At 40.2% G+C, this 144,179-nt stretch overlaps 1 protein-coding gene across 1 annotated transcript; it reads left to right on the forward strand.

Moving 5' to 3' along the window:
* The first annotated feature begins 12,186 nt into the window (after positions 1-12,186).
* On the forward strand, positions 12,187-117,862 carry Ttll7 (tubulin tyrosine ligase like 7). Its single transcript, XM_051195044.1, is given in 22 exon segments — positions 12,187-12,480; positions 48,860-49,058; positions 49,230-49,361; positions 51,217-51,338; positions 52,419-52,486; positions 54,911-55,069; positions 57,095-57,311; positions 61,762-61,926; positions 64,860-65,018; positions 67,582-67,676; positions 72,739-72,886; positions 73,113-73,186; positions 74,506-74,641; positions 75,556-75,642; positions 78,872-79,070; positions 82,712-82,917; positions 83,803-83,937; positions 86,240-86,320; positions 98,047-98,207; positions 104,195-104,225; positions 104,227-104,369; positions 117,094-117,862. Coding segments are annotated over 21 exon segments (2,664 nt in total). The 5' UTR covers positions 12,187-12,480; positions 48,860-49,033; the 3' UTR covers positions 117,215-117,862.
* The last annotated feature ends 26,317 nt before the right edge of the window (positions 117,863-144,179 follow it).

The raw sequence follows: 144,179 nt of genomic DNA on the forward strand, positions 1-144,179 counted from the left end.
ATTCTGCTAAACTGCATGGCTATGATTAAAGTGGAGATTCCTCTGCTGACGCCAACCAGTTAGACTTTCCTACTTGGCGGGGTTATGTCTACCACCAGCTCTGGGAGCTGGGCTCTGGTCTATGCTACCATCAAGCAGCTTGTAGCACATTGTTCAAACTCCTTTTTCTGTCTGTATGAGTAAAAGCTAAATCTGCATGCCTTTGTGTACCATGGCAATAATCCACCATGCTGTGCTCAAGCCCCAGTGCCACAATGTCTCTGCATGAGCCTGGGCCACAAGGAAGTTTAAATGAAATTCCATTGCCTACACTGTAATTTCTGTATTCAGTCCTGTGTCTGATGGAGTTTCTTAACCATTACAGAAAATAAAATGCCTCACTCAACACCAGTCAATTGGAAAAAAGTGAAAAAGTGTAATTATAATTAAGTTTAAATAATGTGGTCATAGACAGCATCACATACAAACCATCACAGTAGTATAACCTGTATGTGATTCACAAATCCAAGTCATTTCACCTTTGAAGAAAATATTTCTGAGTAAAAGTAGAAAGTTCTCCAGGGCATTCAAAGATATACCTTCTGGATGAACTTTTTTTTTTCACTCTTTTTAGGACACAGACAGCAAAGATTTGTCCTGCTGTGAGCTCTTATTTGACTATCTGAATGCTTATATACCACACATCCTATATTTATGGGAAAATATCCTTGCTATATAGTGTAAGTCAGCGACGGTCACAATGCTAAATAAATAAATGATAGGTCAGTGCAAAGCATAGAGGAAAAGAAAATGTCTGAGTTTCTTTTGATGACTTACTATGAACATTTTGACCACCCTGTAATGCTTTTATGCTGTCTTCTAATGTTCAGTAGATCTGCACTTGAACCTCTCTACACCAGCTTTCTCGTCTGTGAAAGGCGAGATGCCAAGAGTGTCCACCTCATAAGGTGATGGGAGGAATGCATAGCACGTGAACAGTGTTGTCCCTGCTAGCATTATGACAATTAGTGGATGATCGTGTGCTTCTTTGGATCTAGTTTAGTATTGATTGACATCAGTTTCCCAGTCCCCCTTGGTAATATACCCCTGATTTGCAACAGAAAATTTACAAATTTAAGCTAATGAGCAATTTTCAAATTATTCTAACAAGGTCCTCACTAAATGTTCCTAGGCTGTTATTCTTTTGTAACATAACCTCTTACCTGCCCACCAGAATGGAATTATAAAAATCAGAAGTAGAAAATGAACAAGGAGGGGCAGGAATAATGTGCATGCTTAGGGAACTGCCACCTGTGTCCCAGCATGGTAAGGTTGAATCTCTCATCACCCAGTTGCCCATCCAGCAACTTTTAAATTCCAGTGACAGACTTGACACACACAACCTTATTCTAAATCATAATGTCTAATTCCAGACAATACGAGCTCACTGTCAGGCCGGGCTTAAAACAATAACCAAAACAATTGCCTAGGGAGGTAACTCAGTCAGTAAAGTGCTTGCCTTGAAAGCACAGAAATTCATTCCTCAGGGCCAACATTAATAACCAAGAAAGCTGGGCATATTGTTTCAGTTATAGAAAAACAGGCACACAGATGCCTGGGGCTTATCAGATTGCAACCCCCATCTATTGGGAGAGCATCAGACCAGTGAGAAACCTTGTCTCAAAGAAAGGGCAAATGGCATCTTCAGAACCATTAGTCAAAATTGTCCTCTGTCCTCCATATGCATCTCCATACATGTGAACACACACACACACACACACACAGAGAGAGAGAGAGAGAGAGAGAGAGAGAGAGAGAGAGAGAGAGAGACAGAGAGAGAGAGAATTAAAGGACAGGGTAAAGCTTCTTTGGCCAAGCTGCAACTAGATGCAGGAAGGTGGGGGAAGGTTGTTGGTTTTATTTAGTGTATCAAAATACTTGAGCCTGACTATTTTCAAGGATAAGAAAACAGTAGGTTTTGTTTTGGTTGTTGTTTAGCCCGTACTTCTGGGGATTCAGAACATGCTGTTGGGAATCATAGATCGATTAGAGCAGCAGTAACATGTGTGGGACAGAACAACACCGTGGCCAGACAGGAAACCAGAGAATGACTCACAGGTCAAAACGATTCTTATAGTAACTCATCTTATGAGAAGAAATCAAGATCTCACAGAAGTTAATCCTCCCTGGGCATAGCACCTTATTTAATGCAATGGCTTTCAACTGTGTCCTGTCCCTCAGACGAGGTCCCATCTCCTCCCATCACTGCCACAGTAAGGACCAACATTCCAGTGTTTGATTAAGCCCTAGGGGACAATTCTATTCCTTCCTAACCAACAGCTCATCTCAGTCTCCTGGCTGCATCATACCCCCCTGTAGGTGGTGCATTCCAGTCTACAGGGCATCGAGGTCTCCCTCTCTCCTTTATGGTGAGCTTTTGCCCTTGACAATCTACCCTTGCCTGCTCTTCACCAGCCTCAGTGACTTAAAACATACTGTTAAGCCAGACACATATGAAAACACAGCGTGACGTCACTCATGATACTTACACAGAACAGTAAGAACAAGTGTGGGAAAATCTGATCCACTCCATGGTTAGTGTTATAATATCCTGTCTGGTGTGACAAAGTGGTTGACTACTACAATGTCAAGCCCGGGATCTAAAATGATTGGTGACAATCGTGGTAATTTCTATACAGTAGTCTCTTCATCTGGAGCAGGAGTAGGCATATGGCATCTTCAAAGCTTTTTAAAATTTGGCTATTTTGTTAACTTTTTGTTTGTTTTTGGCATTTGGCTTTTTGAAATAGGTTCTCACTATGTTTTAGGAAGATGCACAGTTGGTGCTACATCTGTGGATCGAGGGGTGGTGGGTAATCAGGAAAGGATCCACTGTGTTATCTAAGATGTGACTGACATTGATTCTAGTCTATTGTAATTTAATCCCTTTATTCACTCAAAAATGTTTGCTTATTTGGTGTTTGTTACATGAGGATTGCCATTATTCATAGGACTATAGACAGATAAGTACAATATAAAGACTGATTTGAAATTGTTTTATGTTTTATCTTTCAGTTTTATTATGGGATATTTGGGTATACGTAGAATGCTAATCTACTTAGGTTTGACAGTGAACAATGGAAGCAGTGTAGAAAAAACATTCTAGGGAACCCTGTTGAATTCACTAGAATTGCAAACTTATCATGTGCATTACTAAATGATACTTGAAGAAAATGACATTCTGTTGCCTTTGGAAGAGAATGACTTTGTAGAGCGTGAAGCAGTTTCTCCTCGTGGTATAAATAGATGAGTTCCAGTGGTTGCTGCATGTGTCCTGAGAATATTGTGGCATCTTTAGTCTTGGCAGTGACTTAAGGCCAAAGGGTAAGATCAAAGGCCATGAGGGATTATATCTCATTGGATTATTTATTGTGAGTCAATTTTTCATTCCTTGTGCTTCTAAGAAAACTACCATGTTTGGAATATGAGAGTGAACCCAAAGGTTAGCAAGTTTAGTTCCCTGTTTACTTGGTAATGGGATGGTTTTCTTGAGAAACTGGTCTTTTAGTAAAGTGCTTTTTTTTTCTGGGATACTTGAGTCCTGGAATATGATGAAGACACCTCAAGAGACTTGAGGAATGGGGGAGAGATTCTTTAGAAACCAGAAACAGCTCACCACAGAAAACCTTGGAATAGTATAGTTTCTAGATTTGTTTCCTGGGGAAGTTTTAATATTTTGAAATTATTAATTTCCCCTCTTTTGTTTACATACATGGACTAATGCTGCTGCCCTCAGTCCTGGTCCAAGCAGCTTATTTATGCCATGGGTAGAAGTTATTACAGAGACTCAAAACTAATCAAAGTGTTGAGAGTAAATGATTGTTGAGTATTCAACCCTGCACAGAGACAGCTATTCCATTCTCTGAGACTCAGGGAGCCTCACTGAAGAGGGGGTGGAAAGAACACAAGCTGGAGAAGACATGTCATAGCCATTACACTCACATTCACAGCAGCTGGTATGGCCTGAGGAAGACCTTTGGCTCTCTGCCATGAATAAAGCAGAGGCTCACGGGGGCACACTTTTCCCTGAGGAACTGTTGCAGTTAATGGATACAGATAGTGTGTCGTTTCCTTCAGTGGTCTAGCCATTGGCAGGTCACAGAAACCCTCGTAAACAGCTCCTTCCACACATTCATTCGAGCAGCCCTAAGTGAACTCAATAGAGTCCATTAAAAAGACATGAAAACAGGAAGGGAATGTGTCTGGAAGAGGAAAAGATTCAGCAGCAGGAGGAGGAGGCTTGAATTAGGGAATGACCAAAATTCATTATGTACACACGAAGTTGTCAAATAATATTGTACAGCATCAGTTTCTCCATATATTAGGTGGTTACACATGAAAATACTTTATTCACATAATATGCTTGCTGAGTATTCAACATTCAGTTCTGTAAACGTTATTATTAGCTTGTGAAAGTGCTGTAATAATTTGTCAGACTTGTATGCAGTCTCTTTAAGGGACTCTGGTTGAATTTCTTTAAATAAAACACAGAGGTGAATTTGATACACTGAGTTGTTGTCATTAACACATTGCATCACTATAATTATCAACTGGATATTTTAGTCTTATTCCTAATTAGACTTGCAAATTACAACCAGAAGAGGAAGGTGCCAGTCACTAGGAATGACAACCAGAAAGCCATAAGCTGTGTTTCTCATTAAATAACAATGGCCACGCTTCCTCTTAAATAATAACTCCCTTGTTTGGAGGCTATTTCAAATATCATACTTTGCACAAGAAGCTGAGCTGATACATTTGTAGCCTGCAAACTCCATAATAAAACTATAGAGCTCCAATTAATAGAACCAATATTTGAAACTGTGCCTCTCTCTCTCTCTTTCTCTCTCTCTCTCTCTATCTGTGTGTGTGTGTGTGTGTGTGTGTGTGTGTGTGTGTGTGTGTGTGTGTAGGTCAGGTTTCATTTTCTGGTGTTATTCCTCAGGTGCTGTCTACCTTGGCTTTTGAGACAGGGTCTTTCACTGACTAGGAACCAGTCACAATGACAAGCCTCCATAGCAAACAAATTTCAAAGGGCATCACCTTTTTCTGTCTCCACAGCTCTGGGCTTATGAGTGCATTCCATTGTGCCAGGCTTTTTAATACGGGTTCTTGAGATAAAACTTCATGTTTGTAAGGCAAGCACGTTAGCAGCTGAACCATCTCCTGGTTTCAGTTTTGTTTTTCAGTCTGTTTTGCTGTGACTTATGAAAAAAGAGAGGGCTTTATGCATTCTGAGCTAGATAAACCGGTTAATCCTTAGACCGGTCATTCAATTCCTTATGGAATTCTGGAGAATGGCCATGTGTGGTGCAGTTAAAATAGTTTCCTCGTGCTTCAAAGGCCAGGGTGTTAGAATGGAGCCACAGAGACTGTGCATGGTCATGTTTGCTTCTTGGCTTCTTGGGTTCCGTTCAGCCTGTGCTTGACTTGTTTCAGGGAGGAGCTTGGGGCTAAGAAAGCCTTGCTGAACTCAGATGCTTGGGAAGCACACAGCATCCTTCTCTGCTTGTGAGTCCAGGAAGCAAAGTCTCCTGCCAGCCAGGCACTTGATGATACCAGTTCTGCTGATGCTGATGATAAAATCCTTACCTTAAATCAAGTCCAGCTGAACTTGAAAATAAAGGAGCAGAAATTACATCCAAGTTAAACAGCATGACTTGCTCATCTTTGTCGTGGAAGTCCCAAATCCTGCCATTTTGTTTCTTACTAAGTTTCTTAGTAACTATTGGATCCCAACCTTCCTAAGATTTGAACCCAGAATCTGGGCCAGTAGGCAGTGTTAGCAGAAGATATCAAGCTATGTCTGGTGTGTGCCTTAGTAGTAGATTGCAAGGACCTGAGCTTTAGCCCCAGTATAACAAATAAAAAATAAAATAATGATACACTCAAATATAACTTGTCTTCTGGAGGAATGGCATAGTTATTGAATCAAGCTTTGTCTGCCTTTTTCACCCTTATGATGTGTTAGCTTTAATCAGGAGATCCCTCAGCCCCTCATTCAGATATGTCCTCAGCAGGCATTAGTCTTCTAGATAGGTTCTAATTAGTTGTCAAAGCCTGTATACCCTCTATTGGGCCAGGCACCCTAAGTTAATTGTCCTTTATGGAACCTTTTTATAACATGAAACTATGTGTTGGAACATGCAGTGACATTTACTACAGACAGCTTGGCTCTGTGCAGGCACCAAAATGCATAATGATTCAGAAATGATGTCTACCTTCCCAACACCAACATTTTAGCATCAGGTAAGAACTCTAAAACCTTAACTCAGTTCCCAGGAAAATGTGAGGTGATGTTTACTTCCAGTGTCTGGCAGAGGAAGAGGTTCAAATGCGAGCTAATTTGAGTTCAGAAAACCATCCTGCCTAAGGGAAACGGACTGTACATGCTGATACAAACACAGCCCCTGTTCCTTGCATCCTTAGCTCTTTGTGTTCACCTTGTAAGAATCCTGTGACGGTTGGCCTTTATAGGTAGCTGGGTAGAAATGAGTCTCCAGCTCCACTGGGATAGAAGAAGAGGGAAACTAGCAAACACCAAAGGCTCAGGAAGAGAACATCGTTCGAGAATTAGCTAGAATGAAAGCAGCAGACACTGGGACTATTGGGTCGTCGGCAATCTCAGGGTTCTGCACAGAAGACAATGTTGGCTCTGATCTCATTATCCTCATAAGGCCAAGAAAGAGCTATGCAGGAAGCCAATCTTCCTGTTTCCAAGGATGTGAGCATACATGGAGCTCTGAGGGCAAGGGAGTGTCCTTCAGGACCTACAGTGGGATCTGGAGTCCTCTGTTCTTAGAGAAAGCTTCATCTTTTAATGTTTGTGGGACTCCCATAGTTCTGGACAAAGACCAGTGCACTGGCTAGTTTTTTTCTTTGTTTGTTTGTTTGTTTTTTAACTTGACACAAGCTAGAATCATCTGAAAGGACAACACATTAATTGAGAAAATGCTTCTGTAAGGTCTACCTGTGGAGTTGTTCATTGCTTTGTTTGTTTTTATAAATGATTGATGTGGGATAGCACAGCCCGCTGTGGGTAATACCATCCCTAGGCAGATGGTCCTGGACATATAACACAGCAGACTGAGAAAGCCAACAGGAGCAAGCCGGTAACTAGATTTCCTCCATGGTCTTCGCGTCAGTTCCTGCCTCCAGGTTTCTTCTGCCTTGAGTTTCCACGGATGATACTTGTGACCTGAGAGTAACTGAAATGAACCCATTCCTCCTCAAGTTGCTTTCAGTTATATCACAGTGACAGAAACTCTAAAACACCCAGTGAGCTGATATAGGAAAATGACCCATCTACCAGCCATTAGAAACAGCCATTAGCACCACTATAGTGCTGCTGAGGGAGACAGAGAATATGAATAATTAAGAACAGCATCATTGCATCTTTCTGGTAATGGAAACATGGCTGCTCATGTCCAAACTCAGGAAAATAATTAAAGAAGTAAGTCTACACTGGAATGTAGACATGTGATCCAAGATACACATCTAATAAATATATCAAAGGGTATATTTATTAGATATGTATCTTAGCTAGCAAAAGAGCTAGCTAAGAAGACAGAAGTCTACTGTGTGGCCTGGAACACCCCACATAGAGCAGGCAGCTCTGTGAAGACTGTGTTTGGGACCATCTTCCTGTTAATGAAAGGCCCTCATAATAACCAGGTTAATTCTCAACACCATATCACCAGAACATTGGCGATTAATATTGACATATGAATTTAGGAGGAGATGTAAGCATTCATGTCATAGAACAGATTCATAAAGAACATTTCACTTCTTCAATCAGGTACATAAATATATGGATAAATACATTCCATACCTCAATAAAGTATATATAAAATTATGCAACTTAATAAAAAGAAACCCTTATCAAATTACAACTTTTACAAGTTACAGGCTTATCATACTCCAATTGAAAAATTAAGAAACAATTCAGTAAAAGAAGAAAATTTTAAATGACATAGTAATCTGGAGATGTTAGGAAACTGAATGCTTTTAAAACAATGGTGTACAACAGAATGATAGAGAAGAGAACTTTTTTTTTTCTTATGAAAAATTTAAAGTACCACAACATAAGAAGCAAAAAGCTAAATTAGATCAATTACTACAGAAGAGACTGGAGAGGTGGTTAATGGTTAATCATCAGCTGTTGAAAAAGCCCAGTCAGATGACTTCAGTACTGAACTCCCCATTTATTGAAATAGATCATTCCAATGTTACTTAAATCATTATAGGTATTATAAACAGGAGTGATCCTCAGGCAATTTTATGAAGTCAGAGCAATAACACCACAGCCTAGGAAAGCAACAGCAATGACTGAAAAGCAGGTCTGATTTATTCCTAGTGTAGATGCCAAACATGTGACAAACATGTCGGAGACTAAAACAGAAGAATGAGGGCCCCACACTGAAGCCCAAAGAGGGTTTTAACAAAGGAAGGAAACACAGTTCAGTTCCAAGACATCTGGTTACACATTGATTACCAGCCATTATCAGTGGGTGAAAGGGATTTTGACAGAGGACAGATGTTCAGTGTGAAAGGAAATGATACAGTCAGGGAAGGCCCACTAGTAATGTTCTATCAAAAAAAAAAAAAAAAAAAAAAAAAAAAAACCAAACAAACAAACAAACAAAACAAAACAAAACCTAGAATTTTACTCAAAATCAGCAACCACAATACTGGCATTTCTAGCCACAAATGAGACAAAGGGACATAGAACATAGAGAAATAAAGTCTCTGATTCTGAATATGCGAGAACATAGAGAAATAAAGTCTCTGATTCTGAATATGCGAGAACATAGAGAAATAAAGTCTCTGATTCTGAATATGCGAGAACATAGAGAAATAAAGTCTCTGATTCTGAATATGCGCCTCCTTTCTTTGAAAGTTCTCTTCTCTTGAGGCTTCCACAATCAGACATTTTGTTTCATTGCATTAAAAAAAAGATAAACTGCAGAGAACACTGGCCCCTGCCAATGCAGGAAATAGCACTTAGTGATATGGGAAGAATATTGGTTCAGAATATAGATGCTGTATGTAGCATTATTAGGTGAATTTGGTAAGGAAGGTATAGGACACAGTGTATGAAATCTAAAAACAAAAACAACAAAAAACAAAAAACAACAGCAAAAAAGAAAAAACAAAAACAAAGCAAAAACAAAACAAAAACACTATCATCTTCTGAGTTAGAAAGCACATTGTTATAAACATGTCAGTTCTTCCCAAATTATACACAAATATAGTGCAATTTTAGACATTATTTTCCTTTTACATAAAGCTCTGTGTAATAGGGTTGGAGAGAGGACTCAGTGAATAAAGGCACTTGCTACAAAGCCTGCCGACCTGTGTTTGATACCTAGATTTGATACCTAGAACATGCTGGAAGGAGAGGACTACTCTTACTCTTTTACCTTGTCTTCTGACCTCCATATGTGTGCCGTGACATGCACACATAAACAAGTGCAATGAAAACATTGAAAAGAACACTGACAGCCATTCTGAGCATAACAGGTCCCTTTCTATACAATGACTGGGGGATTTTATATAGATTAGGTTTAAAATAATTATTTCTTCTTCCCTGCTCAGTAAATGGTGGGGTTAATAAAAAATTAATTTCAGAAGACTGGAGAGAGGGGCTGAGTGAGAGTAGAGGGAGACAGAGAGACGGGGAAGGAGAGGGGAGAGAGGAGAGGGAGGGCCTGACAAAGGGAGGGAGGGATGAGGGAGAAAGAAGGGGGAAAGAGAGAGAGAGGGAGGGAGGGGTGGGGGAGAGAGGGGGAGAGAGGGAGGAAGGGAGGGGTTGGGGGAGGGGGAGAGAGGAAGGAAGGGAGGGATGGGGGGGGGAGAGGGGAGGAAGGGAGGGTTGGGGGAGGGGGAGAGGGGAGGAAGGGAGGGATGGGGGAGGGGGAGAGGGGAGGAAGGGAGGGTTGGGGGAGGGGCGGAGAGACTGACTCCCTTGTTCTTGTTTTACTTTCCATCGTCCTTGGTCAATGTTTGTGTGCTAGAATCGCCTGTGGAACATTATACAGTAGACTTCAGATTTTGACCTGAGTTCTTGAATTGCAGCAACCTTTTAGGAATCACTGGCTACATACATGCCTCAGCCATCAAGTATTTCAGACTCTGAGAAGAGAAACAGTGTTTCCCTTGAGATGGATGCTACCTGGACCTCACATGTGAGAAGTGACTCATTTTCTTTGAGAAATTAGCAGTGAAAAATAGATGTAAACTAAGTATGGTTTGGGCACATCAGCGTAATCATAGATTGCCAGCTCTTGGTAGGCTGTCAGTGTTCACAACAAGACTGGGTCAAGAAACCAAAAATAAATTCACAAGTGTGAGACCGATTTCCTGCTGCAGCCAACGGCGTGTTTCCATGTGACAGCGTTCCTTGGTGGCGTGTGGAGGGTGATGCCATGCACTTAAAACCAGATTTCCTCTTCCTAGTTTGCCATTTTAACTTCTGGTTTCTTCACCCATATGATAGAAGAGGCAGTAATATTTACCTCAGGTACACCAATCATTCTGTAAGTGCTAGCTGAAGGCAGATTAAGAGAAGCTACACAGTTAACATCCTCAGCTAGAGTGTTTGGGATTATGTAAATGTCATGCCCTGCCTCAGCTGACCTGTGCATAAAAACTCTGACCAACCTTCAAGACTGTGCCGTTCACTACAGTTTCGTCAAAGGCGTAAAGTGCTATCTTTCGTCTTTTTAGTGTCATTTCAAGGCAATACTTTTTAAAATTCCCAGGTCACGCTTGTTTGTGAATATAAATGAATTTGCCTTCATAACCAGCATGCAAGTAAGGTTTGAAAGGCATTGTGGGTAATAACTCCTTCTGCTAAGCCAGGCTTCAGTCACCACAGACAACTTTTTCTCTCCCTATCCCCTTCCTGTCTTTTGTCACAGGGCCCAGAGAAGTAGGGCATAGGTCCAGAACCTCACAGAGTCATTCGGGGAAATGATTTTTTCCTTTATGGCCCTACTATGTTCTGCATGGGCTTGAAAATGTCCGAGAAACTGAAGGAAAGCAGAGGCTGAGGCTCTGTGACTTTCTGCCTATTCACTTTGGCAAATTTCCAAGGTCACCATCATATAAACTTTCCTTTCTTTATTCAGAAACACATGTGCTAAGAACATCAACTTACAAATAGTTGAGCACAGATGACACTGATTACCTGTCACAATAGCACACCACAAGGAAGCCAGTGACTTCTCTTCCTGACTCCTGTAAATGCTGTCTTGAGATTCGAAGTTGGTAGTGACCTTGCTTTTATTTTTTTTCCTTTAAATTATGGGAAGGTATGATAGAAACTGCTATAGTAGTTTTATTTAGAAACTCTTATTTATACTTGAGATTGGAAGAATAGTGATCTAACTTAAGTGTGGGCTAAGGTGTAGGAGGCATACCATAAACCACAGTGTAAGTCTGGCCAAGTGACAGGGACAATGGTGCCTTCATAGAATACTGTATTGAACTTCTGTTTCCCAGATATTAAGGCAGTAACCTTTAAAACCATGTACAAGAAACTGCAATTATTCTTGAATTTCTTCTGGAATCTTCCGTTGACCTGTTCAAAGGCTCTGTCTCTTCAAACTACATTTCCCAACTTGCTTGTTAGCAGGCTGCTCTCCCTACCCTCCTCAGACATACAACCTCCTGCAGGGAGGATGCTCACTTGATCTTATTATTTAATTTTCAAGTGCACTTTTGGTAACCTCTTATTCTCAGCTAAGCAAGGATGCTTATTAGATAAAAGACCAGAAGAGCCCTCTTCCGAGATCCAAGGTAGCCCTCAGTTTGTGATAAGTTGTCACATGGACAGGGACCTGGTGGTCCAGGCTGCAAGGCTCAAGAAAGGAAGTGGCCCAGATAGGTGTCAAGCCAGAGCCCTTCGCATCCCCTTAGGAGGGGATGCCACCCTGGAGCTCAGGTTGCTAGGTCCTCTGTTAGCAGGGTTCTGAAAGCTCCCTGAGCAGGACCAAGGATAAGGCAGGGTGAGGGGTGCCCCTGAAAGCCCAGCTCGTCCTTCTGCACACCTTGAGGAGAAGTCACTGATCTGGGCGGTCCCCAGCTCTGTGAAAACTCAGTGTGCCGACGTCCCTCCTCCTCCCCGGCCTCTCCCTCCCATCGCCAGCCCTCGCGGGGTCCTGCTGCTCGCACCTCCTTGCATGACGCGCACCCCTGGGCGCAGCGGGCGAATGGTCTGGCCCGTTGGTAGCCGCCACCCCTTGGGCACGACAGTGCTCCAGCTGCTCCTGGTCGGGTCGAGCTTCTGAGCTCTGAGCCGTGGCTGCCCCGGGCGGTGGGCGAGCTGAGGGGATCCCAGGGCCACCAGTGCGTGGTCGACGGGGAGCCGCCAGCCGCGGGCAGGGAGTGTGGATCACCAAGGGACCAGCCACTGGAGTCACCTGGCGAGGTGCCTAAGCTGTGAGTACCTAACCTTGCCCCCGCCCCTCCACACCCAGGTGGGGCGCCCATTCTTTCCCGTCCCTGTCCTGGAGAGATGCCCTGGTGGTAGCTGTGAGGAGGGCGGCTGCTGCCAGGCTCGTGATTCAGCACCATTGGCGCCCAGAGATTCGGGCAGAAGGGGGAGGGGACCGGACCGGGTCGTTGTGGGCTCTCACCTTAGTTTCTAGACCCGCTCTGGCAGGGTGAAGGGGCCAGTGCTCCTAGTCCCCACGGGGTTAATTTGTCACGATGCTCTGTCCCCACACCCAGTGTCAACCTCTTCGAGCAAAGTGTGTTGTGCTTTCTTGAAAGTGTGTCAGTGAGATGTCTTTTCCACACATCTTTTCTGTGCTTCTCAATCCACCATAAACCTCTGTATCTGATATCAAAACACCCCCCCCAACTGTGAACATTTCCTGTAGAATTTGTTTTGCATTCATCATGGGTTTGACTGATTCACATAAAAAGAAAAAAAATATATATAGAAGTTATGAATACCTTCATATTTTAGGTGTGTGTGTGTGTGTTTGAGTTAAACCATCATACCAACTCAGAGCCAGTTGTGGGAAGTGAGGAACGAAGATCTTAAACTACGACCTCAAGGTCACAGAACGGGGATTTGAATCCATGTCTCAAGTCATTCCAAAATTCATAGATCATCTACTCTCCCAGTCAGTATTGGGTTCAAGCATGCACTATTAGGTGCAAAGTGTAATGTTAATTTTCACAGGAGTTATATTAAACACTAGCACAACAGCAACTTGCAAACTTTCTGCACATTGCCCTGCACACAATGGAGTGATTGTGTGAGGAAACATCTATTTCCTTAGAATCTAGTATAAAGATGTATTTAGACAACAGTTCATGGGAGAGCTCGGTCCTAACCAGAGATGCCCAACACAGTTTTCAGTGGTGAAAGATGCTGGATGCTCAAGTCTTAGAGAATCAATTAGCATCACAGTGAGAAATCTGAAAGTCATCATTTACTCCTTGGGTAACATTCAAAGGAAGAATGGCTGTCTAGTGTAGGGGGTCTGAATCATGCACAGTAGGGTGACAGAAAAACCCAGACTCAATCTTGTGGCTTGGCATGGCATGTGCTATTTCATTGGTTAAGGAGCTAAAATATAGAGACGGTCCAAGATCATCCAGGAAATGGTCGAATACAAGAAGGCACTTACTCTTGAGTATTGCTTCACTTATTAAAAAAACATGTATGTGTTGTAGTAAGATGGAGATGGGAACAGAGGGGATGGACTTTTTAATTGATGCCCTTGCCCTTCAGAGTCAACAGTCATATGGACCTTGCCTGCTCCTTCTGCAAAACTAATGGACACTAGGTCTTTCTTTCTCCTTGGTGGGTCACTTGACTTGCTTTCATTTGTGATTTATGGATTTTCTCTTAAGATATGCAACTCCTTTTGATGTCTCTGGTGTCAGGTTGCTAATGTACAGATGGTGTTTATTTCTGAATCCTGGCAGAACATTTGATGGCATATGAGAGCATAGCCCATTTACTCCATCACTTCTAAAGCACTGAACCATTTTCTTTAGAGAGTTCTTTTTTTTTTTTTTTTTGTTAATGGGGATATTGACTGCCTATGTGAGGACACAACATGGAGACACAGATTTATATTTGTTATTCAGATGAATGTTCAGGAGAAGGAAGGTCCTGTGTGTGGCCTTAAGTTGGTTTGTAGAAGGTCATTTGATTTGTTATTTATATTCTAAATCTTGGTGAGGCATATTGCAATCCAATCTGTTTGATCCCAAGAGAAAACTCAGAATCAATATGCATGAATAAGCAGAAATAGACTATTACTGCCCTAAAAGCAGAAAATGGAAAGTGCACAACCCAGTAGGGATGTCACAGGCAGCACTTAAAACACCATGTTTCCTTTAGATAATATCACTGAGGGCAAGAGCAACCTGGCTGCAGAAACTCTATCTACTTCCTCTCTGCCTCTGTATGTATTTGACTAATAACTACCAAAGCATCTGAATTTCTGACTTCAGAGAACTCCAAGTCTAGCGTTAACTTACCAGAAATAACCAGAATGGCATAGGATGGGCTCAATACCAGCAGGCAATGTAACTTCCTGAAGAGAATAGGGAAGCGGGGTGGTCAGAGGACTGGGATATCTGCATTCATAGAAGTGAATTCAGTGACTCTGCAACTCGAACTGATTTCCATAGGCAGAGAAATGGGGTCAGCTGAGATGTGCTGGGCTCTGGACTATGAAGAACTTCGAGTGTCAGGCATGAGATCTGGAACTACTAGAGATATTTTTATTCAGAGCAACTATTTCTTGTGCATTTTCACATTTTTTGTTTGTTTGTTTGTTTGTTTTCCTCAATAACCTGGAAGAAAAATGGAATCTCTTTTGGCATTATAAGAATTATTATCACCTAAATGCAGGAAAAGCATTCTATGAAAATAAATTATTTCTGTTCTCAAGAGAGTCACCCTTTAAATTTGTAACCACTGCATAATATGTACAAGTTGGAAAGTATAAAAATATAAATAGCATACTCTTACCAAGTAAAACAACCATTGATGGTGTTATCCATGTGTGCCTTTAATCATACTGTATTAATTATTACTGATTTCTTCTTACTTTTAATTTTCTAACTCTAGTTTTCACCAAATTATGAGTACGAAACATTTTCAGTGCCTGTGTAATTTTCCATGAGGTAGACATTCTAGAATTTCCTAATCATTCCTCATTGTGAGTATATTATTGATAATAATCATGACACATTTATGAACACCTTGATGCATGAACTTTTTTATTTTGAATAATAATTGTATAGGCTAGCCTCTCTGGAGAAAGGGTATAAAAACCTTCATAGTAGACTATTTTAACAAGTTTTGAATTTATACTAAATTTTATGTGTTTAATTTAGGAGTTTGGATGTGGGGTATGGGATATTTGTATTTTGTTAAAAACACACAGCCATGTATGTGTCTCCTCAGATCACACTGCTTCAGGCAACTCCACTTTTCATTAGAACAGTTAACTAGATCCGAACTGAGATAAAGGTGGGTATTGAGGACTAGAGAAGAAAGAAGATGGAATTAAAGTCAGGGAACAGGCTTGGTGAGCTGAGCATCATCGGGGCTGCGGGCGGGGGAGGGTGGTGTCTGGTCAGAGGGGAAGATCATGTGAGAGAAGGCCTTCTGCTCCCAGGGTTGGGTTTGTGGCCTCAACTTTTGCCTCCACTACTTTTCCTCTAGCAGAAACCACACCCCCAAATTAGTCTCCTTCAAACTTCAGCTTCTGTTCTCCTGGGTTGGATCCCTAGGTCTTTAGTTTTGGTAGGTACCCTAGTGATGCTGGGCACAGATTGGAGCTCTCTCAGATTATAATTTAGAGAATCTGTGACCCCTTCACACCCCAGGTCTTAGAAGCCCCCAGTAGAGCGTGCAGGGTGCATGCTTAGCACATTTGATGGACTTTGGAGACTATACACTATTTGCCAGAGGTGACCTTTGAGAACAGTGGCCGCCAGGAGGTACATAGAATCTTAGTGTCACCTCCCACTTCATTTTCTCACAAGAGGAAAGAAATCCCCTGTAGAGGAGATTGTGCCTCGGTTTCTCTTATGTGCTGCAAAGACCCAAAAGTTCCCTCTCTATTAAGAGTAAAACAGGAGCCCAATGTTGAAAGAATGCTTTGCCTAGACTCCTGACTTACTCCCCAAAGTTATGAGTCTGGGGTTCCCCTGGAACCCACCTCCAGCCTTCTTGCTTGACACCGCACGTACATCTCTGGGTACCATTGGAAGGGGAGTCAAGGGAAATGACTGTACTTGAGGGCACAATTAGGAGCTGAAGCTCTTTCTAACGAGTCAGTCTTGAAGCAATGGGAACTACAGTGTTCTGTAAACCACCAAGGAACCTGACCTCCCTCTCAGGCCCCGAGACATGGTTTCTGATGGACCTGAATAGGCTAGGCTTTCAAGGACCTGAATATTTTAAGCTGAATTTGTCTCATGCTTAGTTGAAGCCTATTATCTTATTATAGTTTCCTTACATTCTTAGAGGCTTGTAAATCCATTTCTGTTTATCTCAAGCATTATTTATCAAAAGTAAAGTGGGTTTAGCAAACAGTGTCCCTGGAGTTAAAAGCAGAAAGTTTAAAAATTTTAACAGTCTGTTCCCCTTTAGCTTCTATTCCCATGTGACACTTAATCACATGACTATCCTTAGTGTATACTGTTGGTGACAAAGCCATGGCAATGGTCTCATTTAGGCTTTCGGGGAGGAATGATAAGTTAATTATATCCCTTTCTTCTCTACATTTTTTACTTGAAAGCACTTGGTTGGTTGATGCTTTTTTAGGTTTTAGAATTCAGTGGGCAAGAACTCACTGTGTCTTCCTTCAGGATGGCCCAAAAATCTTTGGGTTGCTTTTGTTCCCCTTGAAATCAATGATATTGTTGATATGCCCAACTGCCCATATTGGTCATTATTTGTAAATTGCTGTGACACCTGAGCTTTCAAACCTGTGTTATTTTTGTCCCTCTGCCTAGCTGTGTGAAATGGAGTATTATATTTGACAAAGGGTTATTTTTGAACATTTCTAGCTCCCTCACCCACTGTTTTTTTGAAGTGTGAACTGGTACCACAGCTAATTCGACAAGATGAAAATAGCATGGCTTCTTTTTAACTTTATTTTTATCCTAAAAGTTTCTCCCTCCTCATTTAGTGTTTGGGCAGTGAAGCACTATTTTTAAAGTAAGATGGACATTTAGAGATTTAGGAGGGGGAAAAAAAAGCAGTAATCCAGGCAAAGTCTTCAAGATCATTCCATGACTGTCGGTCATTCTATGGTTGGCTTGTGGACATGTTTTGGTACTCTCATTAAAGGGTTTCTTTTAAGTCCTACTTGAATTGCGTGTAGAATTTGTTTCATATATATATTCATATATATCCCTACATATATGAAGTATTTTTATTATTACTCTTTAGGGGGCCACCATCCAGCTTCCAAATAAATCCATGGAGACTTATTTTTACTAATGAATGCCCGGCCTTAGCTTTGTTTATTTCTAGCCAGCTTCTCTTAAGTTTTCCCCTCTAGCTTTTGTCTCTGGCTTTTACCTTTCTTCTCTCCTTTCTTTGTGGCTGGTTGTGTGGCTGGTGGCTAGCCCCTGGCATCCTCCCTTCCTTCTCCTTTTCTCCTTCTGCCAGTTCTTTCTTCTTATTTATTCTCTTTGCCTGGCATCCCTGTCTATTTCTCTCTCCTACCTCGGTATTGGCTATTCACCTCTTTATTGAACCAATAAGGTGTTTTAGGCAAAATAACACAGCTTTACAGGGTAAACAAATAAAACATAAAAGAATATAACACATCTTTCCATAGTTAAACAAATATTCCATAGCATAAACGAATGCAACAATTTTTTTTCTTATTTTACATATCGATCTCAGTTCCCTCTCCCTCCTGAATGTAACACATCTTAAGCTAGTAATCCACAACAAGCTACTTCATTTTAAACTGCGGTTTGAGTCACTGCATTCCCTAGTATCATCTGAATGTGTAATTTTTGTCATAATTGAGGATCAACTTTTTCAAAGGACTCATCAGATAAAGTATATGGCCACGTCTAAAATTTGGAATGATAACTAAAAAAGCAGAACACAGTCTGCAGCTAACTAATAGCTAGTCTTGAGAAGGGGTAAAATTGAAACTGAACCCTTTCTTGTTGGTTTAGTATTCATGACTAATCTGTGAACATTTTCATTTAATTTTAGGTTTGGTCACATCCAAGAAATAATCTTGAGTAACATCGAATTTATTGTTATCTAGAATCCTGACATTGGTAGCTGTTATTTTGTCCATTTTAACAATGTGAAAAATAGAGCTAAAGAAACACAAAAACAAGCAAATAATAGCATCCAAAGACTCCTTGTCTATGATGTCATGTACCACAGTTTTATTTACAAATATCCAACCATGGTCCAAAAATACTAAATGGGAAGTTCTTAAATTTTAAATTGCTCACAGTTCTGAGTAGTGTGGCTTCAAAGTGCACATCTACTGATGCTAAAGAAGTATCAAAATACCTTTCCTAATTTACAAGGTTAAAATTTTCAATAACAAAGAAAAAAAAAATCATGGGCAGAGGTTACCATGGCCCGTAATAGAGAGGCATATGCAGGCACATCTGTGCAATTTCTCCAGATTGAATTGTTAGATTGTTCTTTTTACTATCGGTTGTTATTGATGATTTTATATTGTATCTAGAATCTATCTATCATCTATCTATCTATCTATCTATCTATCTATCTATCTATCTATCTATCATCACACACATAGCACACACATGCTGAAACATAAAATATAAGAGTTGGCTCTAGATAAGATTTCAGGCCTTTGCTATGGGCCTGGGAAAGTGTCCCTACCAATCAGATGGGACTACTATTGTAATATTTTCTTGTAGAATTCTATGGAAAAAAAAAGCTGTTATTGATGTAATTATTTGGGTGATTTCAAATACCTTGTATACCCATCAGGAGTGCATCTCTTTTTGACAGTCACTATTTTATATTACTTATTTTTTAAAATAAATTTTTAATGTGATAATATATAACATAAAAATATACCGTCTTAAGTTTTTTTTTTATATGCCCTAGAACGTTCAGTGTATTTTCACTGTTGTGAGACAGACCTACAGAATTCTGTCCTCTTTAAATATGAAATTCTGTGCTCAGTAAGCAGCTCACTGTCCTTTCCCCTTGATCCTAGCCACAAGTAGCCAACATCACACTTTCTGTTTCTATGAAATAAGTTAGATGACTCATGGATAGAGTCATACAGTGCTTGTCTTTTGTAACTGTGTATCTCACACAGTATTCCCAAGGCTTATCATGTTATAGTACATGGCACTCTTCTTGCATTTGAAGGCTGAGTGACACTGTATGGATGTACCATGTTGTGTTTCTCTGTTGGTTCATTCATGACACTTGTGTGGCTCCCAATTAATGGTTTTAGTGAATAGTGCTTCTGTCGACATGGGGATGGAATATCTCTTCAAAGCTCTGTTTCCACTCTTCTTGGGTTGTATTCATGAACAGGTTGCGTGGATCACATGGTAGTTATATCTTGCATACTTAGAGGAGCCTAGATGATTTGTTCAGTAATTTCAGTATTTACAACCCAATCAGCATTGTACACATGTTCTAGTTACTATACCCTTGCTGATACCTCCTATTTTGGGGTGTTTTGTGAGCTAGTGTCTCATTGTGGTATTGTTTGCATTTCTCAGATGACCAGTGATGCTGAATGTCCATTTTTTCCTATGCGTATTTTACACGATCTTTGGAGACATGTCTATTAAAGTCATCCATTTTCAGAATCAGTTATTTGATTGTTTTTAAAAAGCATTATTTGGATTTTGTTGTTAAGTTGTAGTTGTAGTTTGTATTCTAGTTGTTAACGATGTACCTGGTAGATGTTTTGCAGACATTGTCTCCTGTTAATCACTGTTTTGCTGTTTTTTTTTTTTATGTAGTCAATTTGTTTATTTTTGTTTTTCTCGCTTACTTGTATTATTGGTTGTTTGATCACTATAAAATTTATTATTGGATTGTTTAAAATTTATGTTCTTTATATCATTTTTCCATGTTTCTAAAAAATCTACAGATTATTTTTATAAATCTATAATCATGTCACATGCCATACAATTTTATAAATTAAGCCAAGTTTTAGTCTTGATTTTCTGAGGACAAATTTAAAAGTGGATTCACATTTTCAGTATATCAGTTCTTCCAAATTATAAATATGACAGATTTCATAGGCTTGTAGGTCTTGTTGTCTTTCATCAACATTTATAAGTTTTATGACAGATGCTGCACATCTTAAGTACTTACTTTTGTCTGGAACAAATATAAATGACATTGAATATCAGATTTCTGTTTTCATTTCTTTGTTGTCAGGCAGTGAAAATGCAACAGGTTTTGTGTCTCAATTTTGTTTTATCCTGAAACCTTTCTGAATTTCCTTCTTGAATTTGCAGATCCTCTGATATTTACTTTTAATCCTAAACATGATTATACCATCTAGAAAATAGGGACAATTGTTTTCTTTCCAATATACACATCTTTGTTTTTCTTGCTTTAATATGATAGCTGCAATTTCTAGTATTATGTTATATAAAAGTGATGAGTCAATATGTTTGCCTTGTTCTCAGTATTAAGTGGACACCATTCAGTCACTATTGAGTACAGTGCTGATTGTGGTTTCTGTGTTTATGTGTGTCAGAGTGTGGGTAGTGTTGTCATCCCTCGGTATCTGTTAACCCCTCCATAATTTGAAAATGTTTTTAAAAAGCTTCTGCAGTCTTCTACACGTCAACATCCAGTTATGTCAGCACCATTTGTTGAAGATGCTTTCTTTTTTCCATTTGGCTTCTTTGTCAAAAATCAGGTGTTCATAGGTGTGTGGATTTGAATCAGGGTCTTCAATTCAATTCTGTTTTATCCACATGTTTGTTTTTATGGCAATACCAAGCTGTTTTCATTACTGTAGCTCTATAGTAGAGTTTGAAATCAGGGATGGTGATGTCTCTAGAAGTTTCTTTGTTGTACAGGATTGTCTTGGGTATCTGTTTTTTTTTTTTTCCATATGAAATTGAGCAATGTTCTTTTGAGATCTGTGAGGAATTGTAATAGGATTTTGGTGGGGATTGCATTGAATCTGTAGACTGCTTTTGGTAAAATTGCTGTTTTTTACTATGTTGATCCTGTCCAAGATCAGGGGACATCTTTCCATTTTCTGATATCTTCTTCAATTTCTTTTTTCAAAGACTTATTTGTGGCTACTGTAAAAAGTGATGTTTCTCTGATTCCTTTCTCAGTCCATTTATCATTTTTATATAGGAGGGCCACTGATTTTTGTTTTAGTTAACCTTCTATTCTGCCACATGTCTAAAGGTGTTTATCTGTTATAGGAGTTCCCTAGTAGAATTTTTTGGGGGTCACTTATGTATACACTGTCATATCATCAGCAAATAGTGTAAGTTTGGCTTCTTCCCTTCACCTCCTTTGTATCCATTCATCACCTTTTGTTGTTTTATTGTTGTAGCTAGAACTTTGAGTACTATATTGAATAGATGTGGAAAGAGTGGGCAGCCTTGTCTTGTTCATGATTTTAGTGGGATCGCTTTGAGTTTCTCTCCATTTAGTTTGATGTTGGCTGTTGACTTGCTGTATGTTGCCCTTATTATGTTTAGGTGTGTGCCTTGTATCCATGGTCTCTCCAATAGTTAAGATCTCCCGAGTAAACTGGGAGGCAGTGTAGAAGGGAAGGAATAGCAGAATGGGAACATAAGGGGTCAAGAAGACCGAGTTGGGGGAGGGTCGGAGGGGAGAGCAATGAAAGAGATCTCTTGATAGAGGTAGCAATTATGAGGTTAGGGAGAACCTGGTGCTAGAGAAATTCCCAGGAATCCAGAAGGATGATCCCAGCTAAGACTCCTAGCAATAGTGAGAGGGTGTCTGAATGGGCCTTTCCCTTTAATCAGATTAGTGACTACCCTCATTGTCATCATAGAATCTACATCTAGTAGCAGATGCAGTGATCTGTAACCAAGCACTGGACTGAGTTCCTGGAGTGCAGTTGAAGAGTGGGAGGAGGGATCGTATGAACAAGAGGTAGGGGGTTAAAAGCATGATGGGGAAAACCACAGAAACAGCTGACCTGAGCAGAGGGAGCTCATTGACTATGGAGTGACAGCTGGGGAACCTGCATGGAATTGAACTAGACTGTCTGGATGTGGGTGACAGTTATGTGGATTGATCTTTGAGGGGGGGCTTGCAGTGGTACCAAGTCCTATACCAGGTGCACGAACTGGCTTTTTGGAGCCCATTTCTTATGGTGGGATACCTTTCTCAGTTTTGATTTGAGGTTGGGACTTGGTCCTGTCTCAAATGCCAGACTTTGTTGATTTCCCAAGGAAGGCCCTATATTCTCTGAGGGGTGGGTATGGGTGGGAAGGGGAGAGGATGGAGAAGGGGAATGAAGGGGAACAGGGGTTAGTATGTAAACAAAAAAATGGTACCTCTTTAAGTAAAAATGAATGGTACAAAATTTAAAAAAAAATCTTCTAGACTGTACATACATGTACATTTCCCAGAAGAAAAAAAATATAGAGAAACTATTTACATAGCATTTGTGTTGTATTGCTAGTAATTTAGAGAAAAACAAAGAATGTGTGGGATGATAAGTGTACATTAAATGGGAATATTGTGCTGTTTTAGGTAAAGAATTTGAACACCAATAGATTTGTGTATATACTGGGGTCTTGGAACTTCTTCACATGCTGTTTCTGGAGATTTAGGATATTCTTCTCTGTTCCTAGTACAATGAGACTTTTTTTTTTTTTTTTGTACTGTGAATGTGATCCCAGTACTTGGGAAGTAGAAGCAGGATTAGCAGCTCAAGGTTATACAGGGACTTTGAAGCTATTCTGGACTACATGGAATCCTGTCTGAAAATACAAAAAGGAAAACAATTACTATTTCATCTAAGTGTATAATGTTTCCTCCCCATGCTATTGATATGTTACATTGATTTTTGAATAGTAAATCAACTTTATAGACACGGAATAAATCTTGATTATTCACAAGTGTATATATACACATGATTTGCATTTGTGCATATGTATATGCCATATTTGCTAAATTTTGTTAAGAACATTTGCATATAAATTTATGAAGGATGATAGTATGTGATTTCTTTTATTCATGTGTTGGTCTGTTTTTGGTTCTATGTACTAAAGCATGAGTTGGGAAGCATTTCCTCCTTTATATTCTGAAGGAGGTTGTATGGGAGTGGCATCAGTTTTTGGTTATTTGGAGATATTCTGAAGAACCCATCTGGGACAGGTGATGGGAGATGTCATTCTGTAAATGTTTCTCATACTGGTTAATGAATAAAGCACTGTTGGCCAATAGGAAAGCAAGATAGGCGGGACTAGGAGACAAGGGGGATTTGAGGAAGTAGTAAGGAGGAGTCAAGATGGAGAGTCTGGAGAAAACAAAATGCCGGCCGGCTCCCTGGTAAGAGAAGACCACATGAAAATACATAGATCAGCAGAAATGGGTTAATAAAGACAGAGCTAGCCGATGAGAAACTAGTACCCGGCCAATAGCATTATATCAAATACAGAGTCTCGGTGTATTAATTGGGGCTGGCGCAGCAGCGGGTCAAGACCAGGTGGCGGGAGGAAAACCTTACTCCTTACAGACTGGAAATTCCCTTTTTAAGGATTTAAAATTTTCAAGAAAAATTCTCCAATAGTTGAATAGTTGTCCAGGTTACCTCCTTTACTTTTGGAATGAGATTTTGTAGTTTGTGATTTTTAAGGAAAATTCTCTAGGTTTGGTTTATGCAAACATTTGTTCTTGGATTTTCCTTACCACCTGTTTTTCATTTCTGGGATATTGCTTTGACTTTATTTTCTCTACTTTTTCTAAGTTCTTAACTAGAAACCGAAAGTACTGACTAACGATTGCTTCCCCAGTATAATGACACCATTTATGTCCAACCTTTTGGCCCACATTACCTTTGTCTTACAGACTGTGATGTCATGTTTTCATTTAAGTTCTGTTCTTTTTCAGTGTTTTAAAAAGGCTTTCCTTTAGGACTCCTGTTTTGATCCATGGGCTATTGAGGAAATTTTTTTTCCTGTGTGTCTTTCTCAAGATTTGATTTCACTTTTTATTTACGTGTGTGTGTGTGTGCGTGTGTGTGTGTGTGTGTGTGTGTGTGTGTGTGTGTGTGTGTGAGTGAGTGAATGTACCTATGGGGGCCAGAAGAGGGTATTTTTAGAGCTGGGATTACAGCATTTTTAGCCTCCAGACATGGTTTTGGGACCTGAACTGGGATCCTTTGGAAGAACCACAAGTCTTTAACCTCTGGTCCATCTTTCTAGCTCCCTTTTTATTTCTTCAATTAATTTTTACTGAGTCTCACTATTTGGCTGAGGTTGGTCCTGAATTCACAGACTTTATGAGCTTTAATATGCATGTATGTACATGTATATATTGTCAGTCAGTATTTTTTCTGTAACTGGCATTTCATTAGCATATTGCCATTCAGATTCACCCATCTTGACCCAGGTAACACAATTTTCTCCTCTTTAAAATTTGAATAGTATTCCACACTATACCTACATTCTATGTATATTACATTTACTTACTGTTTATTTGTTGACTTACACTGTGGCAGGAGTCTCCTCATCCTCTGCTCTATGCAAGGAATCCCACAGGATAGACCATATTCCTCTTGTACAAACTAATTCTGTTGAAAGGTTATTGGCATAAGATCTGAGTCACTAGTGACGTTTGATGTGCTGAACTTACTAATGAATCAGGATCAAGTTCATGTCCTGTTTCCCATGACTGTTCTGAAATTTGATAACAGTCAAAAGAATATCAGATAAGAAATCTTCACTTGATCATTGCTTTTGAATTTTAAGTAAGCACAGTAAATGCTATTCTAGTACTTTGCAGTCTGTGGTGAGCACTGCTCTACTCACGACTTGTGTGAGGTCAATTTGGTTTTATTCCTTATGAGAAGGAAGGTGTTCATGCACTACTCATCATTTGTTCCTGACTTATTTCACTTAACATAGTTCCATGCATGTTTCCACTGATAGCAGGATTTCCTTATGTCTTATTACTAAATAATAGCACATTGCATATATGTACCACATTTTCTTCATCGTTGCATTCATTTATGGATGCTCTTTCCATGTGTTGATTATTACGAATGCTGCTGCAGCGAGGTGATGGATACTGTTTCTGTGAATGTGAGAGCAAAGATGTCCTTTTGCCATATGGATATAATTTCCTTGGCCATGTACCTGCCAGTAGCATGGCTTGAGCATCGGATAGCTCTCTTTTAACTTCCATACTGTTTTCTGCAGTAGCTCTATCAATACTCATTCCCACCTACAGAGTTGAGTTCCCATATTTTTAATGTGCTTACCAGCCCGTGTTATCCTTAGTCTTCTGTATTTGTCACTCTTACTGAGTGGTGTGATAAGGGTATGTAGATGACTGTTTTGACAAAGTACAGTCTTCTCTATTATATTCAGAATCTCCAGTGTGCCATTCTAGAGGGTGGTTGGGAAGGACACTCCTTCTTTATGAAATGATTATAATCTACCCATCTCATTTGCATCTTGCATTGTGTTCTAAGGAGGGCCCCTCTCAGGAGACTGCCCTCCATCTCCAGTTACTTGTCTGTCTATGAGGAGCCAGGTAACTGTCCTAGGAAGATGAGAAAGAAGGGCTTCGTGGATATGTAGGATACCTTGGGCTTATTAGTAACTTATTAGGATCTACCATTCTGATACTGGTCTATTACCAGCTGCCTGAGATTCCATACAGATAAAACATTACTATTCTTATTACTATTCTGTGGTAGGTGAGGTAGATGCTATGGAGGAGCTCAGGCCTCATGGACTATAAGAAGGGGAGTAAACAATACCAGCTTGGGGACTGCTGTCTCTTGGAGGTGGCACTTAAAGTATAACCTACATACACAGGTGGAACTGTCCGTCCCATGGCTCCTGTGAATGAAAGAGAAAACACTGCTGTATGTACTAGGAACAATAAACAAACAGCAGGCACTCTCCCCTGGATGCACAGTATGGCTTTGCAGGGATTGCTGCTTGTTTGTTTTCCAGACACACACTCTCACTTTCACCCCCTTTCTGGACCTAAAGAGCCAGTAGTAGCACGCTGCGAATTTCTCCCTTTCCCAGCCTGCTTTCTGTGTGCCAAGAAGTGGTTGGCTTATGACCAGGTCTTCACCGTCTTTGGGCCTTGTCAGAACTGAGGATGCTGAAGGTCGTTCCTCTTGCGATGGACCAGCAGCACTGTCAGCCATTGTTCGGGCCATGGCTGACCCTGACACTAGTAGGCAAGCCTGTGTTATGAAGTGAAGCTATACAAAGAATGTCAGAATGTCCTGAGATCTGGGCCAAAATGGAAACAAAGCAGTGGTGTGTAATTGTACCCCACATTTGAAGACTGTGGTGAAGTTGTTACTAGAACTTCTGCAGTGTGTCCTCTAGAAGCTACTCTCTGGTGCCCCTCTCCCCCCATGCTCCCCCCAACCCAGGAAGCCTGGCAGAGCGCTCTGATTCCTAAAATAGATACTGTAGAGCAATGTCTATGTTCTCTCGGTTATTCCAAATTTAAGTCTCATCTTCATCCACATAATTTTAAGTTCCTATTTACACTAATAACACATTTTAATTCTGGATTTTAAAGTTTGTATATTTAATTCAAAATATACATGCAGTCGGTGGTATTTATTAACTTTCTTCATAGTCACATCACTGTGCTATAAAGCAGTTTCTGTTGATCAGAAATGTAAGGTATTAAAGCCACATATTTCAGCATATATTTGCATCTATAATATGTATTATAAAACCTCATTTTGCATTATCAAAAATCCCAGCATTTGAACAACTTTGATAAGTGGGAAAAACATGATAAAATGGCTTTATAGATATGAACGCACATGAGAAACAAATCTTTGATGGAGCTAAAAATGTCAAGATCAAGAGAGGATCAGTGGCTTCTATGTGATTATGTTTTAGTCTTTTCTCCATTATAATTTATAAGATAGAGGCTATAACTTAGTATAGTCTGTTAATTGCTCAGCAAATGTCTGCTATATTAAAAACAAGTAGGAAAAGATGAATTAGACAAACCTACTTATATTGAAATTGGTATAGTAGGCTGATGTAAACAACTGTGACCAATTTGGAAGAGCTGGTTTCACAGTTTATTTGTCTGGGACTAGTGAGATGACTCAGCATCTGAGAGAACTAGGTTCCCACACTGGGTAGTACAACCTCTCTAATTCCTTACAACGCTACCGATTCTACCCCCTTTTATGACCTCCACAGTTCACACACTCACATGCACACACCCTTCCTGAGAAACACACACATACTTTTTGAGAAGATTTTTTTTCCCCCTATCCTTTGGTGTGATCTTTGGCAGAGAAGCTTGTCTTTGGGAAAATATGTGGCATATCCAGCTATTAAAGTAATGGTAGAAGAAATGTGTGATCATTCAGTAATATGGATAGCACTTAGTCTTAGTAATTTATTTCATATCACCAAAATGTTATGGGTAAAATAGTGTAGAGGTGCTTGGTTTATTTTTTTTTAAAGAAGCTCTCTATATACTAGTATATATTCTCTACATACTATATTCCCACTTTACCCTTTTTGATAGGAATTTTAAGCATTGCTGGGGATGCCCCTCAGTTGGTGGAGCGCCTACCCACCATGAAAGTAACCCTGATGCTCACCATCTCATAGGCTATTAGTGGTGGTACAGACCCATGATGCTAGAATTCAGGGTGTGAACAGGAGGACAGTAGTTCAGAGACATCCTTGACTACATAATAAGTTCGAAGACAGGGTGGTCTACATTCTTAAATGTAGACAAGTAAAGATGGAAACTTGTAGGCAGATACTTTTAAAAACATGAGATTATGTGGGAGGCAGTATAACTGTGGTATTGATCTGCAGATCACTTGCTTCTACCTTGGAGGAGAAGGGAAAGATGTAACAACTAAACCGAACAGAATACACCCCAGAGAAGGAAGACACTTGAGATCAGAGAAAGCCACGAGGGAGAGTAAATTAAAGAAGGAAGGGCATTTCAGATTGCCTCATCTATAGCTAGAATACCTCTCAAACTTGTTTCGTCTACAACTGTGGTAAGAAATGCAAATTTCCTCTTGACATTGTCTATACCTACACACACAGAGAGAAAATTCAACATAATACTCAAAGATAATACTTTCCTTACTTCTCACAGTCTGAAGGAAATATTTTTTTTTAACATTTTCTTTTAAAAATGTTTTTAGTTTAAATAGAACTATATAACTTTTCTCCTTCCTTTCTTCTCTCTAGCCCTGTCAAGCTACCCTCCTTCTTCTATTGCCCCTCAAGTTCATATCCTCATTTTCTGTGTTGTTGTTACACACACACACACACACACACACACACACACACACACACACACGCATGATTATGAACAAGTCTATGCAAATGTAAGTTGATGAGTTAGTAATTATTATTCTTGTGTATATATTTTCAAGGCAGATCACTCTGGAGTGGACAACTAATAAGGGGGCTCATGCTTCAAAGAGGTTAATTTATTCTTGTTCAACAAGTCGCTAGTTGCCTGTAGTTCTTTGTCTAGGGGTGGTTTATGCTAACGTGTCTATTGATGTTGCTTTTGTTCTGATCTTGTTTATGCAGAAATTTCTCAGAGAGACTGTCTCACATCAGACTTCTTGGTATCCCGCCTCTTTAAATTGTTCTTCTTGCATGATTTTCCCTGAGCAAGTAGATGCACCCATTCCTGATGGGTTCTCCACCATCTCTTGATCTCAGCAGTGAGTCCTGTTGTGGTTCTCTGTGCTGCTCTATTTGCTGTAAATAGAAGCTTCTTTGATGTGGTAGCCACACCTATCTTTGGGTATAGGGATAGGATTTAGAATTCAGTAAGGAATTATGCTAGTCTGACAAGATGGTGACAGTAGATTCTTCTCTAAGTCCATGACCTTACTAGCCCTGGAAAGCTGTCTAGATTTCCATTGTCAGGCATGTTTTTCCTCCTGCTGAGTGGGCTGAAGTCCATTTAGACAGCTGTTGTTGCCACCAATATGTGAGTGCCACTTACTGCACATTCATGGATGTCTTGCCTTGCTGCTAATCGCTATGGTTCATACTTGTTGCAGCTGGAGAACTGTTCAGTTGCTTCACTCACTTGGCAGCTTTCATAGTATTTTTGGAGCCATGGAAACTAGACCTCAGGAAAGAGGCTTCCAGGTCAAACCTGGCTCAGGTCATCTGAGTCCTGTGTTCTAACTTTGCAGTTATTTTTAGCAGCTGAGGTCTACAACTCCTGAGAGGCAACCAACAGCTACATCAATAGCCTATATTGTCTTTGGAGTCACTTGTATTACCCTGACCAACCGTTCAAAAGGAAAGTTTCTCCTGACTGGTACTGGGATATTTAAAATCTGTTCCAGTGTTTCAATCACACATGCACTCATTGAGTTTGAGCAAGTTAACTTCATGCTCTTCTAAGGATTGTGAGCAGCATTTAATAATGAAAGAAAAATAGACAAAGACATCTAGTTGAGCTCACCATATATATAGAGGCCCTATCATAGATACATGACCATACAAAGAGACCATGTATATTTCTCAATGGGACTACAGCAAGGTAAGGAACAATTGAACAATGAAGGCATCTTTGCCACTGAGAAGCAACATGACATAGAGGAAAGGTTTTGGGACTAATGGAGCTGTCTAATACTTCAACAAGTTACTGAATGTTTCTGTGTTTCAGTTTTCCCCATTTAAAATGGAATTAATAAAGCAACTCATGGGGATGAATTGTCAGGGTGCATCTGTTTAAACAGTGGGTCTTAGACTTGGCTATGAGTTTTGAATACAAAAGGAGCTTTAAGAGGCTTTGACCCAGGCTGAATTTGGGGCTGGGACTGAGGGTTCAGTTTTTTGTTTGTTTGCTTGCTTTATTGTTTGTTTGTTTTGTTTTTAAGTTCCATTCATATAGTCTGGAAAAATTTGATTGTAATGCCTACAGTGCAATGCATATTGTACGGTAGGTATTTGACACATGTCTAGTGTTGGACAAACACCACCAATTATGTAGTTCGCCTTTCTTAGACTGTGTACCACACGAAGAAGATACATTTGCTTTTTATATATCATTCTGTGAAATAATGGATTTGTATATGGCTGCCATAAAAAGAAAACATTGCTTAGTGGTGTGGAAAGTGCTGACTTGAACAATTTGGAGCTAAGGTATCAATGACATCACTTAAATGATACAATTGGCATATGCTTATGTTTATAGAATACACTTAAAACTTAAATATTTTAGATTAGAATTTAAACCTTAAATACTTTTTCATAGAGTATGTACAGTACCAGTTTGACACAGGTAAGTTCTTCAAATATGTAATGATGCTGATATTAGCAAGAATATATTTGACGTTATATGGTGGAGCATGTGTGATATTTGTATATAGTAGTAGGGTTGACTAGTAAAGTGTGTGAGAAGTATTAAGGCCATAAGTGAATGTGCTGGAGATTGTTGTAATATCAGTATTAGTAGCTGCTCTGTGGTCTCCTGTTGATGTCACTATAATTAGATATTTCCCCTGACACTATGGACCATTGCTGAAGACCTGTAAGTGTAGAGAAATGCCTAGTCCTTTACTTTTTTAGCCTTTTTAAAGGATGCAGTTAAGTCCACTCAATAGCAGTTTAAATGTATTCTCTCTGTTCATAGAGAATAGGGATAATTTTTAACCTAGTCTTTCAATGAAGGGTCTTGTTTTTTCTTTTTCTTTTTCTTATTGTCCAGAGCTCTCCAAATTGACAAACCCAAGCAGGAAGTAATCCATGCAAATTGAATTTTAGATTCTGTGAGAAGTATCGGGGTTATATTTCACAGAGACTGACATGTATTGTCAGTATGATTATGTGCAGTTTTATGCACCCCTTCTAATTTTCAAATTATCCCCTTGATATTGTGGAACCATATGGGTCTCTTGTATTTAAAAATTGAAATAGAGCATGTATTTCAGATAGATATTGAACAACATTGCCAGAGGCCTAGTAACTTAATTAAGATTAACAATAAAACATCTCATAGATTCTAATACAATTATACATTGGGGGGAGGGGTTCAAGACATGGTTTCTCTGTGTAATAGCATGGCTGTCCTGGAACTCACTTTGTAAACCAGACTGGCCTCTAACTCACAGAGATCCACCTGCCTCTGCCTCCCGAGTGCTGGTATTAAAGGTGTATGCTGCCATCACTCAGCTAAAATCATACATTCTTGTGTGACTGATAAAGTATGCTTGAATTTATCCACAGTCCTTTCCATAAACCTTCCATTTGTTTTCCTTCCTACAGTATTTCCATTTCTGTGTGAAACATTAACTACATTCTTTCAAAGAACTTCAGATATAAGTATGTGATATGAATATTTTACTATTGGTTGTTACTTTCTTATCAAAGAGTTTGAGCATTTTAGATCAATGCCATTGTGAAAGAAGCCATGGAGTTCTTGGCCACGAGAGTACAACTGTATGTTCTTTTCAAAGCTGTTATGTCTTGAAACCAACTTTACTGGTGTCTTGTGTTGAACAGGGTGAGGGAGACAATGAATATTAATAATTCAATGTGGAGGTCAGCCACGGTAGGGACTGTGAATTTAGAATGTAATAGGGATGCATCTGGCCTGTAGGAGGAGGAATTTTTTGTTTGTTTGTTTTTCAGAGAATTGGGTCCTATAAATCTCAGGATGGCTTTTATAACATACTTAATTTTTCTCATTTCCATCCCTTGTAAGCTGAAGGGGGAAAATGTCTATCTAATCATCTTTTTAGTGTTGTAGAGGACAAAGGCTGTGAATAATGAAATAAAATTCTTTGCAAGTGTTAAGGTACCAGTCTTACTACATGCAGTGTGTATTGTCATGTTTATCTGCAGAATAGAAATGGTAGCAGTGCCAGACTCAGAGGGGTTATATTTTATTATGTAACATTTTCAAACACTCAACACAGTACTCATATTTCAACCATTTACGCATTCAACAAATACCCGTCTGATCCCTAGCGTGTTCCAGGTGCTTTTCTGGCTATTTGGAATACATGAGCAGAAGGAAATGTAGTCCTGTTATTTGTAAGTTTATAGTTCACCAGAGAAGGCTAGAATTAGGCTTGAAAGGGATCAAAGGGGTAACATCAGAATATGAGTTCTACCCGCACATATGCAGTTGGAGTTGATGCATGTTCCACCTGGGTGGGGAGCCTTTGAAAATGGCATGCCAGGCCAGAAGCACTCATATTGAAGTATTCATTGTAGGAATTAGGAGGAAGTCATCAAGTTCTTGCATCTCTGCATCTTGTGGTAAATCACAGAGCCTGAGCTGCCACTCAGATCACAACACATAGATATGACTTGGGAAGTACAGGTCAAAACTAGCCTTGTCAGACTTTTAATCTATGTAACACTGACAGTGAGCCATGGAGCCACCAACATATGTGATGTGTGCCTGTCTGAGAGAGCCTGGGAGTGCCAGATTTGGAGAGGCTGAAGGAGAAGACTGTAATAGCTAGGAAAACTTCACCTTCAGATGCTTGCCTGAGCTGTCAAGGACAGAAGCAGAGCAGTGCCAGCAGGTAGGGGGTGGGAAAATGCATAGTTTGGAGACTATTGAGTAGAGGCAAATACTTCTGAATGTTCCAAGTGAGAGAAGATGTCAGCTAGGATTAGAGGTGGAAACTGGTCATAGAGAACTCAGAGTTTGGTGATGGGATTCTTAAGTGTTGGAGCAGAGGAAAGTGTCAAGGTCATGGACTGGTTCTTGACACTGAGTTTGCAGTGGCATTGAGGATATCTAGATGGAAATGTGTGGTAGGGATTGTCACATTCAACTGATTGTTGCTATAGGATCAGGATCATCATTAGGAGAGAAATATTAGTTATTGTTGGCTTACTTTCCTGGACCTTAAGGTCCACCTCTGCTTTCTCTATGGCTCTAGGATCCTCTGTTGCTTCCCAGGCACTGAGAACTGACTCTTGTCATCCCTGATCCACTCTTTAAATCTTTGCATAATCACATGCTTTTCCTCCTCCATCATGTGCTTTGCATCTCCTGGTTTTCAATTATCTTCAATTCCCTGGCCCAAAACAGGACCAGAGTTTATTGTCTCCCTCTGCTCCTACATTATCCATGATCATTCTAAAATTCGTTCTCATTTTCCCTCGCTCCTTGAAGATCCCCTTTTCTTATCCAGTTAAATCTCAGTAATCTGACTATTTGTATGGCTGTCTCAAAACAGTTATTATCTCTACTTTTTTAAGTAAGATGATTTCCTCCTGGTCTCTCTCTCTCTTTAAAGATCTCAAGTGTCTGTCTACATGATGCTCTTGGAGAGATAAGGAGCAAGTTCCCAGTGTGTAGCTTCAGCAATAATGTGAGCATACTGTGTTCCTTTTATTCCCATGTCCTTGAACTTGGGGTCTCCACATTCTTCTCCTGTCTGTGATGACAGCCTATTACATCAAATAAAGACTTTTCATCCAGAATATGCAAAGAATTCGTGAGAATCACCAAAACAAATTCCATTAAAAATGGGCCTAAACCTTTAGCAGACTCTTTACCAGGGATGAGCTGCACATTAATCAGCTTGAAAAGGGGGATTCGTTAGCTGCGTTATTGAGGACTCCCAATCACAGCATGGATGAGATAAAACACACAGTCACACTGTTCTCCAATGGCCAGAATCTGAAACACTGACACCATAAAAATGCTAGTATTTACAGCAACAGGAATGCTCACTGATTGCTGACATCAAGGAATGAAAAAAAAATGGTTCAAACATACTGGAAGAGTTTGTGTAGGAACCCAGTGTCTTTGAAGTAGACAGTGTCTTTCATACCTGACCCCCTCTTGAATAAACCATTAATCTATTAATCTAGCAGTTGCATGAATTATTCATACATTTATGAAGGTAGAGGTCTAGTCTTTTTCAAAGATTTTATTTCTAATATCTCATAATGAGGGTTATGTTGAGGGCCAGTATTGAGCCAGTGTCCCCGGTGCCCTGGTCATTGTCCTCAGTGTCTTAGCACCTCAGTACATCACTGTTGTGCCTTTCCTTACCTGAGGGTGTTTAAGGCACGCTTGAAGGCCTTGGGAATGGAGGCTCTGCTGTTCCTGGCCTTCTCCATGCATTCCCTTTTCTCTGCTGTCCAAGATTAGGGGGTGGTGTGAGTTAATTCCTGCATCAACTCCCACAGTAGCTGTCAACTCTTGGTTGATGCTGGATGCACTGAAACTGTGTACTTTATGCTTATTGCCAGCGTTTCCTAGGGGACTAAGCTCTGGCTGCTCACAGTGGAGCAGCGTCATGACACACTCTTTGTGGCTGCCTTTCTTCCTTCCGTGTCTCCCTTCTCTTTTCACTTAGCAGTATTTCCTGTAACTTCCCCACACTGCTGCAATCTGAACCCTTGCTTCTGAGGAGTATGAACTAAGGCTATCAACAGGTTAAGAAGAGTCATGTCTTATGTCTTCAAAGTGTCTTTCCTCCTCTTCTTCCTCTTGCTTTCTGTCATCTTCTTACTTCTCTTCCTCACATTTCTCCTGTTCTCTGCCTCTGAGTACTAAGTATCTAACTGGGGACCTTGTACACAACAGGCAAGATCTTACTGAGAGCTATCCCTGACTGCACCACAGTTTTTGTAAAATTTATAAATGTCTTAGTTTTCACCTACTTCCTAGTGATTTTTCAAATTTGACATGGGAAGGAAAACTCAAATCAGCACCTAAAAATAAAACCGTTTCCACTTTGGTTTTGACAGTGTGCTTTCTTTCTCTTCATCTGTAATGGGGAAAAGTCTTTTAAATTAATTCAGTATGGATGAGCGTTCCTCCTTTGACTGTGGTGTGGATAGCCCTCCGTACAGATATAACTTGCATTCATAACTTCACTGTTCGTTATTTTTACATGATGATCTCAGGCTTGGCTTGAATACCTGGAATCTGGGATCAGCTTGTTTACATTTTGATTTACTCTGGAAGTGTTAACCTCAGAGGAGGTTTAGCAAATATTTCAAGGACTGAAGTAAACACAGAATGCTGTGACTCATAATCAAAATCCTTTTGTACTAATTAGGAGTCAGTCTTTTGGAAAGGGCCAAATTTGGTCACTATCAAAACAGACTTTATTGATACAGTTTATCACAATCCATCCTGGCATATGATTCATGATTATTTTCATTTGTTGTAGCATAGGTGGGTAGAAATGGCATATTTACTCAGAATTCATAAATCAAAGTAAATATTAAGCTTCACAATTCAATCATCTATTCATGGAAAATAAATATTATTTCATTTCATATGAATCATTCATTGCCTTGCTCAAATAATTATATCTTCTCAAACTAAACGTTTTCCAAGCCCATTTTAACAACCATGCAATAACTCATTATTTACTATATTAATATTTGAGTTTGCTACTTTCCTTTTATATTTTATAATGTTTAATTAGTTATTTTATTTTTAATGTATATGAGTGTTTAGCCTGTATGAATATATATGTATATATACATACATATGTACATACATATATATGATGTTATCAGTGGTTTTCTCACCAGTCCCAGAGGTGCGCCAGGACCAAATAACACACAGAGACACTGTATTATACATAAAGCTGTTGGCCAGTTACTAGTGTTTCTTATTGGCTAGCTCTGTCTTAAAATATAACCCATTTCTATTAATCTAAGTATTTCCACGTGCTCTTGGTTCACCAGAAAGATGATCTAGAGTTCTTCTCTCTTGATCCTATATGTTGAAACTCCTCCTACCTCCTCCTCAAATCCTCCTTGTCTCCTAGGCCACCTATCTTGCTTTCCTATTGGCCAGCAGTGATTTAGTCATTAACCAATAAGAGAAACAGAATGGCATCTAACATCAGTACAACATGTATGTAGTGTCTTTGGAGGCCAGAAGAGGGTATTGGATTTTTGGAACTGGAGTTACAAGGTGCTTGTGAGCTGCCATGGGAACAGAACCTAGTTCCTCTGCAAGAGCAGCCAGTGATCTTAACTGCTAAGTCAACTCTCTAGCCCCCAGTTTGATATCCTCCAACATTGTAGATGATTTTCTTAGGACTAGCTTCTGAAAGTGGAATCTATATATTGGACATAATTGAGGCATTTTCAATGTATAGTGCTTGCTTTCCAGCATTTTTGTTACTGATGGTCTAGGGACCATAGACTACTTGCAGGTGAAGAAACAACTTAGATTGCTTGCAGTTTATTTCAGTAATTTGCTATGCTCATTTTTCTAATTTAATAGCAATAAAGTCAGTTGTCCATAAGTGATGATTAAAGTATACAGAGAATATTTTGCTGTTGTGGTTATGAGGTATGTTATTCATAAATAACATTTCAAACATTTGGTATCACCATACTGAGTTAGTATAATCTAGAAAGTAAGTTAAGAAAACTTGCCACTGCCCATCATAGCACACTCTGAACTTGCTTGCTTCCTTTCTGGGAATGTAAATATTTCATTTACCAAGTAACTCTATTGCCTTCATGCTGTTTTTGCCAAAGTAATTTAACCAAGGAACTGCTGATATTGGATATTGTCAAATGATGTTTCTATGCTCAAGCTGAGAAAATATAAGAAGTAAAATGGAATAGAAGCATTTTGCAACTGTTAAATGCACTTGATCATTTAAAAGCACTTGATCCTTTTTTAGAGGACTCAGGTTGGATTCTCAGCTCTCACATGCCAGATCACAACCTTAGAAGTTTCTATCACAGCCAGTCCCACAGCCATTTAGTCCCAAATAAACACACAGAGGCTTGCTTATACTAATTATAAACTGTCTGACCAATGGCTTAGGCGTCTTACTGGCTAACTCTCTCTCTCTCTCTCTCTCTCTCTCTCTCTCTGTTTCCGTTTTTTATTTAAATTTAAAACAAGGTCATTTTATATGTCAATCCCAGTTCCCTCACCCTCCCATCCTCCCCTATCACCTCATCAAACCTTAGCTTATCCCCTTTCTGCTCCCCAGGGAGGGTGAGGCCTTCCATGGGGAGTCTTAGCTCTCTCTGAGTTATTAAACAATAGCTATTAATCTATGTATTTTCATGTGGTCTTGGCTGACCAGAGAATTCCCGGACCTATTGTTTTCTCACCAGCTACGCGGCGTCTCGCTGGCAGCCCGCTCTCTGTGTTCTTCTTCCCAGCATTCTCCTAGTCTGGTAGCCCCACCGATACTCCCTGCCTATCTACATCCTGCCTGTCCATTGGCTAAAACAGCATAATTCATCAACCAAAAAGAGAAACATATTCACAGCACACAGAAGGACAACCCCCATCACATAACCATATGCGATTACACTTCTAGAGAATCCAATACTCTTTTCTGGCCTCTATGGCATACATCTGATACACAGAAATACATGCAAACATCACACACACACACACACACACACACACACACACACACACACACACACACTAACAATTAAAGAAGACATATTTATAGAATGCTACATTGTGGAGATGTGTGTATAGTCAAAGGAAAATCGTCTTTCATATTTCCTTGTCATATTTTGTATTATAGTGAATGGTCTTCTGAGGGTAAAAAGTTGGTCCTAAAATAAGTGTGCTCAGTCATCATTAGGGTTTTTAAGAAGAATAAGTTGTATGAATTTTAAGTAAAGTATAATAAAATAATAATAATAACAGGAGCTGGTTATGATGGCTTACACTTGTATTCCCAGGAACCAGAAGGCTGAGGTATGAGCATTGCAGCCAAGTTTGGGGTCAGCCCAAACTACAAAGCAAAGCATTGTTTCAAGAAACAAACAAAATACAACCCCCTCTTAGGCATATACCAAAATGATCCACATCCATGCAACAAAGACATCTGCTCAACTACTCTGCAGAAAAAAATAATGGAATCTTGAAATTCATAGGCAAGTGGATGGCACTTGAAGAAACCATCCTGAATGAGGTAACCCAGTCACAACAGTCACAAAAAAGAGGAACATGGTATGTACTCACTCATATATGGTTTTTAAACCTAGAACAAAGGATCACCAGTCTATAATTCACATCACCAGAGGAACTAGGATACAAGCTGTATTCTAAGAGATTCATATAAAGTCCCTCACAGAACCGGGAAGGGACAAGTCCCCCAGAGAACAGGGGAAGTGGGGGGCAGCGAATGGAGAGAGAAGTAGGAGAAAACGAGGGGGAGGAAAGGAAAACACATGCGACTAGGAAGATTGAGTCAGGGTAGAAATAGAAGACAGAAGACAGAGAGAGAGAAAGAGAGAGAGAACATAAAAGAGGGAGCCAATATTGGTTTGAAGAGAAAACTGAACCTAAAGAAAGGTCTAGAGACTTACAAGACTGCCGCCAACTAACAATTTGAGCAACCGTGGAAAGGCTACCATAAATGCCCTTCCCGGATAGTGAATTAACTTATCCATGGAGCCCTCATCTAATACCTGTTGGAAACAGAAGCAAACAGCCATATCTAAACACTGAGTCGAACTAGAATCCAGATGCAGAGGGAGAGGACAAAACCAGTTTGCAGAAACACAAAGAGACAGCTGACCTGAACAAGGAGGAGCTAACGGGCCACCAGACTAATAGCTGGGAATCCAGCATGGGACTGACTCAGGCTCCCCTGAATATGGGTCTCAGCCAGAAGGACTGAGAAGTCTAAGGGACCTCAGACAGTGGAGCCAGGATGTATCCCTGGTGCACAAAAGGACCTTGTGAACATATCCCCCATGGAGGGATAACTGCCTTAACATAGAGACAGGAGAGAAGTCCTAGTCCCTACTCCAAATGACCTGACAGATCTACATGACCCCAACTGGATGGCATTGCCCTACATGTGGAATTGGGGTGGGGGGATGGGAGGGGAGGGTGGTTAGGGTGCATGTGAGAGGGCAGAGAGGGTAAAAGGGAGAGAGGGAGGAAGGGAGGGAGAGGGAACTGGGGATCGACATGTAAAATAATAAATTAAATAAAAATAAATAAATAAAAGAAACAAAACACAAGCAACATTAACAAAGAATAAAGGGGAGGACGTCCTTTAAACCACTTTAATGCTCACTACTAATGTTCTTTCCACAACTTATCACCTCATTTGGCAGAGGAGAATCCCATTTGACAACTGTGTGGGGTAAGTTTATGAAGTCCTGTTTTTCCTTGGCAACTTAAGATGAGTCCTGCATGGGAAGATAACAACCTCTAAGTAGGAAGGATGCGTCTGTCCCCTAGCTCCAGTGTTATAAGAATTAAAAAAAATGATAATATTTCAGGCTTGTATACTAGCTGTTTGTGATGGTCAACTTGACAGGATCTAGAACCACTTAGGAGATAATGGTCCAGGCTTGTTGTGAAGGATTATCTAAGTTAGATTAATTGATGTTCAAAGACCTGCTTCAGCTGTGGGCACCACCGTTCCATGGGAGAGTAAGCCCAGCACCAGCATCCATTAACAGCTTCCTGGCTGTAGTGTGACCAACCGGCTTCAGGCTCCAATAGCTACAACTCTCTCATCATGATAGATTGCGCCCTCAAACTAGGAACCAAAGTCAGTCCTTTCTTCCTCGAGCTAGGTGTGTTGCGCGTTTTGTTGCAGCAGTGAGACAAGTAACTAATGCAGTGTCTCAGAGTCTTCCACTATATATTGAGCATAGTACTTAGGTGTGTGTGTACGTACGTACGTGTGTGTGTGTGTGTGTGTGTGTGTGTGTGTGTGTGTGTGTGTGTGTTAATACTTGAAATAGTCTGTTTTGCCCAGAATCCAGTTCTTTCATAACATTATCTACTAAGAAGTAAATTGATTGTACCTTGGGTTAGCCAGAGTAACTACTGCACTGAAAATAATTAAGTACAGGCTGTTTGCAATGGTCCCACCATGTTTAAAGTGCTTATCTTCTTGGTGAGTAAGTGAGGAGCAGAGGTTGTGTGGATAAGGAGGGGAGGAAAAATGTCACAAAAGCTCATTCGGTGATTAGGAGAGATGAGAGCTGCTACTCATGACTCATGTTTATCTGGACAATACCAATGTGACCTGGGATCTGAGATGTAGGCAGCTGTGGCATTGACCTACACATTGCCCATTGGGGTTGGTACTGTTGCCGTCAAGCCAAGGGCATGATGCTCTTTCATACTTTGCTTCAAGCCCAGTCAATCTCCTCCAGCACCAGAGGTGCTGGTTGTCATGACTACCACCCAGGGGCCTGCGTCAGTGATTGCCTGATGCCCCTGGAGAATGGTGCAGTAGGGACTGACTTAGGTTACAATGCCAGTTTCCTTCTTACCCTAAGCTCAGTAATTGCCCTTAGAAGCTTCTTTCCTTATATACTTACAGGCCAGTTTTCAGAATACAGAAGCATTTGGTTTGGATGATTTTGTGCACGTTTGTCATTTTTTTTTAATCAAGAATTGCTAACAATGCTTTCCACTTGTGTTCAGTTTTAATCAGAATTTTAAAGCTATATTTTCAGGGGGAAATGAGTTAGAAGCCACATCTTGATCATAAATAACTAGCTTTCATTTTTAATTTCCTCTCCAGAGTCAACATTGTCAGAATTTCAAAACCAGAAGGGGTCTGTGTCGCAGCCTTTCAGACCCGTGTAAATGGTGCAGTTGTTGGTGTTAGACTGGATGTGAAGCGGGAGTGGGTTTCGGGTCTGTCGGTCTCCTGCCCTGAGCTGCTGCAGTGCTGATGCTCTTCCTCTGCAGCCACAGATCTTTGCTCTTGTGCTATCCTTGTCTAGGTCTGGATGTATGAGGACCTCAGCCTCGCCCAGGCCTGAGGCAGGATATGAGTCACACTCTTCTTACCTGGAGGATGTTGCACAGCAACTGTATTCTCCAGGGGATTATGATGCTGGGTGCAGAGTGAGAACCTCGGGACTTTAAGGAGGTGTTGCTGTCATTAATGTTTTACACTAGAAATGGTGATAGCCAGTAAGCTGCTAGTTTCCAGACAAGATCAGACTTCATTGTAAGGCACAACATGATCTCATTTACTTGGGAAAACGAAACTTGTGCAGTTTCAACTTGGCACAAGTGCTTTTAAAAATCTTAGCTTTTATTTTTTACACACTGGAAGTGACTTTAAGGACAGTTCTTACTTTGTATCACTTCCATGCATGAAAAAAAAATGGTTAAGACATTTTCTTAAATGCCTTCCCATTGAAGACAGATCCTTTTGAATCTTTTGGTGGTTCAGCCTTCATGTTGGATGACCTGGATATGAGGAGTTGATGGTGCAGCCCAAGGGTACATGCATAGAATCCCAGCATTTGGGAGCGCTGCCAGTTTGAGAACAGTTAGCTAGTAGGATGGCATCCTAAAAGAAAGAAGGAAGCATGGGGTAGGGGAGGAAGGAGGCGGGCTTGGGGAAAGGGAGCAAGTTTACATTTGGGGGTATTTATTTCTATGGTGTTCTTGTTCACATTGGATTGGGTTTTTCTCTGTAGTAACTGATGTCAATGCTGTTGATCTTGATGATGGATTGATGATGATCATCATGTCAGGACGTCCCCCTTGCTGAGTGTAATTACAAAATGTGTCCCATTTTTAGAGAGAGGGGAGAGGAAGCATGCTGATTTAAGGAATTTCCTCATGTGACTGTGGAGACTTGGCTGTCCAAAGTTTGCCGACAGACTTGGGATCCAGAAGAGGATGACATTGAGAGTGAATGCACACCTAGCTGAAAAGCACAGATAATTATCTTTCTGGGGAACCTCAATCTGTTTTCTCTTTTACCTTCACCCCAGTGAGTAAGGCACACTTATTTTATGGAGAGTAAATGCCTGTAGATTTAGACATTAATTGTATCTACAAAGTACCTTTGCAGCAACATTTGAACAAGTATGAGGATATGGTGACTTCTCTAAGGGAGATGCATATGACTAAGAATTACAAAAGGCTGCCTTTATTTGTGGTCTTTAAAATGAGACTGCAAATCTTGATCTGCTACTCATGTTATTGCTGAGGAGTTTAATCATTCCTGAGCAATTTTAACATTTTCATCATTGATTGCCTTCTTAATAGTAGGCATAATTTAAGTCAGGTCTACTGATCAGAATGAATTAGAACGACTAGAATTTTTTTGGTCACTCCCACAATTTCTGCACCATGCTTACCACCAGTGCCTCCTGAAAGGCAGGACAAATTCTAGGTCAAAGGGTTTGTGGCTAGGTTGGTGCCCTAATCCCTCCACTAGGATTCTTGCCTGGTTACTGGAGATGGCCAGTTCAGGTTCTGTATCCCTTATTGCTAGGAGTCTTAGCTAGGGTCACCTCATAGACTGTTAGGAGTTTTCATTGCAGTAGGGGAAGTGTATTATTCCCTGTAGAATGGTTGGGGACTTGCGGATGCAGAGCATAGTGTGCCAAGTTCTGTGGAGAGTGCAGGGTGTCTATGTTTGTCTCCAAGAGGAATAATTACTCCTTGTGGTTCAAAGAGACGTTTCAAATGAAATGTTTAAATAATCAATTAAAGAACAGTAATGTTCAGAGGGCATTTAAAATTACACACTAAATGTATGTTAAGATTCACCTTTTCTGTTATCAACACAGACTTTTTTGTCCAATGGATTTACTGAAAACATATAAATGAGGTTCTTCGAAAATAGTATCTGAAAGGCTGAAGAGGTGCCTAAGTGGTTAAAGGTGTTGTTGCTCTTGTAGATGCCCAAAGTTCAATTCTTAGTACCTGGATCAGTCAACTCAAGACCACCCATGATTCCAGCTCCGTGGAATCGTACGACCTGTTCTGGCCTCCATTGGCACAACCGTGTTTGCAAACACATGCACACACATATAGGCATAAAAATTAAGTAAAGTAATATTTGAGAAAATAAGCTCCAGAGCAAGACAGGAATAGATGTGATCAACAATGCATCAATCAAAAGTGTTCTAAAGAAGTCACATTGTTTTCTGGTGAGACTTACATGATGGATAATTTGGGCTGTTAGATTAAAAAAAAAATGGTAAATTCCAACCCCACACAGCACAATTGAAGATGTAATATTATGCTCAGTTTGTATTCCTGATATGCATGCTATGGTTGTAACCTCATTATGTAGCTGTCTAGTGTTGATTGCCATTCTTGACTATACTCAGGGTTGATACGAATAGCCAATGTCATGCACTTGGAATGAAGTTTTATTTTTAAGAAGGCTGTATGCAAGCATGATGAAACAGAAGACACATGTGTTACTTGTTAGAACACCCGATAAGTTGGTGAGCACTTGTCTTAGTTAGGGTTATTATTGTTGTGATGACATACTATGACCAAAAGCACGTTGGGGAAGAAAGGGTTTATTTGGCTTGCAATTCCACCACTGAAGGAATTCAGGACAGGAACCCAAACAAGACAGGAATCTGGAAGCAGAAGCTGATGTAGAGGCCACGGAGGGGTGCTGTTTACTAAGCTGCTCTACAGGGTTTGCTCAGCTTGATTTCTTATAGCACCCTGGACCAGGCTAGGAGTGGCCACACCGACAATTGGCTGAGCCCTCCCCCATCAATCAGTAATTAAGAAAATACTCTATTGGCTTGCGGAGACATTTTCTCAATCAAGGTTACCCCCATTCTAATGGTTATAGCTTCCGTCAACTTGTCATAAAACTAGTTAGCCCACCAATAAAAATGTTTAACATAAAATATAAGGAACTCATAGGGAACAATAAACTTTTGAACAGATTATTGATATGATGCCTTATGTGACCTATTACAGTTTAGTATCAGTTGACTTTGTGTACTAGAGAAGGAAGTTGTCAAAGAAGGAAGCCATTGAGAAAATAAATGCTTATGGTTTGAAAATATCCATGGAGATCATACTATTGTGCCCTGGCTAGCTTTGGGCTCCAGTTCTGTTCTGCATTCCATGCTGTTTATTTCGGATGATAAAAATAGCCCTTTCACTCCATGTGTCTATAAAAGGACCAGTTCTATGGCCAGGATTGTAGTGCTAGGGGGAGTGGCTACAATAACATTTATTTATGTTTGTTTTATGTGTATGAGTGTGGCCTGTGTGTATACAAGAGCATATGTGCGTGCAGTGCCCACAGAGGCCAGGAGAGGACATGGGATCCCTCGGAGCTAGAGTTGCAAACTCTGTAAGCTGCCATGTGGGGGCTGGGAATCAAACCCAGGTCCTCCGAAAGAGCAGCCAGTGCTCTTAACCACTGAGCCATCTCTCCAGCCCTTAGAGAATTTGTAATGATTGAGATTTACTTATTTTTAAAATGAGCTAATCTTATTAAAAATATATTTGAATTTAATTAGTCTTTTTAGCAGGTGTTCTGATATAGGTAAAGATGATTATTTCTCTCCTCAATGTTGTCATGTAAACTCACTCTGCATCTAGTTTAGTGATCCAGAAACACATTACTTGCTACTTCTTCCTTAAAATCTTACACTTACTCACACACCTTAGCTTAACTCATGGAAGCACACAAAGCATTGTGGGTGGACTGGAGACTTTTCATATGGAGTTCCCACATTTTGAACGATTCTCTTATTACAAGCCAATTTTATGTGACTCCACTTCATTTAGAAGCATTTGGAAGTGGTGGCAGACGTATCTAACTTTTCAGCTGTTAGTAAAATCTGAACTTCCGAATTTTAAATCCAAGAACCTTCTGGAGAGGAGTGTTTCTCCAGCATGATAGAGTCAATCACATTCAAATGTCACTTGGAGCCAGCCTCTCTTGGAGAAAAAGGAAGGAAGGCAAACCACTTCTGTATCTCAAGGGACAGCAATTTAGGCAAGGGGGTTTGAAACCTTTTTCCTTATTTAAAAACAAAAGTAAGAAATCTAACCTGAGGACTGTTTAGAACACAATATTATATTCTTGGAGAACATGTCCAAATGGGGCTTTTGACTCTATTTAAGCATTTAGCAATTTATGAAATAACTTTGTCTTCTGTTGCTTTAATAACTGATATTTGATTTGAACTTTATTTGACTACACACTTGGTGAATGAGATTTGTGTTTCCTTATTGTGTTAAGTAGTAAGGTATGCTACGATAGCAGTGCCTATGCTCTCGTTTGTTTGTTTTGTTTCATGTCACTCCACAGACCTTTGTGGATACTGCATTTGGGTGATGTCAGTCAGTCATAAACACTGAGCAGATACCAAGCAAACTACAGAAATAATAGTAAATCCGGAAAGCACATAATAGTAAATCACCAGTGCTACTCTTGCTCAAGGTCACTAATAGTTCTGTTACCAGAATGAATAAATGGTTCTTTGATTCTTTGCTTCACTCACGCTTGACTCCTACCTGCTTTTTAGAAGTATCTGATGAAACGGTTCTTTCAGGTCTATAACATTCTGCATAGCCAGGTCTCTAGGTGGGGGATAGCCATCCTGGGAATGGGACACAAAATTTCTTATGTTTAGGAAGCAAGTGGCTTCTCCAAATTCTTTGAGTTTGAACACACAGTGAAGAGGGTCAATACACTATTGTTAGGGGAACAGTAAAGATGATGTCATCTGTTGTTTGCCAGTGATGCAGCTGTATATAGTGTCACTTTTTGGCAGAAATACAGAAATTGGGTCAGCTAGACTATGGGAGGATTCTCCTGTGTGTCCTTTTAAAGATTTATTCTTATTTTATGTGTACGAGTGTTTTCCTTACATGTATGTCTGTGTATCACATGTATGCAGTATCCGCAGGGACCAAAAGGTTGCATTAGACCCTTCTGCATCTAGAATTAGAGACAGTTGGGGGAAGCTCTGAAGATTTTGGGAACCAAATCTGAGTCCTGTGAAGAACAGTAAGCAGCTTAACCACCAAGCCATCCCCCTAGCCCAGTGCTGTGTTTAAAGGCCTGTTCTATACACGTTTTAACATCAATTATGGATTTTACTTATTTTTGTGGTCCTTATTCACCCACATTTTCCTGCAAATGTTAACTCCTGGGATTGGATTTTCTTTCTGCAGATCTTTTGATACACGATGCATGCCAATTCCTTCCCAATTCTCTAAGCCAGGCATCATGTCTTTCTCTCTATGTATGTGTGATGCTGCCTGTGGCCAAGCTCTAATTTTTCCTGTCCTGAGCCTTCAAAATGTCTCCCTTACATTGTTTCCCCTGCTTCCTTTCCACAGCCGATGGAATCTCTGGGAAGTCCTTCAGTGGTTTTGCATTGCCATTGAAGTAATATCTTCCCTGAACTTCAAGGATGATTTTCAGTGTGGTACTTCTTAATGCAAGGAAATGAACTGGAGCTAGATGAGTCCCACAAAATTCAAATATTAGAAAACAGCCCAAGAATAATTATATATATGTATATATATGATATTATTTATGTAGTTAAATTATACAAATTGTTCTAAGTACTGCTTAGAAAATGATGCATAAGAAAAAAAAATGTATTAAGAACACCATGGGAATGGTAAACACCGAGTCTGATAACTCCTGAGAGGAAGAAAAACAGAAGCCAACAGCTGAGTGAGCACCTGAGCTCCTCCGCACACCTGAGCTTCTCCACACCTGAGCTCCTCCACTCTTGAGCTCCTCCGCACACATGAGCTTCTCTATACACCTGAGTCCTGCAGACACCTGAGCTCCTGCACACACCAAAGATGTGATAATTAACATTATCATGAGCTAACACACGTTTGTCATGGTCCAGCCTTTTGAAGTAATCAGTAGAAATCAAAGTCCCAGAATACATTAACTTGATCAAAAAGGGTCACACATTGTATGCAGCTTTGTGCAGGAGAGAAACCTTTGTGGTCCACTCACCTCCTCATTGATCCCTTCATCACAATACACCAGGGACCAAGTCTCTCCAAACTGCAGCATCTTAATACCAGTGCCTACTGTGCGCTACCAGAGTCTGCTTCTGGGAGTGAAGTGCTTAGTGTGGCTGATGGAAACCTCCTCCTTTGGGGAAACTCACCTTCTAGGGGAGATACAATTAAAGATCCCCACCGTAGGCCAGAGGGGAGTGGATAACAGTAGCTTGCCTGCTTGGTGCTGTAGGTGTGTTTTTACTCCAATTCCTTGCCTAAATTAAAGTGATTTAATCAGAACTGGGGAGGGGGGTGCAGCCAAGTCTTTGATATTTGTCAGGCACTTCCACAAAATCATGAACACTTCAAATTCCTGTGTGGCTACTGAAACACTTCTTACTTTGCACTTTAGACTTTGTTTCATAAGTTCAGAAGTTGACAGATCTGCTTCAGGAGCCTGATGTACTTTTGAGAGCAGTTTTCAAAGTCTCTTACTGACTTCTAATGGGATAGTGAGGTGCTGCTGTGAAGGGACCTTTGTTTACTCCAGTAACAAGGTATTGGTCACGAAATCCCAAACTGTCTCCTTCCTGAGTATCAGAGAGCCTCTAAACAGAACTGAGCTGACCTTCGGGCCGCTCCTTTCTTCCTTCTGAGTGGTGACCTAGTCCCTTTCTGCTGGAGTTGGGAACTGGGAGATCAGTTTAGACATGTTTATTGTGAGTTCCCTGTTTGGATTGAAGCATTGCGAATTTCCAGAATACAGCCCTTCTCACTGAGGACCAAATTAGCCTTGCAAGCTCCTTATATGTCTGTGTAGTATTAGTGTGATGTCTAAAAATAGAGCTAGATGATGAGATACCCACTTAGGCAGAACTGAATCAAAACTCTTGCCTTTCAATTTTAAACCATAGTTTCTATATCTAGAACCTGTGGGAAAATGAACTGAAGTTCAAAGCTTGCTAATAGAGTCACTCGCTTTAAATACTTAACGCATTGACTACCTAATTAGGTCTCTACTAAATAATAACACTTTGCTAGTGTTTATAGTGACTCATACTGGAGACTTATTTGCATCAAAATGATACCAGAGAATAAATAAGGCTGCAAATGTCCTTTAATGATATTTTATCATTAATAATGAATGTTAGGGATAATGGCTGAATGAGTCAACTTTAATATAGCAGGATTTTAGAAAACCCCAATAATCTGATGAAAGTTCCCATGTCATCCCTGGGTTTAACATGGCAGTTTTGGTGTCATTTCCTATTTATGATTAGAGATGTTTTGCAAGAACTCAAGGTAGAGAGAAGTCAGAGAGTTGAGAGCAACTCTACAAGAATGAATGAATTACTGCCTGCAGTAATTCGTTCTGTGAGCAGCCCCTGCCCTCATTCTGTTCCACAGCTTCATGAAAAGCATCATCCCAGGAACTGCTGAAGTATCGCGCTGAAGACTGTCTGGGTTCCTGGCTCAGGGACTTTGGCTTTGATGCCCTTCATTTCAGTCTCTGTTTTACCTCTTACTTCCTTTTTAAGGGGAGAAGATTATTTGACCTTTCTGAGCTCCGTTAACTTTTCTGTAACACAGGAATAAAAAGCCCCCTCTCAGGCTTGGTTACAGGCTAACCTTTCCACTGTAAATCTCAAGATTCTCACTGTTCAATGGACAGCTATGAATTTTGCTATTGTTTTAATTTGGTGTGCAATTTATATAGTTAAGGGTCTATGATTTAAAACAAAGTGAAGCTCTCTATTTAGACTGTGCTTTCAGACTAGAAAGCCACAATTTGGCATTCTGTATATGAATTAATAGTTGATTAACATATCCTGTTTTGATTAACATACTGTTTGTTCTTATGTGGTTTCTCACAAGAATGATATTAGCATACTATGAACTTGTGTCTCAAATAACTTTGTTTTCAAACCCTTCTAGGTAGCTTCCTAGCCCAAAACTTGTGTTGTGAAATCTGAGATTTTGACCCAGATACTATGATAGAAACTTCCTGTGATTTGGGGCCATATCCTACTTAGATGAACGCGGGACTTCCAGATTTTCTGAGAGCTTGGTACTGTACGTGCGTTTCTTGCTCCTTTGGAGTGGGTGACCATGCCTTCTCTGCCTCAAGAAGGGGGTAAGTGGATTGTCCTAACCACACTGCAGGCTATGCGTGTGTTTAGAATATATGATATTCAAGCTTTGGAAGGGCCACTGTTTGTAGCTTTTCCTTGCTAGGGCAGCATGAATGTTTCTGGTCAAATTGTTTTTATTTTAGTGACAACTGTTTATATTTCTTTTGTAACAGTAATTCAGGGATCCTCTCCCCTGGATTTGAATACAGAGTTACCTTATCAATGCACAATGAAAAGGAAAGTCAGAAAAAAGAAAAAGAAGGGAGTCATTACAGCGAATGTTTCTGGGACAAAGTTTGAAATTGGTGAGTTTCTTCAGAGTCCTGGGCTTTTTTTTTTTTGTCATGGGTGTAGGAAAAGCTGCCTTGGCATCCAAAGCAATGTAGATCTTGGAGAGATGATTATCTTTTATGTAATGGGTTTCTAAATTGCTTCTGTAAAACCCTGACAGGTTAGAAGAATTCTTTTCCTATGCGGTGGAGGACGATATGCTTTAAAAGGTGATAATTGATTTCTAAATTTTGAGTTCAAACAAAGAAATGCATTCAGTTAGCTTAGCTAAGAAAATGTGCAGGTCTATACCCAACATTGGATTTTTCTGTAATGTGCAACCTTATCAGCTATTTGAGCTTTGAAATTCATCATAAAAAATAGACTCACACCTGTCTGATCTTCTGAAGATTGGTGAATATAGAGTGGGTCTTTTCAACTATTCTTATGTAATCTGAAAGCATCTGGCCTCGTGGGAATGTGAGTACATGAAGATCCAAGACTCAGGTAGCAGCTGAGCTGCTCCCATCACCTGCCCCCATCACAGCCAGTTCATCTGGCTCTCACCAGTGATGTCTTAAGCTCAGAAGCTGTGTCTTTGTTTCTCATGAGTAGTTTAGTCATTCTGCCCCCTGCTTCTGTTTTCTGCTATTAGCCTGTTAGAGGAATCTCACAGGAGCCAATGCTACTGTTCCCACTCTCTGTATGTGTCCAAATGGCACTGTAGCAACAAAGCCCCAAGGGAGGCCATCCCATGATGGCATGATCTGTGACACTGGAGAATGTGTCTTTCCCAAGTCCTGTGTGTGCACTTAATGATGCAAGATACCAGTATTACTCCAAGATTCCCTCTGCTGCTCTCAGAGAGCAGTTCTCCGACCTCACTTAGGTCCCAGGACTTCTTCAGGTGTCCCCGTATTCCAGGCATCACTGCAAATAAATCCAGTCCCCGCCCCCAATAGTCAAGAGCCTGTAGGGTTTGAGGCCAACCATTCCTGGTTGCACCTGAACTAAGTCATCCAGACAGTTCATGTCACTCCATATTTTCATATCGCGTGGGGCCCGATATGAAGAAAGCATTACAAGCTAGCACTGAAGCATCCCATGTGTATGCACACTCTGAGAATTCATGGGAGCTCAAAGATTATCCCAACTGCATGACTCATCTTAAATTCAAGATTTGTTGAAAGAAAAATGCCAATATGTTAACCATAGCATTTAGGTTAAGGAGGAGCAATATGCTTTGTAGTCAGAAGGAAACCTCAGAGTGTATTAATTGGGGCTGGCACAGCGGCGGGACAAGACCAGGCGGCGGGCGGAAAAACCTTACTCCCTACACAGAGTAAAATTTTTTCAGTGGGATCTCAGGGTTGGGAGCAGTAGGGAGCCAATCTTTCCATCCCTCCTGTATATTTGGCTTCCCTGTTTCATACCCTGAGTAAACAGAGCTGACTTGGTTTTAAGTGGTAAAAGTTACTGGAACTTGAAAGGTAAAAGGCACAAGAGATCCCATGGTCAAGGGTGTTTTTACCTTTCCGGTTTTACACCTAGTTCCAGGTCATGGAAAAGCCACGAGAGTGAATGTCCCTGTGTAGAGTTCCCTCAGATATCTGTGAGTTTTCACAGTGCCATCCAAAGTCACTTTCTACACCCTTGGGGAGAGCCGTGTCTCTGGTAGGCCTGAGAGGACTATAGCTAAGGATTTTTGGAGCAATCTAATTCAGTTCCCAGCTACTGTGGAGAATAATTTGGCCCTAGATAAAACTGCTGCCACAATAATGAGCTGATGCTGTAAGTAGTGGGGTGCCGTGGATATAGGCACAGACTTCCACAATGAGTGTCTTTAAAAGGTTTATCCCTCATTTATTTATTGTGACCATTTCCTTTCAGTTCGTTTAGTAATAGATGAAATGGGATTTATAAAAACTCCAGATGAAGATGAAACTAGTAACCTTATATGGTGTGACGCTGCCGTTCAGCAGGACAAGATCACGGAACTGCAGAACTACCAGGTGGGAATTAGTCTCCAGCAGTTACTGTCCAATGGGGGGGGGGTCATCACACCAAGTCCATCATGATTTTCTTTATGTAGCTTCTTAATCTGTTGACATACTGGATTTCAGATCTGAGTTACCTGGACAGTCTGTCTTGTTGCTAGCTGGCTGTGTTACCTCTTCCCACCAAGGCTGCATCATATCCACACTTAACCTTTAGCTTATTTCTTTAAATCAGTATCTAAGAAAGAATTCTGTCTGAGATGATGCTTTGAGTTCTGTCCTAAGATGAGTGACAAGGAATGGGGTTGTGTCTGGATGGACAAACACCTTAAGTATCACCTACATGCCTTCTGGCTTTGATCTCTATAGTGCAATACAAAAGTGTTTAGAAGAAATGGCAAGCTTCCTGGTCTCACGAGTTTTCCTTTCCTCCCCCTCGTTTCTCCTACTTCGCTATCTGTTCGCTGCAAATAGGAAAGCCTATAAGGAATCTCGGACAATTGACATTTGCTATTTACACCTCCCCCTCCCTCCCTCCCTTCCTCTCTCCCTTCTTCACCTTTCTCCCCATTCCCTCCTCCTCCCTAATCCCCTTTCCTTTCTCTCCTCCCTATTCCTTAGTGCTCCTCCCATCCCTCCCTCCATAATTCCATCTTTCCTCTCTTCCTTGTACCCTCCTCATCACAATCCCCTACCTCTCCCTTCCCCTTCTTCCTCAACCTCCACACCATCTTCTCCTCTTACCCCCTCCTCCACACCACTTTAGATGCAGAGAATGCATGGTAGAACAGATAGAGTGAATATTTTAAGTCCCATATTATCAGCGTCCATATTTATGTCTGGTATTCCAAAAGCAGTTTGGATATTGAATTGGCATGCATTCATCATAGAATATTAAACTTTTATTATCTTTAATTTTATTATTCATTAATTTTAACAGTTAATTGCTAGCTATTTAATTTGAAATATTTTATATTAATAATTTCTAATCTATTAGAACATAAACCTCAAAGGATACACTTAATTGTGCTATAGTTTAAAAGCGCATATTTATTGATTTTAATAGATGTTAATATTTACCTTTTTGTTTTTCAGAGAATCAACCATTTTCCAGGAATGGGGGAGATCTGTAGGAAGGATTTCTTAGCAAGAAACATGACCAAGTAATCTTCATTTTCTTGTATAGAGAATACATGAGCAAAATTTATACTGCGGCTGGTGGTATTGTCTCGTGTAAGGTTGTGTTCAGATGAATGCTAGTCAGATGCGGACGGGTCACTGAGAGTTAGAGTAGCCCTAATGAAGTTGTTGTTAGTTGGGAGGACTGGGCAGTCTATGTGGCCTCTGGTAGTAGATCAGTATTTATCCCTAGTATATGAACGGACTTTGGAAGCCCATTCCACATAGATAGATACTTTCTCAGCCTAGACACATTGGGGAGGGCCCAGGCCCTGCCCCAGATGATGTGACAGACTTTGAAGATTCCCCTGCATTGAAGGCCTCACCCACCCTGGGGAGCAGAAAGGGGAAGAGATTGGGGTTGGTGGGGGGAACAGGGGAGGAGGGAAGGAGGAGGGAACTGGGATTGGTATGTAAAACAAGCTTTTTTTCTAATTTAAATAAAAAATAATTTCAGGTCATTGTTAAAGCAATATAATAAACACATGTGAAAGTGTTGAAATAAAAACTATAGCATTAGCACTAATTTTATTTAAAAGTTGTGCTATCAAACCGATCAATATTATTTGTTAATTCAGATTTTCTAGTTGTGAGATTAACATACTTTAAGCCACTGCATCTAGAAATTATATTATTTCCATTCTCATAGTGGTCATGTCATATCTGTGCACAGGCTCACCAAAGAGAGCTGGAGGCTGCTGGGGGAAGAGAGGAGGAGGGAGGGACAGATGTGTGATGTGTACATATTCATGACCTGGAGCTGGGCTAGTGGACCCACCTGCCTCCACATCCCCATAGTGCTGGGGTTCTTAGTGCACATGTGGCTGCACCTCATTACTGACCCTCGTGTTTGCTCACTGAGCCCTCTTGTGTTCTTTTCTGCTGACCTATCACCCAGGCTCAGCATCGCTTCAAAAAGCAACCCTTGGGAAAGTCCTTGGCATGTGTTGACTCTGACTGTCCAGTCGCTTTCCCAGTGGTTGATGTCCTCCAAGTCTTCTCAGATTTTAGCCTCTGCCTTTGTGCATTCTGTCCACTGGGATTCCATTTTAATTTTGACTGACCTTATTTGCAGACTGTACTCATCTATAAAAGACTACTCCATATTTAGAAAAGGAAAAAAAGATTCTCTTTTAAAAATATTATCTTCAGGGCTTGAGAGATGCCTCAGGTCTTAGGATTGGTCACTGACTGCTCTTCCAGAGGGACCTTCACTTGAGTCCCAGCACCCACGTGGCAGCCCATAGCTGTCTGTAACTGCAGTTCTGGGGGATCTAATGACCTTTTCAAACCCTAGGCACACACAAGGTACACAGACAACACACACACACACACACACACACACACACACACACACACACAGAGAGAGAGAGAGAGAGAGAGAGAGGAGAGAAAATAAAGTTTAAAGAAAGAGCATTACCTTATTACCTTTACTTTTTAAAATAAATTATTCTTTGTTTCCATGTTTATTAAGAATTGATTAAGTACTTAACATTTTGGATCAATAAAAAAGTCAGCGTTGTTCTCCATGGTTCATGGCGCAAACTTATAATCCTAGCTGCTTGGGAAAGTGAGACAAGAGAACTGTGAGTTCAAGGCCTGCCTGGGGCAACTACGAAGAAGACAGTGGGTACAGCTCACTAGTGGAACACTTCCCAAGCACCATCTCCAGTACCTCCACACCCCCTCAAAACAAACATATTACATTCATCATCACCATCAAATTGTGGATGACTGTAGGCATAAACTCTAGCAAATGCAATGCTATCAGAGCACGTCTTCAGCTGTGTGATCACAAGAATTGATGGTTCGTTCAAATCAAACTTCTGTGGATTCAGAGACTTTCAGGTGGTTTGCTCAGAAAAGTAGCTAAACTCTATGCCTTGTCATAGAAAGAAGTCAGGGATTTCTGTCTATGGATGACTCAGGATGGGAACACCAAGAATAAATGCCAGTATAAATGGTGTGCTTCCTCAACTCTCCCCGGCAGAGAGAGAGAGACAGAGAGAAAGAGAGACAGAGAGACAGAGAGGCAGAGAGAGAGGCTAACACTTGTTAGCCTGCCCTTTATGCCACCAGTCTATTATCACAGCATCTTGTACACAAAGCCTATCTGTAAATTCACTGGAAGCAGAGGCCATGCTAATTCTCCTTGCTTTGCCTGTGCCTAGTACACAACCAAATAAATATCCCTTGCATTAAAATACAAGTCAGTGTTGATAATCTCGTTTGATAGTTTGTTGATAATCTCAAATTTGGGCTATTGTCAAGTACATAGACATCTTCTGAATAGAGCGATTCATAAAAGAATAAATGAAAGAACAAAGAAATTTAAGTCTTCCTAGTTACAAAAATAAAATTTTGTAAGTCTGAATAGAATTTACATTTCTTCTTGCTCTGATTTACAGAATGATCAAGTCTCGGCCTCTGGATTACACTTTTGTTCCTCGGACATGGATTTTCCCTTCTGAATATACTCAATTCCAAAACTATGTGAAAGAATTGAAGAAAAAAAGGAAGCAGAAAACTTTTATAATAAAGCCAGCTAATGGTGCAATGGGCCATGGGTAGGTTATTTTTTTTTCTGGAAAATATAAACATTGAAAGCTGAGAGAAAAGATGTGCACACAATTACTCATGGTTGAATATCATACCGGAAAAACATTAAGTTTCTATCATGCGTTATGACTGAATGTTCTGACAGACTTCATTAATCTAATTAAAAATACAAGAGTTGTGAGATGTTACAGAAATCATAACACTTTATTTTATTTCTTCATAAACACAATAGATGTTTATAATAATTTCAACAATCTTATATAATACGATACATTGCTACAGAAGAGCTGAAGTAGAGAGAGTTACCTTGTCATAATGAGAATACTTGCAGCAAAATGTCTATATTCCCTGCTTTATGAATGTTTTCCTCTCTCAGAAATGTGATTGGATTGAGGTTGCACAGGACACATTTTGAGCTAACATGCCGAAGAACTAGACAGTTTATCCAGGAATAAATAGAATGCACAACATGGTATTTTTATCATCTTTGCTTATGTTTCGTTTTCTGTGTGCACTGGGTTTTCTTTTTTCTAATAGAAAGTTGGCCTAGGCTGTATTTAGTAAAATGCATGGGAGTAATTTGAACTTTTTTTTTAAAAAAATTAAATGCTATACTGCAAAAGAGCCTTGGAAATGTTAGCTTCCCATTTAAACATTAAAAAATATAATTTTTAAGCATGATGCACTGATTCTATCATATATCTATGTTCAACCATGCTTGTTCAGGTACAAATTAGTGAGTGGAGCATTCGTGTCCTTTGATTACTGCCATGTTGGCTTCTTGTTATCTGTCAGCGAAAAGGGAACTAGAGGAGAGATGATGATTGGTATACGTTCCTCAACACTTGCGATAGAAATAATAAATGTGTTTATTAATACTAGCACAATATATTTGATAGCAATGCAGAAAAAAAAAAGCAATGGGAAATCATTACAGAAAGGAGCCCTCTATAGTGTGCAGTTGTGTCCTGTGATGCAATAGTGAATGGGTAGAGGGCTTGTTACCTGTTGTGTATGTTCACTTTCTCCCTAGTGTACTGTTATTGAAAACTGGCTACTGAAGACTGAAACTACCAAAGCTGAGCCATTTCTCCCTCCATTATCATGACCTTTTGCTTGATAAATTTAATGGCTCATCCGAGTTATAATTTTTCATTTTTATGTTCTTGGGATACTGGCTTAACATATAGCATCACATCTTGTCTGCCATGGCAATTTTTGTTTAGCTGGATGTAAGCGTAGCCACTTCAGAATACTGCTTGCTTTCATTTTTCCATCATATTAACATTCAGCCTGTTTTATCTTTAATTCTAAAGGAGGTCCTTTTTCCAGATGACATCGCAGTTAGACCAATTTTTTAAAGCCCATTTCTCAAGTTCTGCTTTTCAAGTCAATCTACTAAAGTTTAATTTAGTTGCTAAAAGAGATTGTTTTTCCTTTTTCATCTTGCTGTTTGCTTTACGTATCTATATCATGCTTGCCATATTTCACGTAGTTTAAATTTTTCTTCATTATTTTGCTTTCTTCTGTGTAAATAGTAACTTTCTTTCATATGCTTGAAAATATTTAGTCATTCCTTCTGTTAGGGATATTTTGTGTTAGGCAAATCAAAGCAAGCTTTCCGCTAGAGAGCCCAAGACAAATCAAAGTAAACCCTCACAAGCAGGTGCACTTGACTCACCCTAGAACTAGCCTCTGGGCTGGGAACTGGGTTTCTGCTAAAACCACTGCTGAACTGGGATTGAATGATTTAATGGACTTAGCCAAAATGCCAAAACCATTAACCAGAATTTAGCTGCTATTTTCTACTCTTCCTCCCTCTGTGGTAAAATGTTCTCTGGGTGTTTCAAGCTTTTGTGTACCATCTGGGCCTCCACAGAACTGACTCTGATACCACCCCCCCCCATTGCTCTTGTGCAGGGACAGGGTTTTGGAATTTCTTCAGCACTGGTATCTTCCTGAATGCATAGATGACATCTTTTCTCAGCATCTCAACCACCATACCAAATTATTTTTGTTTTCTTTAAACTTAGGATTTCATTGATAAGAAATGGGGATAAAATTCCATCTCAGGATCATTTGATAGTTCAAGAATACATTGAAAAGCCTTTCCTAATGGAAGGCTACAAGTTTGATTTACGGATTTATATTTTGGTGACATCCTGTGATCCGTTAAAGATATTTCTCTACCATGATGGGCTTGTGCGAATGGGGACAGAGAAGTACATCCCGCCGAACGAGTCCAACTTGGTAAGTCACAATAGAGAATGTAGTTATCACTCATTTGTTCAGTGTCTGCCTTTAAGTCATATGATATGTAAGGACTGTATGAATCCAATTCCTTCTTCCAGGAGCCTATGGCTGGAACAATCACTAGCATAAATAAGACCACTTCTCATTTACAGATAGCTTTATGGAAACCAGACAGAGTATCTGATTAGTTAATTAAGGAATGATACTTTCTCTGGTTTGGTTTCTGAGTTTGTGTCTCTGTGCAGGGATCTCTTTAGAAATTGCTGTACTAGAACTAAAGTCATTGTTGTCTGGGAAATACAGTAAAGTGCAGGGATCAAGGGGTTCAGCTCCTTATGGGAGAGCTGATGTTTGATGAAGCTTTGTGTACAAGGTTCAGTGTGAACATGTAAAAATGGAAGGAAGTTATCAGTGGTCAGGGTTTTCATGTAGTGGTAAAGGGAGGTAGGTTCTAAATTTGAATTGACCACATGTGAAGTTAAGGAAAAAAATGGACAGTTTCTGTATGCATTGAGAGGTCTATTAAATGAACCATTTCATGAGTGTTTTTTCACTAAGAATTCCTTTGTATAGCCATTAATACTCATGCAAGTTGTAACTGTAATTTTCCATGATGCTTATACATGTTAAATTGTAATTTATCATCCATAAAAACTTAGTTAACTTCTAATCTTATGTTGTGAATGTACTGACTATAAGAAAAGTCACAATTAGTTATTGTTTCTCACCTTTTCAAAGGCCAAATCCTCCTTCTCCTTCTTTTTCTTCATGTTTGCACATGCTTCTAGTAAGACTAATCATTTCAGAATTAAATGGTGGCTGACCCTCAAAGGTTATACCATTAGCAAACTAAAATTTTCATAAGTCTGATAAGGAAAAAATGAGGGAAATATAAAAATATTAGGAAAAGACATTAAAATAAATAAATATTTTATTTATGATTGCAAAGTTTATTTTTTAGCTTTCCTCCAGTTTGCTAGATTTGTGCTGTTTGTGAGGAAGCATCAATATAAACATTACATAAATACAGTGTGTGACTTTGTAGAAGCAATAGTCTAGTAGAGAGGCAGAATATGAAGTCAGCATTTAGAATACCCAATAGCAAGTTTAGGTCTCTGAATCTGAAGGACCTATGGGAATGCAGAGTGGGCCATCCTTCCAGATGGAGTCTAAGGTCAGGGAAGAGGACTGAGGAATGAGCTAGCCAGGCTCAGGGATAGGTAAAGCACCTCACAAAAGACAGGATTAGGAAAAAGAATATGAGATGCCTGTAGGAAGCAAACAAGTTCAGTTTGGGGAAAATACAGAGCAGGAGAAAGGATGTGTCTGTTCAGTGATGAGCACAGATTGTCCCTGAAATAAGATTTTCCATACATTGCAAAGGACTTTCCAGGACTTGGGAATTCAGCTCAAGACGATTCACTGAAAAGAATTAAAGACACTTGGGGTTTTAAGAAGCCCATCTGACCAGCAGTGAGATAGGAATAGAGCATTCAGGGGCTGATAATGGAAACTTGAAGTGTGGGAAACCAGACACCATTTCAATCTCTCCATGTGAGATGAGAGGTGACTGAAATCTGGGCCAGACTAGGAATCTGAGAATGGATTTGAGATATAGTTAAGGTAATGCAGAGAACACTGCTGTGACAGGGTGATGAGCTGGGTTTGTTGGATAAGGAAGTTGGAGAAAATTCATCCTGTTTGGCCTGGACACAGGGAGAATGAGCCTTATTCCCATGGCAAGGGATTTCAGGAGCTGTTGCAGGCTTTGTGGAAAATTAACATATTTGGCCTTGACCTTCAACTGGATCTGTTCCGCATGGATTTTGTTATTCATGGGAGAACCGTTTGAGTTTTTGGGACATGCCAGCTTGTAGATTATCATTTAAATAACTGAAAAGGGTAAAAGTGAGTCATGTTTGTGTAAGGTAGTGATGTCTACTGATGATGTTAGACAGGATAAGGCTTGGGGGCTCCTGTTCTGAAATGCTAAGCTGCATATACATAGTAATTTCACAGGCTAGGATCATAATGAAGACCGGGGATAAGAGAGGTACAAGCCCTGTGCTTAATTTGATAGTTTTGAACATGTAAGTGTCTGCTTTTTGTTCCTCCATATATAGAAAAGGTAAGTTCTTCTTAAATGTCAGGATCCATTATTTATCTCTGTGTTTCATTCCTGAATCCTTGGATGATTGTGTGGAAAAAAATTCAATATTTTATGTGAACTGACTATACAATTATGTAAAAGATTGTTTTTAAAAAGATGAATTAAAAGTAAAACTGGTTTCTTTGGTGGTTTTGGAATGCATGCTGTTGCATAGTTCTTTTTACACTAATTTCTAATTTTTAAAATAATGAATGTACATTTTTAATATTCCTATATTATAGGAAATTATATTGTAAACTTGACTGTAGTTATTAATGAATTTATGAACATCATTACATGTAATTTTGTTCATGACTGTAATCTAGATTATGACAAATGCTGAAGTATAGCTTTCATTTTTTGTTTTTTTGTTTTGCTTTGCTTTTATGAGACAGGGTCTCATCTAACCTTGGGTAGCCTAGGTTCATTATGTAGCCTGGGATGAGCTTGAGCTCATGATTATTCTGTCTCCACCTTCTAAATGCTAGAACTACGGGGTAACATGCCAACATACCCATCTTCTGCACTGACTAGTCCATTCTTTAGAAGTTTCATATTTGTCAGCTCAGTTAATGCCTGCACATTTTTATGGGGTTCTTTATGCCCTTCTTATGTAGTTGCTCCTTAAATATTGCATCATGAATGAAAAGAGATCTTAAGTAGTGATGGGCACACAGATTAATAAACAAGAAGCTGCCTCTGCTTATTTGCTTTGAAGATTTTAATTAACACACAGACCTCTGGAATTACATTAAAGATAAGATACCAGAAGGGTAGAGTTAGTTATCAGGAATCAAAAAAAATGGTGATATGGGTAGAATATATAAATATACATGCATGTAATATATATACATATATATATATATATATACATATATATATGTATATATATATGTATATATATCACTATGCACCTTTTCTATTCAAAACTATCTTGGCAAGTTGAATTAGGAAAAGGGTAGTAATTAAAGATATAATTTATTAATGCTTATGCTAATTTGGTGAGGAAACATTAGATGTTTCCTGAGAGTTATGAGAAGTTTTGAACTTGGATTCTTTTCAAGTTTACCTATAGAAAATTGTAACAAGAAACAAAAGAACTAGATGTGATGGCTACCTCATGGACCCGAGGCAAGGGGATTATATTGTTTCAGGCCAGTGTGGGTTACACAGTGAGTTCCAGGTTATCCAGTGAACCCCTGTCAACAAGAAACACCCTTATCTAAAACAACAAAATAATACAGAGTCTAAAATGCAAACAGCAGAAACGGAGCCAGGTCTGTTTCACACCTGTCATTTGTCCAGCTCATCTGTGGTGCATGCTCATTACTTTGACCAGTTATGAGTCTCTGTGGGTACCAAGCCTTCTGTGTAAAGAAGCATCTCTGACAAAGACTGTAGCAGCACAAACCCATGGACATATGCATCCTTATCTAGAAGGAAATTTAACAGGCACATCATATCCACTTAGCAAAATGAGAGAACAGCAATAGCTCTCTCATTATGATCTGCTACCTCTCTAGTCTTGGGGTTTTTTGAGAAGGTTGACAGTACCAGACATGGATTCTCTGCTATGGAGTGAACCTTGAGTCCAATCGGGATGTGGTTGGTTATCCAATTACTGGCTTGTCATCACTGCAGCAGTGAGCACATCTTACCTGCTTGGTCATCAACAAGACTGACGATGACTTTTCTAACCCCACAGCATAGCACCCTTCAACACTGTGGAGACGAGCCAGCAGGGGGGAAGGTTTTGGTTCAGTTCTGCCATGGCATCCCTTACCTCCTTATCATTTGAGCAGACAAGAGAACAATTTCCTGTTTCTCCCTGCTTATTTCCTGTTCCTACTGAGCTACCTCACTTCCTGTCTGTCTGTACAGATCTCCAGACCTCTATGGTTAGCCAGTGACAAGCTCCATTCTCTGACTCTCAGACAGCTTTTTATTTGTACAAGCCAAGACATCACTCACACAGTTCTAGTTTAATTTCCATGTGCTCTGTGAACAGAGTATGTAATGTCAAGCCTTGGTGGGGACTCAGAGTCAGCAGCTATTGCCTGTATTGATTTTGGGGTTCCTGGGCAATCACTGACCAGTATTTTGCAGAGAGTGTCTCATTCCTCAGATCAAAATCTTCAGGGATTTTCTTTTGTCAACCCCTGGCTTCTAGGAGCAGTGTTACCCACATGTGCTGGTTTAAGAACTTCCCGGTTTTATCGGTCTTTGAAGATCTCTTCCTGTGACACCACGTGGTTGTGGCTCTTCTAGGTGGCAACACTTTGTTCTTCCTCCTTACAGACCCAGTTATACATGCATTTGACCAACTACTCAGTGAACAAACATAATGAGCGGTTTGAACGCAATGAGACCGAAGACAAAGGCAGCAAACGTTCAATCAAGTGGTTTACAGAATTCTTACAAGCCAATCAGCATGATGTTTCCAAGTTCTGGAATGATATTTCAGTAAGGTTATTCTATCCTGTAACTGTAACTGTCTTTAATTAGCATGGGATTTAAATACTTTAATTTTTTTCCTTTTCTCTTTTTTTTTTTCTTTTTGCATAGTAGATGAGGTTGAGCAGATGAGTATTTTGTTGTGGTTGTTTAAGAATGTTGACTTTGTGACAGGCCGTACCAAGTAAGAGCCTCATTTCTAGGGATAGGTATTCTATATAGGGACAAGAACATAGTCAAGGGCACAAAGGTTTGAGATTGGGAGAGATGCACAGGGTATCACAGAAGGTCTGTGGGGGTTTGCATGAGGTTCTTGCTGAATTGATGTGTGGACCAACTTTTGCATCTGAAGAAGATTTGAGATCATTCACTTTTTTGGAAGCTTTTTTGGTGTGTGTGTGTGTGTGTGTGTGTGTGCATACAAATATATGCCACAACATGTGTGTGTGTGTGATCAGAGGACATTTGTGAGAGTTGCTTTTCCCTTTGTAGAGAAGTGTGAGGATCAAATTAGGGTCATCAGGTTTGGTGGCAAGCACTGTCACCTGTTGATCCGTCTTGGAAACCTCATTCAGTTTTTAAAAGGAAAATGCTTTGATTAATATGATCAAATGTCTGCATCTAAAAGACAGATCAAAGCAGGAGTAGACTGGATTAAAGCCAACAGTAAGGATAGGCAGAGAAGACACTTGGGAAGGTCCTGTAAGTAGTTGAGGTGAATCGATGACTTAAGGTGAATCACAGCAAAAGAGGGACAAGGAGGTAGACACTGGGGCTAACTGTCCATAATGCAGAAGACGATCAAGGATTTTTCTGTTTTCAGGAAGAGTAGAAGGGAGAAGAGATGTTATATATAAAATAGAATAGAAAGAAATTTAAGTATGGAATTAGTTTGAAGATGAAGGAAAGGAGTTTTGTTTGTTTACACACACACACACACACACCCATCCACCCACACACTTACCCACCTACCCACCTATATACTCCAAGCCCTTAGATTACTGACTCAGTGGAACCAAGAAAATATCATGCACTTTCTGACACTCTGTTTCCCCCACTTTTTTATAAACACATTAACTTACATATCAGTTTGAGTCTTTGAAGGAGTTCTTGTGAAAATATAATCTCCTGGGCTTTCTTAGTGAGGGATGCAAGAGTGAAGGACCAGCCAGAGAACAGTGGTCACAATCTCCTACTCAGACACTGTTTTTAGACAGTACTTTCCCTGCCCAATTGAGTTAGGAGAAACTCCTCAAACAAGAAGAAGGGAGATTATTGAAATGAGCTTTTTATGTTAGATCCTGAAGTATACTTTTTAGATGTGAGCCTGAAATACTAATGCAAGCCCTTTAGTCTCTGACAAGTTTCATGATCTTGTCTACAAATACGATACTTAAGTCTGTTAGCTAGAATGCATATAGTGATTACAAGTAACCTGTTAAACGAGAGTATTTTTAAATGTTCCAAATACGTTATCACACACATTAAAGTGTCTGTATGTATACAGTTATTTGAACTGATCTATGTTCCTCGGCGGCAGCAATGAGGTTAACACCCCTTCCCCTGTTTCTCTTCCATGTAATATTGCTTCCATCCAGTGGTAGACTATTTGACCTGAGTCATTAGGTTGACTCCTGAGAAATGACAGACCACCAACAGAACAGTATAAGTAGCTAACACTTAGTGAAGGTTCACTCTATTCTAGGCATTGTGCTGGAATTTGTGTCTGGGCTCGCAGCCTGTCCCTTGGTGGTTTACATTCAGGAAAAACAAGACGCAGAGTTAAAGCACCATGCTTTCCCTGCCTAGAAAAGAAGCAGAAGAGTCAGGCATAAACCCAGAGATGACCAGGAGGCAAGGCCCTAACGTCTTTCCAGTTTCCTATTTTCAGACAGTAGGAGTTAGGAAGCCGATGTAATCCCAGGCCAGTAAAGTGGCTAGCTTCCCATATCCCACTGTGTCTTCCTGTAAACATTCGGTAGAGACCTCCATGCAGTTGACTTCTTATTTTATATGTGTGGATATTTTGCCTGCATTATATATATATATATATATATATATATATATATATATATATATATAGAGAGAGAGAGAGAGAGAGAGAGAGTGTCTGGTGTCTGTGGAGGTCAGGAGAGGGAACTGAAGATAGATGGTTGTGAGCTGCACTGTGGGTGCTGGAAACTGAACTCGGTTCCTCTGCAAGAAGTTCTCTTAACCACTGAGGCAGCTCTCCAGCCATGATATCCAGGATCTATTCCCTTCTCAGAGAAACCATTACAGAGTGCAAGCCAGCAGCATGAATAAAGGCAGTACCCGTGAGCTCTTTCTTCCTAGCCCCTTCAATAACTGTCAACGTGGAGGTCCCGTAATGCTGTTTGGGAAATGCTGTGTCCTTTGTAGAAGTTTTCCTCTCTATCACTCTTTTTTCCTTCTATAAAGGGCTATCCTATATTCCTTCTTATCTTACTATTTGTTTACAAATGTTTTTAAGCGTCTCTAATGCCAGGCATTGTGTGGGTGCTAGGATGGTACATAAATAAATAAATAAAAAGGAAGTATAAGGGCCTTGTTCAAACAGAGAAGTGTCCATTGGTTGCATGTGTGGATAATGGGAAGCATTTTCAAGTGTGGCTGCTTTTCAAGCACGATTGTGGAAGCCCTGTCTGAATATTAGTGACCAGGCATGAGAATCTAAGGGGGCGGTGCTCCAGGAAGATGGGAGCCTCAGGTAGAAAGAAGCAGAGAAATTCAAAGAGAGTGTGGCCAGAACGATGGGTGGGCAAAGGGCAAAGGGCAGAGCTGGAGGGCGTGAGGTAGAGCAGCTGGAGCAGCCAAGAGCAGCAGTGAATCCACCCCGGCTGCTAGTTTGTCCCCAGGCCATTTTCGTATGAAACGACATCCGAGTAAAGGCGTTTTCATTTCTTTCATCACAACCTCGATAGGAACTGGTGGTAAAGACTCTAATTGTAGCAGAACCTCATGTCCTGCATGCGTATCGGATGTGCAGACCCGGCCAGCCCCCAGGAAGCGAAAGCGTCTGTTTTGAAGTCCTGGGGTTCGACATCTTATTGGATAGAAAGCTAAAGCCATGGCTTCTGGAGGTAAGGCATTCTCTAAGAAGTAGAGCAAGCCAGCACTGTTCTTAGGTATTTAAAGACGGAGTTCCAAATGTGCATCTGGCACAGGTGTCACCAACTCACTGGCTGGAATGAGGCCTGAGTGGAGTATGTGGGAGGAAGTGAATGAAAATTCGGGGACTAGAACACTTCCAAAGATGAATCAATATGATTTCATATGGCTTCCTCTCATTAGCATGCAGTGAACTGCAGGGCCTCTGTGCTGTGGCTGGTTACATGAGTGTTCCTCAGCCTGGTGGCATCTGCCTACCACTTCATGAGCTCTGGACATTACATCTCCCCTGGGTGGGCACCGCCTCTGCACCCCATCTTTATTGTGTCTTTTAAGCACTCCACAGGGAGGAGGGGCTCCAATTGGTTCACTATCCAGTACCCAGTCCTCAACATTGCAATAGACATAAGTCCTCCCGTATGGCCATTGGGTATTCCTGAAAACAGAATGTCTTTGGATTTGCTGCCTGTCCCCTCTAGCTATTATTTTTCTTATAAAATGCCACCTAACATATAGAACAATATAAATAGTATCAAAATACCCTCTTCTCAAGATACTGTTGTAGTGTGCAGCTACGTTTATATTTGTGTAACTCACACAGCACCTTACAAGCCTTTCCCAGCTGTCTTCCATCCAGATGTTTTCTCTAGGACCCTGAACTGGGGGAGGGGGTCACAGAAAGAATCTACATTCTCATATATTCATTTGAACTGTGTCTCCAGCATGAGTAATATATAGTTGAACATACTGCCACCGAAGCTGCGATCAACCACCACCTTTTGTCCCAGAGGATGTCCCTCTTGTAGGTCAGTTACTGAGAAGTCAGAAGTTACATCAGAGTCTGCAGGATTTTTGCAAGCAAATCTGGACTGAACGTGTGCTAAGTGAGACCTTGGTTCAAAATATTTTGAAGGAAAGCACACCTTTCTAATTTGAGTGAGGGAAAGAGAAGTGCATTCATATATTCTGGGGAAATAACATGCATTCCTGGAGAATCCATTTTTTTATGATAGCTAGAATTTTAGTCCACCTTTGGTCCTAGAAACAAGACTTGGCAAAATCATGTTTTCTTTGCTTCTGCCATCCTTGGGTGGAAAAGTACTTGACTGCATACCATGGACCCTCTGTCTTAGCAAGGCCTGGAATCTTGGAGCCTGCACAGTTGGACCTTGATAGTTGTTTCCTCTTGCTGCTGTGTTTTCCTCTGCTCCTGGCCTAGCCATTTACCCCTGATGTGTGGAGAAGTGAAGGCATGCTTGTGTTTCACAAGGATGAACTAAACAGATTGCTGAGAACAAGAACCTTATATAAAATCCAAATTAACCATCACAGAAAGTGTTTGTTCATAGGAGCTTTCCATCAGGTTGCTAAATTAGAACTGACTTAATGGTTGGATTCTGTATGTTTTCTTTAAAAGGCTCACAATAAGCACATTTCTTCATTCTTTATCTTTCTTCATTGTTTCTGCCTTACTCAGTGCAGAATCATTTAAAAAAAAAAAAAACACTCCATGGCATTGCTATCTGTGAACAGTGAACAGTTTGCATGTTCAGATTGCTAAATGTCCTATTTTGAGAGCCTGTTCTGCATTTTGCTGCCAACTGATGATGCTGCCAGGCTCACGCTCACTGTTAAAAGCCTTGTGGCGCCACCACGTGGAATAAAGAGGAGGTGCCTTTGAGGATGAGAATTTCTAGCTACTTGGAATCCCAGCAATGTTTGGCAGTGGTAAATTTAAAGGAATTTCTAAGCTCTCAGGGTAGAAAATTGAGCCCAGCCAGTGCCTGTCGTTAAGACTGTCCCCCAGGTGGTTGAACCAGTGATGTCCAAAATGAGAGTTAATGAATCACTGTTGAGACAGGCAGAGAGAACAGAATTGATATTTTAGGAAGCAGTAGAACCCATCAGGAAGATCTTAGGTGGTGAAAGGAGGAAGCTGGTGGTTCCTACATGCTAAGCATACATATATGTGTGACTATTATTATGTCAGAGATATACCTGCTATTGGTCTTCCCAACTCTCAAGATAACTTTTCTAAGACTTGGTGGTATATGCCAATAGGCAGGGGTGCCAGGTAATACTGACAGAAAATACTAAGCCTGTAGAGCAACGGTTCTCAATCTTCCTAAATCTGCTACCCTTTAATATAGTTCCTCATGCTGTGTGATCTCCAACCATAAAATCATTTCATTACTATTTCATAACTGTAACTTTGCTACTGTTAAGACTCAGCATAAATATCTGTGTTTTCTGTTGGTCTTGGTAGACTCCTGTGAAAGGGTCATTTGACCCCCCCTAAGGGGTCATGACCCACAGGTTGAGAAACTGGGCTGTAGGAGTTGGGGCTTGCAGATGTCTTCCTGCAGTCCTTTGCCATGGGGCAATAGAAAAACAGGTGTGGCTGTGAAGACTGGAGTATCTTCCATGCAAAGCTGTGACACAGATGACTGGAAACAGCCAGTTAGCAAACATGACTGGATTACGTATTTACCTCCCAACATTCAACCAAACTTGTGTTTTCTCTGTAAATTTCAGATTAATCGAGCCCCAAGCTTTGGAACTGATCAGAAAATAGATTATGATGTCAAAAGGGGAGTTCTGCTAAATGCATTGAAGCTGCTCAACATCAGGTGAGCATCTCCCACCCTCGGGTCCCCCAAATATCAGGTGAACCTTTCTCCCACCCTCTGCCACCCCCCCTTGTCACTGATAAACTATTCACGCTTGAAACTGGCTTTGAACTGTGAATCTTTATATTTTTGTGTTTTACGTTTAGGCCTTCTTAATTCCATTCTGCAAACCCACGTTGCTTGAAACAAACACCTTTCCATTTCCCTTTCTCAATGCACTGTTTGTCCACACAGCACCAGGCACCTGTGGTAATTGCTGTTCAATCACAGAGGTTACCCTGGAGTACAAGATTAGGCTAGTTGGTGTGGTAGGAGACCTTCTTGCTTACCATCCTCTCGTTGAGGGGAAGTTAAGCACCCAGAAAATCTTAAACATGGATATCTTCCTGCCTTAATAGTCGTCCTTCTCTGTCTTGCTTCTTTGTGAATAGAAAAGATGTCATTGCCCAGTGAGGTGACAGACAAAGTGCGAAGACAGATGCAGGAGGAGATATGGTTGGGTAGGCGAGCTGCCTGAAGTGAGCATGCCATGGATTCTGGTATTTGAGATGCTATCATGTATGAACGGCTTCTGTGTCCTTATGAGAGGAACTTAAAGGGGAGGCAGGAGGACTGTGAATTTGGAGCTAGCTTGGGGCACATACAACAACCCTGTTTCATCAAGAAAGAAAAGAGAAAAAGACATTTAACATAGCTGCTCTATGATGCATGTCCGGCCTTGATTAGAGGGCCCTGAAGGTCAACCTGGGGTTTTATGCCCAGTTTATCCTTATCATCACTCAAGAAGTCTCAGAGAGTTATGGGATACTTCAAGGAATTTTCTTATTTAAAATATTTTCAAGCATTTAGCAGTTGTCACCAAGCTCTTGCTTTACATGGGAAATATCATGAAAAAAGGACATGGACACTGAAGTCTGATTGGGCATTTCCACATGGCTTCTGTGGCTTGGTGAGGTCTGATTGGGCATCTCTGCGTGGCTTCTGTGGCTTGGAGAAAGGCACACGTGTCTGCAAGTTTCAGTTTTTTAGTAGTTGTTTAGTCTACCCACTGTGTGATTTTAGATCATATCAGCTACATTTTTATATGGTTTTCTATTATAACAGAGCCTTATGTTTAACTTAGGAATATCCTTGGTGTACCTTTACATTAACATGTTGATAATGATTCGCAAATTGTCTGTGGATATTTTTAGTTATTTCAAAGTGAGGTATATCTATAATTTAAGAAGCAAGAAATTTTTAAAGGTGAGAGCATGGGGCTCCTTCCTTATCTGTCTTCATGTTCTCCACAGGACAGAACACAGTGCATGTGTGTGTTGCACACCTGTCTTCTTGCTTCAGCCATGGCGGGTCCACAGCACGTGTTTGGATCTGTCTGCACATACCATAGTGACTTAAGTGAGGAATAGGGAAGTCTTTACCTTATATTCAGTATTATGGTCTTTGCCTTGATATGGGTAGAATTGCTCTGTGATTTCAGAATGCTGTTTTTCCCTTCAACTACCAGAAGAAACTTTTTCTTATTCGTTATTTGTCTTTCTTCTTAGGAACCCAAACAGGGTTTTATTGCTAAATACCAAGGAGAAGCTTCTCTCAACACAATTATATCCTAATAATTCTGTGTTTTCTCCAAGCTGTGCTAGCTGGCTGATCATCCCATTATTTTCCCCATGTCTCCTGCCCTTCCTGACTGCTGGTTTGTTTTGTTCCCTAAATGAAAGTGAATGCTCCCTTGCTTTCTGTAACTTACATACCATATTTTATTATAAAACTCTACATTTGGACCTGAGTTAATCTTTCCATTCTTTAATATTTTGGTGACATTAGCGTGCATTTACTACATGACTCATTATTTTGCTTCTTTTTTTTTTTCTCTGTGATGTTTTTCTGGTTGTGGCTGACTTCCTAATTTGATGGAAGCTCCTTGAGGTTAGAGTTCTTCACAGGTCTTACTACAACAGTCTACCTATGGCATTCCTCTGTTCATGCTTCCGAGTCCACTTTAAACCTTCTTCTATATCGTAGGGAAATTCAGAAGAGCCTGTAGGTCAGGAAGATCCATCCAAAAGGCTGTGAGTATAGAAACTCATGCGGAGGGGACAGAATTGCTCTGTGTGCCCTTAGCAGCATATAGTTTGACTCCAGATGATATTTTGAAGCAGGAGGCTTGAGATCGTCAGAGAAAACTTATATGTGACCTTCTTGGGCCCCAAGTGTGGAACAAATGGTAATCCTTCCACCTGTAGTCAGAGAAGACCTGCTGTGTTGTGCCGAGGTTCTTGAGCAGATTTTCATCCTCTGTGAGTCTCTTCTACTACAGCCATAAAAGTCAGAGTCCAAAGAAGACACCCATAGTCCCATGAGCCTGCAGTCTGAAATATTTGTGAGTTAGATTAGTTAAAATGAAATACTCATTTCATACCTAGGACTAATTCATGGGCTACAGGCCTGAGCATGTAATATCCTTCTGCCCTGAACACTGGTCCTCTGTACCTCTCTGACTCTGGTTGGGGGTCACTGAGCTTGGATCTTCATGGTCCCTTCTTTTTACCTCCTGTTCACTGCTGGCCATTTCCCCCATTGTGCTCTTGGCTCCTTTCTCTCTGTTAATCTCACTCACCCATTCTTGTGTGGATGGCACTGGAGTCCATGAATTGTGTATGTATGAAGATAGGTACGGATTGAGGTACATTTGGCTGACTTTGGCCCCCACTGGAGCTCAGGGCCTCCGTTTGACATTATCTGCTGAGGTCGAATGCTGCAGGACTTTGGCCTAGTATGTAAACATGTATTAAATAGCAAGGACATTAATGAATCAACAAGTGAATGAATGGATGGATCACACATTTAAATCCAATACGACCAGAGCTGAGTATTTTCTCCTTCAGTTGTGATCTTGAGTTACTCATTTCTCCCCCTACCGCCTATGAGAATAATGTGCACCTTCAGCTCACACACGTTAAATATAAGCATATATATTTACTGGGCATTTTAAAAAGCCTATTTTATCTGGAGTTGATAAAATGCTTTTTATGTGATATATGCTATTATAACATGTAGGTAGAATTCTCTTACGTATCTTGAGGTGCCATGCATTCAATGTTACCAAGGCACTGAGGAATGGAGGAGTATAAGTCATGGCTGCTGTCTGTCTAAGCACTTCTCCAAGTGCAGGATCTAAGTTGCCCTGGGCACGGGCCCAAGTGAAGAATCAGCACTTTCAGTAAAAACAGGTCCAAATCCTCGGTAGTGATTGGGGTAGAAACATATTATTTCCCCTTTTATTACTGGCAGTTCTCATTCAGTGTAGCCTGTAAGTTCCCCCACAATGCATCTTGTGTCTGAATTTCCTTCCTGTCTAAGGGTGACTTAGGCTCTGCTGCTTGCTGTATTAGACTGTTTTCTGAAGCTGTAGCCAAGCACCTACGACTGAGGAATTTATGGAGAAAAGAAGTACATCTTTCTCATAGTTCAGGAAGCCCAAGAATACGGTGCTTGCATTGTCTTGGCTTCTTGGGAGGGCTCATGCTGCATCCCATGATGGGAAACAAGAAGGAAGGTGAGTGTATACTGAAGCGCCTGTGTGAGAGGCGAGGTAGCAGGGAGGCTGGTGTACTTTACAAATGGCCAGCGTTCACGGAGACTTAGTCAGCTCCCAAGTCTCAATTCAACTCAGACCCAATTTTGAATGGGGAGAACTAGCCTAGCTTTCCGAGAAACATTTTGATCCATTCTTGCATGTGGCACTTTTGGTATCCTAATCACCTCTCTCTGGATCGTTCTCTGCTGCTTGTAAGCCTCTGCACTCTGTGTGCATTGCCAAGGGCGTGGTTTTCACACAGGCAGATATGACCAGGCCCTTCCAGGACTCCTATCTCCTTCACACCGCTTAAATTTACACATGAAGCTTTCCAATGAGCAGTAAACCTTTGCCATCAACTGAGTTTCTTGCATTTTACTCAGAGCACCAACCCTACTGGATGACTTTTAGTTTTATCAGTGGTTTTTTTTTTTCTCAAATTATCCCTTTTATTTCAACCTTGACCCATTTGAGCCACTGCAGCCTCCATGTCAGGAGAGAAAATGAGTGTTTTCTAGAACGTCTGGATGCTGTGTGCTGTAAAGGTGGCAGACACTAAGAGAGCCTGGGCCTGACATTTTGAATGCAGTCTCTAATGAATTCAGTGGGGCCCTCTGTAGCTTAAGCGACCTTTTTCTTCTTCTAACTGGAACTGGAAGGGGTAGCATTTGATCTGCATCCCTGTATGACAACAGAGGACAGGAGGGGTAGGTGTAAGGTTAAGGACGAGGGCTCTGGTCTGTTCTGTTTTGTTCTTTCTCTATGGCTAAAGGCAGAATTTACTTGCTTTTTAACTTCTACCCGACTCTACACTGTTGCAACCTTGGTGGCAAAGAGAGACCTGAGACTTCTAATACTCCAACCGCATGGAAAGGAGGAGAGAGAAAAGGGGAGGTGCAGAGGCAAATGATTCCTCAGCATGGCTTTTTGTGTGGAAACTGGAAGGCTGATACTAAATGTTCACAGTGAAGGAAAAAAAAAAAAAAAAAAAAAGGTTAGAAGGACAGTGAAGCCAGTTTTCAAATGATGGCAATTACCAGAATTTCAGTATAGCTGAGAGGTAGCTTATGTTAAACAAATTGGTAAAAGGAAGAGAGGCACACTTGTTAATTACCTTGATTGAGGGTTATAATACATTGAGGAGGGAAAAAAAAGTTAGTGTTGCTTAAGTTTAAAAGATGGGAAGACAGATCCAGAATTTAATTCACCAAAGATTATAGATGTTGAGTTTCTAGGATGGAATATGAAATCAGGTCCCTTGGGCTCTTGAAGACATAAAGGATGTCTGTTTCTCCTGTTTCGGAAGCACTACCTCCCATAAAGAGTCCTCTTACTTGACGATTAGATGAATAGAAAGTATGTAAAGATATAAACTTAATAACCTCAGTTCTGTTTCTGCATGCTTCCTCTCCAGCAAGTTCTCAAAGGGACAGCGTCAGATTTTCTGCAGAGAAAGCTATGGTCTTGTTTTTCACATTTTAGGACCAGCGACAAAAGGAAAAACTTGGCCAAGCAAAAAGCCGAGGCTCAAAAGAGGCTGTATGGTCAGAACCCTATCAGACGAATTTCGCCGGGCTCCTCGGATTGGGAGCAGCAGAGGCATCAGCTGGAGAGGCGGAAAGAAGAGTTGGTACGGACCTGGGTGCCGGGATGAGGGGCGTGGGGGTATTGGTTTGTTTTTATTCTGTCTGGCGCCACGGTGCACAGTGAACCCGTGGCAGGCAGGCGCTCTGCCACCCTGCTACCCTCCAGCCTGATGTGAACATAGCCTGGTGTGAACATTTAGCTACACGTCCACAGTGTGAACTGCATGACTCATCCATCGCACTTTGTTTATAAAATCTGTTCCCTTTTAGAAAGAGAGACTAGTTCAAGTACGGAAGCAGGTTTCCAGAGAAGAGCACGAAAACCGGCATATGGGGAACTACAGGTAAATTTTGTCCTTGTTTGTTTGTAGTAGGATTTTTCTTTGGGCCACCAGCTCACAAATAATGACACAGAGACTTCCTATTAATTATAAAAGCTATAGCTTAGGCTTGCTCATACTAGCTCTTATAACTTAATTAACCCATTTATATTAACCTGTATCTTATCAAGTAGTGTTCTCATCCATCTTACACCTTCTGATTCCTCTGTCTCCAGGTGTCTCCTACAAGCCTAGATTCCACCTCCTCTTCCTGTCTCTCCGAGCAAATCCCACCTACACCTGCTGATGAGTTATTGGCTGTTCAGTTTTTTACTACACCAATCACAGCAATACACCTTCACAAATGTACAACTATCCCACATTTGTTTTAGAGACAGAAGAGGTGTCTAATCAATGGTTTTTCCTTACTTAGTAATTTCTTTGTTAGCTACAGCTTTCCATTCGTTTCAGGACATGAAAGGGAATCTGCAAGTAGGTAATTCTGAACCCCAGGGGAGCTCTTATCAGCAGGCTTCTGCTCTGCCCAGGGAGGTTTAAAACCAGCTGTGACTAACTTGGCCATCATGCAGTATTTTAAGAAAGTCAGCATTTCAAGTCTTCTTGCATTCTTTCCTGCAGTTTTTGGTGATTGCTACACTTCCTTATAAGCCTAATTGCTTTTCAACCAGGCAAAGTAAGGCAGCATTTGAAAGATTCTGGGTAGATATGGGAGACAAGGGTGTGGGGGATCTTCAAAGTACTCTCCTGGGAAGCAAAAGGGGGGACCCCTTAATGTTCTTGTAAAGATGGTCCCTCCTACCAGCCTCGTGTTGCCTCCTCAGAATTTAGCACAAGGTGGGGGAGAGGGATGGCTTTTCTTACCCTTCCTTAGGATGTTATTTCCTGGCATTAACATCTCCACAGTACCAAGAAGAGGGTAAAATATGTTTTCCACTCTGCTTCTACCTTGTTTTTATTTCCTAGTCTTAAGAGATTATTCAGATTAGTAACTATAATCTCACATAGTCAACACACCTGCATTATTCCAGGTCCTTAGGACACACCCTCAAAATTCAGTATTTCACCAACTGTCCAACCACCATTCTTCATGTACCCATGCTACACATTCTAGTGTTGTATTGTTCAGTGAAATGTCTCTATGTGAATGTTAACTGGTATACCAGATGGATATTTGTGATTCCCTCCTAATTATCATTGTCTGTTTCTAGAACCTGCTTGGCTCTGAGTAGGGAGGGCAGTGGTTTTCTAAACAGCTAGTCTTAACTATTGAATTGTGTTAGGTTCTTTTAAGGAAATGGGTTTGTCTGATTTTCTTCTTGTAGGAGAATTTATCCTCCTGAAGATAAAACACTGCTTGAAAAGTATGAAACTTTGCTGGCTGTTGCATTCCAGACCTTTCTTTCAGGAAGAGCAGCTTCATTCCAGCGAGAACTGAACAACCCTCTGAAAAAGATGAAGGTAAAAGAGTGTTCACATAGAGAAAAAGGCATGGTCTGTATTTTGAACAAAACCAAGCTTCCTTGAGATTATATTTTTCAGTTTGTAATGAGACTGTCCTTATACTCCATTATAAGACCATAGCCAGAGTCTTTGTGTTTTAAGAGCCATACTTCCTAGACTGAAATAGCTCTCTACTGTGAGATGTGATTCCTAGTTTCTCCAGTAAACTTTAAAGAGATTTTGAAGTACAAATCGCAACTATGTGAACATAGTTTTGTCAGTGTTGGGGCCTGGATTACACAATGAGATGTTTTATTATACCCCTCAGCAGCCCTGCTCTGGTTCACTCAACTTCCAATGGCAGTGTACAGTCTCATATCTTTTTCCTTAGACTTCAAAATAAATTTAGAGGAGCATACGAGGAAGCTATTGGGGTGCTTAGAGATTTTTTCCTACCAATAATACTCATAGAATGAAAATATTTTATAAGGCTGTAAAATACTCTTGCAAAAGCCAATATTTCTAAGCAGCTTCATTAAATGGTTCCCATTAACCAAATTCTAACATTCAATTCTTTCTAAATGAAACTCTCGGGCCAGTTTTCATTTCCTGTATCAAGTTTTAATACTAAATTATGCCAATCAGCATAGGATTGATTAATGAAGTCTTGGAGATGAGCATGGACCTTTACATATCTTAGTGTTCATTGAGCTAATCTAGTAAAGTTGGGTTTTCTGAGATTTTAGTAGTATGTCTGAAGGGACATGCTTGCTTATGATGAAGAGTTTGCCTTTTATGTTTCCTTCTTTGGTCCGACTAATTGTCCCTGTATAGTCTCCAGAATAATCACTGTACATGAACTTACAGAGGTTAATGAACTTGTAAAAAGTCTATATTTGTTTAGTGAACACAATTTTAATAATGTTTTGAAGGAGGAAGATATTTTGGATCTCCTGGAACAGTGTGAAATTGACGATGAAAAGTTGATGGGAAAAACTACCAGAATCCGAGGACCAAAGGTGAAATGTCCCTTCCTTCCATAGAGCCTAAGTCCATGTCACTAATTGCAAGTGATTCCTCGTAGGTGCTTCCTGTAAGAACTATGATGCATAGGGACTTCAGGAATTTTGTATCCAGTAAAGGTAAAACCAGGCAAATGATGTCATCTTGCACTCACAAGCTTTGTTTCAGTGGCTTCCTTCAGATTTTTGGTTCATTGCCAAATGCTAATGAATGCCAAGTAACTCATATAGGCTGAATTTAGGACTACCCCTGTTCTAAGTTCAACATCAGTCTTTTGTTATAGAACCGCATAAATAATTAACAAAGCAGTATATAGTATTATAGATAAGGCAGATTGTGATTCTAGGGATACATTAATAGGGAACCCTCTGTCTGTTTATCTAGTTCCTATAATGAGCATGTCCACATTGTAAGTTTAGTATGATTCTGCTCCGCCTTTTCTTTCCCTTCTCCCATCCCACTCATTTCCCTTGTCTTCCTAAACTCTTTTATTTTTACTCTCTTATTAAATATGTGTACATGGTTTTATGTATCTGTATAAAATCCAGGAATCACAACTGAGAGAAAATATACGGTATGGACCTGAAATTGTCTTAATTTACTTAGTATGGCTATGCCCGGTTGCATCCGTTTTTATATAAATGGCACGGATCTGGCTTCGTAATGGCTGAAAAGTTTCCTTGTGCATGGGAACCACATTTCCCTTGTGCGTTCTCTGCTGTTGACATTAGGTCAGCTCCATAGCACAGCCTTTGTGAATGGAGTGTAAATAAGCACCGATACGGGAATATGTGTGCTGTGTTGTCCTGGGAAGCTCCTCTTGCTGACACAGTGGCACTGACAGCATGTTCATGAAAATAGATTCAGCACTTAGGAATGGGAAAAGCTGTTGTGTAGGCAAAGAGAGGCAGCTGTTTGCTTTAGTCAGCATCTGTTTTGTGGTGACCTTGTTTCTGCAGTTTAGTATATGACAAATTCCTCAGCAGCAGGGAAGCAAGAAGTTGAAGTTGAGAAATCACAGACACGTTTATCAGTGCATCCCTTTTATTTACATTTCAGCATTGGCAAGCCATCTGTAAGTTCATAGACACTTACATTTGTTAGGCTCTTGTACTTTACTACCTGCTTACTAAAACAAAGAAGAAAAGAGCCCTCATCGATGTGTTGCTGGGTTGATTAAGACTCCCTCCTATCCAGGTTGCATCATGGCTACTCTGTGTGAACTTGCCCTGGCACCACCATGTAGACTTAAGTGTTCGAGCCCCCCTCCTCCACCTCCTTCCCATAAGTAATGCTATTTCAGAGCATTTGTGATGAGTCATTATTTATGTGACAGTGTGAGTACCTTAAAGGTGGGAAGTGGATTTTCTCTTTCATCTATAGCACCCGAGAGTGTCTAACATATCACACATTCCCAAAATCTATTTATTGGTCAGAATTGCTGCATGTATTCAAATGTTCTCATTAGCTAGTTAGAGAGTAGCTAGGTATTCCTCAACAAAGCAAGGTGTGTGTGGTGAGTATCAAAAGAGTGTAAATTGAAAGGGCTGACTGAAGACAGCTTTCTGGAGGCCTTTCCATCTGAAGTGGATTTACAGTATGAGCCCTGCTCATTTAGCTTAGGAGAGACATTCAAGGGGAAACCTTGGAGCTACAGTGCTGTATCTGGTGTGATGGCAGTGTAGGTGTTTGTGTCTTTAGGAGGAGGGAATGAAAATAATGCAAGTTGAGCCTGGCCTCAGATGTCAGACATTATTCTGAAAGCTGAAAATTCCTGAAACAAACGTATTTAAATTATCTAGAAAAGTGAATGCTCTTATGATTCATCACTCCATTTGAGGAAACATTTGAGAGCTTGTTTGGAGGTTCTAACAGGGAAGCGCAGCTACTCCTATACCCTTGACCGAAGACCTGTCTCCTCTATCTTGGTAAGGTCATCCTCTTTGACCAAGCATGCAGCTTCAGGAGGGACACACATGGCGTGGTGAGGATGGAAGGCAGCCAGATCAGCCAAATCAATCCTGGCAACCAATGGGGTGACAGATGTCATAGCCACATTGCCCTCACATCCCCGAGGAAACATTTGAATATCTCAAGCTTTGAATATCTAATAAATACCAACCATTTTTGCCAAAACCATCTTGAGACTACGTGGGGACACAACATCCATGGTGCAAAGGCTCTGGGGCATCACGTTTTCCTTCATTTCACTTACATAGACTTGCCACCCTAAGGAAAGTAGTATGGGTCCTGTGGAAGAACTTACATTGTGTGTTTCCCAGCTTTTGTCATCCAAGGTAAACAGGAGGAGTTAACAGTGTATTTGCTGAAATGAAATGGATTGGGTAATTCCTTAATTTGATTGTTAGCTCAGCAGCATTTCTAAGTAGATGAGGGCAGCATAATTACTATAGAAGTGTATGTACAGTTTTTATTTAAGATTCATGAGGGTGTCTAAAGAGACCCAAACTTCTAAAGAGAATTTCCACTTCAGAGGGAGAGTGCCTCATGGCAATCACCTATTACCAAGGTCTTCATTAGTTGAAGAATAATTTGAAATGCCCTTTATTAAATCAAATATATATTAGGACGAGTAGCAGTAGCATCTTACTTATTTGAAAATTTAAGGAATATTAGTCAGCTACACAAGTAAGTGCTACATAAAGCATTAGCAATGTTCTTAAGTTGGTACACATACATTTGTTTTATCTGTACATTTACGTGTTTTTATATCTGCCCTGTTTCATAATAAAACTATAAGTAAGATTAAGTAGCATGATTTGTGTCATAACACCATAGCACTTTCAAAACCCCATCCTTTGTCCTTCTTGATTTTCTTTCTTCCTCTTCACCCCCAGCCGCTTTTCACTGGGTGAGTCTTGATGCCTAATCTCCCTGTGTGCAGCGAACAGAAGCTGATTATGTTGACGGTCTCTATATTTTTTAGATCAAGCATTTGCCCTCACTTTGCTCTTCTTTGTTTACAGAAACTCTTTGTTCATTGCAGTCATATAGAAACAACATTGTCCTCACCAGGACTGTGCCATATAATTGAACTAGGATTATTCAAGGAAGCCTCACAGCTAGTGTGTGCTTTACTGGCTAAAAATATCAAACAGTGGAGAGGGACTTCCATATTCACCAATAAGCAGCGTGCATGTGGGGATTAAGAATAAAATGACTATCCAGGGGGTTCTAACCAGACGGCATGCGGCTCTGTTTCAGCCCCTGTGTTGCATGCCGGAATGTGCGGAGGTAATGAAGAAGCAGAAGTATTATTGTAGCAGCGAGAGCAGCTATGACAGCAGCAGCAGCAGCAACTCAGAGCTGGATGAGAGTGAAAAAGAGCTGTGTCAGAAGAGACGAGAGCAAGCTCCGTATAACCTTAAACACACCAGTCACTGCAAGCTAATTCAGCAATCCAGTAAGTCAATCTCTCCTACGTTGGTACATGAAGAACTATAGAATTGAAACTCCCCAACTCAATAAAAAGTCCTTGGGCCAAAAGAAGCGTTGTCATGTGTTAGGGGACCTGTATCCTACCCCCTGTCTTGCCCTGACCAGAGCCCGATCCATCCTTCAACCCCTCTCAAGTTCCGCAAGTTAGGAAATGGATTGAATTGAGGGCCTTCCTTCCATCCTCTATGGTTTACATGCTGAGTCGTGGCATGGGTTTTATAGATGTATGGCAAAGCTTTTGGGCAGGTGTTCTCTTTGAGGTCCACATCATCTCTGCTTCAGTTTCCACCTATTGCCTACTTTGCTTGGCACCTTCACCTAGTTTTGAACCTGTGCCTGTCTCTCTGGGCATTCGACCTGATGTGTCTGTGAGGATCACAGCTGTGAAGTAGTTGGAATTTTGCTCCCTCTGGCTTTCCTCTTGGGTAAGCAGTTAATCAGGACACACACTGCGGACACACCTACTTAGAAAAGCAATCTACTTCTCTTCTATCTCTCTCACTCTAGTTATCTTCACACAATCTCTTTTTTCCTTTCCTTCCTTCAATCCCAAATGTCCACAGTCCTAGCCTCTGATTTGCTACCCACCCACAATATCTCTGTTTTCCCAGAAGTCTTGCTGCTACCTTTGAACTGGAACCTGTCTTAACATCCATGTCACACAGCCATTTGCTTAGCACACGGTGTTCCAAGTTTCCACAAAAGCATCCAGCTCAGCGTTGTAGTAAATACTTCTGGAGCCTTTGCACATTTGATCTCCAGCGATATTTATTATATTTGGGCCCTGATAATGTGTTTTAAAACTGACCTTCTAAGCTTGTAGTAAAATGTCCAAGGAATGAAGAACTAATAAATGAAGAGACCAGAGGACCAACCCTTTGCTTTCTGTAAACATTCCATAGAGACACATGCCCCCACTGCTCTTGACATGGAAAGTTTGTGTGTTTGGAGGGGAAACAACGTTCTGTGTTCCACCTCATTGATAGATATTTCCAAGTACCAGCAATGGGTAGCTATTAATAATCCTTCCCTTCTTCTCCTTAAGGGTTCTGTAAATGTGTCTCTGGGTGAATATGACTCAGTTTTTATTCTGGAAGCTGACATTTTTATGTCCAAATTTTGCTGGATTTTAGATCCATTGCTGGTTAGCTAATGTGACTATTACTTAATAACATGAACTGATGAGGGCCAGGGAGAGATTGTTCTATGCTCTGGGACCAATAAGCTAAAGAACTGAGATCAGATAGTCGTATAATAAAGTTGGATATATAATTAAAACACATTTTGATGTAGGAATTTTTATTTTCAGCCTAACTCAATTTCATATTAATTTCCTTATTGTACATTTAGGCAAGGATTATAACAAGGGCTTCACTTTATTTTGTATTCTCTCCTTAATCTTACTTTAGGAGCCTCATAGGCTCAAATCCTCCATAAATTGATGAGCAAGGTCAACATCCAGATCATGAGTCACACTTTCTCTTGTAGACAATTGGCTTAGGGTATTGTTATAGCCTCATAAATAACATAAAAGATTGATTTATAGATGGAAGTCACAACTGTTTCCTAAGCTACCACTGGTGTATCAAACTGTTTTAGTCTTCTTGTCTGAATTTCCAGGTGTGTAGGTGAGAAGTCAGATTTCGAGCTGATTCCAGAAGATATTTCCCTTCTGACCCAGGAGCAGGGTTTACTTATTCAGTCCTTCCTTACCTTAGGCTGGGAAAGAGGGTAGAGCTACAGTGTAGCTTGGAGCAAATGGTTTTAGAATTATTATTTTTTGTAGATGTGACCTTTGTATTACTGTTGTATGTTAAATATGTGACCTGTGTAACTAATATTTGTTTTTCAAGGTACACTGACCAGTTTCGTGTTCCTATGTAGTGTGCTGTTAAAAAGTGCTGTGTGTCACAGGTGCAGAAGGAAGTTAATAGTTGAAACAAAAGGAATTTTTTTTTTGTTTTGCTTTGCTTTTAGATAGCATCTTCTAAAGCTTGAGTGAGTGTGTATTTGTATGCTGTTCAGAACATAAAGAAACAGTACTACATTTCCAAGATGCTCACAGTATCTTTTAGAAGTGCGTCCCTAAGTCTCCCATTTATAGCCATCACCTTTAAAAAGCTTTGAATTCTTTCCAGCAGCCGATGAAGAGACACATTTGGGTATGCAACCTGGCATCATGTGAGTTTTATTAAGTTATTTTAATTAATGAAGATTGACATATTCTCCAAGCAGGGAGCAAATCCAGGATAGAGGATCTGCAGGACAAATGAGCAGAAGAAAAGATAAAAATGCTGGCGGTGTTGAGCAGTTATCTTTTTCCAGGTCAGGAGCCACCGCTTCCCATGGCCATGTGCTTCTCTTTCATCCATGTTCCCAGAATGCACAGGGGCACATATTGGATGGTTTCCTTAGATACTTATTCTGATGGCAGTCCTGGTCTTTGACCTCACTTTCTTCTTCACTTAAATCTTTTGCTGTTGAAATTCTGTGTGTGTGTGTGTGTGTGTGTGTGTGTGTGTGTGTGTGTGTGTGTGTATGCATGTAAGAATGCCAATTGGCTGCAGCCCTTTTAATAGCCAATTATATTTAAATTACATTATTCTTTTGTTTTGAGATTGTCACCAGAGACCTTGGATTCTATCTATACCTTATCTCTTTACACTGGCCACTCTGTTTTCCTTCCCTCCTCTCCTGTGACCCTTGCTGTAAAATGTGAAAATTTCCCACCTACACAGTATTATCCCAAGGTTAATAGATAATTGTGGCCTTTTAATAAATGTGGAGGCTTTTAGCATTCAATGGTGAGGACTTCAGGTGGTGGCTGACCTTGGCCACCATCTTGCTATAATGCTTTGGAAAGATTCTTTTTCTGCTAAAATAGACAATAGAAATCCCTTCTCCTGGCCAGAGAGATGGCTAAGTGGGTGAAATGATTGCTGTGACAGTGTGAGGACTTGAGTTCAGGTTCCCAGAACCCAGATGACGCCAGGTGCATAGCATGTCTGTAATTCCGTGTTCCAATGGCAAGGTGGGGGCTTGAAGCCAGAAATATCCCTGTACTCTAGATGGGGAGTGGTGCCAGCTAGTCTGTGTCTATAGGCATGAATGATGAATGATGAGAAGACCTTATGCCACACAAGGCTATAGGCAAGGACTAAAAACTGAAGTTATCCTCTGAACTCCCTATGTGTGCCATGGCTTGTGTGTCCCTGCATTCACATACCTGAACACACACACACACACACACACCACCCGACACCTTCTGCAGAGGTTTCTGTAACACATGACATCAAGGTGCGGGACCTTGCAGGATGCTTGGCTCACAAGTGCTCAAGAGTGTCTCCTTCCTTGTTTCTCTAATGTCTCTCACTTTAGAATTTAATTCCTGTTTGCAGTATTTACCAGCACAACTGCTCTTCATATGCCAGAACTGTTTTGTACCAAGTGTACTGTTCAAACTGAAGGATTAATTCCAAAGTTTTCTTCTTGTGATGGTGTCTAGGCTTTGACACTTGTCTAGCCACCACCTGGTCTAGTATTAGTCTGTGGAGACCCAATAGGGAGACAAGTGTACTAACAGCACCACTTCTCCGTCACCGCTAGATTCCATGAGGCGTTCGGTCAGCTGCCCTCGATCCATCTCTGCTCATTTACCTTCCAGTGGGGATGCACGCCCCTTTTCTTCTCAACAAGTGATACCATTAGCACGACCAACTTCAGCAACTCGGTCACATTCCTTAAACCGTGTTTCCTCCTACATGAGACACCTGCCCAGCAGTAACGATGCCAGCTCTACCAACTCTCTGGTGGTAAGCTATCGATCAGTTGTGCCCTTTCAGGGTTGCAGAGAACGCCGTACTCAGTGTAGGTGGCAAAGGGATCAGCTGAGAGGATGAGTTGAAACCCTGGCCCCTTCTGTATTCCAACTCATGATATTTGGAAACTGCATTGCTCACGTATCCTACACTCCAGTTTAGGATGGACCCCTAAAAGGCAACCTTCATTGCATCTCGAGGATGGATAGAAAAAAAAAAAAACATCGTTTTATTTTTCATTGCAGGGGGATAATATTGTTGGCAATCATCTGAGCAAATGCATGGTTTTGCACATTTATTCTGTGGAACTTATCTCTTAAGAGTCTAAATTAATAGTTTAAAAACTGGTGAGTTCTACTCACAGAGCCTAGGTACAGTGCTGTTCAGAATGCTTTTTGTACATAAATTAATATGCCACATCCACCTTTCAGCATAAACTACAGAAACTTGCAATTGAGAAAATCTGTGGTTTTATTCTATTTTCCTGGAGCTAGACCAGAGATTTATTTAAAGTCTTTGTTTCATTAACTTTGGTGTTTCCTATGGCAAAACTCAGGAAGCATAAGTGAATTCATTCATTTCATAACAATGACTGATTTATTTTCCAAATCAAGAGTTTGTAGCAAATGGAAGAGACTAGAAAACCCTTTAAAAACACTCATGTTTAACATTTATATCTTGAGAAGTATAAAATACAACCAGGAGGAAATATAAAAGATACCCTTGGAAATAATAACCAATGTAATGCTAAGAGTTTGCAGATGTCCATTTTTAAAAATCAAAAGTGGATCATTTTTTACCTAGAAATATCATTTAAGTTATACTGGCACACTGAAATAAGACCGCCCCTACACATATCTGTATTCTTTCAAATTTAAGAATGAGTCTTTGCGGCAATTGAAAACAAAAGAACAGGAAGATGACCTCACAAGTCAGACCTTGTTTGTTCTCAAGGACATGAGGATCCGCTTTCCAGGAAAGTCAGACGCAGAGTCAGAGCTTCTGATAGATGATGTGAGTATCCAGTGCATATAAAAAGAGCATTAAAATGCATTTCCTGGGGCTGGGGAGATGGGATCTGTCTGTAAAGTGCTTGCTGGGCATGCATGAGGTCTTGAGTTGGATGCCCAGCACTTACATAAGAGCCTGCCATGGTGGCATGCACCTGTAATCTCAACACTGGGAAGCCAAGGCAGAGACAGGAGGATTCCTGGGATTTGGTGGCAGCTCATGCAGGATACCTGGTGAGCCCCTGGTCCCAGTGAAAGATTGTATGTCAAAAAGGTAATTCCTGCCTGAGAAAAGGCATCCAAGACTGACCTCTGCCATCTACGGGTGCGAGTGTACATGCAAAAGCTCACACACAGAGACACACACGTACACACACACACACACACCAGCATGTGTGGGTACTGTTCACATATGTGCATGGGCACATGCTTCCTATACATCTACACAGAAATGTATTTTCTGGCAGAATTGTCCTTAATTGCATAGGAAATGTAATTGATGTTCCTTTTAGCCCCCAGAAACTTTATATAAATGGAAGAATTTATTCCACTTATTAGGAAATGGGAAATGAGGAGAATTGGGGTGATGCCTGGACTATCTTTGTGTTAAAACAGCCAGGCTGAGTTGTTTTTACTGGTGCCACCCAGTGGAGACTTTGGAAACAGCAGAGGTCCGGAGGCTCAGCTCCTAGTTCAGAAAGAAGTCCAAGGTTACAGACAGATGGTTTGATGGAAGAACGTTTCTCCACTCACGTTTTCTCTTCTCCATCCAGCACACTTGCTAAATGGCTAGTCTTAGATCATTCATCAGCCAGAGAATGCTGTTTGGAGTGGGATGGCGTAGGTGATAATCTTTGTTTTTTTTTTTTTTAAATTTTTTCTTCCCAGAAGACAATGCGCCATCTAGTGGTTCATATGAAGAATAACAACCACAGCTTGCACCATTTCACGATTCACATCTATAGAAATAATAACAAAACAAGAGAATGTTTTCTTGCTGTAAAAGCCCATAAGGGCATCATATTTTTCATTATTAGATAATTATAAAGTATCCAAATGTGTTTGCATTTTGTGGTGACGTGGTTTTTCCCGAGGGAAAGTAGCATGTTGTTTGTTGCTATAACTACTTGTTATAGCAATAGAAACTTTAGATTGAGTATAAGGTGTATGCTAGTTGTGTTTTACAATTTTAACTTGCATTTGTTTATTTATTTCTGTTTAGTGTGTGTATGTGTGTGAGTAGACACTTGCCATGGCATACATGTGGGGGCCACAAGGCAACTTTGAGGGAATCAGTTGTCTCCTACCATCATGCACGTCCCAGGGACCGAGGTGTAGCGACAATGACCACCTTTGCCCTCTGCGCTGTGATGCCAGCTGGATAAGACCTCACTTCTTAGATATTGTTTATTTTACGGAAAGGCAGTAACTTTGCACAGGATATATCATTCTCTGTCTGTTTTTACGATCTGCTATTTCACTTTTAAAATTTATTCATTTTACTAGTATGAGAATGTGGCCTGCCTGTACATATGTGCACCACATGAAAGCCCACTGCTCAAAGGTCAAAGGTCAGGTCCCCTAGAACAGGAGTTACAGTTATGTATCACCAAGTGGGTGCTGGGAATTAAACCCAGGTCCTCTACAAGAGGAACAGGTTCCCTTAACCACTGGGTTATCACTGTAGACCCATTAAGGTTATTTTTTAGTTAGAAAATGAGAGTAGAACTAACATTTGTGACTAATGTGATTCTCCTATAAAGTATAATTGCTGGACTTACATAATTAATGAAACATAATTAATAATTAATATCAGACATTAGATTCTTTGCTGCACATCTACCGTGTTCCAGACTTGAATGTTTGCAACAACATATACTACTAGAATACATATTGAGAAATTCTATAGACATACAGGCAATGCAAAGAAAGGGTTGGTAGGATCTTAATTGAATATAGGCTGACTTTTAATGCATTATTTAATACTCTATCACTATGTGGGTAACAAAGCAAGATGGAAAAGTTCTATGGGTTGGGTTTCTGCCTAAAATATGTGTGTCTCCATACAGGTTTCTGACTTTTGTTCACCGAGTGACATTATTCGTAGTGAAGAGGAAGGAGTCTTTGGATTTAGAACCCTTGGCTTGCTTAAGTCTTTACTAGTATCTTTTTATGAAGGGTGGGATCTTTATTACGCATACTCTCATGGTACTTTCACTGCACAAATTAATAGGGTCTGTGCTGACACATTTACTGCCTTTGGTGAGCACTTTCGATTAAATTTGTTAACATCTTTCCCCCAACAGATCATGGATAACTGGAAGCATTATAAAACAAAAGTGGCTTCATATTGGCTCATAAAATTGGACTCTGGGAAACAACGAAAAGTGAGTGACACTCGAAAATCACTTTGTCCTTGGTGTATTTATTAAGCTAAAACATCTAGTCAAATCTGTAGCAATTTTACATGTGAGCATTTGTTTGCTCCTGCCTTCAACAATATTGTGTTAGACAAGGCTCTAGATCGTGAGGATAGAAGTGACTTGAGGACAAAACAGGTTATCTGTGCAGAAATATGCGAGTCAGAGTGTCACCGGTAACAGAGACCATGGGGTGGAAATGAGTGCCATGTGCGTATGGACCGCAGGAGCAGCTTTCTTAGTAACCTATGTACATGGTAATTAAATTGTCACACAGTTAATTCATTTTCATCAGAAAAGTAAGTGATGCACCAGTGGAGAGGGATGAGTTTGGATGGTGAGGCAGGGCTCGCTCAGATGACAATTTTATGGGTTGCAAGGAGAAGTTTGGGCTTTAGTTTTGCATGTGGGAAGCCACCGGAAAAGTTTGAGAAAAGGGTTTTAGTTTGGTTAGTATTAAAGGAATAAGACTGAGGCAGAGAGAATGTGGCAGGACTGGACAGAAAGTAGCTAGAAGGCTTCTGGGGTAACTGAGGCAGGAAAGAGGGAGTAGTTAGCTACGGTGGTAAGGGAATGGGTGGTGTCTGTTGGTTTGTTGTGTGAGTTTAAAGTTTCATCTTGTGTGTATATGTGTGTGCCTGAGTCTATATTTGTGCATCACCTGCATCCAGGACCCCAGAAGTGCTGTCGTATTCCCTGAAACTGAAGTTAAAGACCCTTGAGAACCCTCCTGTGGACGCTAGGAACTGAACCTAGGTCTTCTGCAAGAGCAAGTGCTTGGACCCATCTCTCCAGCTCCCTGTTTAGTTGTGTTTTGATCTTGGATGTGTTATGTTGATGTACTGACTAGATGTGTAAGAGATGATACAGATGCCATTAGTGATGTACACATGACTTTGAGAGCAGAAGTGAGGTTGAGCATGTAGACAAAAAATAATTACACATCTGTGAGCATATGGGACTGGACGGGACCACACAGAGTTTGTTAGAGATAGGAAGTCTTCTTGGATTGAAGTCACCTGCATGTAGGGTTTGGAGGACAGGGGAGGATTCTCTGAGGAGGACTGAGAAGAAACAGGTGGTACAATGTGAAAAAAAAAGAGATGAGCGACCCTGAAGCCATGGGAAACAGACTACTGGGCCATAGACGAACTTAACAGCAGACTAATAGGCCTTAGGCTGTGCAGGAAGTTGCTGTTAGGGGTTGAGCATCAAGCTGTGTGTTGTTTCTGGCAAACATGGAGGCTAGTGCTGACCACAAATTTCGAGAACTGGTAGGGACCAATACTTAAACGGAAGGGATTCAATTATTGAATCTTGAAGAGGGGGTTAAAAAAAAAAGCTTTAGCTAGTGCAGATGCTTTTCAAGAAATCTGGGAAAGAGGTCAAAAGGAAGTGGTAGGAAGGAGAGCGTTGTAGGCTAGAGAGGTTTTTTCTGTTGTTCTGTTTGATTTTGTTTTGAAGACTCTTCTCATCTGTGATGATGAATTGATGGTAGTAGTCTGGAAGAAGGACTGGCAGGGAGAGTAAACACAAAGCTACTGTAATCAGAGGGAAGATGAAGGAATGTGATGGAAAAGGTGAAAGGGGCAGGTGTTTTATTACAGTAACAAAAATAACTAATGCAATGACATTGAAACAACTGGTTATTTTACAAGAAAATAAAGGAAGCACATTTCTTATACACAAAATAAATTCCATGTGGGTTCCAGTTTGGTATATAACATAGGAAAACTTTAAGAAGAAAGGAAACGCAGAAAGGTGATCATAGTCATAGAGTGGGGAAAACAGCACCTTAAGAAAGGCCTGGCCAAGAGGGGTTAAAGGGAAAGCCTGAAAGATTTAACTATATGAAGAGATAAAAGCAGGTGTGGAGATTCTTCTCTATAACCCTAGCGTTCACGGAGCCAAGGCAGGGAGATCATCGGGAGTCCCAGCCCAGTCCGGGCAATACTGTGAAACCTTATCTCCGAAAAATCCAAACCAAACAAAAACGTAACATGGAAGAAGACATCTTAAATCAAATTAAAGAAAGAGTGAGGGTGTTGAGTGGGCAGGGGTGGTTCGAGGAAGATAGAAATTTAGTTCAGGAAAAATGAAAGATAACAGCAGCAATTCTTACTAATCAACCACCCAAAGACAAACATGGCAAAATGCATAAAAAGGCAACGTAACGACAATTTAATGGATCTTCAGACAGCCAGTTATCATGCAAATAGATCTTGGCATCACTAACGGTGAAGCAGTAGTGAGGGGTAACCATCATATCGGCCCAAGTAATAAAATGGATAATCCGCACCAATGGGACCAGCATGGCTAAGAGGGCCTTTGCTCCTCTGTCTGACCTGTATCAGTCTAAGCCTTCAGAAGGGGCGTTTACCCGACCTATTAGGTTATGGATGCTCACAGGCTCGTGACCCAGAGAAACCAATTCTTGCCTTGTGTCTGGTAGATTTTTCACCCTGAATAATAGGAAAGATTTCCATATACCAACATTTATAACAGTGCTGTTTAGAAAAGTCAGATTCCAGAAGCAGCTTGAGTGGCTCACTGTGGATTTATGGTTAAAAAGACCTGGTACGTCCATGGAATTCAGCCGCATTTGAGTTTTCTCGCATCATATTTGAGTGGAATACAGAATTCAAGCCTGTGATTTCAGGCGGCAGAACGGCAGGGGCGTTCCTTGTCATGTGGAAAGGGTGCAGCAAGAAGCAGACAGCTAGAAGGACTGAGCAGTCTAAGGGACCTCAGGCAGTGGAGCCAGGATGTATCCCTGGTGCACAAAAGGACCTTGCGGACACATCCCCCATAGAGGGATAACTGCCTTAACCTAGAGACAGGAGAGAAGCCCTAGTCCCCACTTCACATGACCTGTCAGATCTACATGACCCCAACTGGATGGCATTCCCCTACATATGGAATTGGGGGGATGGGAGGGGAGGGTGGTCAGGGTGCATGTGAAAGGGCAGAGAGGGTTAAGAGAGAGGGAGGAAGAGAGGGAGGGAGGGAGAGGGAACTGGGGTCGATATGTAAAATAAAAAGAAGCAGACTCAGTGCAGGGTCCCTGAAGGCTGATACCCTCTGCTGTCTGGAGACGTTTTGGTTAGGTGCAACCTCTGGGTCATGTTCGTGTTGGAATAGAGGGAGTCTTTGACCTTCATTTTTCATTTCAGTTTCACGTAAGCATCCTGAGTGGTGAACTCCACTAATAGCCAAGTGAGATAAAAATTCCAGAAATTCCAGGATGATTTTATTTTATTATTTGTGTGTGTGTGTGTGTGTGTGTGTGTGTGTGTGTGTGTGTGTGTGCATGAGCTCAGCTCCTAGGAGCTTTCTGAGACTGTGAATATCTGTAATGTCCAGTCACATGAGGTTCTTGAATACTTGAAATGTGGCTATGTGACCACAGGTTGAATTTGTGATCTAGTTTTAATTCCCTTAAGTAGAAGGCCACCCATGTTATTGAGTTCTGCATATAACAGGGTAGGTCTAGACAGACAAGGTACTCTTTTCTAAATGATATTAGATTAAAACAAGTCTTTGCTATTTTCCCACTTATGAGTTTAGAGATGCTGTGAGAGGATCTGGTGGAGTAGTCGATTTGATACTATCAAGTTATAAGTAGTCCACATTGTACCATTTTAGTCTACTAATGCGTGGGATTTTCTTTTATGTATTTTTATGTTTTTCAAGGTACAATGATGTTTTTACAAGTGGAGGGCTGACCAAGGCAGATAAACATGTCTGTGGGAGACAGGTTGGTTAAATATCAGGGATGTGTGTTGGCTCCCATGTCCTACGGGAGTAAGGAAAGGAGGGTGGAACTGGACTCTGAGCCCAGGCCTTGATGTCAGCTACTCGTGCAGGAGAGTCACAGTTCAAGTCCACCCTAAGCTTTGAAGTGAGTTCAAAGCCAACTTGGGTAATTTAGTAACAAACAAATACAAAATGTGCTGAGGAACGTAGCTCAGGTGCTTGCCTGGCAGGGGCACCAAGTCTTGGGTTCAATCCCTGGAAACACAAACAAGCAAGTGAAAGAAAACGAAACAGAATTAGAGATTAGAAAAAAAAAGAGGTGGATCAAGACTTCGAACCCCAGCATCTTCTGCCTGTCCCCATACACAGCTCTTCAGAACATTCCTGTCTATCTTCTTCATGTCCCCTAATGATCCCCCCACAGCCATAAATCATCTTTCCTTTCTTGACATTTCAGGGCATTTGTACTTGGTTCTATGCACTGTGAGAGAGTTGTGAATTTTTAAAAACCTTTAAGGCTCCGGTACTGTCTGCCACCTGCCCGTGGTCCTTCTCTTCTACCTGGAGGGACTGTGCATGGGAGAGGGAAACTTCTGCCAGTGCTGGATGGTGCTGGCAAGTGCCCAGGGCCTGGACTGACAGCTCCGATGATTTAGAGGCCAGGGCTGCATGGGCCTAGGTCCTCGGTTTGGAGACTTGTGCCTCTAGGCTATAACCATCTGTGTACTGGCACTTGGCTGCGTTTATAATCCTCAGTTTTGAACATCATTCCCTGTCCTGCCTCTCTGGCCCCAGCACCTCAAGTAGACATGGTTCCCTCTAATCCGTCTCAAAGTGTCTCACTGGTAGCCACCCTAGCAGAAGGTTTGCTATGCACATTTGCTAAACCAGTTCAATTCTAGACTCAGTTTTTGAGTTTTCTTGTCAGCAAGCTAGCAGCTGTCTGTATCCTATCTTTAGCAACTTGGTGTGTAGCTAACACAGCAGTGAACATGGTACTTCATGTTTTATGTGTGATAAAAGAATGCTTGGTAAATATGGAATGAGCATGTGATGTGGCTACTACTCCATATATTTAAGGGCCATTCTTTCGGGAATTTGAATTTTTCAAGTAAATGTAAACACTTGCTTCTGAATTTGCTAGCACGTGCATATGCCGTGACGTCAGCTCCCTTATGGCAATTTACTGTAAGAATGCTCTTCAGTTAAGGTCAAATTGGTGACTACCCTAATTGTCGTCATAGAACCTACATCCAGTAACTGATGGATACATCCAGTAGCAGATGCAGAGATCCACAGCTATGTACTGGGCTGGAGTTCCACTGAACAGGAGAAGAAGGGGTGAGGGGGGTCAAGACCACGATGGGGAAATCCACAGACGCTGACATGAGCTAGTGGGAGCTCACGACTGTGGGCTCACAGTTGGGGAACCTGCTTGGGACTAAACTAGGCTCTCTGATTGCGGATGACAGTTATGTGGCTTCATCTGTTGTCTGGTGGGAGGTCCCAGGCAGTGGGACCAGGACTTATCCCAGGTACATGAACTGGCTTTTTGGACCCATTACTTAAGGTGGGATACCTTGTTCAGCCTTGATACAGGGGGAGGGACTTAGTCCTGCCTTAACTTGGTATGCCAGACTTGGTTGACTGCCCATGGGAGGCCCTACCCTCTCTGAGGAGTGGATGGGGGTGGAGTGCAGGGGAAGGAGGGAAAACGGGAGTTGATATGTAAACTAAAAATAAGTTTACATTTAAAAGGAGAATTGCTTAGAGGCTTTGAGGGCATGAAGAGGCAGTACCAGTGTGAGGCCCAGGGTCTTTGTTTTCGGTTTGTGTGTCTTTTACGCCCCCTTTGAGCTCCCATTCTGCTCCTTCCTTTGGTATTATATTTCCTGTGTGCTTTAAGACATAATAAGATACCCATTCACCCCAAAAGCCTGCTAATAATGCCTCATAGTTTGTGTTAGCTCAACAGTTGTGATCATTCTTCTACGTGGCTAATTTAATAGACAGTTCTACTTTGGCCAAAGAAGTCACGTCTTGGATTTTGGCACTCGAAGAATAAAAAGAGAAAATAGAGAAAAGTTGATCTTTCCAAGAGGCGCCTGGATGTGGTTGAGAACTGATAGGCAGAGGCTCGGAGCGGACCAGAGGCCCTGGAACGCCACACGTGCAACTCATTCCAAGCAGTTTTCCTGGCTGTGGTTGTGGTTAAAGCAGCTCTTTCTCTGTCCTTGGAGAGGCCTTCCTCTGGCTGCCTCTTCCTCAGAACAGCAAGGGAGGGGTGGGGCCACCTGGGAAGAGCAGCAGGGGTAGGGGAGGCTCTCGTTCCTCCATGACATCTTTCTACTGCAGGCCTGTTTGCAGTGACCTCTTCGGAAGTCTTCATTCGACCCTAAACAGTGCAGAGATTTACAGCTTTCTAAAAGTAACTGTGTCAGACCAATAGCTTTCACCAGTCTGTGAGAACGAAATAAAACATGTTCAGACACACCCATGAACACACTTCATCGAAGCGGCTAGCCAGGGAGGGACCGGGTTTTATTTTAAACAAAAGATTTATTTGTTTTAATTAAAGTTTTAAACTTTTTTCCTGCTTAATCCTAAGTATGGAAATGAACTACATGAAACGCTTGAAATTTACCTCAGGCAGGAATAAAATTGTTATCACGTTAAGGATCATTGGGACACATTATAATGTAGCTAACTGGTTTATCTCTATTATAAATTTAGTATATAAATATTTTTTTCCATCTTGTCGATATTGTAAGTTTATTTCTGATGAAGTCAGAAGTGGAGAGGATACCAAATGACTGGCTACACCGTGTCCTTTCGGTAACGAGAGAGCTAATACGACAAGCCAAAGTGCATTGAAGAGAAAGCTTTATGTGGCCAGTGAGAGAGTCAATACCAGGAGGTGGAAAGAGACCCTGGGCTTAGGGAAGGATGGATTTGTGTGCTCCTACGCCCACTCCTGAGTGGCCTTTTCCACCTTCTCTGAGATTTGTGGGTCTAGGCACTGGAGGGTTCTTGTGAGAAAGTGAAGGTTGTGGGCACCTGACCCCTGTGCGTGGAATTCTGCATGGGATGTGTAGAAAGGAGATATAAACACGGCCTGTTGGCTTAGCATATTGATGTGTCTAATCTGGTGTTGTTTCCTTATAAAGCTGGAAAGTGTATCCACGACAAGAAGAAATATGGAAGTGCAAGTCATGCATGGGATGTACAGTTAGGTATTATAAAGCGTAACCCATTTAGAAAACCCAAGGTTTAATTAACATATTAGAATTGGATTAATCAGATACACCGTTCTCTCAGCTGTGATAATGGCCGACCATCACTGGAGATTGCTGCCGCTTTACTCTGCTGGGAGGCAGTTGCTAAGCAGGAATAATTAGGTTTGCAGGAGGTTTCCAAGGGGAACACCCAAGAGGGGTAATGGGGTAAGATCTGAAGGAGGCGGGAGAGATTTTCAACTGGAGCCCATGGCAAACACACATGTGAATGATGGTCTGCACCAGACAGGGACGACCTCTGATTTAGCTAATTTTAAGGTTTTGTCTGGGCTGATGGAGAGAGTAGACAATAGCTGCATGTTGGAGCAACCCTGGGCAGAAGTGGCTGGGCTGTTGTCCCAACCATGCTCGCTTCTTGGTTGGGATCTGCCTAGGTAGCACATAGCAGCAGTTGACCATGCAGGTCGTTTGGAATGGGAAAGCATCAGATGACGAACTCTTTATAACAGGCTGCTCTGAGTTGCCTGTATCCATGGCTGCCCACAGGTTATATGTTACTTGATTGAAATTGATAAGCATTTATTGATTGCCAGTGCTGTTGGAGCTGCTGTTCTCACTAAAGCATGAATTCTGCAGATAATATGCAGGGATTGGCACATCCTACCCATTGGTACTTCCATTCTGAGGCCACCATTGAAATACATATTTGTCTCACTTTTCAGTTGCAGGACAGTGGCATTGCTGACTGTCCTTTAGAGGGCCATGAAATTCAGAGCACAGCTTGCCAAACACAGAGAGTCCGGCATGCTTTCCTGTGACTGCATGTGTGTGTGCCTGTCTGTGTGCAAGTGTGTGTAGGTGTGCATGTGTACACGTGTGTGCTTTCTTGGGAAACAAAATTATTTGCCTTTCTTCTCCTTTTCCTTAGTGGGTATAAAATATAAATTTAATTTCCAAAGCTCAGGAATTAAGCACTGAGGAGACCCCTCTGTGGGTGGAGTGGGGATACTTAGTCTTACTTACCATCAGGTTGTGGTATGTCTGAGGTTGTGCAGTCCAGTTCTCTGCCAAGAGGTGTGCTTCTGGCATTCCATGAGGAATATGTATGGAGTATGAGGTGCTGCTGTGTTGATGGGCTGTGAAGGGTGTCCAGTTTGTGGGAAAGCACATTCTGCACTGCCACATCTAGGCACAAAATAAGACTGGAGGTGGAGAGAAACCAGTTATGTTGCCACAGTCTATTGGCGTTTGTTTTAGGGTTTCCAATGGGTCCTTGTTTATCAGCACTTCTTGGCAGCAAATTCTTTTCCATGCCTACCGTAGCTGCCAACGCCTGTGTGTCCGAGCTGCTTTTGCCCATCCCTGTTTCCTTAGGGGCTGACAGGGATGCCGTTCTTAGCAGTTTGTTTTATGTCAGCAACTATGCCTTTAACCTATAGCCACAGCGGCTGCACGCATCGTTAGCGTGGCACACAGCGATTTTAATGTTGCTTTGAAGCCATCCTCACCTCTTGCCATTATTTTAATTTAGGACCAACTGCTCAGCCATATGGGGCAGTTTGTCATCTAACATCTGTACTTGCAAAATATGTATTTGTCATTGTGTTTTATGCCTTCAGATGTGCTATATTTCAAAAGGAGACAAATCTTTTCATGTTATTAACATTGTCATTAGCTGAGTCTTTCATTTACTTTTCCCACAGAGAGGTTAAATTCGGATTGGGATGCTTTGAAAAGTTGCTTCATAAAGAAATGGTCCTTATGTTCCACAGGTTAGCTTTTCTTGGACTCACAGATAAGCACAGGGGTACCATGCTGGCCATTTATTATTATATTTCACAAATTATTAAGCATTTGGGCTGGGTGTGTAACACAGTGGGTAGAGGTGTGCCTAGCATGCTCAAAGCTCTGGGTTTGATGCTCTGCTGGACATGGTGTCACATGCCTGTAATCCCAGCACTAGGGCAATGGAGGCAGGAGAATCTTAAGTTCACTGTTGTCTGTGGCAAGTTCAAGGCCAGTGTGGTAGACAGGGGGTCCCACTTCTCCCAACAAACAAACCCTCTTCAACTTCTATACAATGTTGTCTAACAAGATCCCTTCTCTTAAGACCAGAGCTTGCCTTCAGAGGTAGCTTCTTGAAACAGGAAAGCAAGGAGGATCAAAGGGCAATCTGAGTTCCCAGTGATGGTCTGCGAGAAAGAGCAGGCATCAACATTCATTCACTAAATGGCACCTAACTCCCGCAGACAGGGGAAGCTGTCCTGGGTGGTGGGGCTTGAGCAGCCCCTTCGATGACTGAAGATTTTCCCACCATGTCCATATGGGTGGGGAATTCTACTAGAACAGACACTTTCCCCAGCTCTACATCCCTGGCTTATAGGCATATGTGGGTTAGGATACTAGACCACCATGCTCTTAAGTTTTCCCCAAGACTAAGAACAAAACACATGTAGACTGTAATCCCGAAAGCCTCCTAAATAGTGTGCTTTGTACAATGCTTGGCACAGGGCAGTCAGCTAATCCACACTGGTTACTCTTCTGTTTGGTTCTTGTAAAACACATGCGATCACCAGGGGATATATTTAAATACATCCTAACCTCAATTTCCTTTTCATTTGAGACATAAATGTCTCATAACACAATGTCACAACTGGTTGCTTAGGGTAATGTTTACATTCTGAGCATTAGTGGCATTGTTCAATTCTGATTACTTTATATAACTCCTACTTATTGAGGTTAACTTATGATAACCTGTAATTGGCTACTTTTTTACTCTTGCATTATGATTTTTGGCCCATTATATTATTCACTAATACACTGTGACAGAAAGTATGGAGGAAAATTGAGAAACGATTTAAACTTTTGTCGTGTTTTCTGCTACTGTTCATCCTTACGTGAGTCCTGCTTTCTACATTAAATATGGCTAGTGTTAAAGGGATAGCATAGATGAAACTTAAAACAGCACAAATTAAACCGATGCCTGATAGGAATATCATATCAGTATTTGTGAATAATTCATATGAGAGTGCGTTTTCAATCCTCTTTGTAATTAAGGAGTCATTATTCAGGGCAGCGCCTGTGAGGAATTACCACGTTATCTCTCTTCCGTTCCCTGTGCTTACTGACACACCTCAACATACCGCAGCACGTGCGTGTGTGCCCCACGCCACAGTGATGGGAGCAGGATGAAGGGAAATGGAGCTACTGTGAGGAGAGCTGTGACTGGTCTGGTATTCCGTCAGAAAGAACAGTAGTAGTCTGAAAGTGGGTTTCACCAAATTGAGTGTTAAATGTGTGTTTGCTCAAAATTGAACTTGGTCATCAGCAACTAATATTAGTTAATATTTAGCGAGTGCCTAGGGAAGCAAATGATTCATACTCTTCCCTCCACTTACTGTTATTCCTGTAAAGAACTACTGTGTCTCCACCAGTCTCTAGGTACTTGTGAAAGCAAGTGCCCGAAAGTTCAGAAGAGGGTGACAGAGTGCAGGGGCTTTGTGAGCTGCCTCCATGGGTGCTGGGAACTGAACTCTGATCTTCTGCAAGAGCAGCAAGCCCTCTTAACCACTGAGGCCTGCTCCCCCTGCCCTTTTAGCTTCTGCTTTAATTTTTATAGGCAATATCCTTAAGATGATAAACTGTTAAGGAAAAAAAAAAAACTAATCACCAGTAAACTTAAACTAGAACAATTATGTTTCTTGATGTCTCTTTTTGTTTATTTTGTTTTGGTTTGTGTTTTTCAAGACAGGGTTTCTCTGTGTAGCTTTGTAGCCCAGGCTGGCCTCGAACTCAGAGAGATCCATCTGCCTCTGCCTCCTGAGTGCTGGGATTAAAGGTGTGTTTGGGAGATGCATAGCTGTGGCGCACACATGGGGACCAGGGAAAGCCTTGTGGAGCTGGTCCTTTGCTTCTGCTTTCACAGGAGTTCTAGGGAGTGGGCCTAAGTCAGCAGGCCTTCATTGCTTTCTCTGCTGAGCCAGACAGAGAGCCTCTTACAGAATACAGTGGGTGGCCAGTGAGCTTCAGCGATCTACCTGCCCCTGTCCCACCACTCCTGAGGTCACAAATGTGCCATGGTGTCTGGCTTTTCCTTTATGACATGGATTCGATTTCTGTATATTCATATGACCATGACATTGTGCAACTTAATTTTAATTTTTTTTCTCACACAGGATCTAAAAGGTATTTACCCATTGATATTTGAGTAGTTTCTTTTCTTTTAACACTTGACATTTCAGTCCTTCTAGAGTTGGAATTTGTGGTTTGAGTGGACTAAGGGTCCAACTTGGTGTGGTCCCCATAAGTCATTTGTTTTCCGATCTCCCCTTGGTTTGGTACTCTGTCCCTACCCACTTGACCAGCAAGCATTCACAAGTGCACTGGTCTGTGTTTCTGTTTGGCTCTTCTTCCTGTCTCTTACTGTTTCCCTCTCTGTTCTCTTCTTCTTCCCCCTCCTCTCTCCACACACAAATATTCATCTCTTACATTTAAGCCAGCATGGTGGTATGTGCTCATACTGTATGCATTGGGAGGTTGAAGCAGGAGACACAGGAACTCAAAGCCAGCTTCAATGCCATCATAAATTCTTGGTCAGCTTGAGCTATAGTAGATGACACACACCTTTCTCTAATAAGAGAGGTTTTGAACAGAAGACTTATGTATGCATATGTAGATTTTAAGTACTTGCTTTTCCACTAGGTTTTGGACATAGTAAAATCAAGTATCCGTACAGTCCTTCCAAGAATCTGGAGGGTCCCTGATGCTGACGAACTGATTTTATATCGGATTTTCAACCGGGTGTTTAATCGCTTACTCTGGAGTCATGGCCAAGGACTTTGGAGCTGTTTTTGTGATTCAGGGTAAGTTGAAGTGATTTTATTTTTTTGTTACTGCAATTTTAAATGTTTTGCTATTAGTTACACAGGCAGGCAAAGGACATGGTTGAACACCTTTAGTAATAGTCTTTTAAAATATGATTTTTTTACTCTTTATAATTATAGTACTCAAATATAATTTATATCACTTAAATTGATTTGTGTAAGTCAATAATGAGCCTTGGGTTCAATGAGAGACCTTCTTTCCAAAAGTAAGGTGGAGAGTAATCAAGAAAGGGAGAGATCCCACATTAAACTCTGCCTCCTACATACACATGCAGAAACACTGGCATGACTTGTTCATGTACACAGAATATACATACGATAGCATCCATACACACATATATACAGACATATGCATATACCTACACAATACTATACACATATGTGTGTACACTGTACAAACACATACACGCTTGTACATGCACGTACAATAAAAGAGATTTTTAGGCAGTTTGACATATACTTTCACTGCATGTGCGCGCACACACACACACACACACACACACACACTTATACATGCATGTGCAAAAGAAGGGACTTCTTGGCCATCTGACATATACATACACACACGTGTGCACATGTGTGCTCAATCGTGCTTGCGCGTGCACATACACACACAAACACTCATGCATGCATGTGCAACAAAAGGGATTTCTTGGCAGCCTTGGCCCCAGTGTTTCATTTACTTATTTTATTATGAAGATCATTGCTTCAACTGCAGTGATTTCTGATTTCCTTCATCTGTCATCGAGTCTAAACTTGTCTAGTGACATAGGCTGCCCATAACACCCATTCTAACTTCCAGTCTTTTCTGTTATTACTCTCCTGTTTGGTGTGTGCTCCATAAAAACACAGTTCTTTTCAAATATCTTAAAAATCTTCCCACTGTGCATGACTTGAGCCCTATGCAGAGGCCCAGAGTACACATGTCTCTCTTGTAAAATCGTAACATCCTGTTCTGCCCTGAGACGCCGTTCGTACCTTTTGCAGACCCTTTCCAAGCACCGTATGCTTTCCCTCATCTGCCATTCACTAGCAGAAGAGCACGCTCAGTTGCAATGCCATCTGACAATAACCTTGGCTATAAGACACTCCTATAGAGATTTAGGCAAAATATTTGATCTGTATTCTATAGCTGACCCCCTCCCCACAATTGATGGCTCTCTGGAATGTTTCCATCTGAACTCTTTGATTTGGTTTGTTTGTTGATCCTTTAGCTTGGTTCTACATATGAATTTCAGCACCTGCCAGCCGTGGAAGGCTGTGAGACAGTCTGTTACTTATGTTAGTGCTAGGTAGGTATTTGCTAGTGTCAACATCTAAAGATATATATCTGGTGGCTTCACTGACCACAGGCTTTATTTCCTCACTCTTCTTGGTAACATACTCTGGCTTGGTTGAGTTTCCTCTTCACCTGCCACTAACATAATATTCTGTGCAAATTTTTCCGGTGGTGGTGTCTTTCTCTACAAATACTGACAGTAGTAAGTCATGCTTATCGATGGCTTCCTAAGCATAGGGCAGCTGTTTGCATATTCACCATATAATAACTACAGTAAACTATTATGCTGTTATTGTCACTTGACAGTCGAAGAAACTAAAGCTGCACAGAATATGTAAATTGAGTGAACCTCCGTTTAAACCCAGGAAGGCTGAGTCCAGCCCTCAGTGTACTGCCTTGTTGGCTGTCTCCAGACACGTTTGCCACTTGCCAGCATCTACCAAGCATGCTTCGCTTCAAGTCCCCAGCACTAGCTAACCCCTTAGCCAGTTATGCTGAGCAGGTGGAGGAGAAATACTTTGGAGTTCAATATGGCTTCACTCATTTCTTTCATGCTGGTGGTTTTTAGATGTTTAGCTCAGGCTTTGTAGGTGAGCTTTGTAGGCTTTCACAACTCTACAAAGCCACATGGTGCTATTTGTGTTTAGCCTTTGGCTATGCTCATCACTATACCACCTGGGCCATACCTGGTCCTCAGTTTGGATCCTCCACAGTTCTTCCTTATCTTTTGAAGCTTTGCCTCATCAGTATGTGTATGCATTCCTTTAACAGCTGGTCTGACAGCTAGGAAGTCAAGGTGAAAGAAATCTAGTTTCATTTCAAAGAATGATTTTAATTAATTAAAAAAAGTTGTTTTCTTGCTCAGCTATCTGGCAAAATATTAGGCAAATAATATAAATAACAAAAGGAGGCTCCATTCCTGACTTTATCTGTTACTACCCAAGAATAAGATAAATCAAGTATGCCATCTTGCCTACCTCCAGAGACATTGAAAAATATCACAAACCTTCCTTGCTGGTTTCAATAAATTCAAGCAAGAGCTTTTGTATCAGACAGGAAATACCCTGGTCCTTCTATTCTTGGGTGCTCATGCCCCCAAACTCCCTTGGTTCAATGTAGTTACCTGGGAGTTGTTTTTTTAAGATGTATTTTATTTGTAAAATTATGTGTATGTGTCTTTTTGAGGGTATGCCCCTGAAGCTAGAGTTACTCATGGTTGTGAGCTGTGGAGTGTAGGTCTGGGATCCAAAGTGAGGTCCTCTTGGAAAAGCCTGAAACATTCTTAACCATTGATCCATCACTTCTGCCCCTTTGGGAGAGTTTTGATGGCCCAAATTCTGATTATGGTCAGTCTCATGGGCAGTGTAGTTCTTGATATTTTCTTAAATAAATTACCTTGCTGTGCTGTGTTTTCCTGGGCCAAGAGAATTCTAGATTTCTGTGGACTCTAACTCAGGAAAGATGGTTATGGCCAGTAGCGTTTCAGTTGAGACTTGCTTGAAGAATGGGTGTGGGCCACATAAAGCAATGAGGAAGAGGAGGAAGGATGAGTAGGAGGAGGAAATGCGTGAGCGGACCACCACGTGGGAAGGGAATTCACCAGTTGTCTCTTTACCCAGAGCAAGAGATTCTGGTTTAGACCTTTTGGGCCCAAATGTTTTCTGTGGGTGCTTGTCATATGCAAGCTTTTTTATTTATTTTTAAAATCTTGGTTCAGAAACAAACCTTTAGAAACAGTCTAAGGTATGTTCTTTGGTAGTTTAAAAGACAGAGACTTACCTGTTCACAAATACAATGAGCCTTCCAAGAGTTACTTAAACTATATTTGTGTAATGTTTCCCTTGACGCATCCTAGTTGTCAGACCAGTAGCTAAAGGGATACATAGTTACAAGGGGTGGGGGGCAAAGCTTCAAAGGATACAGTAGAACTTTGGGGGACACAGAGTAAGTACCAAGCACAAGCAGGAACAGGGAGCTACACAGAGTGGCTTGTTTCCAAGTTTGGAACTGCCACAGTTTGAAAAGGCACATGCTTTAAAGTAAATGTTAAATGACAGACCCTGTTCCATCGCAGCCAAATGGGAGGGCTTTGGTAGGGAGTTCAAGGAAGGTCTTCAGTGCTCAAATCCGCTCACTTGACAGACTGTCTAGAGTTTTAGACAGACAAAGCAAAGTGGTTCTTTCTCCTTTCTCTGTACATTTATAACCACCAGTTAGGTTTTCTCCAAGGGTACAAAGGAATGAATTATTTCCCTTCTTCAGATAAATGATTTATTAAAGTTTTCATGAGGAAAAGGGTGAAGTGGTTGGATTATTGAATAATAAGAGGACTTTCTAAGCCTTGGGTTTTCATTAACCCCTCTTTGTTGTAAGAAATATTCAGGATTTTATCCCTTGTCATTATGTCACTAAAAATGTCATCTAAAGCCATCCCATTTAATATTTCTCTGAGGATTATGGAAAACCCAAAAGAACTATTTAATCGTTTAATTTTTCTTTCAGAATTCATTGATGTTAGTGCTTCTATTCCCTTCAAATTTAGATTCAGAGAGCAGGCAACGAGACCCTGGGTTCTTTGATTTGAAAGCACAAATACTTTTTAAAACTCTTCCTATTTCCTTTTACCTTTGTTCAAAACTAACACCATTGTGCCGTTTCTTTGGCATAAGGGGCGCAAAGGAGCATTTGTGCAGGCACTAGCTGAGGATCATAGCTTTCCTGTGTACAGGACTCAGGTCTTACTCATTTTCTCTTCTCTTAGGAGGGGTTTTGGCACACTGATACTTGAATATGACTTAATAGCGTAGAAAAAGTGTTTTGTCAGTGATATTGAATGTCCACACAGGAAGTGTTTATAGGACATGGGTTCATACATTTATCTTGAAAAGAGAATGGTAGAGCAGCCAAATTTGTTCTCTTTCTGTAAGCAGGAGCCAGCAAACTGGCTAGCCATGCACAGTTGGTAGCATCAGTGACCTTAGAGACAAACTTCAGTCATTATGTAAAAAAGTTATGTCAAATTGAAACAAAGGAATCCCTTTATCTTTCTTCCATCCCATTTCTTTCTCTCTTCCTCTGAATCTCAAGGTCAGTCAAGAAAAATAACCTCCATGTGAAATACCAGGTACAGATCTAATCAGATGCTTCAAAATAGATATTTAAAAATATTGTTCAGCGTAGAGGGTAATGTGGGAGATACATGTCTATACACATATCAGAATTGCAACAGAGAGGCTAGATGGGCAGTTGTGTATTTATAGGAATACACAATTTTATATCTCTCAGCTCAGATATTTAAGGTCTCTTAGATATGCATGTTAAATACAAACATAAATGGTAGTTATGTTCTCTAGTGTTTTTTGCTTCAATTAGGTTAAATTTATATCTGTAGCTATAAGTCTTGATGACACATATTATTTTTTAGTTTAGTATTAAATTTTGAGTTAATTGAACTAGCATTTAATTGTTTATGAATCAGAAATGTTTATGCCTTTGCTAAGGAAAACGTATTATATTTAGACCTTAGCATTCCAAACCCAGAAGAAAATTCATTTCTTTCAATTAACTCATTTAAGCTTTAACCCTGTAAGAATTATAAAATCTGTCATTTGCTTATGACATGCCATCTTCTTGGACCATGTTTTTCCTGAGGAAATAAACAGCAATCTTTGCAGGGAAAACAAAACAACTCCACCACTTTGAAGTGTGTAAATAATTTATCTAATTTCAAAATATATAAAACAGCACAGAAGGATTTTCCTTTTGGGATTTTTTTTTTCAGGGAAAAGATTTTTTCCTTAGTATTTCTTGTTTTAAATCTGAAAACCTGTTCTTTCCCCCCAAGGATTACAAAAATTGGCTTTTGTAAAACAAGACTTGAACCATTACACAAGTTCAAGCCATTTTCTCCTCAAGGTTTAAAAATAGTAACCCTTCTACATCTATGCTGAGGTAATTCCTGGTGAAAGCCATGGATGATAACTCAGGAGGTGATAACAGTAACACAAACAAACATGCTCACAAACATTAAGGCTTTCCAGGGATTTGTGAGCTGTTCCCAGTTTGGAGTGAGTTCCCTGAAAGAGGATGGACATCAGCTCCTATTGTGGGAAATACGTACCTGCTGGGGTGACATCACTGTTAGAGTACATCCCTGTATTAGAGGTAGCATAGGGGATGATTAATACAAAGAGTATTTTGAAATGGGTGTTCATAATCAAGGGGCCATTCTGAGTTTCCTAGAGCAGAGCAGCCATAAATTAAATCACAACGACATTATATCTCTTTGTGTCTGGTATTATGCTAAATATAGAATTTTTAAAAAAAAAAAAAACCCTAATTTCATAGAATACCTAAAATTTGAGAAATTAACCAAATACTTAAATGTGGAATCCTTTGTTTTTTGTTTTGTATTGTTGAGTTTTGTTTTAAAGCAGGAATGAACATTTTCTTAGCTATCCAGGTTGGTAGCACTAATGGCCTTAAAGACAAATCCTATAATAATTCTATTCATAAATAAATGATGATTAACTTCCTAATTTGCATTTATTATAAAATTTCATATTCATTACATACACAAGAGGCCATTTCTACCTTGTTCCCAAATTTGTTGCTAGCCAGATGATCTAGCTGGTTGCCATTCTTAACAGTGAACACCAGGAGGTCATGTCTGTTTCCATGCCGACAGGTCCTCTTGGGAGAGCATCTTCAGTAAGAGCCCCGGACATGGTGACTCCTCTCCAGCTCCAGTGTTGCCAGCGCTTGGTGGAGCTTTGCAAGCAGTGCCTGCTTGTGGTTTACAAGTATACAACAGAAACGAGGGGGCCCATCTCAGGCATTGGCCCTGACTGGGGTAACTCCAGGTAAGCCTTACAATCGCAGTTCCCTGTGAGCTTTGTGTAGAGACATGGCACGCAACAGTCTGAAGTTGGGAGTCTCATAAATAGGGGGATCAAAAAAAAAAAAAAAAAAAACGAAAATAAACCCACTCTCTCATCTACAGAACAGCTTTTATTTGTATAGTCTTTGTCTTTAAAAAAAAAAAACATAGCAGTAACCACAAACCTGAGGTGACAGATGTAATATGGTTGGAAATAAGCACATTTGATTTATATATTCTTGTTTTCAAATCCTGAGTAAGAGCACCCCAAAACGTTGGGATAAAATTAACTATTGTTAGGCATTTCAGCATTCATCGCCGGTAACAATGTGGTTGAGAAGGTAGGTACATTTGGTTTGATTTTATTACTCTGCACGACTCTACCCAGACATTGACACACCAATAAGCAGGAGATGAATTTTTTTTTTTTGTCAAGTTCTACCTCACAATCGAGTTTCATGCATGTCCAGTTAAAACATGTAGTTTTCTAACACAAGGAAACACAGCAACGAGAAGCAACTGTTAAGCTGCAAAAGTTCAGAATAAAAAGTAGCCCGTTTTAGAATGTTCCAATACAATTACAGTTCCTATTAGCACTGAAGATGGATTAGTGATGGCAAACTGAACCCAGGGTTCTGCACAGGATAGGCGAGTTATCTATGCACTGAGCTACATTCCTAGCCTTTGCCACTTTAGTTTTATTACACGAAAGTTGTAGTCTTACTTAAAAAGCAGAAGAGAGTGAGTCTGAAAATGAAGTCATAGTACAAGAGAGTCAGAAAGAAGGTTAAAAAAATAAGAGAGAAAGGAAGCACTAGAAATACTAGAAATAGAGGCAGCAAAATCATGGCAGGGAGAGGGCGCTAGAGCCCACTTTCTACCACAGTGACTCCCATCCACAGAGTGGAGGAGTGGATCCCAGTACCTTTCTGTGAATGGACCAACACATATACTTGTCATAGATTTTTTTTTTTCTTTTGTGCACTCTTAGGATAGCTAATGTGTTAATGTGTTTTTAACTCTTTTGCAAATAGTAACCGATTAATCATAACAATTCCAGAGACATAGTTAACTTTATTTTAAATATGTGGAGATTGAAGTTACACTGCAGAGTTTAAATGGGGAATGCAACCCGCGTTAATGGTTTCATTTGATTTGGAAGAATGCTAGCCATGGTTTTGACATGACAGCCCAGAATGAAGAGTCTTTCTTTACCGAGAAACACACTGTGCCCAATGAAGAAAGCTTAGAATCCCCACATAGGAGGGAATTTATCAGGGTTCCTTTGTGACATTCCTGAAATTGTGGCTCTTACAACTCAGTTTCAATTAATGGATCAGGTAGCTTTTGTGGGCAAGGCAAAGAGGATGGTTTCCTGCTTAGTCTGGAGGAAGATGTCACACCCCACAGCTGCTTCAGGTCTTTTATTTCCTCCTAATCTTTGTGGACAGGAGAGACATTCCTGTTCCTGAAATTTCAGATGTGGACTTCTGGGACATGCTCAGATGAGCCTGGGGTCTAAGCATGGTTATGTGTCAGTAAATGCACCGTCATTCCTGCACAAGTTCAGAACCTTACGATTTTAAAATCTATACTGGGGAAATGATGTAGATGACCCCAGTTAGTTTTCTAATACTGAATTACAAGATCAAACTCACCCTCTTCAAAGCAGAGTTGGGGCAACACAAAGTTTCTACTACCACTACCCAAAATAGCTTAGTTTCTTCCAAGAGGGCTGGCCTCAAGTGAACATGCACCTTCCCTACAGAAGGCTTGAGCCAGGCAAGCTTGTATCCTCCCTTTAATTCCATTAACCAGTTAGTGCGGTTCTGCCGGGGCCAGGACATTTACACTAGTGAAAGTTAGCTCTTCAGGGAAACCCAAGAAGTGGAGGGAAAGAAACATTTTTGTGCAATATAAACATATTAAAACTCAGGTGAATGTCACACCAATTTAAGAACATCAGTTTTCTTATATGGAAATGAACCTATAACATTTTACTTTATAGAGTTTATCATTTTTAATGGATTGATTGCTTTTATTTATGAAGTACATCTGATAAAATATTCATGTGTGTATATTGCAGTTAAATAAGGATCAGGATAAACAAATAGGCCAAATAGATTTTTATTCAGGGAGAAATAACTTACAACCTAGACAGATGAACACCAGAAAGTTCCACTGGATGCTCTTCTGTCCGAGTCCTGCCAGCAAGAGAGTGTTCCCAGGCTCTTCCTCATACCTCCTTCCACAGGTCACTTCCACCCATGGCTCCACCCCAATGGGCGTGGTCAGTGCCACAGAAGGAGACAAAGTACATATCTCACTACGTGTGTGTGTGTGTGTGTGTGTGTGTGTGTGTGTAATTGCAAATACTAGTATACATGAATAAGAATATAGCATATGCATTCATGGGTTATGCTTGGATGCTTTTATGAGATGTGTCTTTGGATATTTTATTTAAAAACCAAAAGAGAGTCAGTTTGCATCACCCAGTTTTATAAACCCATGCATAATGTGTCCCAAGAAGTTTACATATTTTATTATAGGCACTGGTTTCTGATCTTGCAGAAATAACACATCAATAAAAAAAGACAGCACATATATGTCTCATGATAACTAAGCCATTAGAGTGGGTATAGAAACTGAGGTATTCATTTAACAAATGTAAACATCTCTATACATGCTTCAGGATATGAAAGTGTGCGACCAGCCTGATGCTCCACTGCACTAAGATTAGTTGCAAAGTGTGGATTCTCCCATTGCCTTTAGATGTTTGGGCTTTTATGGATTCATTACCAACCTATCTTGAGATTGGAAAAAGAGATAACTTAAGTTATTTGTTATAAGACTATGAGGGATGGAGAAATGGTTCAGTGGTTAAGAGCACTCACTGGCTCCTCTTCCAGAGGTCCTGAGTTCAGTTCCCAGCAACCACATGGTGGCTCATGACCATCTGTAATGGGATCTGATCTGCTCTTCTGGTGTGCATGAAGATGGGTCATTCATACATAAAATAAATATTTTTTTTAAAAAAGACTACTTATCTGCCTTTGAAACCAAAAACCAAACATAGCATTTTTAGCAAAGAAAAACAAATGCTCAACATAAATGTAAAATATGAAGCTATATATTAGCAAACCGAAACAATTTTAGCTAAGGTAATCCCTCATCCAGCTTCTGCTTCTGGCATTGGTGATAGGTTCCACAATATAAAGAAGAAATGATTCAAGTTTTTGCTACCTAGTGGAATAGCAGACCATGTCAAAAGGTCCAGAGAGCGGGCTGGGGTATGGCTCACAGATAGGTGGGTGTGTGGTGGGTGTGTCAGGCCCTGGGTTTGATCCCTGGTATTGTTTCATGTCTCAGGATAATTCACTTTGCCAAATTCAGTTATACTTGTGTGTGAGGAGTAAGGTTTTTCCGCCTGCCGCCGCTGGTCTTGTCCCGCCGCTGCATCAGCCCCAAATAACACACAGAGACTCTGTATTAGATATAATTCTGTTGCCCAGGTACTAGTTTCTTATCGGCTAGCTCTGTTTTAAGTATTAACCCATTTCTGCTGATCTATGTATTTCTTTTATATACATGCCAGCTGACATTCTGCTTTCTCCAGACTCTCCATTTTGACTCCTCCTTACTACTTCCTCTTTCCTCCTTGTCTCCTAGTCCCTCCTATCTTCCTTTCCTATTGGCCAACAGTGCTTTATTCATTAACCAGTATGAGAAATGTATTTACAGAGTGACATCTCCCATCACTTGTAATTAGAAAACTGTTCAGCCAGACAGAAATAGAAGAGAAATAAATGGGCCTCCTGAAATTGAAAAGTTTTTGTAAGGTGAAGGACACCGTAAATAAGGGTGAAAAAAGACAGCCTACAGAATGGGAAAATATCTTCACCACCCCACATCAGATGGAGGGCTGATCTCCAAAATCTATAAAGAAATCAATAAACTAGACATCAAAATACCAAATAATCCAGTTTTTTTTTTTTTTTAAATGGGGGCACAGATGTAAACAGAGAATTCTCAACAGAAGAACCTCAAATGACTGAAAGACATTTAAGGAATTTTCAACATCCTTAGTCATCAGGGATATGCAAATCGAAATGACTCTAAGATACCTTACACTTATACCTGTCAGAATGGATAAGACCAAAAACACTGATGACAGCCTATGTTGGTGAGGATGTGGAGAAAGGGGAACACTCCTCCACTGCTGGTGGGAGTACAGACTCATACAGCCACTTTTGGAAATCAGTATGGTGGTTTCTCAGAAAATTGGGAATCAATCCACCTCAGCACCCAGCATTAACACTCTTGGGCATATACCCAAAGGATGCTCACTCATACCACCAGAAAGAATTTCTGCAGTCCAAAACAACATAACTACAGAAGTGAAGTCTCATAATAAAGGTCTAAGTTCCAGACAAGATTGCCTGCTGTCCCTACTCTTGCTCAGCCTTGTACCTGAAGGGGCTAAGCATACCAATGATAAAGATAAGGAAAAGGCGTCAGGCTTGAAATGGAGAACTAAATGCTTATTATTAGTGAATTTAACTGTGTTCAAATGCACCTATAGATAAACAAAGCAACTTAAACCATCTTGATGAAATATGTCGATCAAAGAAAATAAATTACTATTTTCTATATTAACAACAGAGAACTACAACATGGGAATCCAAGCACCAGCATTAGTACCTTGAAATAAATTTTAATAATTAGGAATACATCTGGTAAGGATATATAAGAAATCACATCCAGGAAAATGTAAAAGTGGAAACATATACTTTAATATTTAGAATCATTATTATAATGGCATACACCCATAAATTCAATGTAATGTTACTATATTGTGCAACACATTTTTGTATTTACTTATTTTTAGTGACAGTAATGTTTGTTCCTAGCTTGTTCTAGCATTTAAAGTATAGAAAAACAAATGAAAAAAAATAGGTAAGACAGTTTTAAAATAGAAACACAACGTAGAATTTGCATACCATGTGTAGGAAAAAGTTTAGCCAAGATAAGGTAAGTTAAAATTATGTAAAGTTGGCAAACAGGTGAGTCAGTGGTACTACTACTATGGAAGCCATAAGCCGGCTCGGCATGCCAAGAGATGTGATTTGTGACAAAAGGGGTCCACCTTCCTTGTAACAAATGAGGAGGGAGATTAGCCATACAATGGTGCTAGAGTTGGATTTCTAAGTACTCTAGAAAAGAAATCCAACTTTATCCATGAAAATTATGAGCTAAGTAGACAGTCATGATGGGTAAAACTGCACATTCCAGAGGATAATTTAGGAGAATATCTTCATGAATTTGAGATGTATAAATGACAATTTAAAAAGTAGCATCAAAAGTGTTAATCATAATTGAAAAGACAAATATATTTCTATATTAAAATTAGGTATGCATATATATTTATATCAGAACAGCATATTAAAAATGAAAAATCTAAAATCTATAGCATAGAGGAAGATGTCTGCAGTTCATATAACATAAGAGAAAGTTCCGTTAGAAGTCATGGGTGCACAGGGCTGTAATCCCAACATGCAGGAAGAGGGGTAGGAGCAGAGACTCAGGAGTTCGAAGCCAGCATTAGCTACCACAGTATGTTCAAGCCAGCTAGAATTACTTACATGAGACACAACCCAGGACAAAGAGCAAAATACAAAGAAAAATAAAATGTTATACAAATTTTATGTGAACTCCTACAACTTCTAGGTGGCGGGGAGACAGACCACTTAGTGGAAACTTGGGGATGATAACTTGGAAAGGGGGGTAATAAACATTTGAAAATATATAGGAGCAATTTAATATTCAAGACTCTACAAAATAGTAGAACAAAGAATCTTCAGTGCTGGACACCAGGACCCACCAAGATCACCAAGAAATGAGAATTGTCTTCATGACAGGAAATAGCAAAAATGGGTGACAGTTTAGCATTTCATAGTGGACTCCACCATTTTCATAGCCACTGCCAATAATGCCCCAGCAGAAATGTATTCGTGAGAACACAAAGACTCTTACTTCAATGGTCATGGCATAATTAACTCTTAATTCTTTAAGAAATCAGAAATGACCTAAATAGCCAATAGAAGAACACATTTTCTATAATATCACACAAAGGAGTAGCATTCAGTACTGGTAAGGGAAATGGTTTACTTGTAGATATGGGGACAGAGACTCAAATATAAAATGGAGCAGACTTATCCAGGTACAAATGAAATAGGCATTTTGTTTGAGTGTTCATGAAAATAAAGAGTAAGCAAAATAGTGTTCAAGGGAGATGGATTTGGATGGGAAATAAGGATGCAAATACCATAAAGTTCAATATGGGCTTAAGTTCATGGGGGAGAGGGACTGTAGTTCTAAGATCAGAGAGTCTACAGATGTTTACCCACTTAATGTGATGGTTTTATACAAGGAGTAGCTTCAAAATGTCAATTAAACTGACTGTCATGTTCAGTACTCTTTTCTGAGTATGTGTTATCCTTTATAAGTTTCAAGCACACAGCGCCATTAATGACCTGAAGCTACAACAATACGTATTTATCTGGGACAAAGTATGGTTTTACTGTTGGTGTTGATGTTCATGACATGTCAGCTATGAGCATCTGTGTATACTCTCATTGGCCCTTGGAGACAGGCAGGATGTAAATTGTTGGAATTCTTGAGAACAGGGGAAACAGGTCCAAGAGGTCTCACATCAGTAGCATGTGACAAACAGGCTCCTTGCTTTCCAAATCAAAGTTGAAATGACAGGGTACCTCATAATGGATGGCTGCTGCCACATAGGGGCATACTGTATATGCATGCTGGCAGAGATGGAACACAGAGGGTGTGAAATGGTGTGGCTGCTGTGGAATAGAGTTCGACAACATCTCAGAAAGCTAAATATAAATGCACATATGACTCCAAAGTGACAACTCTGCCCAAAGGAACTGAAGCTCAGAAACATCTGTTTCACAGAAGCTCAGAGGTATGACAGGCTTGACTCTCTGCCATCAAGTGAGTGTGTAAGCAAAATGTATGGTCGCACAATGGAATATTAGCCATGAAACAAAGAAATCCAGTTCACGATACAAGATTGAAGGTGTTCATAAGAAGACACAAAAGGGCATTTGCGATCCCATCTGTAAGTGTAACAGACAACTTCATAGTTAGGAAGTAAAACTGAAGTTTCCTGGGTAGGAAAGGGGAAAACAGGGGGAAAATCCTTTTTGCTAATTGAAAAAAGAACTTTTGTTTTTCTTTTCTTTTTTTTTTTTTTTACACAATATAGCTAATCGTGTTTTCCATCTCTCCTAATTTGTCCCAGATCCTTCCAACATCCTACTCAACCAAATTTATATTTCTTCCTCTCTTTTTAAGAAACAAACAAAAACACAGGAACAAAAAGCCAAGGAATAAAAAAAAAAAAAAAAACCCACAAAAATGCAACCATCCCCGAAAAAGTGCCCAAAGCAAAGTAAAATGAAACAAAAAGTCAACAACAATATCACTGAGTTTATTTTGTGTTGGCCAACTACTCCTGGGCATGAGGCCTTCCCTGAAATGTGGTTAACACACCCAGTGAGACTCCCTTAGAGAAAACTAACTTTACCATTGCCAGTGCACATCAGTGTGGATAGCTTCTTGGTTAGAGGTGGGAGTCCTTGTACTTGCTCCTCTTAGTACTGGGACCTCATCTGGCCTGGAGCTGCCCAGGCTTCATGCATGCTGCCAGTCTCTGAACTCGTCTGTGTGCCAGTCCTGTTGTGTCTGAAGACGCTGTTTCCTCAGAGTCATTCAGCAGTCACCTCAGGCTCTTCACAGTCTTTCTGCCTCCTCTTCTGCATAGCCTTGAGGGGAGAGGGTTGATGATGGAGAAAAGACAGCATCTTCAACAAACAGTGCTGGTCAAACTGATGGCTGCTCATAGAAGAATGCAACTAGAATCCTACTTATCACCCACCCTGCACAAAGCTCACCTCCAAATGGATCAAGGGCCTCAGCATAATAAAGATACCCTAAACCTAGTAGAGGAGAAGTCAGAGATCAGACTTGAACTCATTGGCACAGGAAAGGACTTTCTGAACAGGACACTGATATCATAGGCACAAAGACTGACAGTTAATGCACAATTCCTTATGAAGCTGAAAAGCTTCTATATGGCAAAAGACACAGTCAGTTAGGCGAAGTGGCAGGCTGTGGAATGGGAAAAGATCTTTACCAATTGTAAATCAGAGGGTTAGTTTCTCAACTTACAAAGAACTAAAAAGGCAGAACACCAAGAAAACAAATAGCCTAGTTTTTAAAATGGAGTACAGAGCTAAGTAGCTAGTTCTCAAAAAAAAAAAAAAAAAAAAAAAAAAAAAAAAGAAAAGAAACACAAATGGATAAGAAACACTTAAAGAAATGTTCAGCATCCTTGGCAATGCAGGCAATGCAAATTAAAACTACTTTGAGATTTCATTTTAGCACAGTCAGAATGGCCACGGTCAATCTGTCAAGACTGGAGAGTGATGGGAACATGTTTCCATTGCTGGTGGGAGTGCTAGCTTGCATAGTCACTATGGAAACCAGTGTCATGGTTCCTTGAGAATCTGGGAATAGATGTACGTCAAGATTCAGCTATACCCAAAGGACTCAACATCCTACTACAGAGATACTTGAGCTATGGTCATTGCTGCTTCATTCATAATGGCCAGAATTTGGAAACAGCCTAGATGTCCATCCACTGATGAATGGATCAGGAAACTATGGCACATTTGCACAGTGAAATACTATTCAGCTATTAAGAAAAATGAAATCATTAAATTCACAGGTAAACGGGTGGAGTTAAATAACAAAACAAAACAAACAAATAAAACAAACAAAAAAAACCATCACCCGAAGTGAGACAACCTAGATCCCCAAAGACAATATTTTCTTTTTCTTTATATGTGGATATGTGGTTTTAAGTCTTTGATTAGCATTCTATCATACAAATAACCATGGTGGTTAGGTACCTGGTAAAGGACTAGGGAAGGGATGAGCATCTCCCAAAAAAGGTCTTTCATAAATGTTTGGCTTTACAGGTGCCAGGCAAGTGCGCTTATTGCTGAGTTCCCGAGCTCAAGCTGAGGAGGAGAAACTAGGAAAATTAATAGGTGTAGAGTTTCTTCTTGGGATCATGCCAGTGCTCTAGACTTGCAGGTGGTTGTGTAAGATCAATATACTTAACACACTGAATTTTATATCCAAGAATGATAAAAGTTATTTCTGTCATGAAATTCAAGACAGTAAGAAAAATCCTCCAAAAGCACAGGGCACATAGTGTATTGCATTGTATTTACCCTGCAGTCCTCAAACCAGGAATCTGGGTTTACCTGAGGGAGTTCAGGGTTCCTTGTCCTACTACAGAAAGATGCTGGAAGGAGAGTGTCACTTAATTGTTCAAGGAAAAGTCCCTATCAGTTTTAAATGATTAATGCTCTGGAGATCATCAGAGTTAGCAATAAGATAGCATATAAAATTCTATACCAATCTAGAATTTAAAAAGTGTGTCTTCTACATCTACATAGTGGGTATTTAGGGATGCACACACCTTGCCTAACAAATGAGTGCGGCTATGGGTGTAAAATGAATGGTGATAGTCTGATACATTGCTCTTGGGTACAAGTTAGCTGTGAGTTATTTTGATACAGCAAAAATAAGCCAGAATAAAAGCTGTAAATGTCTTCGTATTTTGGTACTTATACAAAGTCTTCAGATATAGTCTATAAATTTACTTCCTTGAGACAGTCTTCCTGCCTTAAAAAAAATCAAATTGTATTACTTAACTCTGATGCAAAGAACAATTTAAAAGTAATCTTTGCTGTTCAGCTACTGGAGTCTCCCAGGAGATATTAGTAGAGACTTCAAGGCAAATAACTATTGCATTTCTCCGTAATGCCTTGCAAGATCCACAGTGTTTGCTTTAGGTAAGCAGGGCATTTTTCCAGTATAATTTCATATACTTTTTCAAGTTCATATCACACTTCTCCTTTTTTCAAGTCCAAAAGAACAGTTTCTTATTAAACTTCCACTATTAGAAAGTTGGGTTTGTGGCATGTATACCCATTGTATGTACTGGGTTATTTTATTCTTCATGTTCCTGAAGTGTACCATGACAATTGTCTGGACTTGTCACGACTGAAGAGTGTAGTCCTTGAAGAGCAGCAATGCTGTAGATGGGCCCAGGCTCTAGACCTGTCAAGTCCCTTCATTGTATGACCAGGGAAGACATTTGGCTCTGTGTGCTTCATATAGTTTATTCATCTGTAAATTGTTGCTAACAATGCTATTTACTTAGATAATTATTAGAATAATATGTTAACAGTTATTAAAATTATCGCTGTGTTGGCCTATAAAACCCTATTTAAATTATTGTGGAATATAAATAAATTACGCAGCATCATGTACTTTGTGGTTTTATTTATTTTTTCCATGTGCAAAAACTTATTTTTGTGAGGCTGGAAATGGTATTCCAACACTCCCAAGGCTGAGGACAGGAGGGCCACAAGTTCCAGAGCTACTGAGAGACAATAGAAATATGTTTTTGTGCGTGCTATTAAAGTGTCAATAGTACTGATTTATTGGAAATTAAATTGAAGGATTATAAAGGTAGCTCAGTGGATAAAATGTTTGCCCCATAAGCATGAAAATCTGAATTCAGATTCCCCAGAACCCACATAACAGCAAAAACTCAGCAGGCGTAATGGCCATGTATAATCCCAGAACCCAGGAGGTAGGGGGAGTTCAGGACAAGCTAGCTATCTGAACTTGGTGAGCTACAGGTCCAGTGAAAGAGGCTGTCTCAGTAAATGAAGGGAAGAGGGGTGGAGAGAAACAACTGACATCAACTCAGGGCCTCTACACTCATGCCCGGGTGTAGTGTGCATGCATGAACACCACACACATATACATGTGTAAAGCTTCACAGAAGTTGCTGTTCACTGTGTCATTCCTGATGCACTTTCCACAGAACCTAGAATATCCCCTACTTCCCGTGGACTAGTGGGTTTTGATCAAGCACCTTAGTATATTTGCTTCTTGCCTTACATAAGAAGGGACGCTTTCCCATGGCAAAGGTATCAGATCAATCATTAAGACTTCACCGGCACTTGAAATCATAATTAATCCATATAAATTACCCTAGTGATATTAAGAAAATAATTTATATAATCTGTGATGTGAGAAATCAGTTGTTTCATTATTCATCAACCATTCTGGAGTTTTGATTTAATTTAGTTTGTTGTGTATTATTTTACTGCTCTATTAACTTAATGATTGGTGCAATTATTTATAGTTTGTGATATTAGGTAACAGATTTAGTAGGTGTTATTATTCATGATAAAATAATGTTTATGGATATTATGGAAAATTCTATTTTAATTTGAATGCTGTTTGCAGGTTGATTATAATGAATTCTTTTTCTTTCTCTAAGATTCACAAGAAACAACTGTAAATTTAATTTCCCATTCATATAGAAGTATCCTAATTCTCAGCATTGTTGCACATAGAACAGACAGCTAGCAGGTCTTACCCCTATCTTTGCTTCTTATATGTTCACTTATGATGCTGACTAGAGGGTTCCAGTGTCCAAGGAAGGACATGAATCAGCTGACACTCTCTTGTCACTTACTTCTCTAAGACCACAGCTGATTACTTCTATTGTCACTTCTGCCATTGGGAATCCATCATAGATGTCTTTGTCCTAACTTTACAATACATTGCTCGACTCGTTACTGCGACAAAGGCTTATTTATATACTATGGTTAATTTCCATTTATATTTATGGATTTCCTTGGCCTTTCAACTCTAGACCTAAAGATTAGACCGGCCAATCTATTGAGAAGATATGGGTACCCAACTCATATGTAATTACCCATTTTCAAAGCTTGACATTGAAAACAAACAAACAAACAAGCAAGCAAACAAACAGAAGTCCCAGTTTCTTGGCAAATTGGTCTGAATTAGCACATAAATTTACTTGTTGTCTTCTTTTATTAATTCACATATTTATTATGTAAAAACTAATGTTTTGTTTATAGAATGCCAGCATTTTGACGAATAAATACACATGTTGTGGGAAACACACACAATCATGTACATATACTCTCTTGTCTTTCTAAAATCTATGGAAAATCATATATTTGGAAATATATTTGTCTTCATGGCTATATCAATCTGTAACCATAAACACTGGTCTAAGAATACATTTTCCAATTAAAAATGGTTTAGATTAACTAGTTAGAGTGAACCAATGAGACATTATAAAATTAGGATCCATAGTTTTAATCCTTAAAATAAATGCTATTATTAATGTGGGTTGCCAAATTCTCCATCAGTAAAAGGCTAAAGATTTGAGGTGCTAAAGTGTCTAATTCTTGTTTCGAATGTTAAAGAGATATTTGCCTGGCTCTACATGTTACCAACATGTGAAACAACAAACAGCCATGTGATGTCTGAATGGAATGATGATAGAATGTCATAGGATATTAATTTCATATGTTGCGAATGTATGTGTCCAACTTCCTGAAGTTTTAACCTTAAGATAAATTTTTTTAATGAATTTATTGTTGTGATAGTCACAGTTTCCGTTAAGATTGGTAAATAATTAGTCATATAATCCTTTCATGAATGGCATTGACTTTACAGTTTTTGCAGCAATCTAATTTTGTAAATACCTTTTTTAGGTATTTGCTACCAGGAAGTGCCCAATTCCTCATGAGATCACCGCTGTACAACATGAAGTATAATTCACCTGGAATGACTCGCTCCAATGTTTTGTTTACATCCCGATATGGCCATTTGTGAGACTGAATGGAAGATTACCATGGGCTATGGATAATAGCAATTAACCCATTTTCTCCAGTTGAACCTTAAGGAAGTGACCCTTATGTGCTGTTTTATTGTATATATGTCATATAAGTGTGTAGAATACATACACACATGCACTCAAGTAACATAAATATATATATTTATTATGTGTAAGAAAAGTTAGCAGAAAACTGAATATAAGATTTAACCTTTCTGGAAATGTAATAAACCATGTTAAAGTTGTTTACACAAATATGCAAATGTGTAGAATTTGCTAGGTTTATACTTAATTACTTCCTACTAGAAATATTATTTTTGCTGCAGAGTGTATAAAGCAGAATTGATCTTGAAGATCCCATCACAGTGTTAAATTATTTTCTAGATAACACAGCTTTGACTTCAGAAAGCACTAATAGTATCTCATTAATTCTCTCACTCATTGTAGATATTTAACAGTGAAACACAAGAGACTTAGAGCCCTGGGGTTGGCTTGATGGTAGGATTAGGATAAAACGGCATTGTCGTTATTATAGCACATTGTAAAGTACTAGAAGATATCCTAGCCTGACTTTCCAACATTTTATTCCCCATGCAGAAATTTAACTACTTGATCTAGTGTATATTTTCAATAAAGATCAGATAAGATCATGGTGTGATCTAAAATGAGCGACAATCCAGTGGGGTCCAGAACAAAATGTAAACTTGCTTTAATTTGGATTTCCATGGGGAGTCACATTAAAAAAAAAAAAAAAAAAAAAAAAAAAAAAAAAACAAGGCGATGGTTACGATAGAGTCTTAGCTGTGTAACTCTGTGTCCCACTTTTCTTTGGAGAAAGTAAATCATTGATGGGTTTAAGTATCTCAATGTTGAGACCAGTTTACCTTTCAAAGTCTAATAATAGTAGTTTCTCACCTCAGAAAATATTGTAAAGACCCTCAAGAGGAGTCTACACTGATCACATGTCACTCACTATTCATTGGCTGATGTGCCTGCCCTGGATGGAGTCTTTTCTTTCTTCCATGTTCAATATGGCTTTGTCTTTCTGTCCAAAGGCATCGTGCATGTATTTCATAGCACCATACTCCCATGCTTGTAGTTTGAAAACCACTGTGTGTGCTTTCCATTTCCCAGACAATTACAGACAGCACAGTCATGGGTATTTTAACTCAGCAAGTGTAATATTTGCTCAAACTTCCCTCCGAGGGTTTTACTCACAGATGCTAAGTACTTGGAGAACTCAAGGTTGTTTACCACCATTTTATATCGCAAAGTCTATTTCCAGTAAATGAAGAAATGACTCCAAAACGGCAGTAGTGAGGAGAGCTCATCTGTTTCAAATTCACTCAGAGTTGGGTCAGTGGTAACCCAGAGATGTAAGGTGCATATGCATTTCATTTTTCAAACCACCTTTGGAGAGTATATTTTTTCCTGTAATGTTCACTTCATACACAGATTGCTGGCAGCCCCTTTACTTCTGTATGGCTACCTACCACACACATTCCATCAACGACTTTTTCCACAGAATTCTGTCTTGTGTTTTCAAAGGAGAACAAAGGAAGAAAATGAGAGTGTGATTTAGGAGGCCATACTGTGAATTCTTCAGTATGGTATATATTTCTTAAAATAAGACATGCAAATATTGAAACATTATAGAATTTTTATGGGAATAATCAACAGATCAATCAATTTTATGGTTTATTTGTACTTATTTTTGTTTTTGATTCATGATTTAAAAATCATGGAGAAATAAAAAAACATAAAAGTCATGGGGATATGTTCTAAAGTGATTGGTAAGTGATACCAACCCAGTTTGTTGGTCATTCACTTTATCTTAAATCACAGATGATTATTTAATTAGATAGAGTGTATGCTTTGGAACTTCTGCCTTATACAAGAATGGAATCTTTATTTAAAAACCAATGAAATTGGGACAATCCAACATTAGAAATTCTCACTCTGGAAACACACATTAAAAACCAAGAGTAAATTTAAATGCATAGAATCACCAAGTATTTGGTGAACAAATATCATTTCCCCAGCTACTCAAGCAAGGCCTTATTTTAAACACTAGGATTTCATTGCCTATATTTTGCCATTTCAACTAGCTGGACACGATGAAGTTGTGCAGAGAGCCATGTGCTCATTACTTACATGCATTACCTGGTGTGCTGTGGATTGTGGTTGTCATAGCACCATCCCCTAATGAGCAGCTATAAGACATGATAATGAGCCATGCAGGTCTCGGGAGGCCACAGACAGGTATTAGAGGTATAAAATATTCCCTAGTTTTTGTTATCAATTTCTTATGTGTATGGTTAAAACATATCTGCATAAGAGATAATGTAAACCTCTCCTTCATAGTAAAGAAAGAAAACTTCAGAAACTACTTAATCTCATCAGTTTTTTTTTTTTTTTAAAGAATGGATTTTGGTTTACTTACAAGGGTAGAGTGTAATTATAGACAGGCCATCCTAGTCATTTGGTTCATCCTAAGTTTGGAATGCTTCCCCCAAACTGTAAGATATGAATATTTTCCAAATTGTCCAAATAGTAACTTGCTTATTTTATGTCATTTAAAGTCACAATTTAGTTTTCACTTGAATAAGACACCCTTTTGTCTTACTCTGTCTCAATTCATTTTAATTTGCATGAATTTTATTTTGTTAGATTTAATTTATCTTTAATATGTGCACATAAATTTTTATATGATGCCCAGTATTTAGCAACTCTACTGTCTCTAAGGATTTGCCTAAATGAGATCAAATCACCTAGAGTTTCCATGATTCCTCATCTCTAGAGTTAAAACAAACCCAACCAAACCAAACCCTTTCTTTTTCCTAATATTTATGCACACACAGAAAATATATGGCTCCTAGACTTCCAGAAAATGATTCCATTCCATTTTCTCTTTAGCTTGGAAAATAGATTGAGTATAGGATTATGCTGATTTCACATGTTTGAATATAAATTTAATGGTTTCTTTAACATGTCAATGTCATTCTATGTAAACATTATCTTCAAATTTAAACATATTCAATATACACTATTCAAAATACCAAAAAGATAGCTGAATACATGTCATTATTTAATCTCCTATAAAGCACTGATTCATTCTTAAATATATATATACATACATACATATATATATGTATATATATATATATATTCTTTAAAAGATAGTAAATACCTCAAGAGAGAAAGGAAATCCCTTCCATTTCTATTTAGCAATGCTAATTTGCATTCAGAATCTCATGCACTTGGTTATGAGGATTCACCACCAACAAAAAGTGTAGCTGTACAATTGTGTTACTGTGGGTTGGTGATTTGGAGGCATTTGCTCTTCTCTTTAAATTGAGAGGGTCAAGTATAAAGGGCCATGTTGTCTACACATTGATTATTAGATATTTAATTATTTTCTGGCTAATGTTGGCTTGTAAATAAATGAAAACTATAAAAATATATTCATAAAGAAATCTTGATCCCTCACATTGCTTCCTCTCTCCTATTTTCATTCTTCTAATTCCCATTAAAGCTTTAGATATGCATGAACAAAGTAAAGGAAAAGAGAAATCTTGCCTTTTAACCATTGGTCTTCCTTGAATTCTTATAGTGGTGTGTTTTCTTTCCCAAGAAACAACAAAACTTCAATGAAATATTGGGTCAAGCTTGGTTTGCTGAGAACTTTAGGAACAAGGTTGAGGCCTGTACTCCTAAAACACATGAAGTCTCTGTTAAGTGTGAGACACACATTGACAGCTTAAAGGAAAAACTGACTTGTTGAAATAGCACACATTGAGATCACTGCTAGTTTTGAAGATCTGCCGTGAGGTGGTGTATGATGTATTGGAAAGAATGTACTCAGGTAAACATTGTGATGCTGAGGGTGTATCAGCTAGAAATGCATAATACTTCTACTTTACCACTACCTGTGAACTCGAAAGCTCTTGTCTTGACAAACACATCACTCAACAGACTAGCCAGTCTTAATCAGCAAGAAGGCTTGCCTGTGAAAAGGTCAGATGCTTATTCTGTTTCTATTGAAGGCTAACAGCCATCTGGTCCTCAAGTTCATATAACAATGCCTGTACATGGCAACAGCATCTGAATTTTAATGGACTTGCAGAGGAGTCTGGATTTGACAGTGAGAGAATTACATGAATGGTGGATCAAATTACCCCTGTGTGCTTTACTTCCTGTATATGAATACAAATGTTACAGAAGATGCACCTGAAATGTCAACAAAATGTGCAGTTGGCATTGCCATGGCATGCTCTAGCATGTGACACCTGTATGGAGAAATTACTTCAATTACTCAGATATGTTACTATAATAAAAATGTCAACACAAGAAAACTAAGATATGTCATCATTTGATTCATTTTTACACATGTACACTACACACACGCGCGCACACCCACACCCACACCCACACCTACCCACCCACCCACCCACACACACACACACACACACACACACACACACACACACACACTGATTTCAGTAGGAGCAAAGAGTAGCACCCAGTTAAGCAAAATGAATTAAGCTTTCACCTTAACGAACATATTTTCACAGTAATTTTTGCTGCTGTGCAGCACCCTTAAGAGAATAGTGCTATGTGCTATTAAGAATCAGCCCAAGAAAATAGAATTGTTGTTGACTTCTCCTCACTGAGTGGAAGACAAAGTGTTAAAGTTAGTGGCAACAGTTTAATATGATTATATATTATATTATCTCAGGAATGAATTTCATGTTTTAGAAGTACGTGTTAGCAATATTCAAAGTTTCGAAATGAATCACATTTTAGTCTTGTTGCTGTCCATCACAAGGTCTTTTTTATAACAAATTTCAGATCGTTTCCCTTTTTTTTTTTTTTTTTTTTTGATATGCTGAAGAAGGAATTGAAAGCCCCATGCATAATCATCAAGGAGCCTAGATTGACTTTTAGACCACGTGGGCTTTCTTTAAAAGGGAGGGGGCATGTTAAAGAAAGGGTCCAGTCACAGCCAGGGAGTGGGTAGTTTATCACAGATAGCCCTAAGCTTTGTAACTGACAAATGATATAAAAATGACTGTTTATGTGCATGTAGCATACTTGTATGTGTGTGTTTGTATGTGTGTACATGAATGTGTATACCTATGATCTGTGCGTTTGTGTGTACTATATATGTATGTGTGTGACTGTGTGTGTGTGTGTGTGTGTGTGTGTGTGTGTGTGTGTGAGCTTCCCCACACTCCTGTGGAGGCTGGAGAAGGTATCATCCTCCTTCCTTGTTCTGCATCTATTCCATGAGACACGCATGGTCTCTCAGTTACTCTTAGCTCATCATTTGTAGCTAGGATCCCTGGTCAGTCAGTCAAAGGGATCATCCTGTCTGCTCCCCAACAGTTGGGGCTAAAATAGGTTATCTACCAATTTTATCAAAGAAATAATCATAAATTATACACATGCAATTCGTATACATAATTCATTTTAATTAAAGGTCTGGAAATCTTTAATTGTAAAATAAAATATCCTGGAATAATTTATGGATTTAGAAATCATTTTCAAAAAAAAAAAAAAGAACAATCTTTGTTTTTAAGGAAGATAATAGAATTTTAAACTAATTTTCTTTTGGAGAGTTGTCTTTTGTAGTTTTGTATTTGTTTTTTGAGACAGATATATAAATAGCTTTGGAGCCTGTCCGGGAACTAGCTCTGTAGACCAGGCTGGCCTCGAACTCACAAAGATCTGCCTGCCTCTGCCTCTTGAATTTTGTTATTAAAGGCATGTGCCACCACCACCCTGCTGGAGAGAGTTTTTAATGATTATTTCCCATACGTGTACAGAGGGTGCCCATCACCATGGTGTGGCAAAAGTGGAGGAGAAAATAGTGAATGCAATGATTGCAAAAGGTGGTTGTGTTGCACTACTGTCTAGACCTACAATGACTGAGAGAGGACAGGGGTGTGGCTTGCTGGTGCAATGTAGGTTTCGCACCAGTCAGTCCCCGAGTGCAGTCCCACTGCTGCAAAAGCAGACAAAACCCACACAAGAGTCTTGAAAGATGAGACTAGAATCTGTGTTAGTTCTATACCAATGTCTCCATGGTAACATGCTGCGATGCATTTTTCAAGACTAGTCTTCAATTGAAAAGACCTTGGGAAAAAACAAGCTAAACCAGTCTACTTGATAGTAAGCAGACAAGACATGCAATGCTATATTATAATAAACTATTTGTCATATTTACAGGCATAGACAAGCAGACATGGTTTTGTCACTTGAGATTTGCTCATTTACTGAAGACCATTTAAAACTGATTTTCAAGAGAGGTGGCTTGAATCCAGCAAGCATGCCCTGAAATAAAATAAAGTTAATGCTATGCAAGAACCAGGAGAGACATTTGCAATGTAATTGCGATGTAAAAAGTCGTGTAAAATACTTCAAGAATCCTATCAGGATACCGTCAGAATGGCTAATAATAAGACGTTCAGCATCTATTGGGTCCTATGCGATGAGGGCTTTTGTCTTTAATGAGATTCTGACATTACTCGTTGGTAGTCAAGAACTTTGCATGCTATCTTGGTACATCTAGAAGCACTCGGCCATCTGAAATTATATTCTCAAACAAAAGGCCTGCTGCTGATGTAGGAAGATGGGATTTATCCAAAACTTGTCATATAATTTGTGAGAGACATATCTGTCATGTCAGATGTTTGCCTGTGCCTGCTTTCTTTAGAGAAACACAGTGCCATCTCCTCAGCCTTAGAAAGTTATATCACAGTTACTTTACACATTGAACTATAGCTGTTTAACAACATGACAAAGCTATTTTTGGATATGTTTATGGTATATAAACCGAAATGTAGTATCACAGTCTAAACTGAATAATTAATTATTTTAAAGTTTAATTTTAATTATGTGTGTATATGTGTGAGTGTATGTGCACATGAGAGCAGGTACCCACAGACACCAGAAGAGGGCTTCAGAGCCTCTGGAGCTGGAGTGGAGAGTGGTTCTGAGTTGTTGGGAACTGAATTCAGGGTCTCTGCAAGAGGAGAAGGTGGTTTTAACTGCTGAGTTGTCTCTCTGGCCCCCAAACTGAAGTATTTCATATATATACATATGGACGTTCTCATCAACTGAGGAGTATATATCTTGGCTTCTCTTAGAAAGGAGCACTCATCTCTTTTTAACTATCATATCATGCCTTCCATATTTGCGTCAATAGTAGAAACTCAGAAGATAAATGAATGAAACTGTCCTGAGAGCAAGAGTAAGTGAAGACACATCCTCTGTGAGGTAAATCAATTCTGCAATACAAAACTTTCAAGGGTAACCACAAAACATGCATTTAGTCAAGCTCTGTTGTATTATGGCTGTTCTGTTGCTTGTATGACAAAAAGATCCTCTAAAAGATCAAGGATAGAATTAATTTTGAAACCTGCAGCATTCTCTTAGCAGTAAAAATGTTAATCTGTGTGCTTATAATACATCCGGCTTAAGAGGAAAAGCATATGACACAGTATATCTGAAAAATTGAGAACACATTCTAAGAAAATACCATTTCAGCATATTACCTCATTTTCATTAAAATGATGAAAATGTGAATACAGAAAATCACTTAGTCCTCAGGCTAAAAATAGGTAGATCATCAAAACCTAATATCATTTTAGCTCAAATTGGTATTTTTTCAGTAAATGTTATACTCCATAATGTGAAAAGTACAAAGGAAAAATTCAAATTTGGGCAAGAAATAGGGCTTTAAAAAAAAAAAATCAAACAAACAGCTAATTCTATTGTTTTGCCTTACAAAGCTGAAGCTATAGGCTTGCCATGAAATGATTATTGAAAAAAAAAAAAAGAAAAGAATAAACAGGTCCTTCTGAAATGATCTTGAGTTCATCCAGTTAGCCTTAGGTTTTTCAGCCGTCTTACTTACATTCAATTTTCAAATTATATCATTTCTCAATTCCATTCCATTCACTTTTACCTTTTCTCCTGCGAAGCACGGCTATGTCAATTCTAAAATAAATAAATAAATAAATAAAAAACAATAAAAATGCAATACCAACTTTGCTCATTTCACTTGTCTTAACTAAAGCAGTGTGAGCTAACTGAGAACGGAAGTGGGAAAGTTCATCACGTGCTGGTTAGCTTAATCGTCATGGCAACACAACCGACCACTACCTGGAAGACATTGTAGTGTTTAGCATCTAATACAGCCACTGAAGATCAGAAGAACAAAGCAGCCAGCCACCAGAGAGTTCTCACCTCTACCAATGCTCAGACCAAAGGGGTGATCCACTGAACCTCAGATTGCATCTCCAGACTACACTGTTCTCCATCCAGCCTCAGAATCCTAGACTGCTCTCCAAGACTGCACTGAGCTCCTTATGTGCTCTCTACTTCTGGGATTAAAGGTGTGTGCCACCATCAGCCAGCTTCTATGGCTGTGTCTGGCTTTCCATTTTGATCTCCAGTGGCTTTATTAGATCATAAACAATATATCACCACCCAGTCTCTTGTGGGGACTGTCTACATTGGGTTGCCTATGGGTTTGCCCATGAAGAATTGTCTTAATTGATGTAGGAGGAGGCCATCGAACTGTGAGCAGCACCATTTTCTAGGGAGGGGTCCTGGCTGTGTTCAGAGCTGACAGACAAAGCTAAGCACATGCATGCATGCATTCGCTTCTCAGTTCCTGACTGAGCACAATGTGACCAGTTGCCTCAGATTTCCACCATCAACTCTCTTGTATCAATGGACTGTAACCAGAGCTAACACTGCAATGTGGACTAAAGTAAGCCCTTTCTTCCTCAAGTTGCTTCTAGTGGGGATATTTCATAGCAATGGAGATGAATCTAGAATAAGATAACTGCATTTCCACCTCATTATTATCTTTTAGTGCTGTTTTGTTTTCTTAGCAACTAAGTATACATGCAGTGTCCTCTTGCTTTGAGAATTAGGTAAAGAATTTAACCTGTTGAGGTACATTGGCTGCTCAAAATCACTTGTGTCCTGATAAGCCAGAAGTAACCGATTTTAAGAGCTGGCAGGTACTGGTGCAGATTTTCCCTCTTCTATCATGGGCGATATTTCCACAAGAGCCTGATGGTGACAAGAGGTAACCTAGGGGAGAAGACTTTATTTTAGCACATGGCTTTAGAAGAGACTAAGGTCTACTGTCAGTCCTTCTTGGCTTTAGCTTTGGCTGTAGAAGGAACTGACGTTTCCTTCATATCTTCCTCCTCCATCTTGGCAAAACAGGCTATGGAGGCTATGAGGGATGGAGTCTCAATGGAGGAAGTGAATCATCTCTGGGTTGACCTTTAGGTTTTATGGTGTAGCTCACTTCCTGTCCACTCTGTGCTTCCTGATTCCAACAGTGACAAGGGTGACACTCCGTGCTAATAGTAGCAAATCTTCTACAGCTGCAAAGAGACCAGGACATCCCCCACTTACAAGTGACCCAAGACTGTGGTTTAGCAGGTACATGGATATTCCAGGAGAGACAGGCTTAGCTGAACATGATTTGGGATATGTCTTAATTGGATGTGTCTTTTCTCCCAAGGAATCTTTTGATTTTGTTTTTGTAGCCTTGGCCATCATCATGCTGGGTAGTAGGTAGTAGGTAAAAGGTAGTATGCAGGGTCATTAAAAGATCATTCTGGGTGCTGGCCCTGAAGGACTTAAGGTACTGTGCATGAAAGAGTTGATTACTTCTCACAGAAGGAGTAAACCTACCTGGTCTCACTGTCTGACAGTTGGTTCTCTGTCAGCTCACTACTGCCCTCACAGAGCCCAGCATGGTTCTCTGACTACATAGCCAGAGCTGAGCAGATACCACTAAGATGCACTTGAACTTTTAGAACCTTTCTTTACATAGTTATCCAGTCTCAGACCTTTTACTACAGTAATGAAAGGTGGAATAACACAAGGTGTGTGTAAAGGCATTTCATTGGAATAAATCCCAAACACCTAGATGCTGTGTTTCACAGTTTGGATTTTTTCCTTGCAGGACTATTTTAAATTATATTTAAAAAATTATTCCAAGAAACATTTTATATACTGTATTTTGACCCTAACACCCATTGTTTCTCCATCTTCATGTTTACCCAATTTTGTGTTCTTACAAAAGAAAATAAAATCAAAGTAAAAAATAAACAACAACAATAAAAAGCAAGCAAAGAAACAAAAACCATCCAAACCAGCCAAAAAACTATGGAATTCATTTTGTGTTGTTTGCCTATTTCCAAACCCCAGGCCTGCCTTGATGTGGCTGGAATTTCCAGTGAGACTCCTTTGGAGAACATTGATTTTTCCATTTCCCAGAAGATAGCAGTTGCAAACTGTTTCTGGGTTAGAAGTGGGGCGTCCCCCATTTATGCTGGGACGTTGTCAGCCTGCATTTTTTTTTCAGGTCTTGTGTGTGCTGTTGGATATTACATCACCCTTTTGGAAGATGGACTGAAGATACCCAGTCTGTGTATTAAGAAGTTGGCTGTGTCAGCCCAAAAAACAGTAGTCACTAAGTTCCCCTCTCCCCTCCCCTCCCCTTTATCCTCTCCCTCCCCCTCTCATCCCCTTTATCCTCTCCCTCCCCTCTCATCCCCTTCCCTCCCTTTCCCTCTCTCCCATCAGTGTCCTCAAACTGACTATGTAGCCTAGGATGATCTTGAACGTCTGCTTCTCTGGATCGACAACCCAGAGTGTTAGCATTATAGGCACCATCACACACAGGACACATGCTGCTGGGGTTGGTGCCCAGAATTTCATGCAAGTTAGGCAAGAATTCTGCCAACTGACCTGCATCCCAAGCTCCCAAGACACAATTCCAAGAAGGATTCTATTAGACAAAGAACAAAGGAAAGAAGTTAAAACTGTTCTAAAAAAAATTACCATTAAAATTATTTAGGCAAAATGTCTTTGTTTAATATATAGATTAAAGTCTTTTCTTTTAGCCTGCTTTTATTGGCTATGGCATCTAATTTCATTTTAACAAACACGTGTTACACATCAACTGTGTGTCAACAGCAGTGATGGCTAGTAAGGAAAGGAATTGTTAATATCCCCGTTTTCCAAGAGCTTAAATTTTAGTGGCAAGAAAAAGCCATCTAAGCAAAGTACTGTGAACTTAAGTGTAAATAAAAGTTGTGTGTAAAAAAGTATATCAGTTGTTTATTTCCAGACGGAACACATCTTCCCAGTGGGAGGGACTGACTCTGTAAGCATGTGGGTCCTTAGCAACTTGTTTAGCATATCACAGAGCCACGTGACCACTATTGTAGGGGCATGCAAGTAGACTGTGGCAAAAAGCAGGTCAAGATGGAAGCTGCTCCTTAGGAAGGATTTCTGAGGTTTGTAGTTTTATCTTTAACATGGATGCAAAGTGTATGCATTTGCTATAAGTCTGTATTCAAATACAAATCCAACCCATTGGTAAGTTACTTAATCGATCCATGGCTTGCTTCTTGCTCTCCTTATGTGCAAAATGGGGATGATGGGGGGGAGGGGCGCCGGGAAGATTTATTTGTTCTTTTTTGTAGTCAGTGAGGTACAGTTTCATTTTTATTCCTTCTGAACAAGAGCCTTCAAAATAACTATACGGAACAGTCAGGCTTTTTATTTCATTAAATAGACACCTTTATTGACTTGGTGCAGTTTTTAAAAAGTTATTTTTATTATGTGGTTTCACACTGGATTCTGATTATATGTTGTATTTAAAACTGATTCTCACACATCTTCAACTTAATGACTTGTAGCACTGAAAATTGCATTCCCATCGATTGTTCTTTGCCTGGTGTTGATTCTTTCTGTCTGTGTTACCGATAGGATGGCTTTTCTGTCCCTCCTCCCCCCATCAATAACGTTACGAGCAAGCTTATATCTTTTCATTTTGAGGTTTAAATGGCGAGCAGGCAAGTCTCCATGTCCAACGATCATATTTTCTAACATCTTTTCATTTCAAACACGGCTTTGTTATTGGTTTTTATTATGAGGAGACGGAGATTAATTTGAAAGTCTCTATTTCTGTATGCAACTGCTGGCACTATTGGTCAATTGCTCGGTTGTGCTATCACTGTTAGTGACACTGTTGGAGCAGCTTAGCTAAACTCTCACTCAAAGAGTCCCTGTACAATATTTTTATATAAAATCGTTAATTAGTAGTATTATCTTCAACTGAACAGGAACTTTGATGTTCAATATCTTCAAGGGGATCCTGGGAGCAAAGGTAGACCCGAAACCAAAATAAGAATTATTCCAACTCTCCTTGATAATCCTTACACACGGTGAACTATCCCCACCTCAATAGGAAGCTTCCTGAAGGGGCTCTGTGGATGCCCTAAGCAAGCCTCTGAGTAAGAGATACTGAAAAAAGTTACACACACACACACACACACACACACACACACACACACACACACACATCTCTTGGTAGGTAGCGTTCAGACAATAGTGGGGACTTAAAGATGTCATTGTTGAATAAAGATAAACTTTTATTCTCATATTGTCACTCATGGAACACATACTATCTATCTCCCATGCAACACAAAAACATACACAAGCATTCTGCCATGGCCATGTGATTGAACACATGATACTTGGATGCGTTGATAAAACTACTTCAAATTTCCAGCCTCTACTGTTATAGGAGCCAGTGTAAAACATGATGGAGGTAGGGGAGTTGGCTCAACATTAGCGCTAGAAACCCATGTAAGTGATAGGAAGAGGCAGAGACAGGATCTCCAGAGCAAGACTAGCCATATTGAGGAGCTGTGGGTCTGATTGAGAAACATCGGCTCAATGAAGGAGGTGGGAGGATGATTCTGAAGTCAGATTTGGGTGTCCTCACACATATGCACACATAAATGCACATTCACATGTGTGACTCACACATGTAAGCATGCACAAGTGTGTGTGTGTAGAGAGAGACGGGGGGGGGCGAGAGGCGGAAACAGAAAATATGAAAAATATAACATAGAGAAGAGAGTGCCTCTCCAGAAAAACTTTTGATTTAGTGGAGAGGGATTGTGAACTGTGAATATTTTCCATTCTGACAAGAAAACACATAGATTTATTTGTACATGTGTAAAGAAAGGGCCCAGGCACCTCTGTGTTCCAGGCAGTACACTATGTCCTTCACTTGTACAATGGTGTCCTCTAAGAAAGCTTTTGTTCTGAGTTCACATTCATTTTGATTAGGAAAATATGCTAATTGTCAATTCTCTTTGGTTAAAAGAAAATATCTTCAGTTTTTTTTGACATATCTATAGATGTGCACCTAAGTGTTAAAATTCCTGCCTGATATTCGTGCCCCCCCCCCGCCTCTCTCTCTCACACACACAATCCTTATTTATAGGGTTTGTTAATTTATGTAACGTTTGTACTCCTACCATGATAGATTTCATATGTCAACATTACAGCATTTAACATAGAGTAGGGGGAGAGTCACACAGTTAATTCTTGAAAGCTAGTCCCAGCTGGATCTATCAAGTCACTGGTTCTGAAATTAAAACTGATTGTCACAAATCGTTTTGTTTTCTGTCTTCCTTGTTTGGACTTCCATTATATGCTTATCCAGTAACCATTTCCTTAACTTTCTCTTCTTTTATGTGATGGATCAAAATTTGTTACATCTGATGCGGAAGCGGACAGAGCTCTTGGGAGTGGCGCCTGAGGTCCACCTCGCTGTAGTGTTTACCCAGAGCCATGATGTAATAAGGGCTTTCCTGCCCTTCACTTTATTTGGAACTTTTTTTTTTTTTTTAACAAAATGGTATTTCCTGGAGTCTATAAATGAAAACATTTGAGAGTGTTCTCCAGTTGGCTTCAAGTCACATCAATTTAGAAACCCAGAATTATTTCAAGCACTTTTAGCTGTTCTAAGGTTAGCAATTAGCATTTTAATTTGTGCAAATGGCACTCAAAATGCTGTATCCGACAGACTGCTTCTCTTAACAAGAAAACCTTTTTGAAAAAGAAGAAACAAACAAACAACAAAACAAAACCCCCAAACTAAAATATTTGGTGGCTGTCAAGTTGAACTGTGCTCCTCCTTCACCAAGAGAGGGCAGTATAAGCACGTCTTACAGAAACGTCTCCCAGCCGGGGGTCCGCAGGAAGCTGCAGCGTTGTGGCCACGCCTACTAGGAATCCATCTCTACCTTCTCAGAACTTGATGGAGGAGGAGCTGTGATTAATTAAGGGTATGCTATGGCAATTGATGAGGCATCCTACAGCCTTCTTATTTTGTTTTAGATATTTTCTGCGTTCAATACATTTCTCGATTAGGATTTCACTTCTGGTTTGCATTTACGAGTTTCTAAAAATTGACATTGTTTTTCCTGTCAGGAATGGCTTTCAACAGGACATATTTTCTCCATCTGGTTTCAAAACAACAACCCAACAAAAAAACAAAACAAAACAATCCAAAAAACAACTGTAAGAGTTTTAGATGTGTGAATGATGGCTTTTTAACTTTTTATCTTGTATTAAAGCAATGCCTGTCTGTAATGTATAATTTTTTGACAAGAAGTGTGGCAGGAAATCTTAAGATAATTTCGGTACTGTATCAATTTCTATCCTGTTGCTGGGATAAAATGCCCTGATGGAAACCATTTGAATATATAGTTACAGGGGGGTGGGGGAGACATTTATACCCTGGAAGATATGTCAACAGACAGGAAGATGGGCTTATGAAAATAGGAAGCCTCCTGATCACACTGTAGGACACAGGAAGCCTCCTGATCACACTGTAGGACACAGGAAGCTTCCTGATCACACTGTAGGACACAGGAAGCTTCCTGATCACACTGTAGGACACAGGAAGCTTCCTGATCATACTGTAGGACACAGGAAGCCATCTGATCACACTGTAGGACACAGGAAGCCATCTGATCACACTGTAGGACACAGGAAGCCATCTGATCACACTGTAGGACACAGGAAGCTTCCTGATCACACTGTAGGACAGATAACTGCAAACGAGGCCAGGCTCTCTCAAAGCCCATGGCCTTTGAGGGAAGGTGACTCCCTTCTTCCAGCAAGTTCCCACTGCCTCCTCAAACAGGCCTGGTAACTGGGGCCCAGGAGTTCAACCTGGAACCCATGGGGGCATATCATCCTCAAACAAGTGTTGCTGGCTATAAGAATGATTTTGAATATGCACAACTCACACTGTAATAAAATGCCAACATGGAGACTTTGTGTGGATTTTGAACTTTTAAACAACTAATTGTAATTATCTTTAATTAGCAGTTTTGCTGGATCATGCAGGTTAATGTTAGGAAAGCATTACCACTTACGTGTTTCATGTTCCAATAAAATACAACGTTTTAGGTTGTAGAGACAGAATAATAAATTCATATTGTTTCTGTACAACAGCAGGTAGGATTTGTCTGCAGTGCATAATTGTTAAACTGGGTAAGACCAGATCTTAAAAATCGTCAGTAATGAATGACCTACCACATTTGTTTATTAAACACATGTTTTACGGATTTGTGAATTCATCGGTTTGGGGTGTGGAAAGGTCAGGACATAAACAAAAAAATAAAATAAAATAAAATCTCGGGATTAAAAATATGTGATAGTCTCGAATTTAGAAAACACACTTTTGTGTAATTTTAAACTTAAACATGTCAGAATGTAGTTGAAATGTATGCAACTAAAATCTACCATCAAAAGATGTAATTTTAAAAGCATCAATGGGACTTCAAAATTTTTGTGCAAACTTTAGTATGCCTTCTAGGGTTTATGTTTAAGGGTGTGTCAAAAATGCCAGCGCAGGTTGGTAAGTTGGCTCAGGGGCAAAGTCCTTGGTAGCACAGTATGGTAAAGTGGCAGTGCTCCCGCGAGGAGGCGTCAGTGCTCCCGCGAGGAGGCGTCAGTGCTCCCGCGAGGAGGCGGCAGTGCTCCCGTGAGGAGGTAAATGAAGGCTGCAAAATACCTAGAGCACGAAGACAGCCTGGTGAATGCAGCAAACACACAGCTTGTTTCAACAAAGCAAGGCCAGAGGTCCAAGGTTGTGCTTTCACTTCTACACTTACACTATGTCGTCTGTGTGCCTGGACTCACACACAGGTGCAGGCGCAGGCGCGGGCAGGCGCACACAGGTGCAGGCGCACACAGGTGCAGGCACACACAGGTGCAGGCACACACAGATTAACAAAATGTCAGTGTGGTGAAGGGGCGTTTGCTCTGGGTACTCTCACAGTCTGAGTATCCCGTTCACATGTACCTTTTCAAACATAAAAATGTCTAACTAAAACCATAGTGTTATAAAATTTTAATTTTTCCTCAAAATTTAGCAAATTTCATGTCTTGGTGATCCTCCTAGCTAGTCTGTTGAGCAATCAATCAGTCAGTTATTGAATCAGCCCATGGAGAATGTATTGAACACAGACCACATACCCGGTGCTTCTGTGAAATCCAGAAGCCCAGGGAAGTCGTCCTAAATAAGCATAGAGGTGCTATGGCCTTCAAGATGGCCTATCAAGGAGTGTAGGCAGGCCAGCCAGGCTAACCTGAGGGCTTTTGAAACGTTGCTCATGTGCAGAGGGAGGGGAAAAGAGGGACTTGTCTGGAATTTCCACTTGGTGTGATGTTTTGATGTTAGGGAAACACAAGTTGGTATTTATCACTGGGTTCTTTGAGACAAGACTAAGATTTGAGAATTAGAATGGTTAGAGTGAATAGTCTGATTTAGAATATTTATAGCTTCTTGAAACAGACTATGGCTAAGATATCTATAAGGCTTTGTTCCATTTGATACTGGGGAGTTAATTACAAAAGGCCATGGAATAAGGAATAATGGTAATTGAGTGAGGTTGTTGATGTGTTATTTTCTAGATATTTACAACTTACACAAATATTCTGATCATTTGCTACTCTGCTCAAAGAGTATTTCTCATTGCATCAGTGTAGCTAGCCCACAGCCTATGAAGAAAATGAAACCAGGTAAGGCTGGTAGAAAACTATGTGAACAGCAAGGTTGTCCACATACATTCTAACTGACAGATGAGGAAAACAACAGAAAGGAAACGTGTCCATTTGAAATCCTTGCTGCGGTTGGCACAGACAGGTTCTGAGACGCTTGATGTAAAATACACCCAAGGTTCTAACAAAAGTCACAGTGAGACTCTGATGGCAGAAAATGAGTCATGGGGCTGGAGAGGTGGCTCGGTGGCTAAGAGCACTTGATGCCCTTGCAGAGGACCCCAATTCTCTCATTACCTATATGGTAACTCACTGCCATCCCTAACTGCAATTTCATGGGATAACATGGCATCCTCTGACCTAATGCATACAGCACACATTGGGGTGCACATGCATACATGCAGACAAACACCCATCCATACACATAAAATAAACAAATCTATTTTTAAAGAAAGTAACTTAAAAGAATGTAATAATCCCATTATTTTAGCTTTTTATAATTACCATTGCATTTTATGAGTCTGTTTTATACAAAGATCCAAGGTATATAGGTGTGTGTTTAATGTGTTTATATATGCATACATATAACATATGTATAATATATCCATGTGTGTTTTCTTACCTAAGACATCATTTCATGAGATCGAGGACTTATTTCTCTGTTAAGTTCTGACATGTAAACTTAAAATGGTCACCCACATACTATGTAAGTAAATATATAGAATTAAAATATTTTAACCTATTCTTTGAGAAATTTACATATGTGTACCATATATTTTGATTTTACTGCCCTTCATTTCTTCCCCTGTCTCCTTCCAGCTTCAAATTATCTTCGTTTTCTTCATAAAACTAGTTAGTGCTGTCAGTATTCACATGGTAATTCCACTGGAACATGTGCTGTCTGTATGTGCTGTGTCTACTGGAGCATGTAAAAAGTATGAAAAGACACACCCTTGAAGAAACTGATTCTTTATCCTGTTTGCAGTCATTTTTATGTGTAAAAAATTACACTTTAAGAGCATGTAAGAATATAGGACTCTAACACCTCCAGCAAAATATACTTTCTTCAACTTACAGAGAATCAACAATGAGGTATGAGAAGATCTGAAGTAGAGACAGGGAAAGAATTGTGAAAATAAATAGAATTCTGATAATCAAATGGGTGACTATGAAGGTACAGGAAGAAGCAGACTTTTCCTCCAACAGAGTGAGGCTGAGTGGATGTAAGATTTCAACACATGTGCATCATGTGTCTAGATAAACCAAATAGAGAAAGGAGAGGCAACCACTTACACACACCAAATGAGGGATCAAAAGCTTCTCTGGTACAAGGAATGGATATCTTTCATTCATCTCGGTCATGTTTTAAGACACCAAAGTTTGTTCTTGGCAAATGCTAGCTAAAATACTAAAAATCCATTTCTATTGAACAATATCTTCTTTTCAAAGTCTATAAGATACTTGGAAAATCTGGTCATGAATAGAAACAAGTGTTTCTTATTCTTCCAAGCGTTGTAAAATATTAATTAAATAGTGATGGTTTTCCACCTGATGGGTACAGAAGGCACTAGAAGGTTCAAAATCTGTTTTGAGTGGAGCACGTCAGTGCTGATAGGTTCTGGAAAACTTCTGAGGCTGAATGAAGTGCCTGTGACCGTCTTGGGGAATGTGGAATGCACTGTGAACTCTGTATGGCCTGGTAAATGTTAAAGGCAGTCATGTTTTGCTTACCAGTAGGGATCTAAGTCCAGAGAAACACGTGCTTAGTGCTTTCTGGGTAGTCTGAACATCAGAGAGTACACACACACACACACACACACAAACACACAGATGGTATAACCTGCTATACACCTGGGTTACATGATACAGTAACATCATAGATGTGATCTATTGCTGACTGGATCATTGTGCTGAGCAGAATTCATTTAATGTGAAAACAGAACAATACCAAACACGCAGTGTTCCCAGTCACTCATGTGGACTTGACTTCGGAGTTCCTCATCCCAGCACTTCCAAGTTGTCTTCCTTTTGTGCTTCTTTTGACAAGATCGGAGATCCATCTCTTCCGACTGAGCGTCTTGACAACAGTGACACATTGCTACACTTCTCTTAATGTGTGAGGCCAACAAAGAAACTTGCTTGAACTCCAGTTTCACTCAAAGCCCATGTCCCCCCCATATTTAAATCAACAGAGTCTGAAAGTAGAGTGAAGCACTTACAGTGAGTTGAGGTAAAACTTAACCTTAACTTACTGTCTTAGTTACTGTTCTGTGAACAAGGCAACCTGTAAATCAAAGCGTTTAATTAGGGTGAGTCCCTGATCATCACAGTGGGGAACATGGCAGGAGGTAGACATGGTGCTTCAGTAGTAGCTACAGATTCCAACTGATCCACAAGCCCAGAACAGAGAGAGAGAGAGAGAGAGAGAGAGAGAGAGAGAGAGACAGACAGACAGGCAGGCAGGCACTGAGGCCCAAATGCTTCATTGAAACTTTGAAGTCCAGCCCCAGTGAGACACCTCCTCCAACAAGGTCACACCTCCTAATCCATCCTAAACAGCCTACCAACTGGGACCAAAACATTCAAATATATGACCTCAGTGTCCATTCTCGTTCAACCCAACACATTTATTCTGCATTATTATTGAGCACACTTTATGTACAGGGGACCATTGGAAGCTTGGGTATTGAATGGCTCGGGACAATGACATGTTTTCCCGTGCTTCTTTTTATGGTTATTGGTGATGATTGGCCTTTGGTCTGGCAAAGGCCAGACAGATTCTAGGTACACCATTCTTTCCTCAAAGGCTCTGGTGTTCATTCAGAATGGTCCCAAGGATTTTTGTGCACTTTCACTCATTATTGCTATTGTCATCAGTATCATTTTATGTCTTCTAGTTGAATGAGTCTTCTAGGCCTGGCATCTTTTGGTCTTTCTGATTAATGTTTATGGCATAATCTTGTGCCTTGAGCTTCTTCATTAATTTGCTTTTTTATTCCTTGGCCAATTCCCAAAACTGTGTTTCTGATTTAAGAAAAACAACGACAACAAAAGACCTCTTTCTGGCAAAATAATTCTTGCAAGTACACGCTCTTAATCTCACACTCTTGTCCATAGGTTTTGTAAATTTACTTTAAACTTTAAAACAAAACATTGGTTATTTCTTTTTTCCATTTTTCATATCTGCTATGACTAGTCAGAATTTTGTGTAGCAAAGAAAGGTACATTTGTTATGAGTGTTAGGGAGTGCAACAATATTTTTGGATGCTTATGAGGTCACCTACATTGGGAGAAGTACAACTAGCTACTGCTCCTATCATTGTTGTCAGAGAAATATATGTTCTGTGGATAATTAGAAATAATCAGATTGGGGCTGAGTGTGTGTGTGTGTGTTTGTGTGTGTGAGAGAGTGTTTGTGTGTAGGTATGTGCATTTGCATGTGTATGTTGGCTCCTATGTGCCTATGTGCACATGTGTGTATGAGAGTGTTTGAATGTGTGAATATTTGAGTGTATGTGTATGCATGTGCATGTGAGTGTGGACTGAGTGTGCAGAAGTTAGTGTGTAAATGTGTAAGTTTTGTGTGCATGTTTGTGAAATGTGTGATTGTGTGACTGTATATGTGAGTTTGAGTATATATGTGTGTGAGTGTGAAAGTGTGTGTGATTGTGTGTATGTATGTGTGTGAGTACTTGTGTTTGAGCATGTAAATGTGAGAGAATGAGTTTGAGTGTGAGTGTGAATAAACATGAGTATGTAAATATGTAAGAGTATGTGAGAGTATGATTGTGTGTATGTTTGCTTGTCAATGTGTGAGTCTTGTGAGTATGGGTGTGAGTGTGTGTGTGTGAATGTGTCATTGTTTGTATTTGTGTGTATTAATAAGTATGTGCTTGATTGAGTATTGTCGGTATTTATGTTGTGTTTTTAATATGTATGAAAACATATGTGTGTGCATGTGTGAGTTTGCTATTATGTATGAATTTGAGTGTGTCTGTGTCTGAGTGAATGTATGCATCTGAATATGAATGTTTATGATGGTGTTTGTGAGTAAATGTGTGAGCGTGTGTTCGTGTGTGTATGTGTGTGTGTTTGCACGGTTATGTTTGTATGTGAACATATAGGCTGTCCAGAGCATGCCCAAATCAAGAACTCTGTAGTCATTTAAGCAAAAGCAGTCCTTGGAAGAAGTCAACGTTTAGACAGCTTGATGGTATACTGGAGGCCCACAGTAGTAAATTGAAAGTATGAGTAACATTATCTGAGAGAGAATATTTTGTTCTTTTCTCTGGGCATTTGTTCCTTGTTCCGATTTGATTAGTAGAGGGAGAGTAAAAGAACATGGCACACCCACCTACGGGGGATGAGTCTGTGTTGATGAGATGGGGAGGAGCTTTGCAAGAGACCCAGGTATCAGACATTTCATTTAAAGTATTTTTACTACCTGGGAATGTTTTATAGTTATGGAGAAAAGACCCAATTCTGTTTTGTCATTTAAAAAAATCCAAGTAGCTATGGATTGCTGCTTGAAATGTCAGGAAAGTGTGGGGTAGGAGACTCTGACACATTGAAAGGCAGTAGGAGGAGGAAAATACAGCTGCTTCCTGTTTGGACTCATTACGCTCAGCCCTTTCAATAAACTGGTTACACATCTATTGATTCTTGTGTAGTCATTCAGTGACTAATAGCTACTCACCCTGCATCTCAATAGCATGGGATCTAAAGGAAGAAGAAACATAGGCAGAGCTCAGAAAACACAGATTCCCCATCTACAGAGGGGATGAGAAAGCCGCCCCCATACCCACTACGCTAAAGAGCTGGTGCCTAGAACACAGCGCTCTTCCTTTGTTCTGTTCAGGGTCACAGTCTGAGTCTGTCTCTTTTCTGTTTTCAGCCACTTGTTCATATTCCATTCTCTGAGCTCTTTTCTATGGCTATCATCACTCTACCTATTCATGCCATTGTCCTTAACTGCTTGCTTAGCTCCACTGCTCATGTTAATAGTTATGTCTTGGCAACAACCTTCAAAATGTCCCCAGCGAGGCCTTCCTTTAGTTTTCATCTGAACCACTTATTACCATGTTCACAAATGTTAGAAATCTCAATGCTGATGACTACGTCATAGGGAGACAAGAAATGTTTCTTGCTCTGTGGAAGTCCCTGGGGCTTGAAACAGATGGGCTTGAAAGCGCCGTGTTATATATATAAGTCAACGTTCATGAGTGCAGTGGCAGAGATAGGTTCAAAGTACAACAGAAGTCTAGTGGGATGGACCAGCCAAAGATTCTGTGTGAGAGAGTCATCAGACACTGTCTTTTAAGGCAGAAATGTAGACAAGTAAGGAGTGAGGTAGGGGTGTGAGTCACCCCGCGGCAGCGGGAAGCAGTGGGAACCCCATCTACTTGGACACATAGGCAATGAACGCATGCTGCAAGGAGAGTGAAGTGAGAAATGACAAAAGAAGAGGAGAAAGAAAAATGGGGAGAGGGGAGGAGAGGAGAGAGAGAGAGGGGGAGGAGAGAGAGAGGGGGGAGGAGAGAGAGAGAGAGGGAGACAGAGAGAGAGAGGGAGGGAGGGAGGGAGGGAGAGATGGTCATTTGAGGTCATCCTGTAGAATAGTTTCCAAGACATGAAGTCCGTACATGCCATTGATATTTTCTGTTGGAGAGAAGGGAAGTGCAGGAGATTCCAACAGCCTGAAGGCCACAGGAAACCTTAAGATCTCCTGTTGGTGGGCTTCTGCTGTGGGGACTGGAATAGATGAGATGGGAAGGCTATGCTCTCTCCAGAAGTCACTGTCCATTGTGCCTATTGTTAGAAGATGTGGTGTCAACAGAGGCTTTAATACAGGACATCAGGAATATGTGTCTATTGATTTAGAAATTGTCCTAGCAGTGATGACAAAGCAAGTAGAGACCATTTCCATGATTCAGATGAGAGTTAGGACAGACCTGAGGTACAGACATGGGAGTGGGTATGAAATGAAGACATGTACTGAGTAGGAGAAAGTCTAAGAAGGTGACCAATAACTTCCAATGTAGCTGAATATTTAAATCATGAACAGATAATCACCTCTATATGGATTCAAGGGTCATAACCCCTAGAATTAGAACCTGTTGAAGCACTGTGATGATGATTTGGGTACCATGGCATTGGCTGGGCTGTGTTTTCCCTATCAGAAGACAGGGGAAGACATTTACTTCTGATTCAACCAGAAATAACTAAGAGCTACAACTAACAACTCTATGATCCCCCTATAAACACCATCTTTGCCAGTATGCCCTTACACATGCCCATTCCCCCATGTTTTTATTCTCCCCATCCATTCACACACAACCTTGGAGAAGCATTCCAGCTGAAGTCTACTGTGGATACTTCTTCATGCTCCACCTCCTTCCTCGTCATGAGTGACATAATGACCCTCCTTGACACTGAGCTTTTCCTCAAGCTCCCAAGTAACAAACCTATGTGGAAGCATTTTCGTCTGCCTGAGATCTTACTGGGAAAGAGACCGTGCTTAGAACATGGTAGGCTATCATTAGATAATGTGTGGGTATCAAAAATAATTTTTTATCAACTTATGATTAAAGAACATCATGAAAACTTGGGGCCGGGGTGATGGCTTTATTTGAAAAATGCTTGTTATATAAGCATGCATTTAAATTCTTTTTAAAATGAAAGCTGTAACCCCAGCAGGAGTAGTAGTCACAAAATGAACCCATTAATTCTCCTTTGAGTGGTGGTGGTGGGGAATCTCGGGAAAACAAACAAACAAACAAAAGCAAAAACAACTGTCAGATTATGACCCCCCCCAGGCTACTGTACAATGCTAAACACTGCTTTCCTGGGACCAGTGGCAAACGCTTTGCTGGGTCACAGTAAGTACCTGAACTTTTGACTCTGTTCTTTAGGTTGGATGCTTAAAGCTGAATTATTCCTAGAAGATTGCAGGCAATATGGATGAATGGGCATGTACTGTGTCATTTTTACCTCACTATGCATTAGATTTGGGATCCCCGGTTGTGTGAATGATAGCTGAATACATCGGTCCGTCGCTACACTCCCCTCACGCTGTACCGCCTCCAGTTTCTCCCTCCCATAAGGAACTGTGTCAATCATGGTGTACAGCTGTGGTTAAGATGCATCACATGCCTCCTTAGGTATTTGTTATAGAATCATGTGTAAGATTGCAGGGAAAAATAAGGAAATTGGGCTTGGCCTTAACATATGTACACCTACTTCCATGCTCAGCTCTCATCTCCCACCCTTGGTATGTCCTCAAAAATGAAACTTCCGCGCTCCCCCCCCTTGTCTTTTAAAAGCTCTAAGTTACCCTCATAGCTCCTGCTGTGTTCTGGGTAGATGAGACACTTGCAACCATCTTTTGGTACCTCAGTTTGGTTTCCCCATTTTGTAGATAAATCTTAGAGGTGACAGTGTTTCATGAGGAACAACAAATAAAAATGCTTTGAAAGCACGTTGGCTGCCTGTAGTACTCTGTAAATGCTTAATGATAATAATATACAGTAGGGCATCTTCCCTTGAAAACAGCAGGAGTGCTTCCTTCCATAATGACCTGACAGATGGGTTATGGTATCTAATCCCCTTAAACCCCCAAAGCTCTTTGATAGTGGATGTTGTAAAAGGCCAGATTAGAGCACACGCTGCTCTTTTATTGAGCCCTTTCTTTCAGTATCTATGCCATATTCAATTGCTTCCTTCTCTAAGTGTGGTCCATGTTAACCTGCTACCTGCAGGAACAATTAGGAGCAAAAATAGAGACTAAAGGACAGAGCACTCCAGTAGGAGAAATTAGTTAATGCTTGTTGTCCCCAATATTAAGAATCTACTCTGCCCTTCACACGTGGCTTTTATCGAAGGTTCCTGCCCTCCTAATTCCTGACTATTAATCTCAAGCTGTGGGTATTTGTTGATGTTGAACACAGGCTCTTTGTGTGTGTGTGATAGTCCTGTTTGTCATGAGAATGGAGCTTTAGTGATATTAATTCTGCATCAGAGAGGCTTAGAGAAATCACAGACAGTTTAGGATATTTGTGGCATTTATGTAAGAGTTGGGCTTTCAATCAGCTCCAGTTGGGGAAGGGATAATTAATGACTATTGTACTCCAACCTTAACTCTACTCTTTAACGTGGACTGGACCAAGATGCATTACAAAGCCCCACTTTATTCCGTGCCCCCTTTTGAGCATCATTGTTGAAGATATCAGATCCCTAAACATTTTGTGGCAGTTTCTGAATCCAAATTCATTCCCCATCCTTAATTACCACTTAGGCTTTCTTTGCATGCTTAGAGGTACAGTTTGTTTTGACATTATCCAGCATGTGTAATTTACACAATCAGACAGAGGACTGATGAGGAGCCACACACAGTGACTGCCATGAAACTTGATATACGCCAGCCCAGCAATTGGTATTTAGCCCACCATCTCTCTGAATGTTGGACATTTAGTACCTCAAGATGGTTCTTCAAGGACTTTTCTGAGGATTTCCCACTTTTACGTTAGGCGGTCCTCCTCTTCTCTAAGATGTCCACTCTGGCTCTTGTGCCCTGTCCTCCACTGTGTTTCCATACATTCCTTCTTTTCTGAATCTCTTTCATGGTACAAAGTCGCATAATAGATCGCAACTTAACAAGAATTCTTATTTTGACTCTATGGTACCTTCATGTTTTTTATTAGTCTCTGAACAGTAGAACTTTCCAAAAGAGTTATCACCACATCCTGTCTCCATGTTTCAGTTCTGTTGTGTTGCTAGAACAAAGTAACACAGTCTGAGTCATTTATAAAAATAGAAATCATCCCTGTTGTTCTGAAAGTCTGGAAGTCCTGCGTAAAGATGCCAGGGAGGTTTGTCTGCTTCCAAGGTGGCAACAGGAACAGGAGGTAAAATTGAGGATCAGGGAAGTTCTCTCTATTTTTTTTTTTTTTTTTTTTTTTTTTGTAAAGCACAGATTCATTCATGAGGGCAGAACCCTCACAATTTAATGATTCCAACCCTTAACACCCCTGTAATGAGGAGTGAGTCTGAAACAAATCTTAGAGAGGACACATGAGAATCAGAGACTTGATTATACGCTCTCCCTCAGTGGTGTGTGTGTGTGTGTGTGTGTGTGTGTGTGTGTGTGTGTGTGTGTGTGTTCAATGGCTGTTTAACCGCAAATACCCAAGGATCCTTTATTAAATTCAATTTATTCACTTGTAAATAAAACATGCTGTTCTTTTTACACTCACTTATTTTACTGATTCATATAAGTAGCCAGCATGCAAGTAGCCGTGTGAAAATCCACAAAATACCTTACTTTCTAGATAGACTTCTCCCAAACTCCAGAGTTCTCTTGTACCACAAAGTAAGCAAACCTGTACTCCACAGACAATCACTGTTTTGAATCTAAGTCCTCGTGTGTGTGTGTGTGTGTGTGTGTGTGTGTACATTTTGAAATTCATGTAAGTGGGACAATACTTTCTAAGCATATAAGTTTCTTGGTTCAACAAGATTCATCTTGTTCTTGCTTGTATTAATAATACATTTTTTTTCATGTTGATGGACACTTGGGCAAGTTTGGGCCTTTTTTTTTTGTCTATAAGTTTCATTAAAAACTTTTCACACAGGTGTTTTGTTGGCATGTGTTTTTGTTTCTCATGGGTCATTTTTCTTGGAACTTCCAAGTAGAAGAGGAGGTGAGTGCTTAACGTTATAAGAAACTGCCGTTGTTCAAACATTCTCACACCATTTTGTGTGCCTGTCAACCGTCAGTAGTTTCACAGTCCCACCCACATATGGTGGTATCAGCGTTTAATTTTAGGCAATTCTAGAACATGTGAAATGGTTCGGTATTTTTAGTTGAGTTTGCGTTTGCCTAGTGAAAAGTCTTCAAGTACTTACTGGCCATTTTCGTGCTTTGGGAACACCGTTTGCTCAGGCCTTTTGACCACATAAAAATATGGCAACTGCATTGGTGAGTGGGTACAGTGCTTGCAGTACAAGCATAAATGCATGAGCTCCCTCTGCAGATGGGGGACAGAGACA

This window comes from Phodopus roborovskii, unplaced genomic scaffold (assembly GCF_943737965.1).
Source record: "Phodopus roborovskii unplaced genomic scaffold, PHOROB, whole genome shotgun sequence".
Taxonomy (NCBI): domain Eukaryota; kingdom Metazoa; phylum Chordata; class Mammalia; order Rodentia; family Cricetidae; genus Phodopus; species Phodopus roborovskii.